The 110757-nt window shown below is 37.9% G+C and overlaps 1 protein-coding gene across 3 annotated transcripts; it reads left to right on the top strand.

Annotated features, from left to right (window-relative positions):
* The first annotated feature begins 11408 nt into the window (after positions 1-11408).
* On the top strand, positions 11409-85308 carry STIM2 (stromal interaction molecule 2). Of its 3 annotated transcripts, XM_069014306.1 has the most exons (13): positions 12320-12611; positions 49967-50097; positions 60773-60887; positions 68034-68145; positions 68798-68913; positions 70154-70331; positions 71238-71415; positions 71992-72159; positions 72354-72454; positions 72695-72933; positions 76567-76768; positions 77042-77190; positions 77580-77699. In XM_069014306.1, exons 1-13 carry the CDS (start codon positions 12440-12442, stop codon positions 77615-77617), a joined length of 1899 nt encoding a protein of 632 aa, XP_068870407.1. In that variant the 5' UTR covers positions 12320-12439; the 3' UTR covers positions 77618-77699. The 3 variants fall into 3 exon arrangements, with proteins under 3 accessions (XP_068870408.1, XP_068870407.1, XP_068870406.1); XM_069014307.1 differs by lacking the exons at positions 12320-12611; positions 77042-77190 and adding an exon at positions 11409-11423 and having other exon boundaries at positions 77580-85308; XM_069014305.1 differs by lacking the exon at positions 77042-77190 and having other exon boundaries at positions 77580-85308.
* The last annotated feature ends 25449 nt before the right edge of the window (positions 85309-110757 follow it).

The following is a 110757-nucleotide window of genomic DNA, read 5'->3' as shown; positions in this document are numbered from 1 at the left end:
AAATCACTGAAAGATTTTTTTTTCCTGTACACTTCATGCTCAGCTTCTTCAGTATCTTAACAAAATTGCTAGTGCAGGGAAGATCATTTTGATCCAGCAGTGTGACAGTTGTGCTCTGCTTTAAAACAGTGTTAAAATATCTCATCTTAGTATTTTTTTAATTAGGCAATTAATAGTATGCCTACCACATTATGGCATTACTGGCCAATTATGCTTTGGGGAAGCGTCTCGGGATACTTGTCTTTTCTGCAGAGGACACAGTGCAGCACAAGTCAGCAGTTATTAATGGGGACAGAAGGAGTCTGTAGGGGAGGACAAGACGTTTGTCTTGGGTTCACCATGCGTTGTAAGACTGCAACACATAAGCAGTGGTACTGCCATCTGACTGTGCTAAATACTAACCAGGGATCAGCCTTAAAATTAATACAAGGGGAGAAATACTGCTTTTTTGGCAATTGTTTTCTTGAGTCTGTTTAAGCCCAAGGAGGTTCACCTGATTCTGTGTCCTGTCAGACATTGCTGGTTACAGGAAGTGACCTTGAGGTTCACTGAAGAAGGTTGCAGAGGGGCCCACATTTCAAAATCAGCATGTTGTAGATGTTGGACTGCTGATATGTGCAAACAATTGTTTCTAGAGAATTGGCTTTATGGAGGACCACAGTGCTTTGCCAAATGACATTGTGTTTGGCTGAACAGTTTGAACAAATTGATTCTTTTGGAATTATGACCAAAATAAATGGCATATTTAACAAAAGAGTTAAAGACACAATTTGTGCAAGACAAAGCATGTGACCAATTTCTGTGCTTTGCTTTAAACAAAAAAGTCTGTATCATGTTGCTAAGAGACAAATTGGAATCTGATAGCCAACGACAAAATATTATGTTTTATCCACCTAATATGTTTTAGTAGGTATCTGATTGTTCATTTTATTCAAGAATCATGTTCTCTGACTTACATTCTGTGGGTTTTTTTTCTGAAAAGCTCTCTTTAGGATAGTTATTGCCTAATAAGTCCAATTATAAATAGTAAATCAGCACGAATATATGTTATAAAAAGCAATAATATTTAATTTTCTATGTGTTCAGTACTACTTCTTATCTAAATTTTTTTGATAATAAGTCTGGTGTCACAACATTTTCCCTTTTCTCCCTTTTTTTCCAAGTGCATCTGGGTTACAAAAACATAAACATTGCTTTGAAGCCCAATTGGGGTTCATTAATGTTAACATGAAGTTCTAACTGTGGAAAACTGGCATAGTTACAGCTTGTGAAGAAAGTTCCAGTTGCTAGCAGCACTCACGTTACTGGTGAAGTTCTCTCCATAGTTCCTGACCTTGAGACATAATTAGATGTTTTATTTTAGTTTGTAATACATTCTAACTGTACCCAGTTCCTGAAGGCATTACAGCTAACTGATAGACATGGGAAAGTGGTGTTAGGAGTATTAATACCCCTCACCATTAACACAGAGGCAGGAGAGCCCATCTGCCACCTCTGCCTCATGCTCACAGAATGCATTTCCACTGTGGGGAAAACCATCCTTGAAAGAAAGGGCATGTGGAAAAAGGTGCTCAAATGCTGTAGACTGTGACCTCTGCAACACAAAAAATGATCATTTGCTATTTGTATTTTTAACGAAGTACGCTTTCTTCTACTGACTTTATATTACATCTTTATTCAACAATTAGGGTCTTTTTAATTTTAAAAGCTTGAGTGAGTTTTGTTAATCATACAAAAGATAAAATGTCTTTTTGATATGTTTGTTTAAATTTTGAAATTCATACTTGTACTGCTAGACTTTTCTGTTCCAGAGCTTTATCTTCTTCTCTTTTCTCTTTTTGCAATCTTCAACAAATATCCTTACATAGTTTTATCGAATCTGGGTTTCCATCTATGTGAATTACAGTTTACAGAAAATAGGAACCTTTCTGATTAGAGTTCTTCTCCTCCCCTGAGGAATATGTTTCTATTCTGTTACAAAGAAATCCTGGGAAATCTTTAAAGATTTGGTGTCAGTCCATTCCTGCATTAGGTGGTAATAGGGATAAGGGGTAAGTATTATAGTGGAGAGTTGGTTTACAGCAAGTATTATTTATTTAGGCAGCTAATCAATATTCAGACTTGAAACCACACAATCAAAAGATGGAAGAAGTAGATGTTTGGCTTTGCAATAATCTAGGTTAATAAAGACCTGAATAGAAGTTTGCTATCTTAGAAACCCAAATCCATCAAAGAGCTTCCTGTCAATGCATTCCTCCCAAAACGGCATTTTCTTGAACATCCTAGGTCACCATTCTAAATGCAGACACCAGAGAGCTCTGTGGACTAGGGGAGTGCTGCATTGCCTGCCAGGATTTCAGTTAGAAGGGAGTAATGAGAGAGAAGCAGGGAAGTTGCAGACACCAGAGTAAGTGCAAATTTTCTCAGGCTGGATGGTAACCTATGTGTTCACTCAAAGTCAGGAAAAACCTGTCTAAGACCTTGGCCACCTTGGCTTTGAAAGAAATCACACACACAGCAGCGTTAGGCACTAACTTGCAAGCAAGTAATGGAATATATTGCCAGAAAAGTTATTCCTACTACTAGACTTTGGATGAGGGAAGGGCCAAGATGGTAGATTGTACAAATAAACTTCTTTGTTTTGTATACACTAGATCTTTACACAATATTCTAGAGCATGAGACTAGGAAAAGTGAAAATGCTGTTTCCACAGAAAAGACAGAGAATGTAAGGATTAGGGTTAAGTTAACCTAGCAATCTGGGCAAAGAAAAAGCCAAGTATACTCTTGTGTGGTATCTACAATAGTAATTCATAATGTTAGAGGCTTGACACTTTTATCTAGTTTGTCAGATTTTTCCTGGTCTCTGCAAAATGATGAAATTCTGCCCCTGAGGTTTGTAATTTTTTTTTTTTTTAAGTGAACTGTGGAGGGTTTTTTTTAATATAAAGAGCAAGAATCTTTGTAAGTTCCATCTTGGCCCATTCAGATGAAATTTTTTGTTTTCTGTGAATAATGAACTTCGTATATTATTATATGTATTTGTGTTTTCCTAGTTTAAAAGCTTGAACTGTAATTCTCACAGTTATTCTGTGTTTTCAATGCAAGGCTACTGTTCTTCTTGCTAGGCAATTCTGAACATTATGATAAAATCTCAGTTCAGTCTGTTTTATTTTTATAAAGGAAAGTACCACCTTTTTTTTCAGCAGCACAAACACATGCAATGTAAAATGAAGAAATAGCCCTTCATAGATAGAGATGTTTTGTTCACAGATTCCAAACAGTTTAATGAAAAATATTCTGAGTTGAACTGGCTTTTTTAGTCCTCTTTTGTAGAATTTACTGTAGATCTCTCAGAAAACTGGGCACAACCCAATGAAATGAGTATGTTTTTCATGCAAATGTAAGCCATCTTTTCAGTTTTCTCTAGATGGAAGTTTTGCTCCTTCTTACAAAACACCATGGTGAGATTATTAAATGACAAGTGCAGGATAAATTACTCTTTCCTGACTTCAGTCCAGACATTTAAACAGAGATGGTTACTGATACTGCTCGGGAAATTTTTCCAATGCAAGCAGGTCAGTGCTGTGCACTCTGCTTTTGGTGGGACCAGGCCATTCAAAGGCAGGGCTATTATGGAACAGAAATGTTCTTTCAAGACTCAGTGCTTTATTAAGATTTTAGTGAGGACTAATGATAGGCATTTAAGCTTTTTATTTCCTCCATAATGTAATGTATTTTAAATTTTCACTAGCCCATTTATTTCACTGTGAGGTTTTCAGGCTGTGAGATCAGTTAGATGTAAAAAAGGGAAGTTGATAGCATTTAAGAAGTACACCACTCATTCTTTTCAGCTTAAAACTCTCAGGACAAGGCAACCACCCTACCTTAAGGAACAACACCCACTGCCATAGTTTGTGGTTTACTGCAATCTCTCTCCAGTAACTCTTTCTATGTGTCACATCTACCTCAAGCCTTTATAGTTCAGAAGCCCTTAGCAACATACAAGGTGACTTGTAAGGTCCCTGCTAACACAACCCATTCTATGATTCTATGAACCTAATTTTTTGCATCGTGTAGATAACTGTTTCTTGAGCTTGTCTCTTTTTACAGATTACAGAGATACCAAGATTGTGTAGAAGAGGCTTGTTCTGCTTGTTCTGGAGTGACATGGAATCTTTCAGTATTGAATGATCACAGACACTAATTCCAGGGGAAGGGGAACACTGCTGGTGTTAGCACAGACAATCCCCCTAGGAACACATCTTAGGAACCAAATACTCTTCTGAGTCTCTCTTTAGTCATTTTAGTTCTGAAGATATTCTCTGAAATTGCTTCTGTGTAAACATGAAGGCAGATGCTAAAACATTAGGAAAAGTTTACCCATTGCTACTGGATGTGCATTCCAGCTCCTTCATGCTCTGAGCAGTTACCTTTACGGTTGTTTTCTAGTTACATCAGTAAGGCCTAAAAGGTATTTTTATTCCTGTGTCCCAAGAACATGAATAAAGAAGGCATCAGGGGCACTGTTAATTGGTGATTTCCTAATGGACAAGAGACAGAAGATACTCTCTTTCTTTTTCCTGAAAGTTGATTTGCCTCTCCTCTCCATGTTTGAAAAGCTTCAGATCTTAGATACTTATTTTAGTAAGAAATGAACAACCTGAAGTTCCCACTACTCTCCATTGATTCTAAAGGGGTTAAGAGTTGACTTTCTCTGATTTAGACTTTTAGTTGAGCCCTTCTCCACATTTCCTATTAACTACCACGAACAGTTTAGAAAGAACTGCTCAAACTCATTAAGTAGAAGATAAAAAATATGACCTGTCCTATACAAGTCATATCAGAAAACTGACAAACTTCACTGACTGCAGAACTTCTTTGTCCCACCCTAACCAAAACTGTCACAATTTCATAATGAAGGCAGAAAAAGAAATAAAAAAAAAGTCCAGACCCAAGGAAGATCATGAAAACTTGTTCAACTCCAGTGTTCAAAAGGAAGCTTCGCACATTGCACACAACCTTGGAAGTACCACAACCTGCAAAACAAGCAAGAAAAAAAATGAACTATGTGTACTCCTTCTGAAAATGTAAACAATGGATGAAATTTTACTCTTTTTTTATTTTTGTGAGAAATACAGCTGTTTGTACTAAGTCATAACACCAGATGCCCAAGGTTGTGTTCTGACAGTAGGAAAATGGCCTGTATCCAATGACCTTGTAACTGAGGATGTGGTCTCTGATGCTTTCTCTCTATTACCCAACTCAAAACATGTAAAAATTGAGGCAAAGACAATATACCTGTTACTTGATTTTTTTCAGTAGTGGTTTCCATGTTTCCTTCAACTTTCTAGGTAACTTGAGACCAGCTTTCTGTGCCTCTGCAGAATGATCTTATTTATCAGATTCTATGTCACTCACAGTACCTGGCAGTGGAATGCCACAGATCTGAAGAGCTCCTGTTTACAGGATGTGCAACTTGGCTGCAGAAATTCCAAGAAACAGTCTGCTTGCTGTGACCTCAGAGCAGCCATTTCAATTTGCCACAAACCATCTGACAATAGAATTGTATTTACATGATACACATGTTCACTAGGCTTTTTATTACCCTCTGTTAGTCACAGACCATGAGAATATAATCTCCCATTCACCAAAGCTCTGGCCTCTGATTGAGTGATTGCTCATTCCACTTTTCAATCAACAGCTTCTAAAACTATCAAAACCCCACTTGAAGTAAAAGCTTTTGCCACTTTCTTCTTGCTTCTTCAGAAGGTCATAAATAGTCTTTGTTCTCATCCTGAATATTGTCTTAAAGGGACAAATTATTTCCATTATAAATAATTAATCTGACAGCAATTTTCTGACTATGTTCATGCAGGTAAAGAGCAGCTCTATATGTTATGAACTAAGCCTTTATTTAGACAATAAAAATATTCTGAAAGTTACTACTCACATTATTTTTAATGCAACAGACACTGAGAAGATTAAAACTGATCCCCAGAATGCCTCTACCAGCCTGAATAGGCAGACTCCATCCTGACAGGTCCTGTTACAAGTGAGTAGCAACTATTTTCTCTGAGAGAAAACATACCCAAACATGTCCCAGGAGGCACTCTTCAATACTTGCTGCACGCACAAGAATGTACTAAATTACTCTGTCCCAATTATACTTTTTAAATTGTGGGTTTTAGTCTATTTTTTTCCACACCATTGATCAGTATGCTTGTTATAAGATAAAAAATAGTCGTGCAGTAGTGACTCTCACCACCTCCTGATTGTGCTTTTCCTTGTTTCCTGTCTAGCAGGAAGGGAGGGAATAAGACACAAAGCACTGACTGTCTCTGGTTAGGTAATGGTGGATTTAGAGATTTGCTGAGATTCAGGGAAAGTGAAAGAAAGATTATGTACATACTAGGACCTTTTTTTTTTTTTCATTTGGTGGTAAAATGCTCTGTTCTCCATTCCCTCTAGGATAGCCTTTTTTGGTGAGTCATGTTTATAGCTCTCAATTCTGTGTTGAAATAGGTTGAATTCTCACATTGCTTGAAAACTGAAGAAGAGAGCCAGCAATTTACTATTGCTGTTCATTAAACATTGGGAATGGTTACACTGATCATTTAAAGACAGTTTGAACTACAAATGAACGTATTATGATTTTACTGTGAATGCAAAATTACCACAGTAAAAGTCTTCTTAAAATTTAATAAGTTGTCTGGACTTTTACAGTCTGGCAATCAATTTTGGCAAAACCAGTTGTAGTGTTGTATGTTCTGAGTAGATCAGATTATGAACTCTGTCACATCATGATCTCCAGGTTTGTCCCTTGGTAGTTTTTAACATATTTCTTATCACCTAAATCTGTAATGTAATTCATTTCTACAGCCATTTTTGTCTTGTTCCAAATGGTCTTTAGCTGTCAAAATATGTAACAACCCATCACTTTGTTGTAATCTGACAAGCCAAAATATTCAAGATAGCAAGATCCCTCCCTACTCCTGCACCACCAGTAAGATTGTGTCCTGGCAAGCTGTTTGGCTTCTACTAGAGATTCCAGAAATCAAAGTGCTGCCTGAAATATTTTATTCACTCATTCTGCTATTGTTTTCCTTCAGACTCGGTATCTCCGGATGTGCCTCCAGATCTTGTGTAAACAGATCGAGTCTTTGTTTATTTTTGATATAAACAGAATCCAACCACAGTCTGCCTAGCCAACATCTTCTAACTGGAATGGCATCTTTGTTCTCATAAAGAACTCAACAATTTGAGAAAAGGATAAGCAAAGTTTCCATGCAAATACAAGACTCCGCTGCAATGAACACTTGCTGAACATTGAGTGTTCCAAAACTTTTATATTTGTCTTTACTCCGTAAGTGTTAAAGAAAAAAGAAATCCTCTGCAATGCCTGTGACAATGCTGATTGAAAAAACTATCTCATATTAGGAAACTTAATAAAAAAGTTCTTTGCAGATCTGCACCTCTGGTTTGCCCTTAATGAATGCCTCTTCTTTCTTATTGAAAGAGATTTTGTCCTTTTTGCAGCATTTTAGCCTATTACCAGGTAATTTGCTCATTTGAGGGATATCTAGACTCATGGTCTTTGATAAGAAGATCCTAAGGGCTAATACTCCCATCAGATAAGGAAGATGTTTCACTGACTTCCATTCTCTACGTTCCAATTTTCTTATTGGACTGAGATAACATTTAAGATCCATAGCCTCTTAGTCCTTTAACAGCTGGAAATACAGGACCACTTAAAATACTTCATATAGTTTCCTCTTGAACTAACTATTTTCCGTTCCCAAAACACACACTTCAGTAATCCAGAAACAACTGAGAAGGGGTTCCTGAACTCTCATCTTGGCAAATACAAATCTTATAAAATTCCACCTTCATTTGATATTTTATCAGCACATGAAATCTGAGAACTAGAGAGTTTTATGATTTGGGTGCATATAGGAGTAACTTCTCTAATCAAGAAAAGACATTTGAATTTTAATCTCAAGCCTGTTCAAAAAGGAATGTTTCTTTTCACAGCACTAATAGAATCAAATGTTTCTTGGACAACTTACCAATAATCTGATGGTCATTATCTTATCTGAATTTGAACTTATTGTAAGTTTGTGCTTGCATTGTTTTTAATTAAAAAAAAAAAAAAAAAGTTATTGTATTAATTTCTGAGTCTTCTTTCCTGTAAGGTGACCTTGTAGCATTTTTTTGAGCTTGTGCTTTGTTTCTGTTTTCCGTACCAGGTTTCTTTCTCATCTGTTATTATTAGTCCGGTTCATTTTTCCTCATCAGTCATCTCATCTACCCAGAGCATTCACAGCTTGTAGTTTGGAGAGACTGCAAATAGCACCAAAGAGCAGAAAAAAATACTTTTTTTCCTTTTTTCTACTGTTCAAAGCTGCTTCAGGGTTATTGTAGGGCTGGCTGAATGTATGTATTGGAAAGAACTGTTGGCATTAAACAACTCTGAAGATTCCTCTCCCTTTTTCTGTTCAGATAAATTGATGTAGGGATTAAGGCTAGGTGAATGATAAAATTGCTAACAGAAAAGGCAACTCAAAGCAGTTAATAAACACTAATAAAAAGGAAAAAAGCTTTCTGCTCTGAAGATCAATGGGAGAATGCAAGACAGGACTCAAAAAAAAAGCCTTTCAGGTTATCTATACAGCAAAGAACACTCACAAAATTCGACCAAGACTGTAGGAGTCCATTCATACTCACCTGGATTCTTGACAGAAGGTAACATAAATAGCTGAACCCTTAGGCTTTGAGACCAGTTTGCTCCCTGCAAAAAAATAAACGTAGGCAGTTGTGGGAAATGCTGTTGCAACATTCTATCAACAACATAGCACATGCCAGTGCCCGACCTTCTTCGGGAAATGTGGTATTTGGAGCAGACCTTGAAACAAAGCACCTTTAACTCTTGCTCACACTCTCAGGGTGTCCCCACACTCCAGAGCACCAGGGACATGCGCCCCCATGAAGCCCATACAGTGGCAGTGGTGACCAGGCTGCCCATCTGCCACAGTGGTGCCTCTGTCCAGACATTGTTGGGTCCAGCATCCATGGCAATTACACAGGAGAGAAGTGATAGCAGCTGTGAGGTTCTCATCATGTCTCCTGGGTTCCTCTAGGCTGGCAACAATGCACAGATTTTGGATATGCCTCTTTGTAGCCTTTAGCAGCTGACAGTGATCAGCATCTCCATCCTATCTCACCTCTGTGAGTCATCAGGATTTGTTCATTGCTCTTTTTCTCCAGAACTGGGTATCTTGTAAAACTGCACACAGATGTGCTGGGTTGGGTAATTTGGATGCCGTTAGCATAGTCCATGCTGAGAACTCTTTTGCTGCTGGGTACTTCATCCAGTGACCCCATGCCCAGACATTACCATTCATTCTTCATTCATTCTCCATTCACAACAAATTCCAGCCTTTCTCTTACAACTGTCTACAACTAGAGGCAGAGAAAACATTCTAAATTGCAAGCATACCCAAGAACCACACAGCTCTGCTGATGAATGGAGCAAATCACAAGTGATGAAGAACTGTGAAAAGGCTGAGACACTCAAAGACCTCTTTCCCTTGTTCTTTACTAGCAAGGTCAGCCCTCAGAGCTCACAGAGCTCTATGCCTAGTTTGGCAAGGTTTGGAGGAGTTGACTTTGACTAACTGTAGAGGAAGGTTGAACTGAGGATTCTTTAGCAAATTAAATGTTTCCAAGTCCTTAGGGCTGGACAGGAGCTGCTTGTAAAGGTGCTGAGGAAGTTAAGTAACACCATTGTGCTGCTTCCTATCACCTTCTAAAGGCTGTAGCAATCAGATGGGATTTCCAGTTACTGTAAAAAAGCAAATGTCACATCCAACATCAAAGCAAGGTGCAGGAAACTGCAGAACAGTCATCCTCACCAAGTATCTCTCTCAGAGGAGATCATGAAGCAAATCTTTCTGGAAGCCATTTCTGGGATGACAAAGGACAAGTTAATTCAGAAAAACCAGCACAGTTCCACCAACACAATTGCGTTCAGTCATGAGATAGTTGACTCTATAACTCAAGTGATAAGAGCAGCACCCATTGACTTTAGCTAGGGTCTTGCTGTGACATCCACAGCATCTTTGTAGTCCAGTAGAGACTGGGTAAGTGGACAAGGTGGATGGCAGTCTGAAGCACTCTACCTAAAAAGTAGTGGTCACCAGTCTGAAATGAAACTGGCATGTGCTTATGAGTGATGTTCCATAGGGTTGAGGAGGGGGGTTAGACTAGATGAACTCTAGAGGTCAGACATTTTTCTCTGAATCTTTGATGAAGCGTTGCAGGGCACTCTGTAGAATTTGGGTCCTCATATTGAAACCACAAATTATTTAGGTTTCAGTGGATTAATGGGTTAGGCTGCAGCCTTTCCTTGATTCTGAGCTCATGAAGCTGATTCTGCATGATATGAAGTGGCAGTGCTTTATGAGGCATTTCCAGCTAAGAAGCTTCTCATTGCAAGATCTTCTGCTATGGTGTGCTGACAGGCAGTAATGTCCCCCAAACTCCAGAACACTGCTTTGAAACACTGCTTGAAAACAATCCATTCCATGCTTCGTGATTTGGAGACTTGTAGTTGAAAGCAGGAGGTGAAAATGAACCAATATTGAAAAAGGATTTTTAGTAAGGATCATTTCTATTTTAGGCCCACAGCGTTTTCTTGGACTGTCCCCATCTCACAGCTATTCTAATGCAGAATAGGCTTTTCTTTACAGTACTTGTGCAGTCCTGTGCAGTCCGGATCTTTTGACTCCAGTAATTCTCAGTTAAAACAGTTCCCACTTGTCCAGGAAACTTGCCTCTTTCATGTACCCTTTATGCATTCCTCTCTCTTTGTAATATAACATTAACTAATTAATTAAATTAACAGCTGGTTTCTTTGTTTCCATCTGGGAAATTTACTCTGCTCCAGCTCCCCTCCCTAAAGTTAAACAACACTGAACAAGCTTTCTTAAGATACAGGCTTTTCATTGTTTTCTTTGCACAAGATCTGGTCAGATACTGTTGGTCTTTAAAGGCTGTTGTATTCACCGGCAGAAATGATAAGGCTATGCACAGACTTCACAATTCAGAGTTCATTAGGTTTAGACACCTTTTCCAAATCTCCATATGCTATATGAGTACTTTAAAGTTTTGGGTTTTTTTTCAATAAAAATATGTTTCATCTGGGATGGAGTTTGCATGCCAACTATGTCACTAGGGAAATTGTTTCCTGCTGCATTTAATAGTACTGTAATGATTTCACAGTTAGCTTTCCAGTTAGCTTTCTGCTGACCCGCAGAAGCAGCTTGTACAACTCCATTTTGTGCTCCTGTCTCCTGTAGGGCCTACAGAGCAGGCAAAGGCTTTTCTCAAGACTCTTTCAACCCCTCTTCTGTTATTTCTTAGGTAACTACAATAGTTAATAGGAAAGGTAATATTTATATAGCTTTTAGCAGCGGTGCTGCATTATTTTCTCATGTATTGTGTATCTAAGATAGATTAAATTTGGTCTTTAAAGGCTGTGTTATTTTCGTTAAATGGTTCTAAACAGAATGCTGGAAATTACCACAGGTTTGGACAGGACAAAGCACAGACTTTACTGCCATTCAGTGGCTTGATGGAAACATCATAAGCAAAAGTGGTTTTTTTTTTGGTCAAGAATTTAAGCATAATGAAATCGCGGTTCCGTCTTTGTTAAGACTTAGGGTTCCTGGTTTCAGTTGTGTGAGATCAGACTTGAAACTCTTCCTTTTCTCCTTTTGTTTATGTTTTGAGAAGGCTGTAGTACACACCGAACCGAAACTTCAGAAAGCTCTCCTCAGGTGTCTGCTATTGGTGGTGCGATAGGGGCAAGTGTAACAAAGTCCGAACTCTCGGAGTTTTGCCCTGTAGCTAAAATATCTTTTTTTCACGTTGTCCCTTTCCTGAATCCGGCTCAGCCGGTCTGGATCTAAGGGGTTCTGGGACACGCCTGGCGGCCCGGGAGAGCCGGCGCTCCGCAGGTGCCGGCACGGGCTGGCGGGGAGCCGGGCGGGCCCCCCGAGGGCCGCCGCGGGACTGCTGCTGCCCGCACCGGACAGAAGCTCCCCGGTACGAGCGGCTGGGCTGGGCCGGGCCGCGCTGCGGGAGGATGGGGATCGGGATCGGGATGGGGATCGGGATCGGGACCGGGACCGGGACCGGGATCGGGACGGGGGCCGAGGCCGGGGCCGCGCGGCCCTCACCGCCCCTCCCGGTGACGTCACCGCGCGGTGACGTGTCGCCCGGCCGCGCGGGGGCCGCCGGAAGCGCCGGGAGGCGGCGCGGGGCCGGTGCGGAGCGGGTTCGTGCCGCCGGAGCGGCAGCGGCGCAGAGCTCAGCCCCTGCCTTCCTTCCTTCCGTCCTTGTGTTCCTGCCTTTGCTCCGCGGCAGCGGCGGTACCGATGAGCGGGCTCCGAGCGCCCGGCGTGCGGCCGGTGCCGACCTGCCTGCTTCTGCTGGGGCTGCTCCTGCCCGCCGCGGGCGCGGGGTGCGAGCTGGAGGCTGCGGACGGCGGCGGCGGCCGGCGGGGAGGACGGGGAGGCGCGGCCGCCTCTGCGGCGGAGCCGGTGACAGGTAACGGCCCCCGCGTGTCGGTGCAGGGGTGGGACGCTGTTTTCCCGGGGTCCGCGGCACTCCCGGGCGCCTCCGTCCGCCTGCCGCCGCCGGGGGGCCGGGCGCGGTGCGGCTCTGCAGAGGGCGCCGGGCCGGTCTGCAGGGGGTCCAGCTGCGGCGGCGGCACTGCGGTACTGCCCGGCGCGGCCCTTCCCGGGAAGGAGCCCGCCGCAGGATGTGTGCAGGATCCTGTTGAATAGCGATATTGTTGAGATCCGGAGCCGCCGCTTCCGCGTCGCCTCCCGCGGTGCCGCCCGTGCGGGTGTCCGGGGCGCCGCCAGCCGCGGCCGAGAACCCCCGAGCGCGCCCGCCCCGGCGCCGCACCCGCGGGCGGCCTCCGGCGGGGATGGGGCTGCGGCGGGGACGGGCGAGGGACCCGCCACAGCCAGCTCGCGGGTCCTGCTGCATCGCAGCACAGCTCCTGCAAAGGCAGAGGTGTCCATCCCTGCCCCCAGGGGGGTTTAATTCTCCAGGAAAGTGGAAAGCATTCCAGCCTTCACTTAATTCTTCAAAGAAAAGTCTCATTACTGTACTTAGGGCAATTGGTAATGCCTGCAATTAAAACCAGCGGTTTTACTGAAACATTTAAAATAATCTAATTTAAGCAGGCTTTGATGGCTCTGAATTGCTTATACACATTCTGAATCTATCTTGTAAGGAGGAAGCATTATCGCCTTTAGACAGTTCACTTAAGAAAATGGGATTTGTATCTTAGGAAATTCTCGGAAACATTTAGAAGTTTGTCCTGTCTCATAATGTGCTTTTCAAAAAGCTCTGTAATTGGAAGGAAGAACATGGAAGGTGGATGAAACAAGAAAAGCCCATATCTCTTTCGAATCAAAGTAGTGTGCTTTTCTTATCAGAGAAAAATTTCTGATGATGTTTGGAATACTATTGACACCCTGACATGAAAGTTCTGAACTTCAGCTGATGACACAACTTCAGCTGGGTTTCTTCTCAGCCCAACACCTTAAAGACATGAATTTTAATTATAATTAATGAAATGTCAGCAGTGGTCAAGAAATAACTCCAAGATAGAGATGCAAGGCTACGTGATCTAGCGGTCCTGTTAGAGGACACGACGTTTCTGAAATCTGAATTGTCCAATCTGTTGGCTTGCTGTATAAACTGAGGAAGTTGGAACATCCGCAGTCTGTGAAGCAGCAGTTGTACCTCCCAAGGGTGTTGTGGAAATGCTGTATCAGAACAGCTTACTCTCTTTTTTTTTTTGATTGTGATTAATCTGGTTGTAGGTGGTATTAAACGGTTCTTACTATGAATAGTGCTGACACTGTCTACATTTTGTGCTTAATCAATTTGGATGTGTCAGTCTGTATGAAAAAACCAAATTTTTTTAATGTTTTATGGACTGTAAAGGTACTGAGATGCCTATCAACTGTGTTCTCTCCCTCTTAGCAGTGACTCTGGTGAAGAAGAAATGCAATTATTTCAGAAATCTAATGTGCTATGAGTGAATTTATTGTGTTACGTGGCAGTATGGTCTGGAAAATACATATGCTTGAAAGCCACCTTAGAAACAGTGTTAAATTTTCGGGGGTTTCAACATAGTTCCACGTTCATCCAGTTAATAAATACGTGTTTCAATTTGTCATGGAAGTTGTTTGCCTATCTAACTAACTCCCAAGTAGTTTTAAGTTACTTTTTGTGGAGCTGGAATAACTCCTGAAGGTTTGGAAAGAACCAGATGACTTTTTCAGGGGGTGATTTTAGCTATATTATCTGTCATTTTCCTAAAAGACAAAAGTTGCAAATGTCCTGTTGAGTTAGGAGAGAGTGCCAACACTTGTCTGGAGAAGAACAGAATAAACTTTTAATTCAGTAGTTTTGACAGGTTTGAGAAGTACAATGCAGAAGATAAAAAGCTGCTAAATATAAAATGCTGTGCTAGGAAGAGGCTATGGGATGCTCAAATTGAGATGTTTGGGAAACAGAGCTGTAGGAAATAATTCATGACTCCTAGTCACAAATTGGTCCGAATGAGCAACATGCAGCTGGCAAAAGTAGATGCCATCCTTGGATATGCTGATCCAGTTTAAATTACAGAAGGCTTTTATTTTTTCTTTTTGATTGCACTTTTGTCTCTAGTTTTGAGTATTAAATCCAAAAAATACAGAGGACGGTAACGATGTGGCTTGAGAGGCTCAGAACCTATGAATTAATTTTTTTTTTCATCAAAGTGTTGCATTATTTTGATGTGGTGGAAAAGGCTGTGTGATGGGTATGTATGCAAGAAATGGTTCACAGAAGCATTGGGGGTTTTTTTTAAGCTTTTTTTTTTTTCCTGTGGTTGAGATGTAGGCTAAGAGGAAGTAAATTTTAGGGGGTGTGATTTAGATTAAATATAGGCTGGAAAGTTTTTACCTATAACAGTCAAATTATGTAGATTGTTAAACAGGTTCCCATTATTAGAGGTTTTTATTGGTTTAGAGAAGAAAGTGGCAAAGATAATCTAGACACTTTGACAGAAGAGGGATGTACGATGAGTTTTAGGACTAGGGAAGTACCTATGATTCTATTTTTGCCATATTTCATCAGATATTCAGGTATTTACTTAATTTTTTATATAGATTATCATTACTGTTGTCTTGCCTGTGTATATGTGCCTTTTTAACAGTATTTTTAAATGACAGCTGAATAGGTAACATATGACACTGTGCTTGAAGGTATTTAGTCACGATTATGAAAATTGGACCAACAAAACTGTGTCTCCGTTGGAGGGAACATTATGGGGCTGTTTGCTATTCACTCCAGCTCTGCTTGTTCACTACTTAATTTTGTAGAAGGTTTTAAGGAACCTTCTGTTCTAAGCTTAAAGATAACACTTTTTCACATTTTCATATTCACCCAATTTTAAGTTGCTTTGTGATTCTGGATAATTGTGGATTCTTTTCGTGTTTAAATTATCCATGATCATGGATTAACTTGTCTGCCTTTGGATGCGACAGAGAACCTGCACCTGTATTTGGCTAATAAATTTCTCTCAAATTATGTCTTACAATTTTTGAGACCAGTTTTAACTACAGCACTACATTGTATTTACTGAAGAAACAATAGGCAACATAATGTAACCTTTTTCTTAGTAATTCAAAGATTTTTCTTTTAATTGCACTCTGTTCTGGAACTTAGCCATCATCTTAACACTCTGAGCTCTTAAAATTAATCAGATTTTGGCATTTCAGAAGTGAAGGTTTCTGGAAAATGTGTTCTTAGCTGCAATTTTACAATTGGCTTAAGCTGTTCTAATGTGGGTGGCTGTTTAAGTGGGGATTTTTTCTCTGGAGTTGACCCCAGCTGCCCATGCACACAATATTGTTACCACAAGAGAGCTGGTAGGAGTAGGCATGCTCATCCCACTGCTGGAAAACCACAAGGAGGGAAGGAGTTTCATGCTCCCTTTCTACTTTGTACCACTGGACTTGCTCTAATGTTGTGATGGGCACTGTCTGTTGCTTTGGCTTGCAGGAACGTGACAAGAACCACAGGCACCAGGAAAAACTTTGAATTTCTTACCAGACTCTTTCTTGATTTGCTTTAAGCCTAGCACCAGTGCAGAGAAGAGGGAGGACCATGGGGTCAAGAGAGGGGAACAAGGATGGTCTGCTTCCTGTGATGGCACCTAGAGAGAGAACAGAGCTGTTCATAGAGTTTCATCACTAAGGTGACTGTGAAACTGCATCAGTGGCTTTTTTGGGTCTTGAATAATGTATCTGGACTTTGGTGGTTGTGAGTGAGACTTTGTGTATGGTGAACTAATAGAAAGAGGATGGTGAATTTGGTCACATAGCAAAATGCTTTTGCATGGCTATTTTGGCATGCACTGCTCTTAAAAGTTTGTGAGCTATGAGACTTCTGTTGCCTTCTTAGTAAACTGCTAGTAGATTTCTCTAGTGATAAAGACTCAGCATTACAGGTTTGCTTTTTTTTTTTTTTGCAATTCCATTACTTCTGGTTGTCTCTAGTAAAGCTCCTTGTAATCTGGTTTTGCCATTGCTGGTAGGAGGACAGAAATTTCAAGTCCTGTCTCCTCTAAAGCATGTTGACTTCGAGCTATCATTTATTTTTTGATAGCGTCTCAATGCAGTCATTTGTCTCTAGAATAGAATTAGTTTCTCAGTTGAATTAAGTTTTTAATTTCTTAGCATGTTTTTTATTTTTAGTGATGAAGAATAGGAGAAATTCAGGTGTGATCTGTGTTTTGATAGCTCAGTCAGCAGTTGCATTGTCATAACTATGAGATACAGTTAAAAAAGCTGTGAATGGCTGGATTTGTAGACAGTTTTGAAACAAATATTAAAAAAAATTAACCAGGAAAAATCATGGCCTTTATGTAGCTGAGTGGCATTGGACTCCCACTCAGAGATAAGATATCAAGCATTTGTAACTTCCTCTGCCCTTAGCTGAGTTTTTTTACCTTACAGCGTTCTAGTGTTTTGATTGTAACTCTTCAGTTCTTCTGCTAGTGTGTTCTGCACCTTCTGGTGCTCTGTGAGCTTTTTACCTTCACCTCTTCTGAAGATTCAGTCTTAGTGTTGTGATTTAGAAAGGTTATTTAGCTGGTATTTTTTTTGTGTGTGTTAAGAGTAGTAGTATGTAGCAGACCCTTTGTTAAAACCCCTAGTGTTGGTCCCTGAAATATTTGAACTCTGTCATCTCTCCTTCAGCAGGTTTTTGTGTTGCCCTTTCAGCTGTAAGCTTTCTGAAGACAGCTCTGCTTTTCTGAGGACCTCCTACCAGATTCTTACAAGCTGGTCCCACGCAACTTGGGCATGACTCATTTTCTTCTGCTTAACTCCAGGGATACTGATCTATCATAACTGGATTGAGCTGCCATATATTTGTCAAAAGAGGACTGTACCCAGTGACAGGAGCTGTTGATCATGATTAGATTTCCCATGATGATACTATTACTATGAAAATCACCTAAAAATACATATTTTTTTAGCATTTGCATGAAGTAAGCAGTTTGATAGCTTTCTAATTGATTTTTAGTTTGTGTTCTCTAACTTGTACATCTTTTTTTGTATTTAGTATTCATTCTCAATCAGCATTTAGGGAGAGGAGCGTACAGCAAAGAGCTGTGATGTGGGAAAGCTAAGAAAATTACTAGTGCTCTTTTTTTTTTTTTTGAGTATTTAGTGCATGGTCAAAGACTCTTCAGAAGTCAAAAGTGTATTATTTTACATAAGCATTGACTAATTTACTGCAGAAATCCTGCTGTATGGGAAGACTTCATTGGGATTAATCTGTTAAATCCTGTCTGTGAAACTGGCGTTTTAAAATACAGGAACTTGAGATGTTTATCTTGAGCACATAAGGGAGTGTGAAAAAATAAATAACCACAATGTTTGTTGTCCTAAAATAAGCACATATACATTTTTAGAAACCAAGGTGAGTTTCAAGTTATTACATAAGTTATAGTTATTCTGCCTTTGGTTACTACTAAGTATCTTCAGTTACTATGGAAACTGTCTGCATATCTGAAAGGGGAGGGCTGAATAAAATTATAATGCATTGTTAAAATTTAGGATCAGCACAAACAGAGTATGATGATTGTCAGAAAATTTGCACTTGTTTACTTGATTTCTCTGAGCAATTCAAACTTAGATGAAGAGAGTTTATCTATACCTTTCTTCCTCTTGCCCCTTTTTTCTGGATCTTGCTCATTTTCCTTCAAATCCAAAAAATCCATGGCATTTTTCGAAGACCTAGTAGAGGCGGGTGTCTTTAAATCTGTATAATGAGATGTATTCTAGAATTTTAACTAAAATTCATCTTGGAAATTGAAGATAATGTGCTTGTCAGAACAATTCAGAATTTGAGTGTACAGCACACAGAACAGTTGACTCATTTGATTAAACAGAATTCAATTAACAGGTAAGAACCACTGACCTTTTTAATCTCATTCCTGTGGTCTCTTGCCAAGATTTTTAAGTATATCAGGAGATTTTCTCTCTATGCAGACAGTGTTACGCTACTGCAGGTGAATCTTGCTTCTCTAGTGATTCCTAGATGTTGAGATGGGAAGGGAACCCATCACTGAGTTACTGCAGCTTGTATTGCAAACCACAAGCAGCACCACAGAAGCTTGTGTAAATTGGAATTGTTGTTGAGGCTACTTGGATTGTGTGAAGCTTTAACTTCTGCAGTAGCTCAGAATTTATAGGAATTCGAAGATAGCTTTGATCCTTTTCTTCTAGGCAGCACTTTCTATTTCCTACCTTTTCTGGTACCTTATAAATCATTTAAAAATTGTCAGCAGCCCAGCCCTCTGATACTGTCTCCAGCTAAAATTTTAATACCTGATTGATTTTTTTTTTTTTGGTGTATACTGTGTTTCTGTAGTTATTGTAAGAAATGGTCATGTGCTCAGCTTCTAGAATTTAGATGAGTAGTTTACTAAAAACAGTAGTTTAGCTGAACCTATTTAAAGCTGTGTTTAAAAGCAAACAAACCTTGTGATAGAGTATGAATTTAAGTAAGGTTTTGTTGAATAAAAGTTTGCTGAAGACATTTTGGTTTTCTTGGCTCTGTGTACTTTCTCCTTAAAAGGAGAAACTTTCCTCACATGAAGGTGTGGTCTGAATGCCCTTTTGGAAGGGGTTAATTGTATGCTATTATTAAACATGTAATAGTGTTACACAGATAAAGGAACAGGTTTTTTCAGTTCCATCTAGTGGCTCTGTGAACTCAATTACTTAAATTCAGAGTTTTCTGCAGATTAAATATGTTATTTAGAAAGGAAATTTTCACACAAATGGTATTTTATTTCTAATAGTAAATAACTCTTTGTGGCTCCTCTGGAGATTTGTCAAGAATAACTCCTGAATGTGGTTATTTTTTTTTTTAATATGTGTAGCATTTGACAAATGAGTGAATTGCTCAATAAACGATTATTTTTTAGATTTACTCTGTTTTCATGTAGAAGTATGTTCAGTGAGCTTTGCTAGGAAATTATAAGCTTTGACTAATAACTTTTGTCAATCTGCTGAATTTTTTTTTGTCCCAGACACAGGCTTTTACTTGAAATGCCTTCCCCCCTCCTGCCCTCACTAGATGCATTTAGCAGGTGGGTCTTCTGTTTTTATGCCTAGATCTAAAGCATATAAAAAGAATCTTATGTTGTTTCTCTCTAGCAGTCTGGAAATTACAAGCTTGATCAGTTTTTCCTCATTTTGAAATTCTACACAGTATTTTCATTTGAAGAACAACAAGAAAGAAATATTATACTGTTAACAAATAAAAAGCTTAAGCAAATCAGGTGTTCTGTGATGATTTTGAAACAAATATGAAAGGTAGTTTTTCTGAGTAGGAGTCTTCCTTCTACCGTTATTTTAATTCTAGATTGCTCTACATAGAAGGTTGCAAGGTAACTTCTTGCTGTAACATTGTATTTCTACGTGAAAATACCACTGGCTTTAGTTATTTTCATTGCCTGAAGTATTAAAAATTGTTTGGAAGTGAAAATGAAATTGCCTTTTTTTTAATGCCAAATACTTTTTACTGTTTTGCTAAATATGAAGATTAGATTATATAATATCATATAGTTCCAAAATTTGTACTGTTATGTGTCAAGAATGACAAGTATATTTATATCTTTTCCTACTTGTGGTTTTTAGTTGCAAATGAAATGCATAGAGACAGTTGTCTTTCCCAGAGTACATTTTTAATTTTTATTTGAAAAACTTAACTCTGCCAGTATTTTTTTGGAACCTGGCTGCCTCAGTCTCTTGTTCATACCTGGTTCAAGTTCCCTGAATATGGTTATCAGTGCTGTAGAGGGTATTCTAGTTACTTTGGAAACAGCACAGTAATAGGTCAGTCTAAAATACAGATGAGAGCCACTGAAAAGGATTCCATTGACTTCAGTGTATGAACCTGTGTTATGTATTCACCGGGATTTCATTCTAAGACTGCATTTAAAGTAAAGTAGTATTTTGGCTTTGGTCTTGTATACCTCCACTGCCAGTGGTTTTACAGTGATAGTGTTGCAGGCAGGGGTTGGGGACCTGTAGCTCTGCAGCTTTACAAGATGTTAACCTTGTGACTGGTTTAACTTGACCTTGAAATGGGCTGTTTCTGCAGGAAAGGGTGCTCCTCCTTTGTGCTTGTTGCTTTCTCTCCCTCCCCATCTATTTTGTGTGTTCCAGCTGCTCACTTATCATGTCTGGAGGTGGCCTGCTTGGGGGAATTGACTGAGCTGAAAGCTGGGGGTTCTTTTCATCAGGATCAGGTCTTTGCTTCAGTTCAGTGCACAGCTGCACTGCAGTGTCTTGTGAAGAGATAAAAGTGCTGAAGGAAAGTATTATTAACCATTTTAGTGTAAGCCCACACATGCCAAGTAAATACAAATTGAGAGAGTTGGGTAAAGGGAGACTTAGGTACTCACAAAAAGCAACGTTTTACCCAGATGTTACCAACTGTGAATCTGAAAAATGACATTCAAAATTGGTAAGGAAATACTTCAGCTATCCATAGCACTTGTGGAGAGGGGCTTTTAGATTAGCAGTAGAGCCATGATTTTAGCAGAGCTTCTTAAAGCGATCAGTTACTGTAGACTATAGTAGCTTATAGAAAAATGGATGGTTTGGAAAGAAACCTTTGTTTTGGGAGTTAATTTGGTTTTTGCCTATTGGTTTATTGTAAGAGTTTATTTCTCAAAATTGAAATTGCTTGCCCAGGCATAATTATTTACTTCTATAAAGTAAAACTGATGAAATATGATTTTATTAATACAGGATAATAAGAACATGTCCCATTCTGATTTGGCTGTGGATGTTTGAAAGCTAAAAACCCCACCTATCTGAACTCTAAATGCATCCAACTGACTACTTTTAAACACTGTTATAAAAGAATCCAAGTAAAACTAGTTTGTTTTGCTTATTAAGTAAACATCCTAAGAAACTATGCATCTGTGATGTGTTATTTTTTTGTCTCTGAAGCACTCGGAAGCTTGTTTTATGTTGCCTCATGTCTGTTTATAGTATCCTATGAACAGTAGTCAAGGCTCTAATTTCTCTTGATGTTGATGACTGATAAGATTTCCTTATTCCAACAAAGTGGAAGCTCTGTATGCAACCTGGTCTGTGATCAGGTTCACAGAAGTCACTGTTTTCTTACAAAACAGTGATGAACAATCACGAGTATCGTGTCTTAATGGAAGGAAAAGGGATGCATCTGCGCAGTAGTAGATGGTTACAAATGGAGGATCAGAAATAAATGGAAGTTTGGTGTGTGGTGGGGTGATGAGCTGGGACTCAATGTTAAGCTGCTGTTGCGTGCAGAAGTCTCTAAAAGTATTTCATGATATTGTGTGACAGGGAGATGAGATGGTAGTGTTGACGTGCAAAAGAGTGGTGCAGGAAGAAAAAAGAGGAAGGAGCTTGCTTTAATGAGTACTTTCGTACCATTAAGTGTATTCTTAGAGTTGATTTAAGTGATTAAATGGATCTCTGATTAGCTGTTATAGTTGAGATTTTTGGGAATAATAGTGGATTCTTCTTTGGAAAAAGCCTGGTTGTTGGTCAGGAGGAAATACTACAAAGTATGAAGACAGAGAAATAGAATACTAATCACTGTCACTTGAAAGGATGTGTAAAACTAGAAAATACACAGAAACACACAGAGAATATTCTGAGTTAGAAGGGATCTGCAGGGATCATCGAGTCCTACTCCTATGTAAATGGCCCATGCTTCGACTGAGCCCACAACCTCAGCGTTACTAGAGCCATGCTCTAACCAACCGAGCTAAGATGCTTGAATCAAGCTTGCCAGTGCTTTTATATGCATATTTTTGTGTAAGATAAGCAAGTAGGACTTCTTGGTGTTAAAAGACCTGCCCTGTGGCTGTAGTTCTTCAGAAGCTAAAGGCAGCTGTGGTTTAGGCCTTCAGCCTGTCTTCTTCCTCATGCTGAGCTGTTTCAATTTAATGGGTTCATTTTTTGCTGGAATAATATGCTGAAATTAGCTAAGCAAAGGTTGAATGAACACTGGGCTGGAGCAAGGAAGGCCGAGAAGGTGGAGGGAGGGATGGAAAAGCACCGTGACAGCCAGATGGGTTTCAAGTCTTAGGACGGAGATAGCAAGGGTGTGGTAGGCCTCTTTGAAATAATGAGTATTATAAAGCAGGTAACTGAAGGAAGACTGGTACTTATTTTCATGCTATGAGACCTGGAGGCATTAACTGCAAAATCAGCAGAATGTTTGCAAATAGATATATCACTGCCCCCCTTCCCAGTTTCTAGGGTGAAGTGGGAGAACATGTCTGCATGAACAGGTACAATTGAGCTAGAAATCTCATTACAGTGGACTGTTCTGTAAAAGAAAAATGTGTTGTTTTGGGGAAAAAAATTTGTTGCCATCAGCCTCTGTGCTGCACCATTTGCTGCTAGATGGTCCTTGGCAAGATTGAATTGGGTGGACACCTTTGAGTAAGTGTGGCCATTTCATATGTTTTTGCTTATCTTCTGTGAAACTGCAAGGTATGGTTGTGTCCCTTGAGACTAAACAATTTGACCATATAGTTGCCATTTCCGTTAGCATTTCATTTTTTCTCTTTGTGCAAATGTTTAAAGTGATTGCTAAAGTAGAAAGAATAAGGGTAAAATGCTTAAAGGAGAATGTCATAATGATGTAGTAAGCTGCACCATAATTTGTGTGGTTAGTTTTTGGGAGACGTAACTAATTGGGTGTTTTCAGTTTGAAGACTGGCAAAATTTTTGCTGGCATTGACTCACTTTTAAAATTGATTTTATTGAACTGTGTTTCTGCTCTTGATTTGTATTAGTTTGCTGTCTCCTAACACTGAAATTTCTTTCATGACAGAAGTTAGCAGAATTACAATGATTTTTTTGGTTTTGACTTTCTTTTATCATACTTAGTTTTCTGTGCCCAAAAGGTTGTCAGCAGCAGATCAACTTTCTTACAAAAGCCAAAGAACAAGACAGCCATTGCCTTGTTGCCCAAATTATTCTTTTTATTCTTTAAATATGAATATATTAGTTGATTATTCATTCAAATAGTTGTTTTTTTATGCTTTAGGAGAAATGTTTTAAGAAGGGCTTCTGGGAATAATAGTGGACTCTTCTGGTCATATGTTGTTTTGATGCTATGTTTTTGGGGTCTGTGAAGTGTTTGAGAAGACTTTAGGCAGAGGACTAAGCATAACAACTGAATATACAGAGTTTTCAGAATACAGTAATAGCATAACTGCTTAAAGACTAGATATTGTGCCTTGCTATCTGTCTTTGGTCTTTTACCTTCAGATCTGACTGTGGGTGGAGATTTTAGGCAGCTGTAGGGTTTTAGGTGATAGTGACGATTTTGCAGGTTAATCAACTAATTTTTGAAGATCATTCATCCAAATTGCTTTGGAATGTGGGCATTTACTCTGTAGTTACTACAAGGCCACTCTTATTTGTAGGATATTGCGGGAAAATAACTAACTTCTCGGACTTTGTGGCCTCCTGTATTTTTTATTCAGTCCACCACCTGCCCCATCCCCAAAGATTTATAAGGGTTATTGCAATGAAAAGAATTGTTTCACTCCTTCTCATGTGATTGTGAATACTTGAAATGAAACTATCTGGTCTTGTCTTGGGTTCTGCTCTGAAAACTGACCTCAGAAATGTTTCATGAATGTGTCTACTTCAGGTTGCCTTCTTCAAAATTTTGTTGGTGTACACAATTAAAACAAAAGTGGAAGTGAAACACTGCTGGTAACAAGGACTTTTTGCGCATGAAAATTAAGGGAAATATGGTGTTCAAAGGAGTGAAAATTGAGTTTGCTTTTTCAGGTCTGTGCTGTAGTTTCAATGACCATAAAGGATGAGCTTAATTCTCCTATGTTAATTGGGAATGTAGTAAGAGACTAGTTAGAAGCTGGAAAGGAGCATGTGTTTAACTATCAAGACAGAGCTATAGTTGTTTTTCTTGGCAAGTTTTGCATTCAGAATTTTGAAGAAGACTGACTTAAATATGAAATTCTTTATTGCTTACTGCACACAGTTGAGAATTGGAAAAATCAACGGTAAACTGCTATGGAAAACAACATCTTATGTCCTGGGATCAACACAGAGGCTGCCATTTATACAACTGCTGTGTATTTCAAAGAGTTCCTTTTGTTTGGCTAGGTAGTGAATTTGACATCAGCACTTAACTACAGCACAGTCTGTATTGTGTGGAGCTAAAGCATATAAGACATTTCCCTAAAGTATTCTGCTTAACCCCAGAGTTGTTTGATACCTAGTGGAGAGGATAGTTCCTGAGTCTTTTCTTAGTGTTGGCATGTGAAGCAGGTGTAACTTAGAGACATAGGAAAGGGTGAATTATGGTGTTCGTAGTGGTGGTGTCAAGTACCAACACCAATAATGAAGTTCTCTATTGCAGTTGTGCTAGGGCAAGGTAAGTGCTGTTCTTGTCCTGTGCATCTTGCCCAGGAGCTTTAAATAGCCTGTAATATTTGCATGAAAAATGAGCCATTGGCTCTGACATGTTCACGTATTTTATGAAGTAGCCTCACCTGATGGTTTTGGATTTCTCACTTAGAAATATTTTTAAACCTGCTACTTCTTTGGTCTATCTCAAACTGCTGTTAAACAGAGGATACTTCAAAATAGAAGTTGGAGCTGGTTTGTTTGTTTAATAGGCAAAATCCCTTGATTTTACAGATTGTCATTTTCTGTTAGTGTGAGAAATGAGACAACTCTTAGTTAAAAATTAAGATAATTTATTAAAAACGGAAAAATTGAAAAATTGCAAAAATTAGCAAAATATAAAAATTTGGGATCCTATGGCTCCGTAGATGGTATGCCCCAGGAGCGCAGGGATTTTTGATCTTCTGGCTGAAACAGCACTGGACCTCAGGTAGAGAAAAAGGGCTTACAGTTCTAGGCTGGTCCAAAAAAAATATATATTTCTAAAGGCTCCCTAATAGGAGTAGGTTTTCCCAGCACCGAACTCCACCTCAGCAGGCTGGAGAGAAGGGGCGTGTCTTTCTCTGGCTCGTTCTTTTATATTGCCTTTGCTCCGCCCACAGTCCGCCCCTTTGGTTTAAGGTGATTGGTGTTTTCCCTTTGACAGATTATCTCTGTCCACCAATGGCTCATCCTTGTCAGAGGGGTGGTATTAGTTGAGATAAGGGTCATTAAAATTCAGGTTGCCATGGAGCTTACTTACAGGGTAATGGCTATGGGGGCTGGGCTGTTTGTTGGAACTGGGGTTTTGAAATCTGCCTTGGAACCAAAGTACAAGTAAAAACACCTAAAAAAGTACTAAAATACATCCAACATCTTAAAACACTTGTAAAAGTATACAGTAAACACAGGAAAGATAACTCTTATGGTGTACAAGTGATTAATGGAACTTGATTTTTTTGGTACCTGGGCTGATGGGTTAATTTTAGCATTCAATTTAAAAATATTTAACTCAAAATTAATTAATTAAAGCACTTAATATGCAAAGACCAAGCACAAATAGGGATTTCATGTATGACAGTTAGCAATTGAAATGGATATGAGGTTTAATTGTAATGAAAACAAGTTCAATATTTCATTCCTAACCTAGAAGATTTTAAAGACAATGGGTATAACTAAATATATGAATATGGTTTAAATATTTCTATCAGAAATTATATTTATTTTTGTTAAGGTGTCACCATCCAAAGAATGGCTTTCAGACATCTTCCAGTTCTTACTTGGTTGTTGTTCCTTTCAGAGGAAATAGGGAAAAAATGATTTTCATTTGGCAGGGCAGGCAGAAAGCTTTGTTTTTGCAATGCTGGGTGAAGCATTTGTGATGGTTGCTGGTGGGGTACAGGACCCAGAGCAGAGCAAAGCAGCCAGACCAGTAGCAGCTGTTATTTCCCACACTGGAAACATCCAGCAGTGAGACTGCTTCCTTCTTGGCTTTTCTGAATGGCTGTTGCTCATGCCAAGGCTGTTGTTGTTATACTGGACTTTGAGAATGCAGCATCATCTGGAAGCTGGTGTTTCAGACCATGCAAACTTCAAGATGTAGTTGGAAAAGCATATTTGGGTAGCATTTACTATGCAGTTTCCTGCTTCACCTATTCGTATTATTTTAATTTGTTGTTTAACATTGTTGAGTTTGTAGGGCACAGAGGTGTTGAAGTGGATACACACGGTGTTACTGATCTGAATCTTTGAGGATAGGATTCATTTCACATCTCTTGAGGTGTCAGCATCTGGGCTCCTTCTATAATGGACTAAACTTGTTTGTCATGACATAGAAAATGGTGTTCGGACATATGGACCTTGCCACTAAGTCTGCTCACTGTGTCAGATTTCTGTTGAGTGTGAAGAGGACACTTAGTTCAGATACAGAAGAAAAAAACATTGCTCTCCTTGCTTTATATGAGAACCATTCTAAAAGCAGTGCTTTATTCTGTTTAAGCATATATGTTTATATGTAAACTTAAATGCTTTTTGAGTCAGGTATTTTTGCTGTATTTCTTTAATGTCTTTAAGTTTTTTGAATGCTACAGAATGAATAATTAATTTGATATTTATGTTTGCAGTGCACTTGCTTACTAAGTGCACTTAAGTTTTGTTTTCTATTTATTTAGCTTTAAAATGTTGCAGGATAAGGCGTCAGCCAATCAGTAACACTACCTAGGAAGCTATAATTAATATGTTATCCAGGAGAAGGGAGGTGGTGTTAACTCCTTCTCCTCATCTTTGATAGCCTTGTTAGCAATAATTTATTACTTTCAGAAGGTTTGAGACTTCCTAGTAGATGGTTTATTTACTAGAGAAGATCTATGCTTGAATTCACTTCAGCTTTTAACTGTTTTACAAACTTCATCCGAGTTGCAGTGTAACGGAATTTTTTAGGATGTAATGTTTCATATAATATTTGGTAAATTCTTTTAAAAATGTCTTACCTGTTGCATTTGTCTTGCCTTGCCTTCTTCACCCCAACAAATGCTGTACATATTTTATATGTTCTGATTGTGTACGTCAAGCATCCTTAACAGGCCTTCTCAACTCATTTGATTTACCACTTATTTTTTGCACCAAGTTTAGAATGGAACAGGAATACTGAAAAGGTAAAGACAGCATTTCTCTAATGCTAAACTTTTGATGCAGGAATTGTGTAGGTCTTATAACATGCTAGGTGCAAGAGTACATAAGTGAAAATGCTCAGATTCCAGAAAGAATTTCAGTGCTTTACTAGATGTTTTTTTTGAGGGGATATAAGATGCACAGCTGGTTTTAGACCCTTCTGCCTATGTTCATAAATAATACCAGAAGTAAAGAGTAGTCTGCCATCAGCTAACGTGGTTCTGAAAACTCTTCGTAGATAAGCTTGAAGCAGAGCTATGGAAAAAAGAAAGAACAATTCCACCTCTGCGTTAATTGCATCAGAGAACTTAAAGTTACACTTTGTACTTCATAGCAGAATGTTGTGCTAAATTAGAAATTGTGATATGCTCGCCCACAATTGTTCAGTATCATGCAACTGTGACTCGTTTAGTCACAGGCAGAATGCTGGGCTGCCTACTCTGCCTTTGAAGCTACCATAGCCCTGGAGTTGCTCTGAGTGGTTTATTGCTGTTCATGCGTGTTTTGCAGTCAGAAGGATGAGAGTTGTGGGCAGTGCCTTTTTTTTTCTGATGGCGTAACTTTGTCTTTGAAAGGTATCAGAGAGACAGAAAAAACTCAGAATCTTTGGTAACATAATTTACAGCTTGTTAAGAGGCTACATTTGTCCTGTGTTTGAGGATCTTTTAGAAGTTGTTGGGAATATCTGACGGGATTCGCCTGAGTGTCTGTTTTGGAACATTGGAATCTTCAGGAACTCCTGTTATCTCTGACTAATGCAAGTTGTAATAGATGAATGTTTATGCCTAAGTTCTGCACTGGAATTCTGAGCACAGCGAATGTGTTTCATGTAATCAGGGCTTCTAGAAGTCTTCAGGGCAACTCTTCATATGCAAATCTTTTAATAACTAAATGTTTTTAGAAGTAATGGTTTTTTCTAGTATAGAATTACCTATTTTGTAATGTAATTTTAAAAATATGTCTTTTTGTTTTTGTTTGGGGAAAACTCTGACTTTGGATGCTTATCTAACATTGCCTTCACTTTTGGTCTTTTCCTCAGTTGAATGGCCAATAGAACTTGCTAAGCTTTTATGGGTTAAAAAACTTTCAGAAGTAGATTTCTGTGCAGATTTTCCTTCTGTATTGTTTATAAAGTAGTTCAGTTCAGATAGAGGGTAATTGATGTGAGAAATCTGGAGCTTATTCTCAATAAATATGATGCAAAGCCATTTAAATTAGTTAAGGCCTTATTACTGTCTGAATTTCTTTTACTTATTGTGATTTCTGCCCAATTGTTGAATGCCTGTATCATTGAATATATGCAAAAAGACTGTTATATGCAGTGTGACAGTGTTAATATCTCTGAACTGGGACCTTGCTTATGTATAATGATGCTAGTAAATAACTGAATGTTCCATGGATATAAAATATTCCATATTTAAAAGTAGCATAGTCAACTTTCAGCAGAAGGTATGTCAAAGTTAACTCTTCCATTCTCTCCATGCGCCTGCTTGCTGCAATATGTGATCTCTCAAAGAGCTGTCACTGTTGCCCAACCAGACTGTAGAAAGAAGAGAGTAACTAAGCAGAGGTTGCCAGTCTGGCCTTACGATTGTTCAACAGAAGATGGATACTGACTGAACACCGATAGAGCAACTAAGTAGAAGTTGCCGGTGGACTAAGGCATGGGTTGGGAAAAGCTCTGTCAAAGGAGGGTAGCAAAGATTGTTCATGTAGCACAGTCCATTGTAAAAAATTTTTGAGTAATTTTTGCATTTGTTTAGGGAAAAAACCCCTGGCCATTAATGGCATGCTATCCTAAAGACATGCAGGTGACAGATTTATTTTGTGTAGGGCTTAAATGGTTGCATGTGCTGTTCCCAGCAGTAAACAAGTCTCTGAAATGTTGCTTTGGATTATTCCTTGTCTCCCATTCTTTTGGTGTATTTGTTCATGTAAGTAAATAATATTTTTTTAGCTGTATAAATTTTATAACTGTATAAGAAATAGTTACAAAGCAAAACAGAAATGCTAAATTGAGAAACATCTTTAATTGTGTGGTTTATTTTTATAGGAGAAATGTGGTGATTTTGAAATTTTCCACTCTGAGGGTGCCTGGCAGGTTACATTGTGTATTTTTTGTTCCACTCATGGCATATTCTTGCATACTTTTGTTACATGCCTGGAAGTTCTTAGCTAATTCACTGACAAAGCACCTTTGTGTTTAGAGTAGGTTTACTTTTTTAAAAAACTTGGTTTAGCATAATTTGTTTTAGTGTACAAATGAGAACAGATTGTCCAAAAATCAATAGTACTGAAAATATGCCACTAGAAACCCTAAAGGTTTTTCACTTTGCTGTACATAATTTAGCCTTACTTACAATTATTTGTTTTCTTCTGAAGTCTGTCTGAATAACAGACAAGGAGGACACATACATCATATTCTTCTGTTAGCCCATTTTAAAAAAGTGAATGAATTGTTGGGGAGGATGAAAGTTTGGTAAGGTGTGTAGGCTTGGCAGAAAGGTCTGTGAATGTAGAAGCTGGAGATGAGGTAGAAATGGAAGCAAGTTTTGATATAGAGTAAAAGATGTTTTGCTGAAACACTGATCGATGAGTAACTGAGAAGGCAAAGGTTGGAGATGAGTTGGAAGGAGATTTTTAGGAGCAGGACAAAGGTATGTGACTACAAACAAAGACATGTTTTTCACCAAGTAAATAAGTCTCAAGAAGAGCATAAGTAAATAGAAAATGTCTTTACCAAAAAGAGAGATATGGCAGGCAAACAAGAAATGTTGATGTAGCAAGAAGAAGAAAGGTCTAAGAGTTTTCCACTGTAAGCTTAAATTGTAACTTACTTACTCTTGTGATTGGATAATAATGACTGTAATATGGTGATGGTAGTAGTTATGATAGGCTATAGGCAAATGTAAAAGTATTGTGTATGGTGCTTATTGGTTGTTATGTATTAAGGTACTCAGCAAAGAAAAGTACATAATGCTTTGTAACTTGAACAGAAAGTGGCTCCAGGTATGCCTACAGCTGGAGCTGACAGCTGTAGGGCTGGCTCTGGATACCCACTCCCTGAAATGCTGTAACTTCGCCTATGCAATAAACAGCTTTCAAGAGAGTCCTGAAGTCCAGACATCCATCGTGAAACTTTCTCCTATATTAATGGAATCAAATTTTGGGTGTAACTGTAGATCTTCACAGACTATCAAAATATCATATTTGGAAAAAAGTGGTCTTGGGCAATATTTTTACTGCTTTCATAAAAGAGTGAACTTGCATTTCTACAGAGCATGTCTCACTGTCATCTGTTATTCAGAAGCATATTGCTAAAATTTCACTTCCTGATAGGAGAGAAGATTCAGTTCCTGTGGGATAAAAGCTGACTAAAACTTTGTCTGCTTTTGTAAGCAAAAAACCCATGTTTATTATCCATGCTGGTGTAATGTAGAACTCCACAAAGACTCTTCAGGGAGTTGTATTTTTTTCCAGAGATGGCTCTTTCAGAGCTGATGCCATTCACAAATAGGATTTTAGGCATGTTATTGTGTGCTTCTCCCCCTGCACTGGTCTGGAAGTAACTGGTTAAAACCTTGTTTAACAGCCTAATCATTACCTTACAAATTCAGAGAAATAAATAGTTTATCTAATATCTTGAAATAACCATCTGCCTGGGCCTTGAGAAGGGGCATTACAAGAAGTTTAGCAGCCCAGCAATTCAATATAATTCTTCCTAACAAAAAACATTTACTAATTGCCTTGTATCCTGAATGTGAAGATGTGTTCCAGACTGCTTGATTTTTGTCTTACCTAATATAAACATGGCTTTATGTTCCATCATGTAGATCTCACTTGGAAAAAAAATTGGTGTCTTGGACATGATGATCAATAGAACTCATTATCGTAACTGTGTATTAAGGCATTTCTGTGAAGGCAGTTTCTATCTAGTTTGTATCTCTTTTTTTTTTTTTTTTAGCTAGTAGCTTTTCAAAATACTGTCAGTTGGAGAAAAGCTCCTATGTGGTTAACTTTTCTTTATTTTCTATTGTATGCTTTTGGATTGTTTTTCTTCACTTTGTTCTCTATCCTATGCTTTTTGCATATGAAGACCTTCCCATTCTTCCTTTGAAGTTATGCTCATTCTGTTTAGAGATGAGCAGAACAGTACACAATACTCAAACAAGGAAGGTATAATTACCTCTGCTTTTCTCTGTTTAGCAACTTTTAATAGCTGCTTATCAAGCAAATAATTTCATGGAGTTAACACCAATTAGCAACCTTTCTGGTAAGAAGTTCTCCTCTAAAACATTCCAATATGTTTAATCACCTCAGGTGACTAATTACCTAGTGTGCCAGTCAGCAATGGTCAGCTGTTCTGCCTCTTCCCCTCCACATCTCCCTCTGCAGCTCAGACTTGAATTTCTCTGTAAATTGTCATAGATGGTGTTTTCTGCTAACACACTTTCCTTTGCCAACAGCAAAATTCAGTAGGAAGGAAGACGATTGTTATGCTCGGTGTCATTTCTGCAATTGAACTTGTAGCTCTCCAGCAGGAAAAAAGGAAGTCAGTGTTTGTTTCAGGCATAAACTGGTTATAAGCCTCTGAGTACAAAAGAAGTGTTTAATACATTGTGTTTAATATTTCTCTGATGCATTTGTATCCTGTCTCTGAAAATTGTCTTTTGTTTGGTTTTACATGTTGTACTGTCTCTTCTATTGAGTACAACAGCTTCTGAAAAGGATTTTGTGTGATTTACTGGCTGTTGAATTTGTCTACAGGTAAAATACTAGCTTACCTTCAATAAAAACCTGAACATTTTTCAGACAGAATTGAATGTGGCTATTTTTCTCCTAGAACATATTTATACAATATTTCTTATATTGTTGAGGGAAGAGAAAACTCAAGACACTCTGGTAGGCTGAATTAAAAAAAGGCCCATTATGGGGAGGGGTAATTTTCCCGTATTTGGTAAACATGTTATATTAAATAACAAGCAATTGGAGGACATTGTATCAGGAATCTGTTGGCTTCACGTGACCAAGCATTCCTGTGGATCCAAACAAGGCAAAATTTTCCTGATTTCTGCTAAAACATTTTACATACCAAATGATGAATGGTATCACTTTTTTTTTTTTTAGTAACTCCTATTAAGAAGCAACATTTTATTTATGTATTATGTGTATTTATGCACAAAGCTTTTGTAGAGTTGCTTAGATTCTAGTGAGTTACAGTATCTCCAATTGAATATGTAATTATGGAGATATTATTTCCTTTAGTTTCAACACATTTCCTGCCTCTCTTGTCCCCTAACAGAAGGGAAAGTATTTTTCTGGCTGTGAATTGAGCGTGTAAAACCACAGTGTGGTGGTTCTCCTTGTAGACCGCTCAGTGAGGTGCTAAAAGTCATTATGTTCACTTTGCAAGTCCTGCCTGAGGCACGTGCAAGCTGTGTTAAATATTTGCACCCATACAAAATCTCAGGACTGACTTACGAAATCATCTTTGTTATCTTCCTGATTAGCTAATGTCGCACCAAAGGCTGCAGGTTCAGCTTGACATGTGCTGCACTTTGTTCCCCTGTCTTGTGCTTGTGCAAGGGACCCGGGGGTGGCTGGGCAGGGAAGCTTTGGTTGGAGTAGGGAAGATGCTCATGAGAAGAGAGAGGTTTTCAAGTTAGTTTGCAGTCTCAGAGGTGACAAGAAGACACAATGCAGCAGACATGGCTGTATGTTCGACCTGATTTCCTTGTTTTTGCTTGTAGCCTCTCTGAGGTGTGGCTTCTATCAGTCACATCTTCATGTGGGTGGGTAATTCGCTGCGCTGCAGAAACAGATTAATCAGACTAATGTACAGTGCGCAGGCAGAGCAGCGTGCAGGTGGCACTCTTAGGTTTGGATCAAGATAATGGGCATCACTGAACAAATCCTAACTGGCATTTTTGAAGGAAAAATGTAACATGAAACTTGCCCAGGTTTGCTCTTTCTAAGTTGCCATCTGACCTAGTTTCGACAAGGTAGAAAATGGTTCTCAAAAACTTTTCCTCCCTTCTGGGTTTTACTGGGCTACTGCAGGTGTTTTTCATATGTAGGTTAATGGGCCTGTGCTCAGTTATTGTTATATGAACTCAGCATATACTGATGTGGTTTGTTATGTAGCAATACATACGGGATAAAAAAAATATTGTGAGAAAATGTAAATCTTCAGATCCCATTTGTATCAAGATGTCTGTGTGAAAAATGGAGCTAAAATCCTACTTGTCTTCATTTTATGGAGTGGCTTGTGTTTTGTTTCTTTGGATATCTTTTATTTAGCAATTATGTGCACTCTTATTTGTGCTTGTGACTGTACTGGTTTTTTGTGCATACACAGAAGTATACAATTCTGACAAATGCTGATCTAATTTGGAAAGTGCAAGTGGGTGTTAAAGCATATAAAATATTCTCTCCTTTTTTGACAGCCCTTACCCTCTTGTTCTCTCTTTTTTTGGAGTCATTTCAAATAGGCCTGCAGGTAGAAAGCCCTTTCAGGTAAGAAAAGCATGTGCTTGTGTTCATTTAAGGAGTTTTTTTTTAAAGGGTATATGAAGTTGAATATGACCGAGAGTCGGCAGGAATTAGTTGTTACTTGTTTATAGAATAAAAGGAATACTAGCTTTTAGAGTAAAAAGCTGTGAGAATTCGTGTTCTGGAGCTGGTTATTCATTTGTCATCCCACTTGTCTGCATTTATGGAATTGCCTATTCTTGTTTGGCCTGGAAAGGCACATGTAAATGATGGCAAAAGGAATGATTCATTTAAAGGCGGTTCTTTGGTACCATCATAGGATTGCACTTCTAGTAAAGTAGATTTCTCTATTGTCTCTGCATGTATTTGCAGAATTTTATTGTAATTTGAAAAAATGTACTTGGCTCTCAACTTTCCTGTTATTAAAGTTGTTTGGTTTTTTTTTAAACTTGTTTTACAGTTTCTGTAAGTTGTTGTGTTTCTGTATTTGGAATAGTATATACTTAATTTTTGCTTTAGTCTAGTGCTCTTGCAGTTCTGTCTTTGGCTTTCAATAGTGGTATAATATTTATTTTAATTGCCAAGCTAAAGGAATTTTATTAATCAGGTTTTACTACAACAGATAAACCTTTGTAAGGGATCAGTAAATCAATAACCATGTGATCTTGTATCAAACAAGGGAATTTAAAGGACCCAAGTGTTTGTTTGTTGTAACTTACTTGTTGTAAGGACCCAAGTGTTTGTTTGTTGTAACTTACTTGTTGTAACCCAAGTGTAAGTAAGTTTGTGTTGTTCTGGTGAAAAAAAAAAGAACAAAGAAGCTGTTATTGCTGAGATTTAATTTTACTGCCAGTAATTTGTTATCTAATGACTTTTTTATTCTCAAAACCTGTAGATTTAAAAGCCTAATGAAACTTAATTGTTTACACAACTACATTTAGTAAATTTAAGCAATGTTTGTTGCTTTGATTTCTTTGTGTTAGTTTGCTGCTTGAGACTGATTAAGTACTGTTACTTAAAAATGTTAACAGTTTTACTCTGCTTACTAGGTAAGCTACTCCTGGCAAGTGTTAGAGACAAGGTTTTAATTGATTGCATTAAAGCCTACCTTTAGGCAATGCCCATCAGCGTGCAGTTCCATCAGGAACTGCTGATGCCATTCAGAAAAGGTTGGAATTCTTTTTGGTGTTCTGTTTAAGTCCTGAATTTGCTTGAGAGTTTGAACCTTCTGTGAAGTGTTGCTGTGGGCAGTTACCAACGAGCTTTGGGCTCAGTACTTTCCATATTAAGGTAGAACTTCTTTCAGTTTAAGAATCTATCTTGAGATAGATTTGGGTTTTTCAGGGTGTTCATTGCATTAATTCTGTATATTAATTTCACTTCAGTTTATCAGATTTTGGTTCCTTGTCTTTATTAGTGCATGTCATATATGCAATCATTTCTACAGCTTTCCAGTCAAAATATGGATAAAGTTGAAGGTATCTAGGGTTGCAAATAATTCTTGCAATATATTGAATGTTTTTTGTAAGGTGCTTTTGTTACACTGCTCTTAAGTAGATCAATAAAACTGATGGTTTACTATCTTGTCTCTTTTTCTACTATTTCCATACCCTTCTCTTTCCCTTCCCCCTGCTCCTGACTGCAAGTTAGCTAATGGCATCTTGAATCTTATTTTTGACAACTGTAGTTATAGTGCAGTAACTTATGTAACACTTTTTCATTAATTACTTTTTTGGCTTGTAAAAACATTTTGAAAAAAGCCCTGTCTTTTCTTCATTCTCCTTCTGCACATGAACATTGATAATTCTTCTCAAAATATTTTAAAATTTGGTTAATGTCAAAGAGCCATATAAAACTTTTTAAATGTATTCATCCCCAGAGAATCTCAAATGTCTCAGTTTTTAAATCACTGAAAGCAAAGGTGAGGCTACTTACAAAACAACATGGGATTTTACTGGAGCTTTAGAAAACTAGCAGTGCCAGAAAGTTTCTTTGCTCTAGCTATGGGACAAATGCATAAACTTTTGCAATAGATCTCACTTAAAAGTGTGGGTTATCATTTCTTTGGGACTAGACATGGCCCTACAGGTAGATGTTTCGTTTTTTGCCTTTATAAGGTTGTGCATACAAAATGTCTCCTTGTGTAAAACCATTTCTTAAAGAACTACAAGATACAGAGCAATTTTATACAGCGTAGTGTAGTTTTAAAAACATCCTCATTCTTGAATGAACATGCCTGTTCTTGTTGAGATGAATTCTTTCTTCTGGATGGTTATTGCCCTATTTTCAAGCTCTGGGCTTCTAAAGGCCTACCAGTTCTTGACACCCTGTTCTCTTAGCATGCCTTAAATTCCACTGAAACTCATCTCTTTTCATTATGTACAATGCATTGGTTCTAACTGATGTGATGGTAAAAACATACGGATTTTGCCTTTTGCATTTACAGACATTCTTTACTATTGACACGAGAAATGCATGTTGAAAGGAAATAAAACCTGTGCACCAATAATCTTGTTTGGGATTTGATCAGGATTTTCCAAGAGTTTCTTCAGCCTTGCCTTGTTTCTTCTGTTTGTTATAATTTACTTTATACTTTGGGATATAAATGTGCTGTGTCAGCAACTTCTTTGCTACAGAGTGCTTCCTGGGAGCATTCTTGGAAAATAGGGTGAGGATACAAGATTTTGTAAATAAGGATGACATTTTTATTTGTATTTGTGAATTGGAGCCCTCAGTATCGGAGGGGAGGGGAAGGAAATGATGATGACAGTTGTTATTGTCGAATCTGCCTTTCAAAAGAGATGATAGATGCTGATTGAAAAGGGGACCACTATATGTCAAACTTGTGCTTTGGGCAAGAATGTCACCATTGCAAGAACACATAATTTGGCCAGGTCCCAAAAGCTGAGAGAAGTAAATTTGTAGACTTGCTTAAAATAAAGATTTCAAGTTGAAATTCTGACATGCCTAGATGGAAGACTTTTTCTTCAATGCCTTGACACCTTCTCCTTTAAACGAATCTTAAGAATACCAAATATAAATTTTAAAGAAGAAAGGAAGAACAAATTGAGAACTCAATTGTTACTAAGCTAGTAGGATAGTGGGTCAGTAGCACAGTCTGGTGTAGGCTGTGTGTAATGTTATCATAGGTAAAGGAAGTGAGAAAATAATTCTATGAGACAGTTGTCTTCTTACAATATGGTGAACGTACTAATTTGCTATGATACGTACTTCAATTTGCTATGATACCACTTTGAAGTAAACTATTAAAGCCGTGGTTTTCGAAGTTGGGGTCTCTTCTCATGATAGCCTCATCTTTGTCACATATGCGAATACTGCTGTTCTTTGATCTGTCTCCAGCGTGTTTTCTCCAGAGGGAATTTTTGAATAGGAGTGAAATTTTTCTGAGCATATTCTCCTAGTTAGAAAAATTTTGATGCTTTTTTTTTTTTTTGATAGTGTTAACTGAGTAAGTTTAAAAACATTTTAGAGGCAATTCTATCTGGCTTTGGTTTGACATTGGTACTAAAATTTCACTTGCATGAAGAGAACTTCAGCAAACATTTTAAATGTCAGAAGAGGATTTTTTTTTAAATGTTTCTCTGTTGACATGGTAACTGGAAACTTTTTCATGTGTTACCTTATATGTGTTAATTAGAATTTCAGTAAAGTAATGAATTTAATGAAGGGAGAAAACAATTTCCTTTGTTTTTTAGTAGAGCAAATAGAGAATGTAGCATTTTGTTATGGGCAGTAAGGCATAAATATGCTACCCATTTTCTGGTATCAACTTCATGCTGATTGTGCTTGGTATTTTTCATAAATACAGAATAGAAAAACACTGTCCCCCTGCCCCCAGCAGATGACTTGGTATAAAAATTGCTTTAAAATTGTTAAAGACAGAAAAAGATTTAAAGCAAAGATTTATAGCCTACAAATCACTGTGTTGGTATAGAAAATATTAAAACATTTATGCTGGTTGATAGATGTGACTGACATGGAATAGTTGTTTTTTGGATGTCAGCTTTGTCAGGTATTGCATTTAGGGCATGAGAATAGACCTTGGAGATAAAATCTGGAGTATGTATGTTCCTTGTATTTGATTAAACCAAAGTGAAATTACAAAGCAAAATACTATTACCAATATATGCTTCTCAGAGATGTGAATGAAGAACTTCAGATGTATTTTATTCTCTATGAAGGCCATAGCCCAGCAACAGGACACGCAACAAAACAAGACAGAAACCACAACATATTTGAGAACAATTCTGATTTATTAAACTGTTTTTTTTTCTATATGTTCTATTTGTAGTGTATTTCTGTGGGAAGCAGAATCACATTTCTTGTGAAATTAACTTCCTGTGCTTTTTGAAAATGGAGTCTAATTGAATGTATTGAAGTAGAATTAATCTTTCATGGTTCTGGTTTATTTTTGTTTATGTTTAATGACAGGCAAATGGCTTTTTTAACTTTAGGAAGTTGCTTTCTCTTTGATATTGAAAATGATGGAGTGCCTGTATGTGTTGATACTTGATGCATTAAGATGAGGTAATGTAGTGGAAACACTTGCCTGTTGCAGTTTGACTTCGTGCCCGTTTTCCTACTACTGTCTGGTGGGGAGAGCAAATAGCAACAGAAGCTTCGGTAATGCTGTGCAAGAGATCTAGCTCCATTTACAGTATGTGTCCAGCAGAGTTTAAAAAACAAATCTAGGATATTATTTTTCATGCTTTAGTATTTTCAAATATGATAGACACAAATCAGTGTTAGTGTTTGAATTCTTACGTGACAAAGCTATACACTACAATGTTATATTTAAATAAATACCATGTGTAAATGTCATAAAGTACTTGTAATGAATCTCAGAAGTAAAAGTGTCTAGAAAAAGCATACTGCTCTTCATTTATTCTTGACTTTTCCCAGTGTATGTCAGGAGCATACAATGGGACTTAAATGAGGACTTAAAGAGTAGATTATATATCACTTAATGTCATTGGTTACCTTTAAAGATCTCTTATATCAATATTCTTTTGCAATTGGTTATAACCTCAATTGTCACAGTCTTAAATTATAAAAGGTCTTTATACTTTCTTGCTCTTTCCTTTGAGCTTTCCTTAAGTATGTGTGTTTCGCCTCTTCAGAAAGTGGTCATCTTTCTTGTCTGCCAATAATAAAAATTTTTAAAAGCCCCTAAAGAAAGCAAAACGCTCTCAAACACAAACTCATTTGGCTTTGTGTAGCTAAGTTTGTCAGCTTTGGGACAGATTCTATTATGCTGCTTTTTTTATAGCCTTGTGTATTTAGTTCTTAATGCATGTTCTGGCGCCAAGGTTTTGGAAAAGGGTCAAAAAAAGTGGAGCTTAAATGAAGGCACAACACAAATTACAGCAGTGTTTGAGGCAGACATGCTCTTAGCAGACACCTTGAGCTTGCTGGTGTATGTTTGTAGAGATGTGGTGTCTTCCAAGGCCTGCTGTTTATGATGTGGACTGAGTGCTGCCAAAGTGGGCTATGCCTGGAACTTGTGACTTCTCTACGCTCATGGGGAGAGCCTTGGAGAAAGGACAAGTTGTGAGCTTACTGGCAGTGGTGTTTGAAACTGTTCTTTCAAATGCTATGGATTGTTTTATCTGAGTTTGCTATTACTTCATCTCCTCCTATAGTGTTGCAAATGTCTGTTTTAGGTTTTATAAGGCCACAAAATACACCCGAAAAAACTTGAAAAACCACTTGATAGATGTTAATTGCAACAAGTTGTCTAGGACGCATCCTTGTCCTATACCTCCTAGTAGTGAAAGCCAGGATCTAAGAAATGAGGTGGAGTTTTCCACTCAAGTAGCACAGATGTTGTTCCATTCCATTTTTTCAGTGTATTGGTCCCCTGCCGTGCTGCTGACTGGATTCAGTTGTAGCATGGGGCATGTCAGGACCAGGGCTGAGCAGCAGCACTGTGGCTGTGCAGGGCATCTCTCTGCTTCTGCGTGGGCTTCCTCCTCCTCCTCCCCTGCACCTTTGCTGTCAAAGGCGTTTGTGCAGGCACATAGAGAACAAATGCAGACAGAATCAGTTTCCTGGTCCTTTCTGCAGCGGGACTGTACAAATGTGCTTGTGTAGGTACCAGGAAGGAGTACAGGGACAGAAACGAATGGCAGGGGCACAAACAATCAGGAATCTTGTTAGCATTATCTTTGGCTTATTCTGCCTTAGAGCATATGTGAAATTATTGACTTGGCTCTTTCTTGTATCCCAAATATGCTCAGCCTGTTGGGGAGCAGCTGACAGTGTTTGAAGCTGTACAAGTAGTATTTGGCAAGGTGTATTGTTCAAGCAAATGTAGTTTCCCTTATTGTTTTCTTCTGTATGCAATGATGTGAGGTTTGTCTAGAGGTGGAATAGTTAGTACTACTTTAAAATTGTAAGCAAATTATATCTAACTTGTTATGATGGCAAGAGCCATGTGTTTGTAGTATGAACTTTTTGTTAAACAATCCATTTGAGCTAAATCTAACATGATAGAACTTATTCTAGGTTTTGGAGTTCTTGTTTAATTATTACTGAATTTCCTTTTTTCAACTCTGAGTGATTCCATTGCATGACTTTGTGCACAGACTGTATGCTCAGTGTGTGCTCATTGTGTAAGAGCTGCCTTCTATTTTATTCACCACTTTAACAGCTATGAAGTACATACTGGAAAAGTACACCATTTGCTACTGTTTTTATGGGCCCAGAAATACATTTGTCAGACTGGTATCAGCCAAGATGTATCTAAGATATGTGCAGCTATGGTTTATTTTAACATTCTGATAATTGTACATCTTACTATCTGTGCTAAGTTTGAGCAAGAGCACAATGATAGTATGGTATCTCCAGAGGTGCGTGAGTATTTAATTCTTTAATTTTTAAAAATTCTTTAATTTTTTTTTTCTTATTTATAAGATTGGGTTTTTTAAAAGGCTCTTTAAATCTAATTGACATCAAATAAGCCAAGGTGAACTGACACACCATAAGTAGATTCGTCAGCCTGGTTTATCACTTGGAGAAACTCATCATGAGAAAAATATTTAGCAGCATATTAGTAGGAGCAAAACTGCCAGTTATGCAATCTGGGGTTGGAGTGCTAACAGCAGAGCAGTTCATGTAAACTTCTGGAAGTAGGATAGTCCTTAACTAGCCAGCAATCTGTACTACTAAATTTTCACAAAAGCTAATAGGGCTATTTAAAGAAACTGATATTCATACATACTTAAAATTACTGATATGCTGAGTGGGGCTAAAAGGAAGTGTTTCATTATGGTGTTATTAAATAAAATGAATCTATGCATTCAGTACCTTTGTATTTCTGGAAGTATAAACACAGGCTGGCAAATTTAATACTCAAATGATAGAATCTTAACAGATTGTGTATTTTGAAAAGTGCCCTGTTGCTTTATTTTAGTCTCCCTATATTGTAAGTACTATGTTACATCTTTTTAATATAGGTTTCAGTTGTATAATTCTGATATGATCTCTTAAAGTATAAATACATCTTGACAACATGTTGTTACAGGAACTGTGAGGGAACTGATGATGCTACAGATGGTGCTCTCAGAGGATTAAATTTGATTCCTTGGTTGGAACAGTTAATAAGATGCGTACTAGATCAGATGGTGTAGAAGAGTGAAGTAATTCAGTAATGCCAGCAATGTCATGCTTACATGCCTGATTCATGGATATAGGATATGGTTATGAATCACATGTGAAAACAAATATATCAGAGGAAACACTGACGCCGTTAAAACTTCAAGTTTAAAGATATATACATATATATAATTTTATATGAAAATAATTAATTTGACTTTATTAAACTCCTCTAATTTTAGAAAATTTCAGTTTATATGTCTGAAAGTGTCAGATGGTTTTTAAATTTTAAACCCACATCTGTAAAACTTTCTATGCCTTTTATTACACTTAAAAAAAAAAAAAAAGGTGCTAAAGTCCTTTTCTCCAGTGCTTCCCCTACCTTCCTCTTTTTCAGTCTTAGAAGTTGTGAACTACCTTTTCAGTATGAAAAAATCTGTAAATTTTAAAATATCAGCCATATTATCATGGTTGCTATATTTTGCAGACACTGTCTTCCAGAAAGGAACTTATGCTTCATGCTCCTTCTAGCTCTTGAGTCATACTTGAATAGGCTTTCACCAGGTGTCTGGAGATCAGCTTCCAGGTCAATGTGTTAATAAGGATGAATTTCTAAGCAGAATCATCAGACATTTGAAAGTCACCTGTATTTATCACTTTTCTCATTTCCTGATGAAATTAAGAAAGTGGCTTAAATGCTATGCTGCTGCTCTTTCTTAAGAGCTGACAAATTCTTGGGCAGATTATAGTATATAATCAGGGATATACTGCATCTTTTCCAGCTTCCTGCTGTTAGAAAAGGGAGAGAGTTGTTAGAAGAGCAGTAAAGAACCAATCAGACCTAAAATACACAAAAAGCTTAGAAGTGTGTTGTTATATGCTCTTAGATGCGTGTTATGCTTTGTCACCAAATACATATGAATACAAATCTGTAACTTTTTCAATTGGCTTAATGAATGTTCTATTGGCCAATGAACTAAAAATTTCACTAAATCCTGTTTCTCAAATAGCTTTAACTTCTAAACATGTATGGAAAACAAGGTTGTCCTTTTTAATTTTGTTTGAGTGAAGGATGTTTATTCCAGGTGAATTCAGGTCATATTTGAAAGTCTGAAAATCTTTTTTTCTTGGAGCTATTATAATTTTAGGTGTTGATAATCACTATAATGTGCAGAGTACATCATACATTTCTGAAGATGCATTAAACAGTCCTCACTACCAAATCATGAAAACTGAGATTTACACTACTTTAAGTATTTCCCTTCTTGGTCTTGTACTAATAAATATAAATAAAGTGAAAGAGACTTTTCTATTTCTGAGAGTAAGTATCAGACACTTGGCATCTTTTTTTACACTGAGTATCCATCCGTATGTGTTTGTAGGTTTGTATAATAAGTATCATAGAAGTACAAGTATGGTTAGAAGGAGGGAAAAACAGGATTTTAGGGGCTTGCGTAAGATGCGTCTCCCAGTTTCCTCTCGTCCTGCTTTGTTAGGGTTGGCAGGAGTTCCTCTTCTAAATCAGTCTACTTTGACCATTGTATACAATAATTGTCGAACTTCCTCTTCCCTTCAAACTGTGTAATTGCTCAGGGAGGGTGTGGGAAGGAGATGGAAAAGCCATGAATTCATCTTCTTGATTTATAGTTAGTCAGACAGAGCAGTGTGGTAATTTTAATTAATTTCCTATCAGTCTAAATGAAGTATTTATACTGGTATTTTTGTCTTGACAGAATAATCCTTGGCATGATTAACATATTCAACCCCCTTTTTGCAACTTCCTTTTAAAACAAGCATTGCTGATTTGGAATAGTTGCTTTTAATGCAGTTATATTAAAGCAAAATTAATTTGCCATCACATCTAGTTCTCTAGAGAATTTCTGTCATATCTTTTCCTTTGAGTTACCATTTATCTGAGTACAGAGTTCTTAAATATTTTTCTAAGGTAGTGTATGATGTTTTGAATGTCTTAACAAGTGATCAGAAAATTAAGTGCCTGCTCTTTGTTTTGAAGCTTTTTATCTAGGAAAGGTTAGAAGAGCTTTAATAAACCTGTCTTAACACTTGATTTTGTTAATAACATTATGTGACTGAATTTCTACTTTAAATAAAGTGATCTCACTGATACTTTTTTTTTCCCCCCTGTACCTAGAGAATGAAGTTCAGAATTAGACAGCTTTTTTGTGGGTGTGGAGAAAGCAGAGATGAGCTAGTGATGATTTAAGAAAAAAATCAAAGCCTTGCTTGCCTCATCAAGTTTCCATGCGGGGGAAAGAATCTAATTGATCTGTATATATGAAAAGATACTGAAATAGCAGAATAAATGAACACTTTTCAATAGAGACAAAATCAGATTTGAATCTCTCGTGAAAATTGCTTGTTACATATTGAAGTTGTAGTGATTTATTTTAAGGCTGTTTGAAAGGTAATTTTTTACTGAAGGTGTTTAGTGGATTTTAAAAGAATCATGGCAGTTTTCATGGAGCTTATCTGCAAATAGTTTGGGGCTTTTGTTGATTTTTTTTTTTTTCTGTTAAACTGCAGTGTTACCAGTCAGTAAGCATTGTACATGTATTCAGAAACAAGTGCTCCAGATACCAGACTTTGCAGTCAGGAGTTTAATTTACGGATTTAATCTACTCCTATTGCATGAGTTTGTAGAAGTTACCTAAATTTCTAATACAGAGCAATGGAAAAGCCTAATGGGAAACTTAACATTTTCAAAATCTTTGGGGACAACAATGTTCTGAATTTCGGTTCTGTTGCACCCCTTCCCCTTGCCATGCGGTCATTAGTATTATTGCATTTTCTTCTTCAGGAAGTTCATTTAAGTAACATCAGTGTTGTGGTTAGAAGATAAGGTATTCTACACTTTTTGTCAAAATTTTGTCTTTTTTTTAAAAATGCTTTTAGTGGAAAGATGTGCTGCAATCATGAACTTTTATTTAAATAATTACAGTGAAAAATAATGGCACAAATTACTTTGTCAAGTTAGCTGTTAGATGCTGCTCAGCCTACTTGCCATATGGAGGAGTTTAATTATTAAGAGTAGGAGTGATTTGCTTTGGGGCTTTTAATTGAAAGATTAAAAGAAGCTCACTCTGAGTCTGTGTCTCAAGCATTTGAAGATTTTAGTGACACCTTATGTAAGGATTTAAGATAAAAACATGTTTGCCTTTACTTTGAATAGCTATTTTGAACATCAGGTAAAATTCTTGAAAACACTTGCTTTTCAGTATTTTCATTAATCCCTATTGTATCTATGACACCCTGATTTGTACTCAGGTCTTCAAAAATTGTTGTTCTCTTAAAGGTTTTTTGCCTTGAAAGGTGTCATACACTGCAGTGTGTTAAAGTACATGCAAAACAGAAATGTAAGGAAATAAGAATCCCGGTTAGGTGAAGATTCATTTGGCAGGGGGTTGGAGATACTGTGGACACCTCCTTTGTGTCTGGAAAATGCAGAGAAATCCACTTCTGTCACCATGGCATACTGAAACATAGTTATTTTAAGACAAGAGTATGTACTAGGAAGCTGCTGCTTTATAGTGCCTGCCTTTTCTGTGAGGCTTCCCTTTATCCCAGATGGCTTTTTAGGAATGAGGAATTATAAACCTAGCACAACATGGTACACTTCTGAATTCATCAGTAAAAGGCAGGCATGGAAACCCTGCAGGCTTCCATAGGGCTGCCATATGTTATTGTAAAAAAAGTGCTTTTCTTTCTTGGTGAGTGCTGAACATCCTCACAGAACAAAAATGGTGTGTAGTAGTCAGTCTCTTCAAATAACTCCCAACTGCTACGCTGCTCTGAGTGAACTCATGGGAAAATTTAAAGGCGTTTAAGTTTTAATTTGGAAGTGTCTACTTGATTCCAGGTACTTGCAGAAAATCATGAAGCTACTGTGTGTCCCTGTATTCTTAAAAGGGCTCTTTCAGGCATTGAAAAGTTCCAGACTGGAGCTGTGAACACCTGGCTGGAGTCATTCTGACAGGCTTGGCACAGCCATAGCTTTTGTGCTCCAGTGTCCATATGCAAAAGGAGGTGTGTGAGAGAACTGCAGGCTTATTCCCTGTTTGTTGGTCTGTCAGTCCTTTTTATTCTGAAGTCTGTCTGTAACATTTGCAGCTGTTTAGGGAGAAGCAAATGCAAGACGGATGAAAGACTATGAGGTGCATATACCTTTTTGCTTTGGAACCACTTCTGACACTATTCCTAAATAAATTTCAGGGGCTTTGCTGAGATGAGTGCTTGAAGATAAGGGTAAAATTAATTTTCCTTACTGGCCTGTGTTGACAATGTCACATTTTAAGTTTAACTTCTGTTGTCTTCAGGAAATGGAATAAAGAGCTGTGAATCTAAAGTTGAGGATAATTTCAAACAAACTTTTTTTTATAGTCTCACTTTATTTTAGTCTCACTGAAGAAGAGAGGAGTGGAGGGAAAGAAGGGCTAGGGGGAAGAGGTGTGAAGTGTTATTTTCCCTTTATCTACAGATACAAAGTTTTCTTTATCTTGGGTTGGATAACTGTGCTTGGTTCGTTATCCGACTGTCTCCTAAGGGAGACTCCAATGGACTGGTGAAAACGTCCCCCCTTGCCTTAGAGCTGGGAGGCAGTTACTGCCTCAAGGCAGGAGGAAGGTTTGTTTCAAAATCCTCTGCCAAGTTTGTTGAGCCACGAGTCTGACATTTAGTTTTTTAGGAAAAAATTCCTTCCATATTATGACCATTAGTTCTGAAACTTCCTCGCTTCTGAGCAACATGAAAGACTGAGGTATGAAATAACTTGTGCCTGGAGTGACATCTGCTGTGCTTTTATGCCTCTTGTCCACCTTCTCTCTTTTGTTTCCTTTGCTGATTCTTCTGTGCTTTTCATTAAAGGAATGCTCAAATTCCAAGGTATTGGTTCACTCCCTGAATGAATTTATCATCTCTGTTCTTCCCTGTGATAATGATTTTGGACTAAGTGTATTTATGACAACACACCAGACTAGGATGGAGAAATTGGTCTAGATGTTAAATTAGGCTTGTCCTTAAAGTACAAGAGAAGGTTTGGAATCCCAGAACATCTTCAATAGTGTCAATTCAAAGAGAAAAATTATCAACTAGTCTTATGATTTGCTGTGGGGCTTCAGGGCTATATTTATAGTGTTTGCTGTGTCTTGAAACCTTTTCTCTTGGCTTTTGTCTTAGAAACTTTCCAGACATCCAGGTAACTAACCATACTTCATCTAGTATTAGTTTGAATTGTTTTTGCCATGCAATTGAGGCAAACTACTGCATGATAGAATATTCTGCAGAACTGCAGATGGTTAAATTTCCATCAGCTATTTTTTGGATTAGGTAGGGCTCCATAGGTATGCTTGTGAAATGTTTTTCACTTATTCTTTAGGTTGTGGCTTTGTAGTTTGTTTTGAGATTGTTCTCTGAGGAAAGGGATGACCAGTGTTGTCAGTCTGTCAGTCTAAATGCTTAATTTTACCAGATGAAAATAAGCTTGAAAGTAAATATGGATTCTCTCTAGAGTGGGTTAATTTTTATTACAGTTGACATGTGGTCCTACTGTGTTTCTCAGTCCCAAAAAGAGCAATTGGCACTCTATCGGCTCTTAACAGAGAGATCAAGTGTTCTTGGAGCCAGCACATGGGACATTTGAAGCACAAGCAGCCTGTTTATTTCTCTCAAGAAAAGCCATAGCTCTCTAAACTGCCTTCATGCTTAAATATTCTAAAAAGGTGTATTTAAGATAAGTGCCCTGATTAAGGAACTGATCAACCTCAGTTGTGAGAAAATGTACTCTGAGAAAACCTTTTTAATTTGAAAAACTGGGCTTTCAGCTGAACAAAATTGAAAAACATTTGAGTGGGTGCTTGCAAACTGTGAACACGTGTATCTGAAATTTAATTCCGTGGTAGGACAGAATTAAGTACAAATTAAACAAGTTGGATGTGTTTGAGATCTGTTTATCTGTTCTAACAATTATACTTTCTTCTAACTTAAAATACAATGTGGATCAAAACTTGTAATACAAAGATTGTTCTTCTGATATGATTTTTAAGTAAAATAATATTTTTTGTTCATGGCCATGGGAATTTAATTATTAGAAGAACTTTGAGGTGATTCATTATTATTGCAAGGGAAATCTTTCAACACCAAGTACCCTGCAATTGCAGGGATAGGTCCTTTAACGCCTCCAATGATAGTAATTTTTTCATTGCAAGGCAAAAATCTAAAGGCTGAGTATTGTGCAAATTAAACCTTTTCTAATAAAACAAAAATGGACAAATAAAATGGATTTTTTTTAAATTTAAAAAAATACCTACTTCATAAAATATCAGTTGCATTCCAAAGCTGAAAATTATATTGTTTGTGATTGGTCTGGTTTAATATTTAGTAATTAGTAGTAATAATAATAATTAGTATTTTATTTATTAAATATTCAGTAATATTTCATATCTAGTAATTTTAGTAACTAATAAATACAGAAATCTGTCTTTGAATTATATGAAATAGTTCTAAAAGCAACACCTCTCAGTTCTCGGACAGTGTCAGTGAAGCGTTCTTTTTTTTTTCTGCTGACTTCTGTTTGTTTGTTTTTGTTTTTTTTAATTGATGCATGGGAGCAGATAACAGATTTCTGTTAACTCCTGTATAATAAAACTTAAGTATGAAGTAAGAATGCATTGGCTCATGTCTAGCTGTGGAAACCAGTCCTGTTAATTATGTGTCTGAGATTCCAGCTATGTCATGGTTGTCATCTTTGCACTTCCAGCTTTGTAGCCTTATGGATTCCTTTATTTTGATTTTTAATTATTTTAAAATTTGTATTAGACAGAAAAGCAGAATCATGCTAATCCAGCTGGTATGAAATCATAAACCAAAAAAAAATATTTTCCTCTGAAAACATTTGATTCCTCTCTTTTTCTAGATGTGCTTCCTTTACTTATATAAGCGAGCCTTTTAATAAATTCTGTAGCAACATGAAAGCTTAATTCTTTGATAGATTAGAAGAAGCAAAAATTACTCATATGCTCCCTCAATTTTTACTTGCATTGATATGATTTAAGTGTAATGTAACAGTTTATGGAACTAGTCAGTGCATTTTTATAATGGCTATTACAGTGGGAATTCACTACCTTATTGAAGTTCAACTTTGAAAAAAATGATTTCTGTATCCTTCTCAATCTTCTGTTCTTTGCTGGTGTTCAGTACCTCAGAATTAGTGAAATAGCTGCTATTAGTTAATGCCAAGGTCTATGCAAGGCCAGTGTGATGATGGTTGATCATCATGCATTGCAGAATTTTGGAGCATTTGGCAGGTACCTTGTAGAATGGAGAGAACATGGATTTAGCAATTTGATGTGGTGCAAGCCAAGCCATCAGATGTGCGCAAATCATGAGCCTTCAGTAATGAATGCAAATGAAAATGTACTATTTTTGACTTGGAATCCTGCTCTACAGTGCTGCAGTTTGTGATCAGGGTGTGCAGAACAAATACATCGTGTACTACTATCAGCTGAATTTTCTTTGCAGTGTGCTTTCTGCTCTTGCAGTCCTCCTTGAGTATTTTGTGTTCAGTAGTACTACCTATTTAGAATTTGATCTGCAGTGTGATTGCCATCCCTTTGTTATCTGTTTATGAGGCTATGATTGTATGACATGACAATTCTTTTTATTTTCCTCTGCTGCTCTTTGTTTAGTCCAGACTTTCAGAAGGGAGGTTGTGAAATGCGGTGACTATATTTGCCACTACACTGACATAAACTAAAGGTTGATGATAAAAGAAAATTTGGAGACAGTAAGTTACTGGGATGGCAAAAATAACTGGAAGAATCAAAAACTATTCTGGTCTATTTTTTGGGACTCCTTCCTGGATAAAAGAAAGAGTTGATTTACACACACAAGCCTTTCACTTTTTTGGTAAGAATTACTATTTTACGGTTAGATTTGACATCTGTGACCTGGTGATTATATGTAGTGAAGTACATGTACACGATACAGAAATTTAAATTTAAACCCTTTCTTTTGCTTGGGAACTTTAGATTCTGAGGTGACAGTAAGTAATATTTCTGGTGGTGTTTTTTTTTTTTGTCCTCCCCACTTCAGATCCCTGCAGTTCACTCAGCCCGCCGTGCTTTACTGAGGAGGACCGGTTCAGCCTAGAAGCTCTCCGCATGATCCATAAGCAAATGGATGATGACAAAGATGGTGGTATCGAAGTAGATGAAAGTGATGAGGTAGGAGTAAAATAACTTTACTTGTTTGTACATGAAGTCTTCTTTATCCTTTTGTTTTGTCTAGCTGCTCTTTATCTTTCAGCACTTGAGTAGTTGTTGCTGTTTTTCTTAAGTCAGCCCTTTCCTCAGACAAATGTGGAAGGAAAGTCTAATTTCTATATTTGTCTGAAATGGGATGTTACTGTCCATTGTTCTAGCTTGAAGAAAAGTTTTGTGTGACTATGTATAAAATCTGCTACTTTTACTTTTTTTTTTTTACTTTTTTTTTTGGTGTAAGAAGTGGGCAAATGGTGGTAGGTTTAGCTTGCAGTAAGGTTGATGTGATCCATTGCTTAGTGTTACAGTTTCTTTGCTCAAAGTTTTCTTGCTTAAGGCATCACTGGGCTATCCTATTTACCTTGGATCTGTTGCAGGCACTTCATGGTGCAAAACAGTACCTGTTACAGACAGCAGACTAGAAGAAAGATTTCTGGTTTTGCTTACATTTACAGGCAAGTAGTAAGAACACCGTACTTACTAATGGTAAATTAAGTCCTACGACCTAAGGAAGGTTATGCAGACCTGCTTGAAGCTTCTTGTGTCTGTCCTTGAATGAGTTTGGTGGGTGGGCTCCTGGTGGACCGGGCAAAGGACTTACCCTTGCATTTACTCAACTTTGCCAGTGGGATTCTCAAAATTACTGGGTCAAATGGAAATGTCTATGTAGTTTCATTGTGCTTGCTTATTTCGCTTTCTGGCCATTGTTAGGCACACGCTTGAGAACCCAGGGGGAGTGAAGATATCCCCTAAAAATGAGGGTATTGTCACGTGGTTCTGACACCCATTCTCACTGTAGATGAATGTGAGAAGAATCTAGCCCTGTTTTGTCATCCTTTTTTGTAACATCTAGGGGAAGATTGTTCTCCCTGAATAAGTTATGAATTATCATCGTCAAATTTAATGTGATGCTACTTACTTTTCTGTGTGCCTGTGTGCAAACAACATCAACAGGCCCCATCCAACCTGACTTTGAACTCTTCCAGGGACTGCGTCATCCACAACGCCTCTGCGCAACCTGTTCCAGTGCCTCTCAACCCTCTGAGTAAAGAATTTCTTCCTAACATGTAGACTAAATCTCTCCTGTTTTAGTTTAAAACCATTCTCCCTTGTCCTGTCACTATCTGCCTGTGTAAAAAGTTGCTCCCCCTCTTTTTTATATCCCTCCTATATGTACTGAAGGTTGCAATAACATCTTCTGGAACCTTATCCAGGCTGAACAGCCCAGCTCTCTCAGCCTGTCTTCATAAGAGAGGTGCTCCAGTATTCTGGTGATTTTGGTTGCCTTTACTTGTTCCAACAGGTCGATGACTTTCTTGTGCTGAGGAGCTGGAGGCAGCACTCCAGGTGGGATCTCACAAGACCAGAGTAGAGGGGCAGAATCAATTCCCTTGACCCGCTGGCCACTCCTCTTTGAATATAGCCCAGGATGCAGCTGACTTGCTGGCCTGTGAGCGCACACTGTTGGCTCACATCTAGCTTTTCATCCACCAGCACCCCCAAGTCCTTGTTGGTAGGGCTGCTCTCAGTGACTTCTCTCAGTCTGTGCTCATGTCTTGGATTGCTCCAATGCAGGTGCAACACCTTGCACTTGGACTTCATGAGGTTCTCATGGCCCATTTCTTAGGTTTGTCCAGATCCCTCTGGATAACCTCCCTTCCTTCTGTTAGTTCAACTGTGCTGTTCAGTTTCATGTCATCTGCAAACTTGCTGAGGGTGCACTTGATCTCACTGTGTTGTTGAGGAAGGTATCAAAGAGCCCCTGTCCCAAGAGAGAGCCCTGATGGGCACCACTCATCACTGGCCTCCACCTGGACATAGAATAATTGACAGCTGTCTGGCTGTGTCCGTTCAGCCAGTTCCTTATCCACCAAATGGTCCACCCTTCTAATCCATCTTTCTCCAATCTGGGGATAAGGATGTTATGTGGGGCTGTGTCAAAGGCCTTTCAGTGGTCTAAGTAGATGACATTTGTTTGGTCTTCCCTCATCACCTGCTGCAATCACTCCCATCATAGAAGGCCACCAGATCAGTCAGACTGTTTGTCCTTAGTAAAGCCATGCTGGATTGTCTCAGATCACCTCATCGTATGTGCCTTACCATTGCTTCCATGAGGATCTGCGCCACGATCTTCCAAACCATAGAGGTGAGGCTCACTGGTCTCTAGGTTCTCAGGTCTTCGTTTCTTCTCTTTTTCAACAGGAGGGATGTTTCCTTTTTCCCAATCACTAGAGGCTTCACCTGACTGCCAGGAGTTTTCAAAAATAATGCATATAGTCTACTTTTGTTATTGCAGAATGTTTGGGACAGTCACAGTCCAGTCTGCAAATTGAAACATTAGTGATGGAGTATGAGCTTCCTGAGGAACTTCCCAGCACTTTGATTATTTCTCTTGACTTGTACTGCATTTTTTATACATGGAAGTCGAAAAAGTTAAAAGAAAATACTGAAATATTTATACATTGGAAACATTTTATTAGTATTCAGAAGATTTTTCCTGGTTTCCAGTGGACCATCTTTATATCTGACCTTAAGTTTCTTCCTGTTCCAGAGGAAGCAACAGAAGCTACTCTATAAACCTGTTTAAATGGCTGAAATTATAATAGTTGATGAGGCATGCTGTTCAGCTGGGGTAATTAGAGACGAGTGAAACTGTATGTTCAAACTACACATTGTGCATAAAATAAGATGACTTAATTGTAGCCCTTGTTTCTGCTAGTTCATTTTTAATTATTGAAGAAATATTTAATAACCCACTCCCTGCAAATTAGCACTTTTCTACATGTAATTTCCATGCAAATCAGTGATGAATATGTATTTGCATAGAGTGCTTTCTTCTAAGACATTAAATGCAAACCTGAAATTAATGAGAAATGCAGTTTAATTGCAAGTTCAGCTAGTAACCTCCATGTTTTTCTTGTAGTGCTTTTACTAGATCTTTACCATAATTTTAAAAGATCTACATTTACACAACATAGTTACATAGTTACCTGATTACAGTAGGTCTGAATATGTACTAAATATGTCCTATTTATATTTCAGAACCAGATTTTTTTTTTTTTGTTCTGTCACAGTGGGTAATGCTGCTTATCTTGATTAAGAATGAGGACTGATAATTAAAAAACCCACTTTATTAGAAGTAAAGCTTACATGAAATACAGGGATTTTACTTAACAGCAGGGAATGGATTTTCTGTTTTATGCTGCATGGTTTTTACTTGCAAGCCTCCTGAAGAGCAGCATATTGAGTATGTTGATCAGATGTTCATTAGCTTTTTATTTGGCAGGAAGAATGTTACAAAGTAGAATAACTTTCTGCTGTTTAACCAGCACTACAACAGTGTTACAAGGGTATATTTACACCAAGGAAGGAAGTTATTGTTAATAAGTTATTTTGAGACAGGAAGGTAAAAAGAGCTAAAGATGTTGAACTATTTATTTTAACTATTTTAATTTGCTAGTCCAGTTAACTCCCAACAATAATTCCAGACATTTCATCTGCATGTGGTTTATTTTTTCCTAGTGTTTTCATGCCCTGTTTTAGGTTGTAGCTTGTTTCTCCTCTGTAAAATGAAGGCCCACATAAAACCGTTCTGTAAAGAAGGAGTTTTTCTAGGATATTAGAAAATTTGAACTAAGATATTTCTTATTTCCTCAAAAATTGTCTGATACTGGAAGACCTATGGATTTACTTTGTACGGACTGGAAAGAAACTTGTATTTGACCTTGATAAAATTGATGTGCAGAAACCTGATCTAAATTTTTACTATGGGATTTAATAGTCAGCAAAACATGAGGGATTTTGTTGAAGTCTTCCAAGGAAGTTAGAGGGGCTCTAGTCTGAGCATGGAGTAATTGTTTTTTTCCTTATTTTTTGGTATGGTACCACAGAGAAAAGGAAAAAGGAAGGAAAAAACCCCCTATGCTTATTATAAGGGCAGGCTAATACAAATTTTCCTATCAGACCTAGATGCTGATATTATTTCTTTATATGTCAAGGATTGCAATTGTTTAAGCTGGTTTCAAGAGGTCAGCTGTAAACGGGTAGCTGAAAGGGAGAACGTAGTACACTGACTGAGGTTTTAGTCATGTGTTGTGGGAGGCTATCTGCCTCAGGAAGCATCTGTTGCACCATGGGAACGTGTTTTGTTTTAATGATGAGACACAAGCAATAAAACAGACTTATCACATGTGGACTATTTGCATAGGTTTTTCCTGTTTACAAAGAACTTCCATATATAGGTCCTACATCCAGTCATTTCCTCAAGGAATCTCTCTGCAGTACTAGAATAAGTTGATGTTTTTGAAATATTAGTGACTTACTCTGTTATTAGTAGTAGTAGTAACTTAATGTCTCACCAAGCTAAAGGCACAAATGTACAGTTTTGCATGGGATCTCTGGATAGATCATTTCATATTTTGTTTAAGTTTTTTTCGGGAGTGAATTGGACTTGTTACTTAATAAAAAAACCCCAAACTGAGCAAGCCCCATAGAAAACCACCAACACTCTACCCCATGCTGTCCCCCACAACAACAACAACAGAAAAAACAACAACAAAAAATTAACGAAAGAACAGAAAAACAAAGAAGAGAGACATAAAAGTACAGTAAGGAGAATAAGAGACTGCAGCACTGAAAGCATCAGAGAATAGCTTTTAGCAGTGGCAGGATGGTCAAAGAAGTTGGAACCTCAAAGATGATATGCCTAAGTGCCTGACTTAAAAATGTTGTCTGGAGGCAAGAATCAAATAGAATCTAACTTAAGTGGCCTAAACCAGGGAAGATGATTTTCTTCTCTACAGCAATTAAAGCAGGAATAGTAGCTAGCATGATCTGGAATAGTATTATAGCACTTTGGCTGTAGGAAGTTTGACAGGGATAGGCTTCATTCTGTTCTCTGGAAATATACTCTCAGCAAGATGTTGAATGTCCTTTCGAGTTCCCTTAGTATTTTGTTTTTGTTCTTGTCATTTATGTAATAAAAGTCCTTAAACTGGAGTTCATATTTCTGTAAACAACTTAATATTTTGATGACAGCTGTTTAGACAAAATTCTGCATGTGGAAAAATATGTGCTGCAGTGGTTCAGAAACTGAAGACATTATAACTATTTTGTCATGACACTGGGATGGCTCCTGAGTGTGTTTTACATCTCACTGTGCGAGACATTCTGTTACAAACATCAACCTTTCAAACAAGGATTTTGAGCTTCCTAACCAGTGCAGCAAACATTTCCCCCCAAAGCTATTGGATTACTTTGAATTCCTTAATTTGTTGTGGCTCTCTTAACGGGGGTCTTTTATAATTTTTTTTTTTTTGCACTCAGCTGCTTTTTTCAGAGCAGGATGAGGAGCCAGGTCTTGTGTGAAAACATTGATGGTGTTAGTTCACAGCTGTGCCTGTGCAAAGAAGCCCTGTAGAGATGTGCATATGTTATCATGGGTACAGTTGCATAGAAACTTGTTCCAGCGTGGTTTAGACTAGACCTACCTCACACTTTGCCTCCTTGGAGGTACTTAAGCTAATATGTAGCTGTCTGCACCTCTTTATTTAGTCTTCCTACAATGAAATGATCCCTTGACTGAAATTCTATCTTGACTTTGAAGAGATTGCAAAGTTTACTTTGCAGCAGATAGCTACAGTTTTGTTTGGAGCTGCAGTAATCTTTTTTCAATAGAATGTGTAGGTTACTTAAGATATACTTGGTAACACTTTTCCTGGCCTACATTTTTCTAGCCATGTTTTATTATTAATTTTATTAATAATATTATTAAATATGTTTTTTTTATTTTACTTCATAGCATTTCTGTAGGTTAGGCAATCATACCTGAATCCTAGTAAGTTGCCTTTTAAAAGCACATTTGCCATCATAATTTAGTCAGTACATGTGACATTGTAATAGCTGCAACAAGTGTTGTAGCAACAGATGCGGGGAGATGTACTGAGGCTGCCTCATAGTGACTGGCTTTATCTGAAGGGTTACAGGAAATCTGAAGTTGTAACTTTTGCAGGTTTCCCTTTGAAGGAATAAAACCAAAGGAAATAACACTGTTTGAGGAATAGATGCTCAAGGGAGAGAGTAATACCTAGCCAGAAGATGTTACTAATTGCTCTTGAAGTAAACTTGTCAGTTAAAGGGTCTATTTTAAGTTGATGAAACTGAAAATCATAAACTTGAGCCTTCACCCAGAACAAAATACAAATAGCATGAGAGTGCTTCCTGCTGCAGTTAGTGAGTGTGGTTAATTTTACTTTTCCGGTGGCATTCTCAAAAGTATGCAGTTGCTTGTTTGCCCTGCAAGCGTGTCTTGCAGCATCGATGTTTTAACTTTTTAAATTGTTGTATTTGGGTTTAGTTTGCAAGTTCTCTCTCCAATACCAGTCAAGCTGGTATTGGATTTTGGGGGAGGTCTTTTATTTATTTATTTATTTATTTATTTATTTATTTAGGTAGTCTCTCTTCAGGTTGGTCTTTGGTCATTAGTTGACTGGATTTTGGTGAAAGTTACGGTACTAAAGCCTTTCTGAAGAGGAAGGAAGGTGGGGGCGTACCTGATCCTGGGACTTTTCCAGGGCTCCCCAAGTCCTGTCCCCTCCAGGCAGGAGAAGGTTTCCTTTGGAGTTATTACACTGCTGAACCTTGGACTTTGGGATGTTAATCTTTGCAGAGGTGCAGCTATTATAGTACTCTTGGGATCAAAACTGTAGTTTCAATGTCTAGGTGTGGTTGTTTTTTTATTCTCTACTTGTTTTTGAAGTAATTACTCTGACAAATGGTTATTTTTGTTTCATGCAGATTTTTAGGTAATGTATCTTCTGCTTTCTTGGTTTCAGCTTTGTAGTCTTAAAAGAACTTCTCCTTCCGGAGTAATTATGTTGGCTAAGATAATCCTTAGATGTATTTTTCTTAGAGCTTATTCTTTTAACCTCCCATTTAGAGTTATTTTTGTAACCTTTTCTTTGTATACTTAATGACCAGGGCAACAGAAGAGAGATTAGCTGCCATGACAAGGAACAGAAAAATCCTCTTTTTAACTAGAGCTGTTCTGTTTTTCTGTCTTTCTTCAATTTAGGTCTCAGTTCTTTTTCTTAAAGAAGCACTTCCATATTAGACCACTTCTGAAACAAAAAGAAAGATGTTCGATGTTGTTACGTCCTCTTCATTGGTGAATGCACTTATTCCTTGAAACACGATGACCTCTTTCCAGCTGTGTGCACTGTAACTTTAGTGTTGTGGCCTTGTGCTGTTGGAGAACCTCTCTGAGGAAGTCATAGTGGTTATTTTCACAGGAGCTGGGAGCAATATGGGTAGTTCAGAACAGAAGAGGGCTTTTTCACTTGGAAGAAGTTCTCATAGATGTACTACTTCTGCCCAGGAGGAGTTAACTGTACTGGCTACTAACTGCGGGCTGCTTTCCAGTTTGTGTGTTGCCACTCGCTTTTTAAAAAGGCACGTAGTCAAATATTCGAATCGCTGTCTCGGTATACACCGGGTGCACTCTCAGCCTTTCTCCCGGGAAATCTCGTGCGCGGACCTGGATCCGCGCTTCCCGTGCCGCTGTTGGGCCCCCTGCGCCCTCTGCGGGCGGCGCGCCGGAACTGCAGGAGGAGCTGCCGATGCGTGTGCCGAGGAGCCCGCGCTGCGTCCCGGTGTTAAATCGGGAGGCTTTCCTGCGGGTCCTGGTCGTGCTGAGTCTGGGGACAGGTGTAACCCGTTGAAGCTTTTTTTTTATCAGTTGGCGTCTTCCTTCTTTCTTTACTTCTAACCATGTGAGTAGTATTGTTAACAGCACTTCAGATTTTCCTTGACAGCACTTGAAACTCAGCAAAAGTTTCATCTTTCGGTATTTTACAGCCTTTACTGACAACTATCAGTAAAGGTAGCAAGTTTGTACAAACAAAAGTGGCCTGACCTTTAGATTAGAAGATGCAAAATTGGCCCAAGCCTCTATATACAACATATTCTGTCCCTCTTCAGAAACTTGATCGCCCTACAACACTTGTTTTGAAAAAAAATGTCTATGCCCAACATTAGGATTCTCCAAGGGCAGTCCGTCATCAGTCACTAGAAAGTTGAAGAGTGAGTGTTAGCATTTACCTTAACCCCCATGTGAAAAGAGATAATCTTTACAGAGAGGGACATATAATACATGTTTTTGCCGTACTTTTAGTGAGCTTTTTGCAAGTTGCTGAAAGATATACACTGGGGGTGTCACTTGATAGTAGATACTTGCAGTCTGGAGGGAAAAGGTAAGGTGAGAAAACATCAGTTCTTTCCTGCTGTTCCATCTGTAAGACTGGGCTATAATCTGGAAAGGCTTAGAGACATTAGTGGATAAGAAAATTATTTTGTTTTTCTTGTTGTTTAGTTACCGCTGTTCAGTGTCGACTTTATAAACATGGAGTGGGAATGAGTAAGATAATCCATCTTTCATTGCATGTTGTGTGACAGTTGTAGAATTTGCCAGCTTCATGGTAGTATTGCCAATATGGGAAGTATTCAGAGTTCCCACTTGGGTGATGGAATATGCAACAGATATTTTTGCATTTGTGTACAGTTACAGGATACAGTCCTGTGTTTATTAAACCTTTTTACTGCTGCTGATCCATGGTTTTTCAGAAGTTCTGTAACTGCTTTTGCCCCAACAGGCTGCTATTTTCAGTTCTCATATATTTCATAAGTTTCTCATGTATTTTTCATGTATATGCATGTGTGTGCATACATATATATATATATATTTATATATATATCTCAATTTGTGTCATTCTTATATACATGGGGAAGAGGAGTTAAAAATGCTTATGCAGTTTGTATGGGCTAAATGGAGCTATTTTAGGAATCAAAAAGCTTTACAAAGCTAATGTCTGAAAATCAGAAGAAGTTTTGAAGTAATAGATAAATAAGAGAGGATTTGCATCCAATCAGTATTTGGACACTATGGCTCTGTGGTTCGTTTAAGGAAGGCAGCTAGTATTTTATCCCAAGTCCATCAGTTAGAGGAGAAACTTGAATCCATTCACATAGTTTGAGATTCCCTTACATTCTAGTAAAAAGATTTTAGTTAGAGAGAATTGGTAAATGTTAGCTTTTGCTTGCATATTTCTGCTATTGTATTCTGTCTCTTTTTATTATGAGTTAATAATACTGTTTAATGCTGGCTACTTTTCAGTATCTCTGGCAGTTTCTGAATAGTATAATCTCTAGATTCGTTAGAAATTGAGCTTTTGTTAGAAACGGAGCCTTTGCAGAATGCTCTGCACTTAAATTATTACCTGGACTGAATTTTAAGAATTGAGCTCTTCTGCAGTGCATCACTAGCTTGGCTTTCTTCCTCACCTCCCTTGAAGTGGTGATGACACATAATCAGCCATATAAAAGACTTTTTTGACTTAGCTGTCATGGCTGTTTGTAGCTGGTTTTGTTTGAGCAGCTTTATCCTTCAGGAACAGAAGAAAGTGAACTATCTACTGTGGAAGATTTCTTAGTTTTCTGGTACTATTAGTACCAGCTACTAGTTTTCTGATACTAATACTAAAGTCTTCACCCACAGAGACTGTTCATACAATGCTTTCAGGGACTGATACTTATGGAAGGTTTCCACTATTAATGGGAGGTGGTTTGCTAACCAGTATTCCAACTTTTTGAGGCCTGTATGAAATAAAAAATAGAATGGGTTTTACAGTTCCATGGCTTTTCTTGGGTATGTATTTGGAGAACTGTTTGTAGTGACTAGTGGAATACTGATAGAACACTGCCATCAGAAAATTTTATCATAGAATCATGGAATGGTTTAGGTTGGAGGGGACCATAAAGGTCACCCAGTTCCAATTTCCCTGTTGTAGGCAGGGACACCTTCCACTGGATCAGGCTGTTCAGAGCCCCATCCAACCTGGCCTTGAACACTGCCAGGGATGAGGCATTTACAGCTTCTCCGCACAACCTGTGCCAGTGCCTCACCACCCACTCTGTATGTCATGATTGCATGATCTTCCTTTTTATCTGTTTGCTAAAAGGCTTCCTATTAATTACTGAAAATGAAGCAGCTTTATGTAATGCTTCTGTGCTTGGAGTGTAACCACTGAGGAATGATTAACAAGCAGAAAATTGGCCCTCAGATGACTTCTGTTTTTCAATTTGATGAATAGAAGTCAAATTTTTGTTGTCTAATCAAAAGACTTTAATACTACTTAGTAAACAGCTTACTCTCATCCCTCAGGCAGTTGCATTTAACTGGTATAGCAGGATTCAGGCATTACTCATCCACAAATGACTGGCACACTTTCAAATCTTACATGGTCTTATTTTCAAGGAGGTGAAGTTGGTTACATGTCATCAGAATAGAGAAATATGCAGTGTGAATTTGTGGTGCATTCCTGTAATCACTAAATCTAAGGCATCCCAATAATGTTAAACTTGGTATACTAGAAACTGCATCATCAGTTTTTCTAGGATTTAATAATTGTGAAAAACAAATCTTGTAAGAGCGTTTAACTTGCCTTCTGAGTCTTTGATCGAGAAAACTCAATTCTCTGCTGCTTGCATGGGGAAGCAATAGCAAAGACTATCTGATTTCTGTGTAGTTTCTCTTCAGAAATTGTCATTTCGGCATTTAAGATGATGTTTTTTCCCTTTTCTTCAGTTTCTAAGGGAAGATATGCAATACAAGGATGCCTCTAATAAACATAGTCACCTGCACAGAGAAGACAAACATATCACCATTGAGGATCTGTGGAAACGCTGGAAAACATCTGAAGGTAGGTAAAGAAGTATAGCTAAAAATGATGGTGGTTATTAACATAGATATAATTCAACAATTTTTCCACCAAGTATAGAGTAGTGAATGAAGGACTTCTTGAAGCATCTTCATGAATCTGTTTCGACACTGTTATTTATAGACACAAATAAACCTGACTGAGAAGTCATTTAGTCCAGCTGGAGATAATTTCCTCTTCACGTGTTTGGTATATTGCGAGTAAATTAAGATATCTTACGTGCTCATCTGTATGAGGTTCTAATTTATCAAGGTGACTGGTGCAAGTGCTGAGTTCCAGATTAGCATGTTTTTAATTTAATAAACCCTGAGGGTTTCTCTCAAGCTATTTTAAAATATCTTTATGTTGTATTAAGTGGAAAATTCAATGCTCTTTGATCTAAATTTTATTTGAGCTACAAAGATCTAGAATTCTTAGTCCAAAGCACTTTTGAAAACCTTCTTAAACTTGGGATACAGTAAAAGGTACTGATAAGCCAACACCAGCAGCCCTCCCTCACCCTGATTTAAATGAAATAAGTAAGTTGAGTCAACTATTCCAAGTATCAAAGGAGTATTTAATCAACAGTACAATGTTAACTGCCAAATACGTCCCAGGATATAGTGATTAAAAAAGAGATCTGGAATGTTAGAATTGTTAGGAGAAAAATACTTAATTTCCCCACCCCAACTCTCCTTCCAAAGGTGTTGTCCTGGTTCCAGCCAGGACAGGATTAATTTTTAGCAGTAGCCAGGAGGGAGCATAGCTAAGGCCCGAGTGTTATTCTATGCCACCTCACATCATGTCTGGGACCCCAGGAAATGGAGTCTCTCTCTCTTCTGGGGAGAAGAGGTTCATTCTGGTCAAGAGACATGGGCAACATACAGGTCTGGTATTTGTTTATTGTCAGGGGCTTTCCATATGAGTAGTTTAATTTTTCTTATACCTTTTGTTACTGTATTGTTGCTGTTATTGTTAGTTTCCTTACCTCATTGCTGTTTCCAGTAAATTGTTCCTATCTCAACCTGTGATCTTTGCCCTTTGTGCCTCCAGTTGGAGGGGGAGGGGAAATGGCACACATGTTTTAGAAGGAGCACTAAATTTGAAAATACCATTCCTAAACCATGACATGTTCTAATGGCAAGCATAGAGAGATCTAAAACTTGGTATGAGTCAAACAATTGAAAGTAGGAACAAGAGAGGAATGACACCAGGAACATGCCATTGGTTCATTCTGCTAATGTAGGAAGTCACTTAAGGGCATTCTCATGGAATGCATGAAGTGTTTGGTATGTAGTAAATATCTGTTTCAATCAGCAATTTTTAGCCTCATCTCTTCAAATATTCTTTAAATAGTTATTCACTTAAGATCTTGTTCCCTGAAAGTATTGCAATTAAATTATCAGAAAAAATTGTCTCATAATTGTTGGTCTAAGTCATGAATAACTCTTCAAAAATTTAGGCTTTAGTAATACTAGAAGTATAGTTTTTCTGTTGTGTATATCTTTATTCCAGTTTTCTTGAATGTAGTGAGTAGGGTGAGTAAGACTCAAAAGACTTTGAGACAAATGTTTCATCTCACTGTGTGTTCTTATAGTGGCTTTACTTGTCATCCTGCTGAGAGAACTAAAGTTGCACCACAGGGAGACCTTGACAGTGAGACTCCCGAGCAGTGTTAACAGTGGTCTGGTGACTGTTAGAAAGCATGAAGCCCCTCAGAAAATGAACTACTTTAATTTGATTTTAGGTAACATGGAAAATGTTACCATCCCTTCCTATATATTTTAGGAATTTTATTTATTTGTTTCTTATGTGCCACTAGTTTATAGCAATTTGAGAACATTAAACAAGAGGATGGAAGGTACTGTAAATGACAGTATTGGTAATTTGAGACCTTTAAGCAATCTGTTGAGGTATCTGTGTGAGAATTACAAACTCTAGTGCTCTTGACAGTATACACAGAAACATCTTCTGGATCTACTTCTGTGTAGTTTATGCTGAGTAGAATTTGCCCATTCTTTGCCATAAAGCTTGATTTATGTGAATGTTTGTCTTAAATACTTGTCAAATAGCTTAAAGGTGTTCTCTGTTTAACATATTGTGGTGCAAGACAGATAAGATTTGAGAGAGAAGAAAGAGAAAACATGCCATTGCTGTTTGGTATTTCCATTTAGGATTAAGGAAAATAGAGGTTGCTTTTAAATAATTGATTGAGAAGGATTTTATACACTGAATGTAACACTGAGGATTGACTGCATTCAAAGCTCTAAAAATTGTCTAATAAAAGAAGGGGCTTGAGAATATTGCTTTTTAATATTTCTGGCACTGGGCAGGCTTTTGGTGTCCCTGCCTGGTGCAGAATCCTTAAGGCATGGTCTAGGCTGGTGCAAATGAAAGGAAGTTTGAGGCTGTTACGGGTTATACCTGCGTGGAAGGAGTCATAGCATAGCTTGAATCAGCATCTAGCCTGTTGTTGCTATGTTGCCTTTCAGTTTAAATTATTCCTTTGGTACAAAACAAGACTGTCATTTAATTTAGTTTAGTTAGAATATGATTTTTGTCACCTTTGAATTTTTTTAATCTCATAATCTAATTCTGCAGAGAGTGCTCTATTTAGGGGAGTGACTAGGAAATAGCATAGCTGTTTAAAATGTAAAAGACACTGCTCTCTGAAAGTCTTCTGACTTCTGTTACTGTGTGTTACTGTTCTTTAAAGGTAAATGCCAGTATATGCTTGTTGCATGCCGTTCCTTGACCATCTCCTCTTCTAACTAAGCAGTATTCATATATGTACTACAGACTCTTTCAGCTAGTCAAAAGTAACAAACTTAGTAGCTACTGTTAGGTAAATATCAAAGGAGCATCTTCAGTATTTTTTCTACAAGGTCCTTGAAGAGGTAGTAGTTTTGAGTGTGGAAAAGGGGACAGATGAACATTTGGTTTGATGTCTGAATACCAGTCTTTGTACAATTATCTTTGAAAATTCTCGCACTAAAAGGCACCTGCCTTCTCTTTTTGCCCCTGTAATGGGCTATGGTCATGTGAATTTGCTGTCTGAAGAGAAGGGTGTAGGTATTTAGTCTCAGTAGTCAGGGGGCTGTAAGATCAGTGCAGGGCCTTCAGCTGGGTAGTTCTCTGATCTGTCTCACTCAGTAGGGTTGGATGCTGCATTCTTAGTAATGTAGCACTGCCCCTTGAGACTTGATTTTGTAGCAAAGTAAAAACTGTTGTGGTCAAACCTGGAGTTCATGAATGCTTGGCTGTTGTCAGACTAATTTGAATCCTATCAAAACCTAGTTGTTACAAACTGCCTTTAAAAAAAAAAAGTAGCTTTTTTTTACCCTTATGGCATATTTGAGCTTTAATGTATAGTATCTCCTATAGACTACCCTATAATAGAAAAAAACCTTCTCCTTGCCTTGTATGCGTTCCCTTTTTTTTCCCCCCTTTAATTCTCATTTCTTCTCTGTGGAAAAGAGAAAGTGAACTAAGGTCTGATGCATTATTTATTAGGGTAAAAAGATACAAAAATGGCTCTATATTTGCATGTGTGATCACTTGTTGTGTTCTGATGTACTGCTGCACAAGTGTTCTTGCAGCAACTGGGACTAAACTGCATACCACAAACATGTTGTGGTTGCATTGCACTCTAATCATTTGCTGTCTCAGGTTTTAAATATCTGGAGGTTGGAAATGCATGCAAGCCAGGGCTTGGCTAAGGATGAGTTACATAATGCTCCATACTGCTGATGTTACTGCTGAAGGTCCTAAAAACTAAGTTGTGAATCCATTTGTGTGCTTGATACGGAACAGTCTTGTGTGCCTGGCCAGCCTGTTCTCAACTTTAAGCCTAATATATGGCTGTTTTTCACTCCTTGCCATGAAATACTCTTACCAAATGTAATTTGATTTCTGGAAGGAGTAAGAGGCCCTTAAGAATGCTGAGGCTGACACTGTAATGTTATTTTACTTCATGCCTCCCTGCCCTGAAGCACCATTCTACATGATAAATTTAACACGAAAAACTGATAAATAGCCTGATCTTCTAATCAGCCATTAATGTGGGTTAACAATGAGAAACTTTCATACAGGGCCAGTATAAAGCTACTTTTTCTATCTTCACCTTCTGAAAGAAACCCCCAAAAGAAGTAGTAAAAACCCCCTAGAACTCTAACTTGTGTCTGAAGTAGAATAGCTGATGGAGGTCTAGAGACTTGAGTGCTGCTCTGGCGTGTAAACACTGTGCCTTCTATACCTGCCTTCCCAAAGCATGTTGCTGACATCCTCTCTCTCTGAAGGTAACTCTTTGTGAAAAGAGGTGTGAGAAAGAAGGATGTTATAATTACTCTGTAATGCTATATGCATTTAACTTACAGTAATTGTGACTTGCTACTCTGCTGTCTGAAGTACTGCTTTCTTTTTTGGTGATTAAACTAAGGGAAAATTACAACCTCAGCTAACTAGTGGGAGTTGGCACATTCTAATTGGCAGTACTGATCAAGATGAATTTCAGCTGGACTGCTTGCCCTCCAGTATGCCTGGTGTATATCACACTTGCCTTGTGTCATGTTTCAGTGGACTGTAAGTGCTTCTTGTGGAGAAAGGCCAGTTTGCTTTCCAGTAGTTTATGCTGTTGGAGAACAAACATGTATGTATGTCATAAAATCTTATTGGAGACAAGTCAAGTAATACTCCTTACCAACATTTGGCATATGGAAGATATCAACGAAAAGAAACAGTCTGAATGTTTTCACTGATTGATAGAATAGGAAAGGAAGAACAGTGTAGTTTAGAATCTGAGTCCACCTGGAAAACTTTGGGATTTGCAGGCACTGGCACTGGACTACTGTGAATGAAGAATTAGTTTACATAATAAATCTAAATTTCTTGTGAAATATGTACATGAGCAGAGGTTCAGATCTTGACATCCCAGAATAAGAGATGACAGTATGTATTGGTAGCTTAAATGATTGAGTGGTCAGTTAAAGGTATACAATATAAATAAAGAAGTAATTGATATTATTTTTTCATGAACGGGTAACAGTGTAAGAGTACAGAAAGTATGAGTTTCAGTTCTAGTTTAGGATAGACTTTGGTTGCTTCTTTTTGCAGTTTCTAATGGAGGTATCTGATACAGTGATAGATAATGAATAATGAAGTGTTTTTTCCAGAATATAACTGATTTGTTTGGGAAAATTTCCTTGATAGTCTATGAAGAAAACATTGCACCAGTCTAAGCAGTACAACAGATATGATTTGCTCTATGGTAAACCACTTAAATGTGTACCTCATTTCTTTCAGGATAATATGTTTAAAATTACTACTGGATTATAAAAACCTATAAATTTATGTAAAATTTGACAGAGTGTCTAGAAAATTCTTCCAGCAGTAGAAGTGAAAAGTCTCAATGGTATTTTTAACCCTTCCCGCCCAACTTACAAACTCAGTGAATTGTGTGGCTTCTGAAATTGAGTGTTCTGTACTGTCAGTGATAGTCTGTAGGGTGTAGTGGCTATTTTAGGTGTTTTTTTCACATGTCACATCAAAGCAACACTTTTACTTTGAATCAGTCTATGAACATATTTCTAGAATGCAGTTAAGGTGATATTTTTCTGGATGATTTTACCACTCTTGAGACTTCTAATGACCAGTCACATGACTTTGAATAATTTATAAATCTGATTGCTTATTATGCACAAAACAGTTAAGAATCTTTGCAATGGGAAACCTATCTGTTTATAAATAGAGCCCAGATATTTTGCATAAAATCTTTGAGTAATATGTCCAAACCAAGTCTGTTTCAAATCAATACCTGACTGTGGCTCACAAGGAGAGAAAGAAATGGGACAGCATACTGGGAAGGTTCTGTAGGCATTCATGTTGTTAGATAACAAGAGGTTTGTACTGTGAGTTTGTTTCTTGAAGCTGCAAGTGAGTCTGTGGAATGTGTTCTGTCTCTGCCTATCTGGAATGATAATAATCTGAAATGTTTAAACTTATTTTTCAGTTGTGCTAGTGTAGACAAGAGACCTAGAAGTCCTTATTTCAGTTACAGTGTGAACTGAAATATGAATTTGAACTCATAAGAATTTCCATTGCTTGCAGCTTTACCTGTCAAGCTTTCAGCAGCACTTTCTAAAGGATTATTGTCAAAATTTATCACTGAGAATGTGTCCTAGTGATAAGGTTTCTGCAGAAATCTCTGCCCAGCACTGTCACATGCAAGTAGTTCTAGATAGAGAAATGTTAAAAAAAAAAAAAAAAGTTTTTCATGTGAATACATGTCTGACCAGAAGGAGACTGTCCCTGTTTCTTTCATATGCAGACAGACTTTTGCAGACTCATAAATGCAGTGAACAATTTCCCTGCTGTAAACTGTAGCAGCTGGTCTGTAAGGGCCAGAAATGTGATTTTTTTTTTTCCAATATCTGTGGGTAGCATTTTCTTAGCACATCTGTAGTTATGAATGCTTATGTAGTGTTGCTGTTAAGGAAAATTGTTAATTATTCTCTACATATTAAGTAATTTTTCTTAGTCTTGAAATATTTTTGCATATAATTCCACTTTTCTTGGGCGTGTTTGAGAGATACTTAATAGTTTTCCTGTTACATTTTTTCTGTCTTTTGGTGTTTTCTTTCAGTCTCCTTTCTCCTTCTCTTGCTGGCTCCCATTTTGTGGTTAGTAGGTATAAGCCTCTAAGAAAATTCTTGTCAAAGCAAATTTTAAGGCATCATCCTGGGAAAGATCTTGGTACATTGCCTCAAATGGTTACAGCACCAGCTGATGTGTGTTTAGTTCTGCAAGGGTAGCAAAAAAAAGGAGTTGAGGCTGGAATCTGTTTAAGTAGATGAAAGTCACAAGATGCTGTCCTGATTTAAACTAAAGCAAAAGACTAAATTGTTCTGTGGAAGTTTTAATAAAGAAATACTTCTATTGGTTCCATGCTTGTTTGTGTATAGTTTGCCTAAGCTTTCACAGGGGAGCATGTAATGAAAAAGGCAAAATGCCAGAAACACCTTGGTAATACTAATTTTTCTGGAATTATATTTGGCTAAACTCTCTTGGTTATTGTAACCTGCTTTTCTACTGCTTGTCTTCTAAGCTGTTGATTTGTACAGAAAACTTAAGGTAGTTGAATTTTTCTTTCAGTTCATAACTGGACTCAAGAGGACACTCTTCAGTGGCTGTCAGAATTTGTTGAATTGCCTCAATATGAAAAGAATTTTAGAGACAGCAATGTCAATGGAACAACACTTCCCAGGTGAATGTATCTTCTGGATTAGTTTCAAATAATTCCCCATAGGTTGCTGCATTAGTCTGTATGGTAGAGACAGCTATGTGAACCTAAAGTCTAACAAGATATAGTCAAATGCAAGAAAAGAGAAGTGTCCTGGTGGTTTTGAAGAGGTGGCTGCATATTTTTTCTGCCAGAATATTTCAAAATATAACTTTCATAAAAGTTTTGTTTCTTTCTGTGGAAGCTCTTACCAAAGGTCACATAATTCTGTGTGGTAGCAAGCTTCCTTTTGAACATCTTCCAGTCTATTGTATGGGTATATATAACAATGTAACTGTAGAATACCTTTCCTGGTGCATAAATACCACACCTGAGTACTGCGTGTATTTAGGAGTTGGTGTCACGAGTCTGTAAATATGCATTTAACTGTGCTACATGGATTTATTTCATTATTTTTTCCAGAAAGAAAAGAATGGGTAAATGATTTTGTTTTTTTCTTTTGTCACATGCCAATACGCATTTATATAGCATTACTGCTGTATTGTATTTCTCACTCTTAATTGCACAGCTATAATCTGTATAACTGTGGAAAATGCTATGGATGTCTTTTTTTTTTGCATAGACTGATTTTGAATGTATTTATGGAATAGGTAACGTTTTGTGTTATCATTAACAGGATAGCAGTAAATGAACATGCTTTCATGATCTCTCACTTGAAAATAATTGACCGGAGCCATAGACAGAAGCTTCAGCTTAAAGCCTTGGATGTTGTTTTATTTGGACCTCTCACCCGTTAGTAACTTTTTGGAGTTTTTTTTCTTATCTCTTAATTGTAAGAATTCAACAGAGCATGTTTTCCATGACACTTGATGCTGTAGATAGGACAGCTTATCTATTTTGTGGATATGCTGATGGATTGCTTGGCATGCATTGTGTAACTCTGCAATGAATTACAAAAGGTTATTTAGATGCTGTGACCAGGACAAAGGTTCACTTCTGTGTGTAAGATCATGTAGAAATTTTAGTTTAACCCCACTTGATAGATGGATGTTTGCTTTTGTGTCACAAGAAGTTTCCTCTAAATATTTTTGACTGTTTAAATTACATTTATAGCTAAGGTTACATTCACTTCTTAATTAGCTTGGACAGTGCAGCTGGGATGCTGAAATGAGAGGGGATGACCTTCCCCAAGAAGAGAAAAGGAGATGGTGATGCAAATTCAACACCTTGAGTTTAAGTGCAGTTAAATTTAATGCAGGAGTTCCACATCTGACCCATTTTACCATATGCAGCCATGTCCATACCACATCACCAGTGCTCTGCATGCTTGCTTTTGTACACAGTTACAGCTCTGCTCTGGTACTGTGCATGTCAGGGATTCCTGAACTAGTTGGGCCAGATCTGAGCTGGGGATTTTTAGGGGGGAAAAAGAAGCACTTTGTATTAGACCTTTAATACTCACAGAAGCTGTCTTTACAAAGGTGCAAGTGACTATAAACGTTGTACTAACAAAGATGTGTTGTGTGAATCTTGGATATGACAATTTGGCAATCCAACTTTTACAAAGTGCTGCTGTTACCATTTTAAAATGTACTTTATTTTCTCCAAGTGCATTTTTAACTCAGCATAGGGTATTTAAGAGGGTGCAAACTGGGGAGAACTTGGTCAAACCTAATAAAAGTTCCTACTGGCCTGATAAAATGCAATTGTGGAACTCTATTTTAACTTTAAAAAAAGATACAGAGTATATGTACTGCAAAGGGGTTTAGTAAGCTTTTCTCAATCTAATGAATGTTTTAGTATAGATTAAGTAAATTGTATTAGAGCAGAGCTCTAATGTTAGGTTATGTTGTATGGAAAATGCTGTGGAATACATTTGGAAAGTAGTTGTTGGAGGTGGTTTGAGGTAAATGAGCTAGAATTCTGTTTAGCATCGGGTTCTGTCACCTTTAGGCTGGGGAGAGGGGGGGAAGGCCTTAGTCTGTTGTCTGTATCGATGAACTAGTTAATGATGGTGTTGTTCTCTGCACAGGTCCCCCTCACAACTGGATGAAGGATTTTATATTAACAGTTTCTATAGTTATTGGTTTTGGAGGCTGCTGGTTTGCATATACACAGAACAGAACCTCAAGAGAACATATCACAAAAATGATGAAGGACTTAGAAAGTCTCCAAACAGCAGAGCAAAGTCTTCTTGACTTGCAGGAAAGGTATAAAACCTAAAAGAAAAAAAATAAAGTTGTCCTTTTGTTTTGAGGTTAAACACAAATGCAGATCCTTTACAGTCCTAATTTTTTTGCATTAACTGCCTTTGGATTTTGCCCATCTTCCCTTTGCATGGAAATTGTGATTTCAGTGGTGCTGATTTCTTGGGTAGACATTGCTCCTGTATATTTTAGCGGACAATACAAACTTGTGGATGAAGGTAGAGAATAGAGGCTCAATCTTTTTTCCTACAGATTTACAAGTATGTACTGTTATTTTCATATAATTACAGTTTATTTTGAATAGTTGCATTCATGGGAATGAGAACATTTCTTTTTAAGCTCTTAAGACTGAAACACACCTGACTGATTAGTTTCTATTGCTTATATAGCAGCATGAGAGTTGATAGTCTGTGGTGCACTTCTAACTCAGCTGTGTATAGAGACTTGTATTTTGATGCTACGCTTTTAATGACGGTTCACTTAAAAGTTTGGGTGTTTTGCCTGGCATGGATTTCACGTTGTGTGATGTAATTGCTGCTGATTCGTGAAGCTTGCAGAGTCTTTATTATCACAGAGTGGTTGAGGTTGGAAGAGACTTCTGGAGTTCATCTTGTCCATCCCCTCCTGCTTAAGCAGGATCTTCTAGAGCAGGTTGCCTAGGACCATGTGCAGGTGGCTTCTGAATATGTCCAAGGATGGAGACTCTACCATCTCTCTGGGCAACCTGTGCCGTTGCTCAGTCACTCTCATGGTGAAAGTGTTTCCTGATGTTCAGATGGAACCTCATGTGCTTTGGTTTGTGCCCATAGCCTCTTGCCCTGTTGCTGGATGCATTTTGTTACCCTGAGGACTGCAACTTTTAACAAATATGCTGTGTATTTTTCTCATATTTTTTGTTCAATTGTGAAGGCTTGAGAAGGCACAAGAAGAGAATAGAAACGTTGCTGTTGAAAAGCAAAATCTGGAGCGCAAAATGATGGATGAGATCAATGATGCAAAACGTGAAGCTCATCGCCTAAGGGAATTGAGAGAGGGAGCTGAATGTGAACTGAGCAGGCTCAAATATGCAGAGGAAGAGTTAGTACAGGTATCTGCCAGCTGTTTATAATTTTAGTGTTGGCTTTAAATCAGTCCTAGTTTTATTACGTCCACAGGAGTGTTTAAAGCATATTCCCCAAATGCTAGATTTGAATGGAAACAGTCTAAGAGTGCTTAGTGATTGTCTGTCAATCATGCCGTTATCTAGTAAAATAATCCTGAAGCTATTAGAAGCTGTAAACTTTGTATATTAGCTTGTCATAATGTTTTTGGATTCACTGAACAAAAATATATACAAAAGCTTTTTTTATCTTTTTATCAGAAGAGAGAGTAACTTTGTCTCATCTGAACGACAATAAATTTGGATTATTGTGCTAAAAAAATTACCATCTTACAAAAATATTTAAACTTCGAATTAGGAACTATATATCATTGGAAAAAGTATGGAAGGTCATGTGCTAGATGTCAGAGATGCCAGATCTGCCTACCTGACAACAATTGGCACACACCAAAACTCTGTCAAGCTCTGTCAAGTATGTTGCTGTGGGTTATAAAGGTGCTTAAAATTCACCTCTCAGTTCTAATGATACTTTTGGTGACACTTTTATTTCTTCTTGGTTGCTAGGTTCGTATGGCTTTAAAAAAGGCTGAGAAGGAGTTTGAGTTGAGAAGTAATTGGTCTGTTCCTGAAGCTTTGCAGAAGTGGCTTCAGTTAACACATGAAGTTGAAGTACAGTATTACAATATCAAAAGACAGCATGCAGAAATGCAACTAGCAATTGCTAAAGATGAGGTAATAAATGATTCTTCAGTTACTTAAAAGACTTTTCTGATCTGTTGCTAGAGATATGAAATAGTAAACACGAAGAAGATAAGCATTTGTGTTTTTTTCTTCTCTCAATTGTTGTTGTTACCTGTCAATATTGCTAACGTTTTGTCATGTCTTAAGTATGCTACTAGTTTTATGCATTTCACTTTGCTTTTTAGGCAGAAAAGATAAAAAAGAAGAGAAGCACTGTATTTGGAACATTACATGTTGCACACAGCTCCTCCCTGGATGAAGTGGACCATAAAATTCTTGAAGCAAAGTAAGAGGGTTACCAGGACTAGATGCATATTCTTTTGTGATTATTTGTTCCCAGAACAAGGGCATTTTTGAGAGTTATGGAATTGAGTGGTTTTGCACTTTAAGTAAAGCAGTTGAAAAAATAATAAAATGTGAATATTTCAAGAGCTGTAATGGATCTTCTGGTATGCTGGAAAGAATGTGTTGCTTTGCTTCATCATTAAGAACAGTGTATATAATTTTAATGTGTGCCTTTCTTCAGGAAAGCACTCTCTGAGCTGACGACATGTTTGCGAGAGCGTCTTTATCGATGGCAACAGATTGAGAAGATTTGCGGGTTTCAAATTGCGCACAATTCTGGGCTACCAAGCTTGACCTCCTCTCTCTACTCTGATCACAGCTGGGTAGTTATGCCTCGAGTTTCCATTCCTCCCTACCCAATTGCAGGGGGAGTTGATGACTTAGATGAAGACACTCCTCCAATAGTTTCACAGTTTCATGGTAAGTGATGATCTCAGTAAAAAGAAAGGGGAAAAGTTGTGGGGACATGGGATTTTCAGGTCAGGTGGGTGGGAGAAGAGTATTAAAATCAAATACAATTTGATCAAAGTCAAAAGGACCAAAATTAGGTATCATTTCAACTACTAGATCTAGTGGGACTTACATTGAAAACTGGGTTTTGCAATAAAGATAACATGAAGAAAAAGCCTTTATTTTGTTTCGGTGGGAGAGTGGGGCAAATTCAGCTAAGGTTTTGATAGTGCTTGTCAACCTTGGATTGCTACTTAGACAAAAGTTTGTAATGAATAATGCTGAGTTTCTGTTAGCACATTTGTTCTTTCAGATGGAAGGGATGAATTTAGTCCAGGGTCCCTTGATCTACGAGGAAGATCACATCCTTTGGGAGGCCCCATGCTACATAGCCTTGTGAACATTCTTTAGCAGTTGGAACAAAATCCTGTTGTTGTTCAAGGGAAGCTTTCAGGCAGAATGTTTGTGTTTGGATACAGTGGGTTGTTTGAGTGTCAGGCAGAGAGGCCGAGTTCTGGAGGGAGGGAAATCCAGCTTTGGCTAAACTATGATCAGAAGATATACACTGGGGATTCAGACCACCCTTATATCATGAGTCATTGTGTCAGAACAAGAGCCTGTTTCATGGCAGTTGTGATTAACTGGACTCTAGAGGCAAATCAAACAGATGAGCTCCCATGCAGCTATTCAAACAAGCTGTTTCAAGCTGAGGAATGAGTAGGAAGGAAAACTGTCATATGGATACATTTTTCTTTCAGGGCTGGGAATCTCAGAAGAAATTCAAACTGTATTTTAAAATAGCATAAGGTCACCACTTTGCTGGCTTCGCTTTGTGTGCCTTGGGCATTTGTTTTTCTTCTAAATGTACCAACCTTTTTTCTTCAGACCACGCTGAAAAGTTCATTAATCCTCTTGCAACACTATTAACTGCAAGTTCTGATCACTTTTAAGGAATGCTGTTTCTCTAGTCATCTTCAGTGCAACGACTTTGATTTAAACCCTAGCAACAAATTTATTTGAGACCCAATAAAATATGGATGCCTGGAGTTAAGCTTCCAATTCTATATAGAGAAACTTGTGGTCTGACTTCAAAATGAAGAGCTCCATTTATTGTCATGATTTTCCAGATGGTCTAAAATGACAACACTTGGATATGTGTAAAAGACTTCAGACTTGTGGTTTTTTTAGTCACTCTTCTCATTTAGCTCTTGCTTAGAAGTGACTCCAGAGAAGGGAGTGCAGTTGAATCAAAGGAACTACAATTAGAAAAGGACTGTATGGTTTGTAAGAGCATAGGTAGATGAAACTTTACTGTGTGCTTTTGCAGTTATTGTTTAATTTTTTTGACTAAAGATCAGTTCATTTGGAAGTATTTCTTTCTCAGTGATGAAAGGAATCTGAATCTTAGTAACACTACAAAAATTTTAATTTTTTTCTTTTTTTTTCTTTCTCAATTTTGGTAAGGCACAAGAACCTGATGTTGTCAAAGTTATCGCATGAAGGAAGTAGCTTATCCTTAATTTACTAGCTTTTAAAATTTCTGTTCAGTAAATAAAACATGGAAACACTTGGGAGTGGGGAAGGAGAGGAAAAATATGCTAAATGGTCTGTTGTTGAAACTACTTTTGGGGAGTCAAATTATTGCATGTTAGTTCGGTAACTGCTGAATTATTCCCATCCTTTAGACAAAAATAACAAATGCACACGAGGAAGGACAGAGGCAAAATAGCTTGTCTTGGTCACGAGGCTTCAGGCAAAATGCAGTGTGCAGGAGGTCACTTAAGAATGGGGCTATTTCAGTCACTGGATCTAAAGTGGACTGGGCTACTACGTTGCCCCAGCATCCTTTGGACTCATAAAATTGACAAAATTTGAAGTCTGTTGGACAGGCTTCTTTGTGCCAGAGCAATTGGGTTGATAGGCGAATATGGTGTCAAGTAATAGAGCTTTTTGATCAATCTCAAGCTGGAGAACAAAAACGGGTTAAGAAATAGTGCCCAACACTTGAACAAAGTCCTTACAGCAGGAAGATGATAGTGAAACTTCTGCTTTTTCATTGACTGATTAGGATTCAGCTGGTTCCTTGGTGTAGTGAGTTTCATTTGTTCTAGAAAATTCCACATGTTAAATTGTCATAGCTGAATTCTTCAAATTCCTGTGTATATACACCTACAAAGAATCAAAATGCTTGTTATTTCTCTCAAAATTCACTGATGGTGCAATCTTGGTTTTTGGGTTTTTTTTATACCAGCAAGTAGGATGGCATCTGATTTACCTGGACTGTAGCACAAATTTCCTAAAGATATCCTTAGCCTCTTACCTCAGTTCGTATTTGTTCTTTGAGGAATTTTTTTTGTAATGACATGAGATGATTTCTGATCTCCCAATATGCTTTTAAGATCAGTAGAGAATTCATTGAAAGTAAAATTACAAGTTCGAGTTACATGACAACTCTCATGTTGAGACTCGCAAACCTTTCTTTTCTGCTCAGGAGTGGAAGTAAATCTATGTGTTGGCAAAGGTGCAGGTACTTGTTGTTTTGTGAAAGTTGTGATTTCCTGTGCTAAAAGAGAGTGGAGAACTTGTCCTTTTCTGAGATTCCAGGAAGGGAAACTGTAACTTATCTGATGATAAACTGGCATTGCAAAAAATAAAATGTATTTTGTCAGGCTAGACATCCTCATCTACAAAAATAATTGAAGGGATTTTTAGCATGTTGTGTTTGTTAAACAATTTTGAACACCAGTAAGAGTCTGGTGTGTCTTACAGAAGCAGTGATGCATTCTGTGGGACACTTTGAGGAGGGGTATGAAATATCCTGAGACTTGTAACAGCTAGCCTGAAAACAGGTCTGTAGATACATTTCTGTACAAGTATCCCTGCCTAATAATCTTTTGAAGGAGGAATTGGGTTAGGAATGTTTGAGTTTATCACTTCCTGTTGGGTACTTTGCTGATGAAGTCTTGTGTGGATGTCTCCACCCATTCTTAGTATTTTTGCTTCCAGAAATTCAGTTAGCCTGGCAAGAGAAAATTTTATCTAAAAGGAAGTTCTTGAGCTTAAAATGAGGTTGAGTTATATATTTTCTATCATGTTACATAAATGAAATTGGTCTTCTTTGTCTAACCTACTTTTCAACTAGTGCAGTGTGTTTCAGTTGGCTGTTGGGTTAGTCATATCTACATTGCAAAAATTTTACATTTTCTTCTAAGCTCCAAATCACCACACAAGTAAAATACAGGACATTGTGTAACATACTAATTTTAGCACTACTATTTTTAGTTTATAAAGGGTTGGGAGTTTCAGTAGAATCTTTCTCTTTGTTCTCAAGAGAGCATAGTGAGCCAGAGCTTTGGTGTACTTGGTCAGGGTAGTATTTGGCAGGCACAAAATCTCTGCAGTTGCATCTTGATTAGCTGCTTCATCTAACTGTGGAATGTATGAGGTGTGCCAGTCTTTCTTCCTCTGAAACAGTCAAGCAATGTCAAAGTTGTTTAAAAGTCGCTGTCGCTGAAGCAGATACCTGCTACTTAGTCTTCAGAGTAGATATTGTTAACATCAATGTCACTTGGAGGGTTTTGGTTTGCTTTTTCTCTGCCTTAGGGTCCATTGTAAAACCTCCCAGCACACTGGCAAGAAGCAGTAGCTTGTGTAGATCAAGACGCAATGTTGTGCCATCATCTCCACAGTCTCAGCACGCTTTGCACTCCCCTGACCCTGACATCCTCTCTGTGTCGAGCTGCCCAGCTCTTTATCGAACTGAAGAGGAGGAGGAAGCCATTTACTTCTCTGCTGATAAACAATGGTACGGAGACTAGCAAACAGCACTTGGAACTCTTGATAGGATTGTTGAGACTAACAGTTTAGAATTAGAGGTTAAACCAAACCAAAAGTTAAAGTAATCTATAGGATAATATAAATTAATATAGTCTACATGGAACACAGAGTTCTTGTCTGGTATGTGTATGTAAATAACTAGCATGTCATATACAGTTAAGTAATGTTACAATCCAGGGTGCACTGAACTAACCCTGATTCTCCATTACAATATGTTACTGGCTTTTACATCTGAAACTAGGATCAAAAGCAATGTCAGCTACTGGGCGAAGAGGAGATGGATGGTAACACAATTCTTACAGCATGTTGAGCGTGTACCTACTCTTGTTACATGGCCTCATAGGAAAAGGTTAAATTCCTTTTGGAAGGAGCAAATGAGCTTGTTGAAAGGTAGGGACACTTGTCCTGAAGAAACTTTTTGTATATGATAGGCTTAAATCTCCTTCTTTTGTTTCATAATTTTTCTGACTTCACGTGCCAGAAAGATAGTTTTTTTTCTTTGAAGTGATATACAAATGACTGATTCTGGGCAGATGCTGCTGCCCACAAAAGCAAGATTGCACAAACTAATTCCCTTAAGTTTAGATAATAAAATGATGTAATGCAAGTTGTAACTTAAAATGTTTAACTTAATTTTTTTTTTGTTTAATTAACTACTAAGGAAAAGTGTGGGTGGTGCTTTTAGACTAATGTTATTGATTCTAAATTAATTTCCTTTTTAACTGCATGAAGGAAATTGTAGTTTCATTATATTTTCTCTTCTCTCTGCTCTGACTCAGGGAAGTACAGGAAACAGGTTCGGAATGTGACTCCTTAAATTCATCCATTGGAAGAAAACAGTCTCCTCCAGCAAGTCTTGAGATGTACCAGACAATTTCTCCTCAGAAAGTATCGCCAGAAGAATTCTCACTTGAAGAATCATCTACGGGAGACTCCTCTTCTCTAACTGCAGATATTTCTAGGGGCTCTCCTGACTGTGTAGGCATGGCAGAAACTAAGAGCATGATCTTTAGTCCTGCAAGCAAAGTTTATAATGGAATCCTGGAGAAGTCTTGCAGCATGAACCAGCTTTCAACTGGGATCCCAGTCCCAAAGCCTCGTCACACCTCGTGTTCTTCAACCGGCAGTGATAGTAAACCCAGCCATGAAGCTGCTTCTGTCCCTAGGATAAGCAGCATCCCACAGGACCTCTACCAGAATGGTGAAAAAAGTAAAAAGCCATCAAAAATAAAAAACCTCTTTAAGAAGAAGTGTAAGTGAGGTGGGCAGAAGAAAACCTATAGTAATGTTTTAAGAACTCTATTTTTTAGATCTTTAGGAATGTAATTCCATTTGAGCATTCCAGACTGGATGCCCTAATGGAATGCTCTGTAGGTCACCTATATTTAATGACTGTACTGTCAACGGTCGTGCCAGCTGTCAATGAGAAATCATTAAAAAGTTCAGACAGTTTACATAAATTTCTGCCTATTTATTTCTTTATTTTTTTAGTTTGTCTTTTTCAGGTTTGTTCCTTTTTTTTTTTTTTTTAATTAGTTTTGTTGGGCTTTTTAAAGTTTATTCATAAACCATTTTTAAGCCACTTTGGACTCCTAAGCTTTAATGGACTAGTAAGCCTTCCTGGGCTTGCCAAAGTTTCTTGTTTACTGGAGCATCTTCCTATCTTTCCATAGAACTAGGACATTTATCTACTGGACTTTAACATAAGTAAAAGAAGTAGAACTAAATGAATTGCACTACTGTTTTACAGACTGGAACAGTCTCTGCAAGTGAAACTGAAAGACTTGTATTTGACTGAGAAGATGAATCTTTTCACTTTTAGATCTTTTGGGGTTTTTAAGTAGAATTTAGCATTTCTAATTGACTTGATTTCTGGAAATGGAAATGTCATGCTTTTATTATTGGAAGCTTTGTTAGATGCATTTATTATTAGAATGGTTCAAGTCCTGCTGTAAAGATCATTTTTTTCCCAGGACTTTCACTGTGATTTTAATTCACTGCAGGCTGTATGACAAACAAAAAAAAAAAAGAAAAATACACAAAAAAGAAAAACCAGTAATTAACCAAGAGAACAGGCTCTTGATTCCTTATGCAAGATGGTTGTGAAACTTTACTGAAGACTGAAAAAATTCACCCTTTCAAAATGAGGAGGGGGAATAGTAGCTTTTGTTTACAGATCGACAGATAATGGACATTTGGGTTGTGAAAGTTTGTACTGTGGTAAAGATAATAAATTGGAAACATTATTGTGCTTGGGAATGTTCCAATTTTAGCTGATGCTTGTTTCAGATATGTTTCAGAGGTCCTGTTAATTGAAAGGTGTCGTAGGCTACATTGCTTATGCTTACTGCTGTGTATAAGTTATATTTTTTGAATTAGCTATTATTGTCTTAATGTCCTCCTTTTGTAAGATATCATACACTTTATTTTTGTATAGTTTGAAGATTTAGCTGTTCAGAGATGTCTGAAGTAAATGGTATAATTTTATAATGCATACTGTTATACTAACTCATAATTTTAGATATAAAGATAGATATAAATGTGAGATGACATACTTCAGATAAAAGCAATTTTTGTGAAGCTTTTATAGGGAAAGATGAAATTACTGTGAGGTAACCAGAAAGCTTTCTTAGGGTAGCAGTAGCTAGTTCATCAAACACATCTTCTTTTTATTTTTTTTAAACAGTTGGAGAAAAGAAATGTACTGCTTAAGCAACAGTGCCTTTTACTCAGTTTGAAAATATTAATACTGAGCAGGAGTTTCTTCTGAGGTACATTCCAAAGAAATATTTCCTGCTCTAGTCAACACAAGCAATTTACCCAGTGATGACTAAACCTAAACAGTCTCAGATCTTCCATAGGGGTGTTCTAGTTGCCTCAGTAGCAGGTGCCACTGCCAGGGACTTGTAATTAGGAGCTCACTTCTTGCCAATATGTCTGTGATGTACTGTATGAAAGAATTATTTCACTGACTGCCTAAATTTTTTCTAGTAAGGAGCCTTCAAAGCCTGTAGCTAATTGAAATCAAGTGATAAGTGTCTTTTCTATAATTTTCTATTTAGGTTCTACTGTACATACCCAATGTGTTAGTTCTCTCCTCAAGAAGTGGTGGTGATTTTAACAGCAGATTTACTGTGGTTAGTGACATGGTTGAAAGAGAAGGGTTATAAAATGGGGTGGAGACCTTACATGTGCAAGTACTTTAAATGTCCTAGTACATCGGTTAATTCCTTAAGAGAACAGAAGTAATCCAAAGTTTTATTGTCTAACGGAGACTGATTGTAGGCCATCTATGCAGAAAAGCATGGGACAAATCAACTGTTTGATAAAGTCTGGAGAAGAAAAAATTGTTGGAATAGAAAATAATGAGAACATAATATTGTTCCATTATTCTCTGAATCATCAGATTGAACAGCTGTAGCTGTAGTAATCAAAAGGTAACAATGGTCTCTTTGAACGAAGATTGTACACTCAGTACATGGCAGACAACAAAAAGCAGCGATGGAAAAAGACTTGTGCTGAAGAACGACCTCAATGCTGAGCCTTCAAGAGCTGCAGTTTAAAGCCTGATGAAGTACTTGAACATCCACAAAGGGAACAATTACTTTTATACTAGTAGGGAACTTACTGTGCCTCCCAAACAACGTGGAAAAGACTACTACCAGAAAAATCTTGATGCAGTTGATGGCTAGAGCAATAATTAAGTTTAAAATAAGATCTGGGGCTGGATAGTAGATCTTGGAGTGAGATTTGAGTAACTGTGTCTCTTTCATTACCAAAAAAGGTGAAGTGGCATATTGGTACTGGAGAGTAAATATTTACACATGGAAAAAAATCTGGTACTGAGGAGTGGGAGGGCAGCACTTCTTAATTCTGATACCAAAATTGGGCAAACTCAAATGCTGAGAAGCCAAAACAGACAAAATCAGTTTTCTGTAGTAAGTATAACTAAAAAGTGAAATAGAGGAGCTATTGAACTCTTTACTGGCTGAGAGTTAAAGTGTTTAATATCTTTTCTAAAAAAAAAATTAACTATTTTCTGGAAATAGTGTTTCATGATGTATAAACAAATCAGATGAGATTATCATAGTGATAGATTTTGTCTTCAAAATGGCAAACCTTTGGAGCACAGACTACTCTCAACACCCAGTGTATCACCAGCTGTCCTGTAACTTTATAGCTGCTTCTTAATAAGTGTTAGAGAACTAAAAGCTTAAATTAATACAATCAGAAGTGGTGAGTATTACATGTTGGAGCACAAACTAATTTTAAGTTAATTGAGTTTATTTATTATTATTTTGATAGGCCACTTGCATTTCTTGCCATTTAAATTTGTCCACAGTGTAAGTGGCTTCCACTGCTCCTACTGCAGCTACTGCGGAAATTCCCGTCTTCAAATAGTTCGAGTCATTTTACTGAGGGGTGTTCAGAGCACTGGCCCTAAGGTAGATCTTCACTGGCAGTCATCAAATCCAGTCTTAGTGTTGAAGTACCTGGCACATGTCCACACCTAAGAAGTGACACAATTTGCCTCAAAACGTTCTCTGTTCCGTTTCCATTTGCTAACAGTGTAACTTGAACTTGCTGGCAGTCAGTGAGTCCAGCCAGCATTCCAACCACGAGGATTCACAGGACATATCAGTCACTTGAGACAGTCATCTAGTGTCATTAGGGATTGGTTTGTGGGTTTTTTGTTTTGGGTGTTTTTTCGCTTTTATAGCTAGAATCCATGTTCTATTTTTAATTTTCTGGTATTTCACAAGATGAGGCTCTTTGCTTTTTAAATATTTTGTTAGAGTACTTTGTCAGGACAGCAGCTCCCTTGTGGAAATTGCCTAAAAGACTTCTCCCTAAAGAGGTTGCTGTTTAAGTCACTTGTAAAATGAAGAAGTGACAAATGTATGGTTCTATATAAAGAAAAAAAAAAAAATCCCAGTTCTTCCAAAACTAAACAAACCCAAACCTTTCCACAATTCTTACTAAAGCTATATGACACTTGATTACTAAAAGCCTAAAAGTTTTAGGAAAGGCATTTTGGTTGCCATGGGGAATGCTTTTGGCCAGTTTACATTGCACTTAAAGATTAAAACAATTGGTTGTATTTGGGTTTTTTGGTTTTTCTTTTCGGTCAGTTCCCCTCCATCCCTCATCCCCCACAGCTCAGTGATGGACCTTAAAATTGTTCATTGACAGTTCCAGGCATATGTCAGCTTTTCTTCCCTCACTGGTACCTAGGTAGCAGATTACCCTCTACTTCCGGAGGGGCAATTTCCTGAAAGAGGAAAAATTCTCAATCATAGTCCAAGTAGTAATGTTATAGTTCCTTGTTTGGAAGCCTAGAAGATGATGAAGCCAAGAATACTTGATTTCAGTTTTCTTATGATATTTATGGATGCCAGCTGGAGTTAGGCAATAATTTACAATTGACTGAAAGCCTAAAAAGATAAATCTAGTTAGAAATCAAAGCTTTCAAGATTTTGCCCTTTTGCTTCCCAGTATATGGGAACATGGCATGCACAGGAGGGAAGTGAGCTAATTAGTATTTCTTATACCACCAGCTTTTAGAGTTTCAGAATAGTTTCATTCCATTTCCATGATACATTGCTGGAGAGGGATTACTACCTCACCTTCATAATGTATACAATGAATTTTTTTTTTTCGCATTTAATTTCAAGCAAATTTACGAGCAGTGGAGAATGTAAATAAAGTATTTTTTTAAGCCAAATAGAGGAATTACTAGTTCTTGGACCTCTTGTCTATTTGCTTATCTCCTTGTGCAATATGTTAAGTAGGGAGAACACATTTTTCTAATCTGTTCTAGTTGCTCTCACTAAAGGGGTGTGTTACTATCTCATGTTTGAATCACTGCTCCATATTGCTTGTAGGCATTTTAATCCTGGATGTTGCATCTTCAGTGATTTGTGGTGAAGCCCACTATGTCTGGTTGAGTCTTAAGTGCTGCTAACATTTTCTGCTAGTGACACAGATGTTGGGATAACTAATAACCAAAAATTGCCTGCAGAGTTTGGCTGCCCGACAGTGTGTAAATGTTCAGGTAACCCTTCTTTGAGGTTTCAGTAGCAGTTCAAATGTGTCATACAGGTGTTCAACAGATAGTTTTTGGTTCCAGCCCAGTACAGATGGTGTTTATCTGACTCTCCACTTAGTTCTCTGTTGCATAAATAGAATGCACCAATTCATATAAATGGTAACAATAATAACCTTTAAACTGTTATTCCTGGGTGCTCTTGCATCTGGCATTGCTTAAGCAGACGGCAGTAGTTATCAGTCCACTTTAAGCATTCAGAAGCAAAGTAGATTAGTGTTATCTTTTGTTTTTCTTTACAACTTTGAATCTCAAGTTTACCAAATTGTGTGTGTGTGTGTTCTGTGTATTTAATGCTTCACTGAAATGAAAGTGGGAAGGTTGTTTTCTGCTTAGATGTTAAGGAAAGCACATTCAAGCAAGGTAAAAGAAATGCTGCTTGCTCATTGGAGAGGATGAAAAATATTCAGAGGCGTTAAATCTCCTCCTAAGAAACACTCACGACTTAGATAGCTGGAGATAAAAGGTACATTCAGTCTCAAGGCTTTCAGATCAGTAAATTTTTATCCAACAAAAACCCTCACTTTCTTCTTTAGGTGTACTCTTCAGGGCATTACCTTCTTATTTCTAATTTCTATTCTATTTTTCACCCAGCATTAAATTTGGTAGTTACAGTACTAACTGGAGTGATTGCCAGACCTCAGAGCAGTTTCAGATAACTTTCAGTAGCATGTCTTAATGTCAGTTTTAGTTTAATATGTGCTAAAGATGTCTGAATTAAAACTTTGTCCTTCACATTCCTTTTATTTTAATTCAACTCAGTTCTTTCCCTCTACTGTTAAAAAAATAAGCAGGTACTGATAATGGTTTATAGTTTAGAGTACTACATTTTTTTTTTTTCAGTTGGGAATTACTAATAAATAAATGGTAAATAGTTGCCTTTTAAAGACTTGGTCTCAGTTGGATATTGTAAAAACACTGCTGTACTTCAGGTGAACTAGGTAGACCACTGGCTGGTGTAATTTGTATATGAGTGGTAAAGTTATCCTTAAATTATCCTTTGATTGTTTATTTGTGTCTTAATGCTGCACAATTATTTTCAGACTTGAATTAATTTAAAATTAAGGTCAGTATGTCCAACCCTACAAAAGTCAGTCTGCAGTTGTCAGCCATCACTCCATTCTTACAGAAATTAATGACAATCTTAAATATTTGTACCAGCTTGTTAGCTTGTTGGGTAGTAGAATGGATTCCTGTAAGTCTTCAGGTGGAAGGCAGAGAACTTCTGAAGTGAACCAGGTGTTCTGTGTTCTTTATCAGCTTTCAAATCCATCTCCCAGTAAGATGGAGTCTCCCCAGGGGAATGTAGATGTACTTACTGCTTGGAACTTTGTAGTTAATTATATTTGGCTCTCTAATAACTTGCATGTGTGCTATGCTTGCTTGCTTTTCAATAGCTGACAAAATCTATAGGAGATCTTGGGAGTTTGTCTTAAAAAATTGCTGTTAAAAAGTCTGGCAAGAGAAATCTGTCAGGCTGTGAACTGAATAGGAGCAACAAAGAGACCAGCTGTTGTCTAAAAGTATTGTTTAAATAATTCTTAAAGAAATGAATTGGGTAGCACGTCTGTTTTCACATTGCTCTCCTCCAAGCAACAAATATAATTAGAATACCCTAGATTTCAGCAAGGCTGTTTGGGAGATGTCTTGCCCTGTTTTTATTTTTAATTTAAATAACATTGAGTTGTAGTGAGTGTTCAGCATATTAATGCCTGACTTAAAAGATTAGCAGAATTTGAATGACTTGCATTGTTTTGTTTTATTAGTGCTTTATGAAAATGTAGATACTTGCATAAAGCCCCTTGGATCTGGGTATGTTTTAATGACATAGCAAGAAGAGGACCAAGACAAGTAAATATGTGCAAAATTTGAATCTTAAGATGCTTTACTGTTCTGGGAAGAGATGTTCTCCATGCAGATTCTGCTCTTCCTCTGTTTGCTCTTGGCTTCTGTTTTCATTAGTTGAACTAAAATAAGAAACAAAGCCCTCAGACTGACTAGTTTCTGTCTCTAATATATACACTGTACTTGCTTTTAACCTCATCTATTGCATGTTGTTAATGCTGTACACAAATGCATTTGGAGTATTTCTTTGGTGTTGTACAGCATGATGCATTTCATTCCCTTTTCTAGTTTACCTCCCATTAGCTATATATTGCTTTACAACTGGAAAAAAATCTGAATTTTGGGGAATTTAGTCTTGCATATAAAAATCCTTTTTTTTTTTCCTTTTCTGTGAGTCTTATGAGAAATGTCCTCCTTGGAGAGTCTCAGACAGTATTTTCCTGTGTTTATTCATGTTACTTTGCTTTACTTTATAAGTGAAAATTGATTTTATTGATTTCTGATGTGTTGTTGCACTTAATGTTGAATAAATCTGACTTTCATTTTGAAAAGTGAAACTGTGTTAGTGAAAATGTTATGTAATTTTAATTGATCTTAGCCTGTTCCCTGAGTATATAAATTTTGATGTTTTTTAAAAAAATATTTTCTTGAGATAAGTTTTCTTGGTTTTGCTTAGGGTTCTGGCCAGTATTTCTTTTTCATGCTATTATTAAAGTTTGACAGCAATATTACTGGGAAAGGAAAGGTGGACAGTTTTGTATGGCAACTAGGGTGCTACAGTTAGGCTTGTAAATCCTGAGTCTTACTGCTTTTGCTTCAAAGAGCCTTTCTGAGTTTAAGTTGCTTAACATTTTGAAGATTTGGGATTTTGGGCTTATGTTGGGGTTTTTATTTTCCCTCTTTTTTTTTCCTTCTGAGCAAGCTGAAAAGCCTTTCCGAGTGACTGCTGGAATAATATGTAGCCTTGTGATTTTGAGCATGAGGATCAGTTTGAGAGCCTGTGGCTCTCTACCAGCAAAAAAAAAAAAAGTCCTTGTTGTTTAATATTGCTTTTAACTTGTAGCAGCTGGGAGAAGGAAGAAGCTCAAGAAGAGCTTTTTCAAAGTGGCTTCTCTTGTAACCAAAAGTCTGACATATGTGGAGGTGACAAGATTGTGGTGGGGTAAATGAGTGAGTGACAACACAGGTGAACCACAGGATCAGTGTGGATTATGTTTAGAGAATTTAAATTAGTTTTTTACAGATAAAACTGGATACTGATAATTGAATCTGTATATAAGTTATTTTCAACTGTAGTTGTCTAATACAGCCCACTTCAGAAGCAATAATGTGGTATGTGTGTTAGTTGGTCACTGGTTTCACTTCAATTTGTCCTTCCTGTTCTTTGATTAAACAGTGTTAACTGTTCATCAACAGGGAAATCATATAGGCTGGCAAAGCCTAAATCAGCATCTTCTCAGAGCTAAATTATTGGGAACCTGCTGTTAATTTCTCCTGCAAATGTTGATTGAGCTATTACAGCATAGCTTATAAGAAATGTCTTATTTTACTGCAAGACTTGGCACCCAAGCAAGTGGAGCACAGAGCATTCTAATCCCAAAGGACATTACTGAGCTTTGGTTAATTAACAGCTTCATCAAGCTGCTATGCAGTCAATGAAGTCAGGGTTTGATTTTTTTTTTTTTTTCTGATGAACTGCTTTTGACTACAATTGAATCAAAGTCCATTGCCTTACCCTGCCAAAACTAGGCTTTTAAACTGATAGTTTTTTTCAATTCCACTGGGTGATGGAATCACTTGTGAAATTCTATAGCATCCTGCTAAGTGACATGGAGAATGTGAAATAGGGTTGAATGGGACAGGTAATCTCCTGTAAGGTCCTTTGGGCATTTAGCTTTTCCTAGGCATAGAGTGTTCCTGGTTCAGTTGGTTCTGGAACAGTTTCAGAAAGGTCTACCATATACTCCCCGATACTTTGAGTGCCTTGTAAGGATGTGCTAAGTATCCACAAACATAGCTGTACAGTGGAAAATATTTCTTTATGCAATGAATTTATCTGTATTCAAAGAGAAGTTTAGCTGAATTTTCTGTCAGCTTAATGCTGCAGTACTTTTCTGTTTCAATTCTTCCTCTTCCAAGTTTCAAAGAGGAAGTTAAGTAGTTAAGTTCCAAAGGCCAGGTTTTGTCTTTATTCTAAGAGGTCTTATATTTCAGCCTGTGGCTGATCATATTCTGCAAGGCATTTCTGAACCTCATGGTAGATTTCCTGTTGTTATCTATACTACTAAACTACTCATTCTCCAGTTTTTCTCATCAGTTTTATACAGAAGATACTTAGCACTGAAGAAGTATTCCAGAAATTGTCACAATTACAGCCTGAGTGTGAAGGCAAGTGAACGCAAGTGTGGGTGAAGAAAGAGACAGGGGACAGGGGCACAGGAGAAGAAGGGATATACCATGAATTGTTTGTATTCTGGAATGCAGGAGTCTGCAAGAATGATTGAAGGTACAAATTATGTATGAGGGAAGCTCAAACACAGACTATGTAATTGATATTATTTTGGAATTTTTTCTCCTCTCTTGCTCTCATTAAACACATCCTTTTTTAAGGTGTAGATATAAGATTCTAAAGGGGTTGTCAATGGAAACACTGCTTTGTGGTAAAAAAAAAAAAAAAAAAGGTCAATTCTGCTTTCTGCTCAATCTATAGTGTGTATAATTTTTTTGTAGCAATTTTAGATATAGTTTGAGAAAGATAAATATCAGAAATAATATCTGATAGACCTCTGGAGATAAAATGTCATCTGCCAGGAACACTCCAAGATAGATAACTACCCTAAATATCTACAATGACAAAAACTCCCAGCAAACAAACCAACCGACCCCCTTCTGACCCCCAAATTCCCCCAACCCTGTTGTGTTTAAAGTATTTTCTTTTTTCAGGTTGCTGTTGCCTAGTTGGAGCATACAACAGCCTGGATAAATGCAGTTTACATTGTCAAAGATTTTGAATAATTTGGAAGAAGCAGCAGAGACACAAGAAACACGCAGAGTTTTGATAAAGTTGGCAAAGTTAATGTATCTCCTGTACCTAATAAGCAAAGGGTTTCTGAATGTGGACTTTTTCTAACAAGGTTCCTGTCACTTTGAAGAGTTCTTGCATTCATGCATTTAGACATTACCTGGCCACAGATGTGCTTTAAATCTGTAGTTTCTGCTTTGATGTATGACTTCTGATTTGTAAACAGTAAAAGTTCCAAAATTAATATGTAAAAGTTAAAAAGATATCAATTTCAAAACCCTCAGTTTAGAAACTTCTCATAGAAAAGAATACACCCTTTAAAGACAAATTTTCTGGTATAGAATAGCTAAATATAATAATTGGTTGTGTGTTGTTGATCTTGATTTCTTTCAGTCAGCTGCTCAACCCATCAGTCCCAGCATCTCCTTTGACATGAAGTTATGTTTTGTAGTGAATCTGACTTTTGTCTTGTGTAATGCAATGCAAAGTTTCTGCAGTGCAGTCTATGCTCTTCAATGGACTTCTGCAGCCTCCAGTGCCTAAAGCAGGTCTGGGACAGCTCTGCTGCTTTGCTGTTGGCAATGTATCTCCTCATCCTACAGGCAAATCTAAGGCTTTTAAATTTTTTTCAGGGTTTTTTATTGTAATTTTGCCTTTTTTGAGCCTGGAATACTGCAGTCCAGGCAGGTCTGGCCAGAGCTACTGTGCATTGCTAGTGATTGATCATGTGTCTGAGAGAGCTGCTGTAGCTACTCAGTACCTTTGCTAATACTAGCCAGAGACAAATATACCAGTTGAGGCTCTGCAGGTAGTGGAGAAAATTCTCTAATTTCTACCTAAATCATGCCAATATAAATTAAGGAAAAGCCTTCAAGGAGCTCTAGTTACTGCAGTCTTGAATCAGGTTGTTTTCTTGAAAAGAAAAAAGTTAGTACTATTTTATTCTTCAATATCCCAATATAGTGTGAATAAAAAGAAACATAGATCTTCTTAGAGGTCTGCAAACCCTTTTTTTGTGACAGTGTTCATGACATAGCAGCCAGGAATTAAGAAACTAAAAGGAGTGATATGTTTGCATACCTGATAGGAACAGTGAAGCACCTTGTTAGATTTTTCAGTCTTTAATTTCATTAAAGATGGAATGTGCATAAAAAAGTGTACAAGAACAATTAGATGATTAATTTTGATAATATCAACTACTTTATCCTGTAGAATGCTACTCTAGATGTAGTTTAGATGTCAGGAGAGAGATTTGGCAGTCTTAAGTAGAATTCGGTGTTGACCTGCTAATCAACTTGAATTTGCACAATGTTGGGATTGGATGGGTACAAACACAGTGATAAAGACACTTATAGTGTGGCTTGTTGTGCAAAGTAATCATTAGCTGCTTGTAATAGTAATTTCGCTTGTAAGAGCTAACTTTGCTCTTTTTGAGTCAGCATATTGAGAGATGTAATATACTCTTCAGCATTAAAGCAAGTTAAGAATAACACAAATGGGGCTCCTCCACATTTCTGATGAGACTCCTGCTGTTCAGAGCCTCATTAGTAACATTGTATGGTAATAATTTGAGAATTATTTGGAGATTCTGTGTTTTAAAAATAAAGATTCTGCCAGGAGCACTGTGAAAGGGAGCTCCACAAAAGCAGAAACTCCAGCTGGCATTTTCAGTTAAAGGCTACAGACTTCCCCATGCCTTGTTCCTGGGTGTGTAGCAGAGAATACAGTTTTGCTACTCATGCTCCCCATGTTAGCTAGAGCTATTGAAATCAAGCATAGGATCCCCAATAACACATATTCATTCCTTTCTCTAGATTATCTTAAATATGCCCTTGCCAAAATTGTGAATAATATTTGCCCCATGCTACTTACTTGCCATACACATCTGTAGGTAAATGTGGTGTCTTTTAGTTCCAGTGATCATCTTTTCTTTTTTGGCTTCTGCCAAAACCAAACTATTCTGAGATTTGTATGGAAATAATTCAGCCTTCCTTGGCACTAATTTGCTGTAACAGCAAAGGCCATTTTGGATTTGTTATCTACTGTAGTTAAGAATTCTCAAGTGTCCTATTTTCCAGGGGATCTCAGACAAACCTGTTATCAAAGAGCTAAGATTGATTTTTTTGTTGCATTACAACTAAACATTAATTTTCTTCTTTTGTTCCAGAGGGAGGAGGGGGTGTATGTTTTCCATGTCTTTAAAGACACTCTCCATCTCCAAGCACTGTGTAAACTGGCATATGTTAGATTTTGAACATCAGTGGAGAAAGCAGCACTGTAATTCACACATTTTGGTTTGACAGTTAGGTTGCAAATATGCTAACATTCAACTTGTTGGTTACTATTGCTGCTCCTTTTCACAAAGGAAAATTAGTATTCACATTAGAGGATGACTTCTCTGCAAAGAATTACATAAACTAGGCAGACAGTTCCATTTCTTAGCTTTTTATGAAAAAAACCTTTTACTTTTTACTCTATTCCCTGTCTGGGAGAAGTCAGACATTGATTTGAATGGAAAGGCTTGCAAATTAAACAACTAGTTCCTTCACTTTAGGTGCAGCCTGAACGCTGCCGAAACATTGGCGGTTTCTTGGTTTTTTTCTTCAGGGTCTTGCACTAGTGAGTGACTGTTTCAGTGCTGTGCTCATGACACAGTACATTCACAATTTTCCTAATGAAGATTTAGGGAAATCTGTGTGCATCCTACTGGGATGCTTTTCTATATAAGAAGAGAGGGGATTGCAGCAGTAAGGGACACCTGCTTTGATCAGTACTGTACTGTAGGGTGTAATTGGAGCAATGGACAATTTGGGGGACAGAGAATAATAGAAATGGCAGGAATTCAAAGATCACATTGGTATTACTTTTCAGGAAAATACTGTTGGATTGTGGATGTATAGTTGGAAGCCTCCTTGCTCCTTGAATTTTATAGCTTACTGGTATGGGCACCAGAAAGATTTATCAACACCTGTGGGTTTTAAATTGGCTTAAAATATCATCCCATAAACTGGAAACACTTAAATTGTGCTCCATCAACTTACCACCATGAAATTATAGCTCATGCAAGTTAGCTTGGGAGTTTATTCCAAATAATATTTTCCAATTAGATTATTACTAATGTTTCTGTTGCACTTCTGCCCCCCATCTCTGTTAGTATGATATGGTCAGCTTCTTCCTAAGTCCTGCTGGAAGTGCAACTAAAACCTTAATTACTGAATCTTTAATTGCACTTTCTTTCCACAACACTGTAGAACTGGGTTGTAGAAATATACAGAAAATGTCTATTGTGTATGAAAACACAAGCTGCAGTCTCACTGTGGAAGAACATAATTTATTATTACTTATATTCTGCACTATTGCAAGTCATTTACCTGTCTTTAGAGGAAATGAGGTTGTGTGGTGTTTATTTCTCTGTTTTTTTTTAGTGATAACACATAACAATAATGTCTTGCTCTGAACTGGGAAGAAGTTTGGTTCATGAACCTTACACAACTTTTTACAGCCCTCTTCATCTTATGTGGCTCTGGAAATAACTGACAAAACTATAGGACGTTCAAAGCTGCTTTTAATGAATTAGTAGGACTTTGTTCTTCCTGTTTCAGGAGCCAGATAGAGCAGTCCCAGCTGAGGTTTCCCACTGCACCCCAGCTTTGTATTTGATCTGCCTAGGCTGCTGCTGGCTGTGCTTTGTGTGATTTGAGCCTGATAAGACTCAACCCTGAGCAGCTCAACCAGGTTCTGTATCAATGAAGTAGCTACTGCCTAGCATGGCAATCTTCACAGTAGTGTGACAGGGGAAAAATACACCCAAAAACTCCAAACCCCAAAAGCTTCCTCAAAAGAAAATTGACATTGACTACTTCAAGCTCAACTTCAGCTAGTGTGTGTGTGTGTGTTTTTATATGTGTATACATACATATGTATGTGTAAAATAAATAGATGGCTAAGTATTTATATAAATTCCCACTAATACCTTAGAGCAATGAATCTTTCAAGTGAAAAATTCTGTTGTTTTGTCTATTGTCACTTTGAAGTGAAAGATTTCTTTTGTCTTCTGGCTCTTCAAAGGTGAGTATCAGCAAAGGTAGTGCCTTTAGATCTTTGCTCTAATGAATATAAGTAGATAACATAATACATTTAGCTAAGCTTCAGAAGCTGAAATCTAGTTCTCATTGTCACTTATTTGTTTTGTGACTTTTCATTAGACTGTTCAATTGTTTGGTAAAATAAAGGCAATAGTGACTGGCTTCTTGCAAGGGGTTGAATGAATGTTAAGCTTCTGTTAATTAAAAATACTATTTTGAATTCTAGATATTACTAATTCACCAGATTAAGGGATAAGTCTTCTGAGAGCTAAGCATTTTTTATTGCAAAGAGAAATATTGATTTTCAAATCTACATTAAACTCTCCTCTGCTGCTCAAGATTCATATTTTGGACCTATTCATATTTTGGAGGGTGGGGGATGTGGGGAGGAGTGAATGGAAAGTAAAATAAAAATCCAGGAAGGAGTATATTATAAAAAGCAGGTTTCACCTTCCTTCATCTTAAACAGGGACTTCCATAAAGTGACATGATGGGGGAATGGAAAACACAGAAGTACTGAGAATGTAAAACATAAGTAGTATGAAAACATCAAAAATACTTTCAGGAGTGCGCTCTATGTATTTCACATCTGTGTTCTAGTTATTCTAAAACCCTGTATATGTTAATGGAGAACCCACAAATAGGAGAGAGGAATGTTCAAGCTTATGCCCTCATTTCTGCTCATTAGCTGACAACATTAACATAAGTATTCTGCTAAAGCATAGTTCCCGTTTCTGTAGTTTGTATTTCCATTCTTGAAGAAGCTGTGCAGCTTGTCTTAATTGGAATTCAGTGTGCTCATTGAGCCCACCTAGTGTTTCAAAAGTGTTCTGTGCTCTTACTGTGGGTGAGATGTCTGCAGGTTTAACCTGCTGGTGGATCGCAGTAGTGTATGAGAGTGTCTGACAATCTCTGATCTCTCGCTGTATGATGAGTTTGAAACATATTGGAGGAAAGTAATTTTCTTTTTTAAAAAAAACATTTTATTTTATTTATATCTTATTCAGTCACCGGAACATGGATCAGAGTCACAGAACCTTTAGGACCAGAAGGAATCATGGAGGCTATCCAATCTAACACCCCTGCTCAATGCAGGGTTACCTACAGCAGGTTGTCCAGGACTATATTCAGATTGGTCTTGTATATCTCCACAGATGGAGATTCCACAGTATCTCTGTGCTGGAATTGCTCCACTTTGTCTATGCTGAATGTTTGTGCTGGGGAGTGCAGGAGGGTCACAGCACCTATAATGTGTATCAACACTGGAAGTATCATTTCCTCTGGCTGCTGGCTTGGCTCTGCCTAGTGCTTTCTGAATGTTTCAAGGGTGCAGAGTGATTCAATTTTGATTCCTTGTCCACGAGGATCCCCTAGCCCTTCTCTGCAGAGCTGCTTTCCTTCCATTTACCCCTCACAGCCTGTGCTGGTGCATGGGGTTATTTCTTTCCAAATACATGGCTTTAAATTTGATTTCCCGGAACTTTGTGAGGTTTCTGTTTGTTTATTTCTCCAGACTGTTGCAGTCCCTTGGAATGGCAGCAAAGCAACATAGCCATCTGGTGTATCAGCCACTCCTCCCCAACATTCGTCATCTGCAAGCTTGCTATTGGCACACTCTATTCCATCTTTCAGTTCATTAATGAAGATGTTAAACACTACTGGCCCCAGTATCAACCTTGGATACATTAGTGATTGTCCCTCAGCCGGGCTTTGTACTGCTGATCACAACAACCATCTGAGCCTGGCAGTTCAACCAGTTTTCAACCTACTTTACTGTACATTTATCTAGTCTGTATTTTGTCAGTGTATCTATAAGAAAGTTATGTGAGACTGTCAAAAGCCTTTATGAAGCAAAGATAAACCACATCCATGACTCTCTTCTCACCTTCTGAGTTCATCACTTTATTGTGGAAGGTTATCAGGCTGTTCAGGTATGATTCCTGCTCTGTAAGTTTATGCTGACTCATAACCTTTTGTGTGCTTGGAAATAGCTTCCAGCATTACTTGGTGCACCACCTTGCCAGGGTTTGAAATGAGGCCAGTTGGCCTGTAGTTTCTCAGATCTTCCTCCTTGCCCTTCTGGAAGATGACACTTGCTGTCTTCCAGTCCTCAGGAACCTTCTTCAATTGCTATGACCTTTCAAAGATCATTGATTGTGGTCTCACAATGACATTGGCCAGCTCCCTCAGCACTTGTGGGTGCATCCCTTCTCTACTGACACTGCTTTCCCTGCTCCAGACTTTTCCACTGATTTCAAGAACCTGAGATTTCTGAAAGGCAGATCTTCCTAGGAAGGACCATCATGTAGAGGGCGTTGAGCACCTCAGCCTTATCTGTGTTGACTGCCACTATAGAGTCCATTCAGCAGGGCCACACTGCCCCTAATCTTCCTTAAATTGCTGATATGCCTGTACATGCCTTTTCTATTGCCTTTTGTGTCCCTCACTGGGTTCAGCTTCAGATGGGCTTTGATGTATCTAACTCCATTACTACACACTAGGACAGTGTCTCTGTGTTCTTCCCGGGCCACTTGTCCTTGCTATCTGTTTTTTCCTTTTGATAGATGAGTTTTGTCAGGAACTCCCTGTTCATGTGTGTAGGAGCCCTTTCTGCACACTGGGAGAGACACATCTTGAGCTTGATCCTTGAACAAAAATCGAACAGCTGCCCCATTCTTTTCTCCAGAACTATACTCCATGTGGCTTCTCCAAGCAGGTCCCTGAGGAAATCAAAAGTACTATTTCCTGGAGTGCAGGGTCTTGCTATTTGCTTTGTCCCCTCCTTTCTTCATCCTGAACTCCACAACTCATTATTGTCCCCACTCCCCGTACTAAGTCTGCCTGGCATGGAGTTAATTTCTGTACCTGTGCAGAAAATACCTGTTAAGTGCTGTGTTTTTGACTGGTGATCAAAGTGATGCTGATCACACACCAATATTTTCACTATTGCTGAACAGTGCTAACACAGTATCAAGGCCTTCTCTGTTTCTCACTCTGACTGCTGCAGTGAGGAGGTTGGAGGTGGACACAAGGCTGGAACAGCATACAGCTGGGACAACTGACCCCAGCTGACCAAAGGGAGATTCCATAACATTGTTCTCAGCAATAAAACTGGGAATGAGCTTTCCAGGGGTTGCTGTTGCTCAGGGACTTAGATGGACATTAGTTGGCTGGTGCTAAATAATTGCTTTTGCAAATTTTTTCTTTTTGTTGTTCTCCCTTCTCTTTCCTCCCCTCCCTGTTTTTACCTCAACCTACAATTTTTCTCACTTTTGCTTCTCTTTTAATTCTTTCCCTCAGAGCTCTGCAGAGGGTAGTGAGTGAGCAGCTGTATGGGGCGGAGATGCCTGTGGGGATTAAATCACAACACCCCTGACTCGTTGTTCTTTCTTTGCAAGGATAAAGTCCGGCAGAGCATCTCCCCTTTTTGGCTGGTTGATCACTTGTGTCAGAAAGTCATCATTAATGCACTCCTGAAACATCCTCAGTTACTTGTGCTCTGCTGTATTGTCCCTCCACCAGATATTGGAGTGATCAAAGCCTGCATGAGCAGGTGCTTGGTAGCAGACATTCACTACAGCATTACCAGTTTTGGTCTGACCAGTGATTCTGGGCCCATGAGCTGTCAGCTGACTCATCACTCATCCCTAGGCGGGACTCTTGTCTGCTCCTGGCAGTGCTCTTGCTTCAAGGGCAACTTCACCTCTTCACCATCACACCCACCCCTTGCAGAAGCTGTGTAAGTCACCCCACCATGTTTCATGGTCCTGGTGAGCTCTCAGCCCTGCCAACTGTGTGCAGGCCTCTGAGTCCTCGTGTCTGCACACTGAGTGTTGGTGCACAGGCACTTCAGAGAGGCACTCAGTCATCCTGGTTGCTTGTTGATAACATGACATAACATGACTGATGCTATAAAGACCTATCACAACACACCAGTTATTGAACCTCAGAACATGTCCTTCAGTGTGTTCCTGCTGTAAGGGAGATGAGCTGAAAGGATGTGGTGGTGGACGGTGAATGCTTACTGCTCTCAGCTCCCAAGATCTACTCTGCCTATTTACTCCTGGCTCCTAGCAATAGAAAATGATTTGCTCCCCAGGGAGTCAGCAATGATCAGTGCAGTATTGAAAAATGTGCTAAAGGTTGAGAGAGAAAAAAATGTTCCCTGACTTCTGGAGGGAAATGTCAAGTGAAAGAACTTGAGGGATAGGGTGTTTGGAGGAAATGTGATACTCAAAGGTCAAACGATTGGAAATAGGTCGAGACTAGCAGATTTGAAAAGAAAGGTGAATATATTCAAGGTTAGGAAGATAACAGAATATACAGAAATAATAGTAGGACTGGGAAATGCTAATAATATATAATCCTGTAAATGACAAGAAAAGGAAGAAAGGTCAGAAGAAACCAGTACTTTAAAAAAGTATCTATGCTTCATAAATCACATAAAAATCAACTGCTCTGTTCTGAGTAATCCTTGACTTTATTTGGTTTGTCCTGGGATGTATGTAGGTTGACGTGATCTGAAATGGAACCGAAGTCATTGTGCTTTCAAGGGCTTGTTTCCCTATACTTTGCTTCAATGGCTTTCTTTCCTGCATCCCCTGGGTGTGATAATGGCATTCTGTGAATCATAATAGCAGTGCAGAGCTTAATTAATGTTTGCAAAACACTTAGATCCTCAGATGAAGTGTGCTATGTGCATTCGGTGCAACATATTATTGACAATAAGCAGAGGCTATTTTTAATTCCAGCAACAGCTAATTTTTGATGCTTTTTTTTATCACAAGAGCAGCTGCATGAAGATGGCCAGGAAGGGTCATGCCAAGGTTCTGTTATCTCACTATCTCAGCTTGAGGAGTAGCAGGTGTTTAAGGAATAGATCTGCACAAAAGACAGAGGCTTTATCTGGCAAACTCTCCTGGCTTCTAGAAACAAATTTTTAAAGACTTTGTAATCTGAAGGTTACCTCCAGTACCTGCCCCTGAAGGGAATTCTTGTCCCTGCCTTTTCAGCCAATGCTTGGTGAGCCAAGGGATTAACCTTGCATACCCTTTATAGGGTGTTCTCCCCTGACTGAGAGAGAGAAAAGAGAGGAAGAAAATAATATTTTTAGTCTTTTTAGTTGCAAGCAAATCTCCATCTACCACGGTGGCAAATGTATTTGAGTCGCTAGAGGAAAAATTATGTGATATTTGGTACTTTGACATAACTGCTCATGGAAGAGCTCAGCATATGTCCTTTCAGCCCCCAGAAAAGGATGATTTATTGGTTTAAATTTATCAGAATCTTTAAAACCACAGATTCCAATTGGAGGAGACATAAGTTCTTCATTCTTGTGAGTGAGACAACTGGATGTAGATGCATTAGTTCATACTAAAGAGATGTTAAAATCCTGGCTTTTATATAAATTAAACTAAAGATCATCAGCTCTATGTAAGGAATTGCTTTGCCTTGCCATTGCCTAACTTTTCCCCTCCCAGCTAACAGACAGTGATTTATGTATCAACTGGCAGCAGTTTTTGGCCTCCAAAATAGAAATATGTGGAAAAATATATATATATACACACACATACATATATATATGAATGAACCATTTTTATGCTCAATTGGATTATAATTTTCTTAATTTTCTGATTTGCCCAAATAGACTAATTCCTAATTTAAAAATCTTGCTAAGGGAATTCTCTTCCATTTATATGGGGAAAAATAACTATGTGAAGTTGTGAAAATATTTGGAGAAGTGTGTAATGAAAGGGCCAATAAAAATGTAAATTATCTCAACTGTATTTATTATATATTTTACCTGGTTCTCTGGCAATGCTGCTGATTTTGATAGTAAGCAGCCTACCAAATATTTTGTAGCGTGCTTTAAAAAAATAAATGAATAAACCCATAATATTTGCATTTAATTATCTGCCAGAGAAGGTATCTCTTCCATTTCAAATTAGTCAAGCAGACGGTCTATGTTCACCAAAATCTTTTTATCTTGGACCTGGATTTTACTCTAGGTGGCAGAATTGCTCTATCTACAGCACACAAAGAACAGATTAAGAAACAAAAAATGGTTAATGATATATATCACCCTAGTGTGACTAATTCTTGCTTCCTAAATCAACTACCTTATTTTTCCAATAGTGTCAAATGTATCAGTAAGCAGGTAGAATTCATAAGCAGTGTTTTTTAAAGGGGAAAAAATAATAGTGTTTTCCTTTATGAAAAGTGCCTGGCTCAATTAGAAGCTACAGAATTTTTTGTAAAGTATAATTGCTACAAAATGCTGATACTTGAAGCGACTTTGAGGTAGCATGTATGAACTGCTGCATATGTATAGTTTCCTAGGAGGGGTTGGGGGAAGAGCTAATCTTTCCAACAGTGCTAGGTCAAATTCTTTGCATATGAAGGAATTAAATTCTAATGCAAAATGCATGTTAAACAGGGAGATGGGACACTTTAGACACATTTGTAAAGAAGCTGCTCTTTCAGGCTGAAATGCATAAGCGTAAACTGCTCCGTGCATTGTAAGAGCTTAGAAGGATTGAGCCCCTCTGATGGTTACCAAGATAAATACTTTGGCAAAAGCTCCACCCTAGATCCTGTAATTCCAAGAGTTTTGAAACATTGGGTACAATTTCTTTGTTGGCCAGTGTAATATATTTTAAGCATAATTTCGTGTGTCCTTTTGACACTGTTTCCAAACTTGAGATTACAGGGGGGAAAAAAAGGGGGCAATGAAAGCTTTCAGGAGGAGGGAGGATTAAATTACACTCCTCAGGAGGCCAGACATTTTAAGTCTAGAAATTCTTTTTGGAGCTGTGGAGAGGGGTGGAGAATTCCAAGGATGTTCGTGTTCTTCCTTCCCGAGATTCAGTGATGCTACTTCTTATGTTTAGGATGTGTTTTCATTGCCCTCGTTGTTAGGCTTCCTCTCCACCCATGGTGACTATGTTATTGCTACTCCTAAATGAAAACTACTTACAAAAAATCTTCCCAGTGCTTACCATTTTTTCTGGATTTTGTAGCAGGGTTGGTGTTGTGGGAGTTGTAACACTATTTTGTAGTGCTATTCCCTCCCGAGACTGATGGTGGGGAGTGTAAACTGGGCACATAAATGTAAATATTGAAACATGACGGAAAGAAACATTACCCTTTCTTTCAAAGCTTTGCTACATTTTACCAAAAGCTTTCTACATTTTTAGTGGATAAAAAAGACAATAAAGCAATTATAGCATTGGCTTGCAAGCCTCTCCTTAAAGTTTGAGAGTGTAATTTTTTTTCCTCCTTCTCATAGAAAGTAGAATTGTTGCCTACATGCTGTCTTTGGTTTGGGGACCATCTAGACTTTTTTTTCTTCTCTCTTCTTGGCTTGTTGCAGTATAATCTGCTTTGTGTTTTGAGATGAAAGCACCCTTTACTCGTGCTGAGTATAACTTTCCTTCCTGGAGGATCCATTGAAACAAAATGGAGCTGCTTTGTAAATGCAGAGAAGATAAGTTCTCTATAAGAGTATGAATGTAGTCCTTGCCTGAGAACACCAGAAGCAAGAAAAGAAGGTGGAAGTCTCCCGTGGCAATTTTTCCATGGATACTTCTGAAGTGTATTTTTTACTTGATTTCATTTCAATCAGCAGTTTGTAAGGCTATGTGGGAGTATGCAGAGGTATGTCAGACTGATAGTGCGGGGAACACGGGAACACTTACTTCTGTAAGATCATCTGGTCAAGGACCTTGTCAAATGTGATGAAAAGAAGAGGGAAGCAATAACTGAAATACAGAGACAGGCCTGGCAGACAAACACAACAGGACAGAGACAAGAAACAAACAAAAATAACGAGCTATCTGCAAACAAACTGGCATTTAAAAACTGATAAGGTTGTAAATCTGAGGGTCCAGGATGTTGGAAAGGGCCAGTGGTACTGCCCAGATTGGTGGGGGAAATGTGCAGGGGGAGTCAAAGAGGAACAACGTGGATACAGACAGAAAGGGATTAAAAAGGTGTTGGTCGCTTGTAAAACAAAGCTGGTCAGTATCTTTGCCTGACTGAACCCTATGCTGATCACCACAGCCTGTCTGATTTTCTGATTAGATTGTGTCTTAAAGATTCTCTGTTAAATCCCTGCGTGTGAGTGCTGCAAAGACCGGGTGCCAGCTGCTGGGATGCAGTGTGAATGGATTTGGAGCAGCTGGAGTCAGACTGAGCTTGTGGGCTCCCCTGGCCGCTGGTGTCACCCACTGAGCCAGTGGCATCTTTGTGCCACCCACGGGAGTGGGCCGGGAGGTCTTGTCCCCACCAGTGTGGCAGGAGCAGCGAGTGGGGGCTCAGTGCCCACAGCTGGAGGGGGAGGGTGGGTCAGAGCCTCTGTGCCTGGCACTTGCCGCTGCTGTTGGGGCGAGTGTCCCCCCAGAGCAGGCGTGCCTGGGTGTGTTCATTGCGAACCCCATGCAGGACCAGCCGGCCAGGAGGGGGCCTGTGGGGAAGGCAGGAGGGCCCAGGATGTGGGCAGGGGTGTTGGGCTGACAGACGGGCTGTGCTGGTACTTGGGGGATGCACAAAAACATGTGTGCTCTCACCAGTGACCTCCTGTCGGTACCAGCTGAAGAGGAGGAGGGCACTTGGTTGTCTGGTTTGTGTTTTATGATCTCTGTAGGTGTTGAAGGCAGCACCTTGTCTGTGGCAGCCTGTATGACCTGCCCTGTCAGTGTCTCTGGATGTGTGCGCAGCTTTGCCGGTGGTTGAATCTGCAACTGGAAAAGAAGCAGCCACATCCCTTGGGCTGGGCATAGACGTGGGTTCCCATCACTGGGCTGGGCCCCAGGGACCAGGACTGAGTCCTGGGCTGGAGATGCTGGTCCCAACATCCCTTAACAATGCTTTTTTTGAAAGGAAATATTAGGAGATCCATCCTGTTGAGTTTTTTTTTTCTTTCTTTTTTTTTTTTTTTTAACAGTGGAAAGCAAAAGTATATATAAATAACTAAAAATTTTAATGTAAAAGTTTTAGGAAATATGAGTACTTGAATTTATGAAAAATCCATCATTCAGCTTGGTTCAAAGACTCCTAAATATTTTTAAACAGGAGTGAAAGAACGCTGTGCCTATTTCTGAGCTTCATCTTTATTTATGTAGAAATCCTCAAAGCTTATAAGTTTAGCATTTCTATAGACTATAAAAGCAGCATTTTATTGACTAAAATTTGTATTAATTTGTACTCTTACTGCTTCTAAAAAAATAAATCAACCCCATTACCAAATAAAATTGAAGACTGCCTTTGACTGCTCGATTTGTTTGTAGGAAATCTGTTGTGTTTACTTTTCAAAACTTTCCAAATTTGGTGATATATATTTTTGGGAATATTTTGACTCTAGAGGGATTCTGGCACTCTGCATGCTAACTAGTGCTACCACAATGCAACCATTTATCATTAGGGAGTCTTGAAGGTCTTCAGCATTAATGCTGCTATGCACTGCTTGATATGACAAGACTGGTGTTTCTATAGATTACTCATACCTTGTTGTCAATGGGAAAGGTCATACAAAACTGAATTTTTCCTAGTGTAATCATATTTCTTAATTTGTAGTTTCTTAAATTTAAACAAAACACTTTCTCCTTGCTATAGGAGAATTGAAGTAATCCTCCTTAGTTAGTAACTGCAACTCATGTGCTGTTCTATTTTGGGAGAATAGGTTTATATTATCACCTCTCTATAAAACTATTCAGAGGTCACCTTTTGTGGCTTCATTTTTCTTCTACTTGCTCTAGTCACCGTGAGGAGATTCTGTTCTCTGTGAAACAGGAAGCTCTATGCTAATATTGTTTAATGTGCTTTCCACAGGGGTTTGCTATCAAGTAACATGAAGTGATGTTCAGGAGGTGAGAGTTACTACCTTTGTAGCTGTTCCCTGTACAAGAGGAATGTCATATTCTTACATGTTTTTAATGTTAATGAAGCTATCTTAAAAAAGGATTTTTACTGTGTGTTATGAAGCTTTTGTACATAAGGTTTTTTGACCGGGTTTTATGAAGCTATCATACAAAAGTTTTTGACTTTGTGTTTTCTCCTGGAGAAAGCATAAGTGAAACCTTAACACCCACCACTTTACCAAGTACTGTGCATAATTTTATTTATGTAAGCTGCAAACAGTATGGGTATCTATTCCACCCTTATTAACATAGCATTAGGTAAAATTGTCTTAGCTTCTCTCTGAGATGTCAATTTATGTGCTTTGACATTTTTATCAATGTTCCCCTCATTTTTCTTCAGCAATATCCCTTCAGTGTTTTACTACTCAGACACAGTGATTGAAATGATTTGCCTGCCCTCTTGAAACCAATGTGCTGTGCTGGTCACTGCCCACCTCGGTGAGCTGCTGTGCTGCTGCAGAACCCGTCAGGGAAAAACCTGTGCAGGCGTGTTGCCAGAAGCTAAAGCTGGCTGCCTGCTGGGGCTGCTGTAGTTTCACTGAGAAAACCTGGAGACAAAGTAGTAGTAAATATTTGCTCAAATATTTTGCCTTTTAATCAAAAGAGAGAAGTCAGTTTTCAGAGGTTTTTTTTATTATTCTGAATTTGGAGCTTTTCTCTGTGGAAAACACATTTTAACAGAAGGACAAGCCATTTTAGGGAATGGTTGTAACACTGTACGTGTATGACCTGCAGAGAAAAGAGAGGTGTGAGAAATCTGTGATTTCAGAACAATGCAATATAATGATTTATAGGTCTGATGATTTTAGACTTCCAAAGAGCCCCGACAGGCAGAAAAAATAATTTGAAGTTGAGTGGTTTTCAAAATATTGTCTGAAAATATATAGTCTATGCTACATCTCAAATGCGATTATTAAAGGAGAATATTACAACACAGTAAATTCTGAAAATGAAGTAAATGCTGAACTCCCCCTGCATTAATAGGGGTTGATCAGAATAAAGATAAATATTTTGGTATTAAAAGGTGTTTCAATGGAGTTTGATGCATGCTGGACAAGAGCTTAGGTATTAATTGTAATATCACTGTTGGAGTACCTAAAACATGTACCTAGCTAAAGTTACCTTATAGTCTTGCCCTTAAAATGTGCTGTTTATGAGACATAACTCTCCTTACATTTTGAAGGAGGAGAGGGTCTGGTGTTTTTCCTGCAGCCACTGGCAATCTGACAAGTCTTTTCTTCTTTTGAGCACTCCTGAGAATCAGACAGTTATTCTGCTAGCATTGCCTGTCCTTCTCCCATACAATGGACATATTGCCTAGACCCTAATACCTGGTTCACTGGAATGTTTTTGGCCTGGAGTATTTCATGATCTGGAAGAAAAGGGAACAGGTGCTTGTGTCATTGCATGCATTTTAAGGAACAGTTTTGTTTTAAAGGGAAGTGCAACAAGGATTTATCATGTTACAGGGACATATCAATTTACAACTTTTGTAAGGAAGGTAAAGCCGAGAAAACCAGCTTCCAGGAGCTAATAATGAACACAGTCTTAGGGGATAGCTGATTTATTCTTATCCTTATAAGAGGGAGAGGAGCCAAGGGATTTACTGTAATAGTGCTAGCCATGATTCCTTGCCTGTTGAAAGACATTATCTAACTCAGCCTAGGACCAATAAGGTGACAGGTTTTGGGAGAGGAGGAATCACCTTGCAGCTATTAGAGATTCAAACTTCTTCAAAATCCATGCAGATGCATCATTCATCTATTGTCAAAGAATGATTAATACTAGAACATTATTAATGATTAAAAATGGCAAAGATGAGATTGGATAGGTGGCACATGTTGGAAATTGAAGGATCATGAAGGATTATTGTGTCCACAGGGGATTGGAGATCCTTGAACAAAGTGGATCCATTTATAGGCTGGATTTTCAGGAGTTATAGATTTTTTGTTTAGGGGTGGGGGCTTTTTTTTGGTAGTTTTTTAAAAACCTAAGCAAACATGCTACCTGAAAACTAAGCAACTTTAAAATTTTACTTGTCACAAGACATTTTTCCTGACTGAGAGGAGTATTTGTGCTTGCAGTCTTACTTAACAGAATTGTAATGATGAGTATTTAAAATCCAATTCAAGGGAAAACTACTTCTAAAAAATGAAGTTATGGGATAGACAGAGAATGGGGAGAAACATCAAATTATATGGAGAAAAAAGAAGAATATTCCATTTTAAATCATGCTTAATCTCATAAAACTCTTATCAGAGCAGACTCTCTGGCTGCAGGGAATAGTTTGTATTCTTTTTTCTGTGAAGAGCACAAGAATAGGATTTTAAAGTTTGTTCAAAATGGTAAAATTCTCTCCATCTCATGATGAGATAGGTTTTTAAGTGTCTCTTGATGTACCTCAGTACAAATTTGCTTGTATTTTGATAGTTTTTTGCTTTTCTAATATCTACTGAGTAATACATACGAATACCTGATGTTTTACTTGAAGAGACCTATATTAGTTCTTGAATCAATGTGGAAAAAAACCCCAAACATTTCAGAATCTGATTACAAAAATAATTCTCATGCACTTCATCTGAACAGATTCTTGAAATACAACATTTATTCATAGTACTTGAAGTGGAAGGATTTTAGACAGCAAAGGAGCCTGTCTTGGAGGGTTGATTCCCTCATTTGAAGGAGGAGAGGGTCTGGTCTTTTTCCTGCAGCTGCTGGCAATCTGACAAATCTTTTCTGCATTTGAGGACTCCTGAGAATCGGAGTTGCTCTGCTAGCATGTTGAGCGTGGCTAATGTTGAGGATGGCTGAACTTGTCTCAGGCTCCTCCCTTTCTGGCAATGAGGGTCTGCCTGCTTTACTGTAGCCATAGATTTGCTATTTTCTTAGTTTTTCTTTTGTAGGTTTCAGGGATTTTCTCCTTTTACATTCTGCCCTGTGCGACGGTTGCTGGAATGGGGAAGGTAAAAGCAGAGCAGATTGAAAGCAGCTTACTTGGCAGTCACCTCTGGTCTCTGTGTGTCTCAAATGAAGCTCCTGAAGCAGCACATGTGGTTGGTCACACAGAGCAGGGGTGTCTGTTCAGTCTGGAGAACAATTTACAGCCCTGCAGTGAGGTGAGTGTCTCTGGAGAGACTCTACAGGTCATACACACAGAGAAGAGAATATAACAGTTATCAAGAGCTGCTTGGGTGGTTCTAGCTTGGTATTGTATTTTCAGTGTCGCACATTTATTTTCTCCCCAGAATTTTTTTCTTTCTTTTAAGGGTCAAATCCCATTAATTCTGAAAGTCACGTGATGTTTCAGGTATAGCCTTCACTGTCATGTGCATATGTCCCTATGTGAGAATCTGCTCACACACATTCTTGTGATTTCTAGGTACTATATTTGAAAATCTTGGGGACTAGAAGCCTGTATTCACTGCCTCAATCCCAATATGTGCCATCTTACTTCTATAACTGGGAATGTTGTTTAACATGAAGTTTTTTGTTTTTAACGGTTATGATAGCCAAACAAAGAATAATAGGAAGAACAAAATGTGTGGGTAGGAAAGGGGTCTAACATATTCTTTAACCTCCTATGAAGGTCAAGCAATCATCTGTGAAGAGTCTCTTCTCTGGAGAATTTGGATACCACCACTTGTGGTGAGTTTGTATCCTACTCATACCTACTCAGTAGTGAAATACATTTTAAAGCAATTTTATTCTACTTATTAAGGTACTGCTCTTTCACACTGTGTGAAGAGTATAAATACTCTGGTGGGTACAGGAAGGGAGCAAAAAACCATTAAAACAGATTTCCTTTTTTTTTCTTGACACATTGAAACCTTCCTAAAATTTGTTGACGTGGTGTTTTGTTTTTTTTTCTCTTTTGCTTATTATTGGACTACATTTTTGCAAAATTAATCTATGTTGTCTAAATTGAAAATCCTGTATTTTTTAAATTATTTGTGAGAAGGAGGGGAATCAACTCCAGTGCTGTACCCAGCCAGACCCTCATGTAATCTGTTTATCAATGTGACACCTCAAAATTAGCTTGTTGAAAATCAGAGAGAACCAATAACTTTTGGTTTTGACTTAATCTAAGTGGTCTTTACTCATGTGACTCTGAATGGGGAACAAATTTTCCCGAAGATTTTCCATAGCTTCTTTCTGAGGGGTGGACAGAGCAGGATTCTGCAGCCAGTGTCACTTTCAAATGACACTGATATTACCTTATTTCACTGTGTTAGAAAAGCTCAGAGACTGTCACTAGGGCTACTTTTTATTTGGAAAGACTCTTTGGCGTTCTGGACCCAACTTTTTAAATTGTTAATTGAAAAAAAAAACCCTTCACTCAGTATAACCAATTAAAAAAAAAGCTTATGCTAAGCATATTAAAGATGGCATTAAACACTGCCTGTAGCAATGTTCCCCAACATTGCTGGCTGGGGGGTAGTGATATTGAATGAGTCATGTGCTGCAGGCATATTGTACTTTGTTCTTCCCTTCAGCTTAAATTCAACTTTTTAATTTCCTTTGCCTGTGAGCGGGGTTGGGGGGTACCATGGGCAGACTGCGCTCATCAGCGGTAGGGACGCAGGGCTGGCCTAGAGTGCATCTCCCTTTGCTGCCTCTTGTCTGTCACATTTGTGCAACTCATTATGGGCTTATTCCCAGAGTTAACTAAATTCCATGAAAAGTTTCATAAACTGAAAACTGAGCTGGCAGAGAAGTATGTGACATGTGTGAGATCTTCACATGATAATGTTACTAATGCGTGCGAGGGGGCACAATTATGCTTTCCCATGCAATTTTAATGTCCTAATGACATCCCAGGAAATCAAGCAAACATACTCCTGTTCCCTGAAAATACTGGGGTATTTAGTACAATAACATAATAAACTGTTCATATTCTGAGTTGGCACTTTTAAGATGTTAAATTCTGATTTAAATTTCATTTCTCTAAACAATCACTAGATCAAAAAATAGATTTTTTGCCTTTTTTGTCTCATATAGGTGTTGCACATTAACACTACACACTAACTGTGAGTTAAGTGATCAGTTCTAAATTGTTGGTTTTCATCCACATTAAACAATTACAGCTGGTTTTCATGGCGCAGCTTTTCCTCCTCATGAGCTGCTGAGGCAGGTTAATGTAAGAACCTGTATCACCTTAACTGTCTCATCATCGTTTTATTTAGTTTAATATTTACATGGATCAAATTTTCCACTTTTTCTCAGGTTCTTTGCTTTACAAGAACCCCAAACTAACCCAGCACTACTCTTCATAATCTGATGGAGAGAACAATGAATGTTGTTGATAAAACTAGAAAAGAATTTGACACACTGATGCATGACATGGAAATGTTTCTATCATGAACTCATTGGAAAGCTCATGTCACATTAATATATGCCATCATTTATACGATGTATTGGGTAAACCTGGAACTACTAACACTTTTGCTTATTTTACAGGTAAAAATCTGCTTCCCTAGAAAAATGTTATGGAATTGGTTGTGTCTGTGATACTTGAGGCCAGATCAGATGTAATGTCTAGACTAAATGATATTATATCTTGCAAATGTTAATCTAATTAAACCCCAAATAGTGGAAAAGAAATTCCACGCAATTTTTGTTATTTAATCTTAAAGCCAAATTTCAAGGCTGCCTCCATGAGCTTTATTTAATTGTTTTCTCTATTCACTAGAGAGTTGGTTAAGATAGGAACAGACTTAGGTATGAAAAGTTCATCCTAGGTCCTGAAATTTTTAGACAGGGATTTAAATATCTATCTATCTATCTATCTATCTATCTATCTATCTATCTATCTATCTATCTCCATATCTCTATCTATATAAAATTGCCAATTTGTATTGTCCTCAATGCTGTGTCTTGTTTTCCAAATGACTGTAAAGTGAGATTTTTTTTTTACATGCACTGAAGAAAAGTAGTTGTGCCTGAATTGTCTCTGTGGCAATTTATACACGTATGCAATTATTATTTTTAAATGCTGGTAAGTTGGGCTCAATCATGCTGGAGTGCAAACACAAGGCAAGAATCAGTCCTCATCTCAGAGACGCTATGTGTTAAAAAGACCTGTTGGAAGTACAAGGAGAGGAAGCAACATAGTGGTGGCAACTGTTCATGGTAATGATGTGATTATTTAAATGATAGGGTTTATTAAAGTTTTGCTGAACCAAAAGTCAAGAGGAGGCAGCAGATGTGTGTGGCATCCTGCTCTTCTGTATCCAGCTAAGAGAACTCTAAATATGCTATGGACATGAAGATGAACATTTTGATGAAACACTGAGGTGTATAAATGTGATGAAGGAGGAAGGAGAGTCCCCTGGTGCTGGGCTGTGTTTATGGCAGTTATGTGTTCATACAGGAGTGCACTGTTGTTTTACAGAGCTGGTTCCTCACCTAAAGAGACAGGGCTGGACAGACCTGGGGAGTCTGAGCCTACTAGAGTGTGGCCACAAATCTTGCGCAGTAAAACCTATTGGACCACAGAAACCAGGAGGAAAGGTGGTGTGAGCTACAGATGCCATTGAAACAGTATCTTATCACTCTTTATGATTTTTGGACAGTCTCACAAACACGTCTTGGGACACTTAGATCCTTGCCAGCCATGTATCTTCACATGATCTCACTGAAAGCCAGCAGAGACCATTTCCCCTAACCTTGGAATTTCCCTGCTCTGCTTGGGAAAATAAAATTGTATTTCACTTGAAAATGAACAGAATGCCTTCCTGTAAACCTGTTACAGAAAGGACTATTTCTGCCTATATTTGGAAATGGCAACGCAGAGTAGAAACTGGTGTTGCCCTGGAAAGGTGAAGATTTCAGTTTAAAAGCAAAGCCCTTTTGCCAATATAGCTGGTGTAAAACAGGCTTGGATTTCTAGATGTTTGCAAACCTAGGGCCTGCTGGCTGCCAGTGCTTCCCAGATAGTGTTGTATGTTCTGATACACAGTTTGGCAAAGGCATAAGCTTTTACTGTATATGAGGTCTAACTGGAAACCACTATTGTTAGCATTGTAGGAGAGAATTATTTATATTACACATTAATTTATATGTTATGAATATTGTGCAAGATAAAACTGTTTTATGCATATAAAAAATTCAGTATCTATGCATATGCTTGTCACTGCAATGCTATTAATTATAGGCCAACTGTGACTGATCTGGCAACCTTATAGTATTCTCAGGTGCAGTGCTTCATATGTTCTGATGATGTGAATTTCTGCAGTAATGGTTGTATTTCTTTTGAGAATGCCTCTCAGAGCTCTGTAAGAGAGTCTACAGATTCTGAGCTTATACTGGCCTACTGCAAAAGATCATAATTAATTTTTAGGGAATAATTGAAATAAAGTTTGCAAGAATCTAGGCATACCTATGTTATTATGACTGTACAGCTGCAAAGAAAACCCCTCATAAAATCAGCAGATAAAATTTTGAAGAGTAGATAGACATTTATAATTCCTTTGAATGCAGTGAGTTTTGAAAATGGGCTGCAGCACAATTCAGCTAGTGGCCTAATTTTCAGAACTGTTGAAGTTAAAGCTTCTCTTCTGTAACTGAGCAAGAAACTTCTGTATCACAAAGATGCTTGTAGTTTCATGACTAGAATCTTTGTGAGGAGAAAATGGTTAACCGATTTTCATCGGATCAATGTGAAGCTGACATGAAATCTTTGCTATAGCAGTTCCCATGGAGGTGATGAGCTGCTAGATGAAGGGTTTATACTGGTGTTATTTTTGCTTCTTCACTTGTGTATTATGTGTTTGTGATATAAAAGGGACTTGAATGCTTTCTTTGTTTCTTTCTCTCTCCGCCTAGAGGAGCTTGCAAGCTTAATGTTTGGTGCATGCCAGAGAGTCTCCAGCTCTGATGACTCTATTCACAGAGAATCCGAGTGATGTCTCCCAAAGACTGTCTAAGTTGATGTTGTTGCCTGAGAAAAACCAGCTGAAGATTTTTTTCTTGTTGTTCATGAAAGGAATGCCTATCTTTTTGCCTATAATTTTTGTTGAATCTGAGATTATCTCTGAAATGATCTTTATGTATCATGATTGAATAACCACATTCACAGCTTGGGGAGTATGCAGAGGCAAATTCTTGTAAACAGTAGTCAGAAAAAGAAAAAAGACATACCCAGATGGGCTGCGATTTCTAACACTACAGTCAAGCACAATGAACATGCAGATCAAAAATAAGTATGGCTTCTAGCTGTTTATGGAAATAAAGCTAGGAAGAAGCTGTGAGGAGCAAGGTTTAGAGATAAAAATATGTAGGAATCTAACACAAAATTGTCTTGGGGACAATAGATATTCCTTGCTTCCAAAAAGGCTTTTCTCTTCTAGTCAAATGTTTTGTGAAAAAAATAACTTACCTTGGAGCAGTGCTATGTAGCGATATGTCTTAGTGCAAAGAAAATCTAGTAAGGTTAAGGCAACTTCTCTAGATGGAGTTGAGGGAATATCTTGTGTCTGATCAAGAAATGGTCAAAGGGAAATGATTTCTAGAGATGTGAGCTTTCCTTTTCTCTACTACTAAGATAAAGAATGCCTATATTGTCTAGTTTCTGAGAAAAATAAGTCTGGATGTGTTGTTAAAACAGATTTTGCTAGTGTTCACTGATATTATTGATCTTTTTAGATAGCCTCACTTGCTGTATGGAGTAATGCTAGAAACAGCCTTCAGCGAAAGCTAGAAGAGACCATCTGAAATGATGGAGGGAGAAGTTGTACCTGTACTTTATGGAAAAAACTTTCCTTTTACTAAAGTCTTGTCCTACATGATTGCTGGCTGCAATAACTGACTATATTAGTGTTTAATCAGCTTTCTCCATGGGATCTGTGAAAGTGCAGAATGATGTTTTATAGATTTATGGGAGGGGGGGAAAAAGTTATTTAATATTTTTGAGCATTTTATTTTAGATCCTTGCTCATGAAAAGAGCGATTTAATTCTCTGCTTTGGCAGAGATCTCTCAGGTT

This window comes from Aphelocoma coerulescens, chromosome 4, assembly GCF_041296385.1.
Source record: "Aphelocoma coerulescens isolate FSJ_1873_10779 chromosome 4, UR_Acoe_1.0, whole genome shotgun sequence".
Taxonomy (NCBI): Eukaryota; Metazoa; Chordata; class Aves; order Passeriformes; family Corvidae; genus Aphelocoma; species Aphelocoma coerulescens.
The sequence above is the reverse complement of the archived record's forward strand: the minus strand, read 5'-3'. Positions and strand labels throughout refer to the sequence as shown.

What these genes read in the sequence shown, in the direction of transcription:
- STIM2 (XM_069014305.1), top strand. Translation starts at nt 12,440, where the DNA reads ATGAGCGGGCTCCGAGCGCCCGGCGTGCGGCCGGTGCCGACCTGCCTG. An exon ending in ACGCTGGAAAACATCTGAAG is followed by an intron (nt 60,888 to 68,033) that starts GTAGGTAAAGAA and finishes TTTTTCTTTCAG; the next exon opens with TTCATAACTGGACTCAAGAG. An exon ending in CTTCTTGACTTGCAGGAAAG is followed by an intron (nt 70,332 to 71,237) that starts GTATAAAACCTA and finishes TCAATTGTGAAG; the next exon opens with GCTTGAGAAGGCACAAGAAG.